The sequence below is a fragment of the Ranitomeya imitator genome, chromosome 6, assembly GCF_032444005.1.
Source record: "Ranitomeya imitator isolate aRanImi1 chromosome 6, aRanImi1.pri, whole genome shotgun sequence".
Taxonomy (NCBI): Eukaryota; Metazoa; Chordata; class Amphibia; order Anura; family Dendrobatidae; genus Ranitomeya; species Ranitomeya imitator.
Genome location: NC_091287.1, coordinates 446,558,086 through 446,669,822, shown reverse-complemented (window position 1 = coordinate 446,669,822; position 111,737 = coordinate 446,558,086). Strand labels below are relative to the sequence as shown.

At 43.7% G+C, this 111,737-nt stretch overlaps 1 protein-coding gene across 1 annotated transcript; it reads right to left on the bottom strand.

Moving 5' to 3' along the window:
- Nucleotides 1-32,838: 32,838 nt before the first annotated feature.
- MTFR1 (mitochondrial fission regulator 1) lies at nt 32,839-97,219 on the bottom strand. Its single transcript, XM_069731416.1, has 9 exons — nt 97,101-97,219; nt 56,565-56,627; nt 51,265-51,410; nt 47,717-47,815; nt 43,789-43,901; nt 42,310-42,551; nt 40,982-41,240; nt 36,048-36,216; nt 32,839-34,641 (listed from the first exon to the last, which is right to left on the bottom strand). The coding sequence occupies exons 3-9, from the start codon at nt 51,328-51,330 to the stop codon at nt 34,576-34,578; spliced, it is 1,014 nt and encodes a 337-aa protein (XP_069587517.1). The 5' UTR covers nt 51,331-51,410; nt 56,565-56,627; nt 97,101-97,219; the 3' UTR covers nt 32,839-34,575.
- Between the last annotated feature and the right edge of the window lie 14,518 nt (nt 97,220-111,737).

Below are 111,737 nucleotides of genomic sequence, written 5' to 3'. Positions count from 1 at the left end.
TTTGGTATCGCCGCGCTCAGAATCGCCCGATCTATCAATTAAAAAAAAGTATTAACCTGATCGCTAACCAGCGTAGCGGGAAAAAAATTCGAAACGCCAGAATTACGTTTTTTTGGTCGCCGCGACATTGCATTAAAATGCAATAACGGGCGATCAAAAGAACGTATCTGCACCGAAATGCTATCATTAAAAACGTCATCTCGGCACGCAAAAAATAAGCCCTCAACCGACCCCAGATGATGAAAAATGGAGACGCTACGAGTATCGGAAAATGGCGCAATTTTTTTTTTTTTTTTAGCAAAGTTTGGAATTTTTTTTCACCACTTAGATAAAAAATAACCTAGTCATGTTTGGTGTCTATGAACTCGTAATGACCTGGAGAATCATAATGGCAGGTCATTTTTAGCATTTAGTGAACCTAGCAAAAAAGCCAAACAAAAAACCAATGTGGGATTGCACTTTTTTTGCAATTTCACAGCACTTGGAATTTTGTTCCCGTTTTCTAGTACACGAAATGCTAAAACCAATGATGTCGTTCAAAAGTACAACTCGTCCCGCAAAAAATAAGCCCTCACATGGCCAAATTGACGGAAAAATAAAAAAGTTATGGCTCTGGGAAGGAGGGAAGCGAAAAACGAACACGGAAAAACGAAAAATCCCCCGGTCATGAAGGGGTTAAGGTCTGGGCCTTGACTATGCCTCTCCAAAACACTTTCACGTTTCCCCTTAAACCATGTGAGTGTTACTTTAGCAGTATGCTTTGGGTCATTGGGCTAAAGGTTTATCTTCTAACAAAAATCCGTCTTGGATCGCTGATAAGTTGAAACAGGTTTTGCTCAAGAATACCTGTGTTTCGCACCATTCACCTTCCCCATTTTTCCTGTCACTGCTGCCGAAAAACATTCCCACAGTATGATGCTGCCACCACCACGTTTCACTGTGGGGATGGTGTTCTTGGGGTGATGACATTTGTTGGTTTGTGCCAGACAGGGTTTACCTTGGTGACCAAAAAGTTCAATTTTGGCATAATCTGACCACAACCTTCCTCTATACATTTGGAGAGTCTCCCACATGTCTTTTGGCAACTTAAAGCAAGCTTTACACCAAATTTTTAAGTTTAAGGGAACCTGTCACCCCTTCCTTGCGTTTTTAACTAAAAGAGCCATCTTCTGCAGCACTAATGCTGCATTCTGTGAAGGACGCTCTTTTTGTTGGCGTCCCTTCCAACGCTGCAATATCAATTTTTATAATTTGCCCGCCATACCTTTGTGTCAGGGGGGCATGTCTTTCCTCCCCCCCCCCCCCCCCCAGGACACAAGCGCCTCCCAGTCATCACTCAGCCCCTCCGTGCGCCAGGCGCCACCTCCTCTGCCTTCATTAACGTCCCGCTGTAAGTTCCCATCATGTGATGTGAGTCAAAGGGCAGCGCAAACTGTGCATGCCCGAAAAGGGAACTTACAGAGCAGGCGACGGGGACGTTAATGAAGGCAGAAGACGCGTTGCACGGAGGGGCTGAGTGATGGCTGGGAGACTAAAGGTAGGGCGGGCAAATTATAAAAACTAATATTGCAGCGTTTGAAGGTGGCTTTTTTTTCGGGGGGGGGGGGGGGGGGGGGACAGGTTCCCTTAAGGATTTTTTTTTTCTGCCCACTCTTCCATAAAGGCCACCTCTATGAAGTGTACAGCTTACTGTGGTCATATGGACAAATACTCCAGTCTCTGCTTGGGAACTATGCAGCTCCTTCAGGGCTACCTCTGGTCTCTCTTACTGCCTATTTGATTAATGCCCGGGCTGAGCGGTTTTTTGAGGACTGCCCTCTCTTGGCAGGTTTGTTGTGGTACCATGTTCTTTCCATTTGATAGTGCTCCGGGGATCATCACAGATTGGGATATTTGTTTTATAGCCCAACCCTGAGCTGGACTTCCCAACAACTTTATCTCTGACTTGTTTGGAGATCTCCGTGGCCTTCATGGTGTTTGGTTAGTGGCATCTCTTGCTTAATGGTATTGCAGCCTGAGAAAAGGTGTGTGTGTGTGTATATACTGACAGACCATGTGACACTTAGCTTGCACACAGGAGGACTTCTTTTCACCAAGCATGTGAATTATGAAGGTAATTGACACAAAAAATGTTTAGGGGCTTCATTGCAAAAGTGGTGAATACATATATAAAAGCTGGCTGAAATTGGGTTGATTACAGCTGTGAATTGTCAATAATCAGATCTGGCATCAAGTCCTGTGGTTAGTAATGGAGAGGTATCTATCAGTCGCACCCATTACTAACCCACTAAAAAAATACAGAAAAATGTATTGTATTTGAAAAAAAACACTCACCACTTTTCCTGGTTCACCAATTTTATGTTTTAATGGAAAAAAGAACCCTATGAAAGTCCGCCGTAGTCCACAAATGGAAACCTGAAAAACATAGAAATAAAGACAAGACACTGTCCATTGTTCTGCAATTTATTAGAAAACATAAAGTTTCCATACAGGTCCAAGATTGTCCAAGCGGTTCCCACGATGATCCCCGAATCCGACGTCCAAAGGCTTTAGAGCTTAGTTCGGAGAATGACGCACCATAAGCTGTAGCAGCAGCCACTCCAGGTCCCGCTGCGCTCCACGACACCCAGCGGCTGTGATGAGCGGTGACATTGGTAACTATAAGGGTATGTGCACACGTTGCGGAAACTGCTGCAGATCCGCAGCTGCGGGCCCGCAGCAGTTTCCCATGAGTTTACAGTACAATGTAACCCGATGGGAAACAGAAAATGCAGTGCCCATGCTGCGGAAAAAAACGCGTGGAAACGCAGCGGTTTACATTCCGAAGCATGTCAATTCTTTGTGCGGAATCCGCAGCGGTTGTACACCTGCTCCATAATAGAAAACTGCAGGTGTAAAACCGCAGTGGAATCCGCACAAAAACCGTGGTAAATCTGCAGGAAAAACGCAGTGTTTTTGCCCTGTGGATTTATCAAATCGCTGCGGAAAAATCCGTAGAGGACCATTCTACATGTGCACATAGCCTTACGCTCATCAGAGTTGCCGAGCCCTCTGTATAATGGCCCCATATACTCCAGCACACTGTAATGTGCCCCACATTATAACGTCCTTTGTTGTCTCTTTCCTGACCAGGACAAATTTTACAATTTTGACCAGTGCAACTGTGGTAATAATTCTGGAACTCTTCAAAGTGTACCTTAATTCTGAGATTGTTTTTTTTTTTTTGGGGGGGGGGGAGAGGGGAGCAGCCCCGTCATGTGTTGCGGCTGTCTAAAATATCCAAGCATGTCCAAGACACTCTGATAACGTGTTGTTCGAGAATGCTTGGGTGTTATCAGAGCACGTTCGCTCATCACTAGTATTTCACTAATAAAATTGTCCACAAAGGTGACCAACCTCTTTAAAGAAGCAGTCCTGTAATTTTTTCCCTGCTCTGATATGGTTGTCTATAACACTCTGTTATCTCTGTGCTCTGTTATCAATTACATGATGTATCAGCAGTATAATCTGAGTAGCGGGAGCTTGCAGTATTGACCTTCTGTGGGGACGGCATTATAATTCATTCTATGCTTTCCAACATCAGTTAAGAGAGTTAGCAGTTTACAGTCGTTGCAATTACATCATAACTGCGGTTTTATGAAATTCCCTTAAAAAAACAAAACGTATCTCTTATTCTTCATGGGGGTGGGGGGAGGAGAATGGAGGAGGGGGGGCAGAGGGGCCATAGGTTATATGCTGACACTAAGGCTGCCGTCACACTAGCATTATTTGGTCGGTATATTACATCAGTATTTGTAGCCAAAACCAGGAGTGGAACAATGGGAGGAAAAGTATAATAGAAACATATGCACCACTTCTGGATTTATCATCCACTCTTGGTTTTGGCTTCCAAATACTGATGTAAAATACTGACCAAATACTGCTATTCACCCCCTACATCCGATCACTGGCTCGCTCTTCTTACCTGCATCTCAAAAACATTTCTAGAATTCGCCCTTTTCTTACTTTCGACTCTGCAAAAACTCTGACTGTTTCACTTATTCATTCTCGTCTGGACTATTGTAACTCTCTACTAATCGGCCTCCCTCTTGCAAAACTCTCCCCGCTCCAATCTGTCCTGAATGCTGCAGCCAGGATCATATTCCTCACCAACCGTTACACCGATGCCTCTACCCTGTGCCAGTCATTACACTGGCTACCCATCCACTCCAGAATCCAGTACAAAACTACTACCCTCATCCACAAAGCACTCCATGGCTCAGCACCACCCTACATCTCCTCTCTGGTATCAGTCTACCACCCTACCCGTGCCCTCCGCTCCGCTAATGACCTCAGGTTAGCATCCTCAATAATCAGAACCTCCCACTCCCGTCTCCAAGACTTTACCCGTGCTGCGCCGATTCTTTGGAATGCACTACCTAGATTAATACGATTAATCCCCAATCCCCACAGTTTTAAGCGTGCCCTAAAAACTCATTTGTTCAGACTGGCCTACCGCCTCAATGCATTAACCTAACAATCCCTGTGTGGCCTATTTATAATAAAAAAAAAAAAAAAAAGGTTCCTCGCATCATGTTCTCATACACTTTATGCAGTATTAGCCCTCTGTGTCTGTACTGCTACATACTTAGGCAGTTAACTGGTTCATGCAGCTTTACATGAACACCTGAGCCTTACACTATAGCTGGTCCGAATAACTAAAGCAATTGTTACCATCCACCTCTCGTGTCTCCCCTTTTCCCCATAGTTTGTAAGCTTGCGAGCAGGGCCCTCACTCCTCCTGGTATCTGTTTTGAACTGTATTTCTGTTATGCTGTAATGTCTATTGTCTGTACAAGTCCCCTCTATAATTTGTAAAGCGCTGCGGAATATGTTGGCGCTATATAAATAAAAATTATTATTATATATTATTATAGTGTGACGGCAGCCTAAGAATATTTTTGAAAAAAAAAAAACCTGACTCCTCCCCAATAGCCTACTCATAGCCAGTGTCTTAGTGTCATGTTAGAGGCAAACACAATTCTCCGTTTCAGACTGGTGTTTGCCTGAATTTGTTGACCTTTATTTTTTTCCCCTCTAGACAGGTGACAGAGCAGAATTATGCCACTGTTTCTCACCACTGAGCTATGGAGAGTACAACCTGTACTGATCAGCCTGTGTCTTCTTTCATCGGGATGGTAGGACCTTGTACCACGATGCAGCCGGCGATTAGGTACCTTGGGCAGGGTAACACAGCGTTATCGGAGCTTCCTGCTACTGGGACTCCTAATTAAGTCCTTGGCTTTCCTGCAACACAGCCAGCTAGTGGCAAGCCACACTCTTCCACCAGCCAATTAGTTTAGCTAATGATATACTGCCCACTCACCAATCATTGGTCGATAAGCTCCTGGCCATAGGCCAGTGAGCGAGGCCATTACGCTTCTACCCAACGGAGGATGGGTCCCTTCCAGTGAACTGGGCGGCACCATTTTCCCAGTGGCTGTTCTGGACACTGCCACAGTCTCTTTGGCTCTGCAATTAGACTGTCAGCAGTAGTACTATGTAATTAGTGCCACACTATCACGGACGGACACCTGCAGTCTTTCAGGTGCACCTAGCCTTCGGTGTCAACACAGGCACCATCTGGCCTTGTAAGGCTGACATCCTTCCTCGCTAAGCAGACAGCTGCATGATGCAAGCTTGCTGCCTCACTTCAGGCCTCCCACAGCTATGCAAAGTTACTCTGAAGGGCCAGGAATGCTGTTAGTCGAGCAGGCGACCGACACTAGTTGTGCCCCAGCAGTTTCTATCAGGTTCAAACCAACTAAAGATATTGTTTCTACCATTTTATTTAGAAAAGTCTTCACTTATGGAAAAGAGCCTATTGGCAGCACTTCGTTGACATTTTTAATTTTTGCAGGCCTGTCATGAGGCAGGGTTGACTACTAAGGGCCACGTTCTTGGCTTGGCTATCCTTGTACAGCAGAACCTGATTTGTAGGCTGTAAGAACAGTCCACCTGGGCAGGGCAAACATGGGGCCACTGTATTAGACCTCCCCCTGGATCCTGGGGACCTCAATCTGGTCTTGGATACCCTTCAGATATTTATCTCCATTTCGTCAAGGTGACTTATTTTTCATTAGCGATCTCTTCCTTGAGCTGAGACTTCGAATAGAATGGTGGCTCTCACCTGTCTCCTTCTTCGGGACAAAGTGGTCTTGCGTTTTGTACTCTCCCTTCTCTCTAGTGGACAATCTGGCTATGCTAGGGCACAGAATACTTCCCCCACGTGGTAGAAGAACAGATGCCTGGAGGTATATGACCCAGGAGACTTCTATTACATAGTCTACAGTCATGGACAAAAATTTTGAGAATGAGACAAATATTAATTTTTCCAAAGTCTACTGCTTCATTTTTTTAATGGCAATTTGCATATACTCCTGAATGTCAGAGTGATCAGCTTAACAGCAATTACTGTACTTGCAAAGTCAATATTTGCCCAGAAAATGAACTTTAACCCCCAAAACACATTTCAACATCATTGCAGTCCTGCCTTAAAAGGAGCAGCTAACATCGTTTTAGTGATTGATCCATTAACACAGGTGTGGGTGTTGATGAGGACAGGGCTGGCGATCAATCAGTCATGATTAAGTAAGAATGACATCACTGGACACTTTAAAAGGAGGCTGGTGCTTGGTATCATTGTTTCTATTCAGTTAACCATGGTTATCTCTAAAGAAACACGTGCAGCCATCATTGCACTGCACAAAAATGGCCTAACAGGGAAGAGTATCGCAGCTACAAAGATTGGACCTCAGTCAACAATCTATCGCATCATCAAGAACTTCAAGGAGAGAGCTTCCATTGTTGTCAAAAAGGCTCCAGGGCGCCCAAGAAAGACCAGCAAGCGCCAGGACCGTATCTTAAAACTGTTTCAGCTGCGGGATCGGACTACCAGCAGTGCCGAGCTTGCTCAGGAATGGCAGGAGACTGGTGTGAGTGCTTCTGCACGCACTGTGAGGTGGAAACTCTTTGAGCAAGGCCTGGTTTCAAGGAGGGCAGTAAGGAAGCCACTTCTCTCCAGAAAAAACATCAGGGACCGACTGATATTCTGCAAAAGGTACAGGGAGTGGACTGTTGAGAACTGGGGCAAAGTCATTTTCTCTGATGAATCCCCTTTTCGATTGTTTGGGACATCTGGAAAACAGCTTATTCGGAGAAGAAGAGGTGAGCGATACCACCAGTCTTGTCTCATGCCAACTGTAAAGCATCCTGAAAGCATTCATGTGTGGGGTTGCTTCTCAGCCAAGGGAATCGGCTCACTCACAGTCTTGCCTAAAAACATAGCCATGAATAAAGAATGGTACCAGAATGTCCTCCAAGAGCAACTTCTCCCAACCGTCCAAGAGCAGTTTGGCGCCCAACAATGCCTTTTCCAGCATGATGGAGCACCTTGCCATAAAGCAAAGGTGATAACTAAATGGCTCATGGAACAAAACATAGAGATTTTGGGTCCATGGCCTGGAAACTCCCCAGATCTTAATCCCATTGAGAACTTGTCAATCATCAAGAGACGGGTGGACAAACAAAAACCAACAAATTCTGGCAAAATGCAAGCATTGATTATGCAAGAATGGACTGCTATCAGTCAGGATTTGGTCCAGAAGTTGATTGAGAGCATGCCAGGGAGAATTGCAGAGGTCTTGAAGAAGGGTCAACACTGCAAATATTGACTTGCTGCATTAACCTATTCTAACTGTCAATATAACCTATTGGTACTCATAATATGATTGCAATTATATTTCTGTATGTGATATAAACATCAGACAAACACTAATAAAAACCAGAGGGCAGCAGATCATGTGAAAATATAATTTTGGTGTCATTCTCAAAACTTTTGGCCATGACTGTACATCTTTGAGGAGCTGTTATCTTTGCATCTATGGATGCAAGTATTAGCAAATGGGTATTTACAAGCAGCAGTTGCTCGGGTAGTAACCTGAGAGATTACTATGCTTCATTGTGCAGTACTGGCATTAGATTTCCCATCCCAGGGATTGCTTTAATACCATAAAATCTTTCTCAAAAAAGCGCTTGTGTCAGTAAGCCCTTTTCCTCCTTTGACCGGGTTGCGATAGTCTTGGATGCTTCGGTGAACAAGGACAGCTTTAAGTAGATGATGTGGAAATCAGTGACAGTTGGCGGTGAATTAATATCACAATAAAGGGTATGCTGTAGTCCTTAACTGTATTTTACACTTAAGTTTTCCGTGACAAAAATAGAATTAGACTTACTGGTAATTTGGTTTCTATGACCCTCCATGACAGCACCACATGAGGTTGTCTCCCCATCCTACTTGGAATAGGAAGCACAAAGAATTAAATAGCCCCTACCCACCCTCTGTGTTTTTTTTTTTTTAATGGACCACGCAGATATGAATGCTTCAAATATTTAACACCAAGTAATAACTATATAGAAAGTAGGGTGGGAAAATACCCTTGCTTTTGTGGAGAGTATTAGAAGCCAAATTACTGGTAAGTCTAATTCTATTTTCTCTAATCATTTCCATGACGGCACCACAGGAGGAATACCAATAAATAATGCTAGGGAGGGACAAGTGCCTTGAGAACTTTCCTTCCAAAGGTCAAATCTTTATTTTACATCAAATATAATCTATAGTGCTTTGGGAAGGTATGGTAAGGACCAGTTGGCAGCTCTGTAGATCTACTCAATGAAGGCACTAGCCCTTTCAGCCTAGGAGACAGGCATGACTCTTGTGGAATGAGCTTTCAGCTATTTTGGAGGAGATAAATTCTGGCTCTTCTACAATTCACAAATTGCTTTATTAATCCAGTTCGCTAACTTACTTTTTGAAATATTCTCTTTTATTAGGTCCACAGTATTGAATAAAGAGATTTTGATCGTTTCTCCATGACTGTCTGTTGTAGATAGTAAAGGATAGCTCTCCGGATGTCCAAAGAATAGAATTCTTTGATTTTGACAAAAGGAAGGGAGGACTATTTTCTGAGACATATTGAACTCTGTTGTCACCTTGGGCAGGAATGATGGGTTTAAGTGGAGCACCACTCTATCTTCTATAATCTTTAGATAGGGTTTCCTAATAGAGAGGGAGCTCACTTTAGTCTTCTAGCTATTGTTATGGCTACAAGCAACACTGCTTCCCAAGATGGTTCACCTATATGTACCAGGGACATTGGTTTGAAAGGAAGCATAGTTAGATAGACCCTTGAGTACAATATTCAGATTCCAAGATGGGATTGCATTGGATCTTCTTGGGTGCATCTGAAAGACTGCCAGCATGTAGAATGTCATGGGTCGTAAGGAAGTACCAGTGGATCCTCCAACTTCAAGCTGTTTAAGGTCCCACACCATCCCCTTTTTGGCCCCAGAGGTACCATAAGGATAGTCTTGACTTTCTCTGTTCTGATTTTTTTTTTTTATAGCCTCCTTGGTAGTAAAGGAATCTGAGGAAATGTGTAGGCTAGTTTGAACTCCCAAGGATGGGTGAAAACATCTACAATTGCTGGAGCGTTGTTTGGATCCAGAGAAAAGTATAGTTTTACTTTTGCGCTCTGATAATTTTAAAATAGGTCTATTTCTGGATAACCCCATCTGCTGTAATGTGAACATATATACCCTCTAAAAACAATATACTTTAATATGTGGTATGGAAATTGAAGATTACCCAATGATGACCACCATACAAAAACAAGCAAAATTTATATACCAACTATAAACTATATTAGATTAAAAAACAATAGGGTGTTTCCAGTACTTCCATCCAGTTTGGATAAGTTTTCTTTATTGGAACAGTTAAAAAATTTAAAAAGTAGGAGACTCTCAACCTATGTTCATTTATATGTGAAAAATATCTATGTATTAGGATAGGCTATCACTCATTTTTTGTCTATAGCTCACTATACCAGGGCATACAAGGGAGAGTGAGGGAAAGCCGCCGAGGAGCGGGGGCCCCAATCTGTTTGCACTAGGGTGCCAATCTCCGCATTAGGCAGTATCCGCTCAAGCAAAGAGTAGCCACTAATATGTTTCTAGTTGGTATTATCAGAATTAAATTTTAAATATTTGTTTCATACAGTGGTCCTCATTCAATGGTTTTCTATTTCCGCACCACATAGGATATGGTGTTTTTTAATCAAGCTTATTAAAGTACTAGCTGAAGAGCCCGGCGTTGCCTGGGCATAGTAAATATCTGTGGTTAGTTAGAGCACCTCAATTCTCTTATTTTCCCATCACGCCTCTCATTTTCCCAATCACATCTTTCATTTTCCCCCTCACATCTCTCATTTTCTCCCTCACACCTCTCATTTTCTCCCTCACACCTCTCATTTTCTCCCTCACTCCTCTCATTCCCGCCTAACACTTATCATTTCGACCTCACATCTGTCATTTTCCGATCACTACACTATTTTCCCTCACTCCTCTCATTTTGCACTCACACCTTTTCATTTTCACCTCACACCTCTCATTTTCACCTCAGTATATACATGTTTGTCATCTCCCTTATATATAGTATACACCTGTATGTCATCTCCTGTATATAGTATATACCTATATGTCATCTCCCCTGTATATAGTATATACCTGCTGTGTGTCATTTCCCCTGTATATAGTATATACCTGTATGTCATCTCCTCCTATATATAGTATATACCTGTATGTCATCTCCTCCTATATATAGTATATACCTGTATGTCATCTCCTCCTATATATAGTATATACCTGTATGTCATCTCCTCCTGTATATAGTATATACCTGTGTGTCATCTCCCCTGTATATAGTATATATCTGTGTGTCATCTCCTCCTGTATATAGTATATACCTGTAGGTAATCTGCTCCTGTATATAGTATATACCTGTGTGTCATCTCCTCCTGTATATAGTATATACAGTTAGGGCCAGAAATATTTGGACAGTGACACAAGTTTTGTTATTTTAGCTGTTTACAAAAACATGTTCAGAAATACAATTATATATATAATATGGACTGAAAGTGCACACTCCCAGCTGCAATATGATAGTTTCCACATCCAAATCGGAGAAAGGGTTTAGGAATCATAGCTCTGTAATGCATAGCATCCTCTTTTTCAAGGGACCAAAAGTAATTGGACAATGGACTCTAAGGGCTGCAATTAACTCTGAAGGCGTCTCCCTCGTTAACCTGTAATCAATGAAGTAGTTAAAAGGTCAGGGGTGGATTCCAGGTGTGTGGTTTTGCATTTGGAAGCTGTTGCTGTGAGCAGACAACATGCAGTCAAAGGAACTCTCAATTGAGGTGAAGCAGAACATCCTGAGGCTGAAAAAAAAGAAAAAATCCATCAGAGAGATAGCAGACATGCTTGGAGTAGCAAAATCAACAGTTGGGTACATTCTGAGAAAAAAGGAATTGACTGGTGAGCTTGGGAACTCAAAAAGGCCTGGGCGTCCGCGGATGACAACAGTGGTGGATGATCGCCGCATACTTAATTTGGTGAAGAAGAACCCGTTCACAACATCAACTGAAGTCCAGAACAGTCTCAGTGAAGTAGGTGTATCTGTCTCTAAGTCAACAGTAAAGAGAAGACTCCATGACAGTAAATACAAAGGGTTCACATCTAGATGCAAACCATTCATCAATACCAAAAATAGACAGGCCAGAGTTAAATTTGCAGAAAAACACCTCAAGAAGCCAGCTCAGTTCTGGAAAAGTATTCTATGGACAGATGAGACAAAGATCAACCTGTACCAGAATGATGGGAAGAAAAAAGTTTGGAGAAGAAAGGGAACGGCACATGATCCAAGGCACACCACATCCTCTGTAAAACATGGTGGAGGCAACGTGATGGCATGGGCATGCATGGCTTTCAATGGCACTGGGTCACTTGTGTTTATTGATGACATAAGAGCAGACAAGAGTAGCCGGATGAATTCTGAAGTGTACCGGGATATACTTTCAGCCCAGATTCAGCCAAATGCTGCAAAGTTGATTGGACGGCGCTTCATAGTACAGATGGACAATGACCCCAAGCATACAGCCAAAGCTACCCAGGAGTTCATGAGTGCCAAAAAGTGGAACATTCTGCAATGGCCAAGTCAATCTCCAGATCTAAACCCAATTGAGCATGCATTTCACTTGCTCAAATCCAGACTTAAGATGGAAAGACCCACAAACAAGCAAGACCTGAAGGCTGCGGCTGTAAAGGCCTGGCAAAGCATTAAGAAGGAGGAAACCCAGCGTTTGGTGATGTCCATGGGTTCCAGACTTAAGGCAGTGATTGCCTCCAAAGGATTTGCAACAAAATATTGAAAATAAAAATATTTTGTTTGGGTTATGTTTATTTGTCCAATTACTTTTGAACTCCTAAAATGTGGAGTGTTTGTAAAGAAATGTGTACAATTCCTACATTTTCTATCAGATATTTTTGTTCAACCCTTCAAATTAAACGTTACAATCTGCACTTGAATTCTGTTGTAGAGGTTTCATTTCAAATCCAATGTGGTGGCATGCAGAGCCCAACTCGCGAAAATTGTGTCACTGTCCAAATATTTCTGGCCCTAACTGTACCTGTATGTCATCTCCTCCTGTATATAGTATGTACCTGTATGTCATCTCCTCCTCTATATAGTATATACCTGTGTGTCATCTCCCCTGTATATAGTATATACCTGTGTGATCTCCTGTATTAGACCTCGTTCACACGTTATTTGCTCAGTATTTTTACCTCAGTATTTGTAAGATAAATTGGCAGCCTGATAAATCCCCAGCCAACAGGAAGCCCTCCCCCTGGCAGTATATATTAGCTCCCACATACACATAATAGACAGGTCATGTGACTGACAGCTGCTGTATTTCCTATATGGTACATTTGTTGCTCTTGTAGTTTGCTTATTAATCAGATTTTTATTTTTGAAGGCGAATACCAGACTTGTGTGTGTTTTAGGGCGAGTTTCGTTTGTCAAGTTGTGTGTGTTGAGTTGTGTGTGGCGACATGCATGTAGCCACTTTTGTGAGATGAGTTTTGTGTGGCAACATGCGTGTAGCAACTTTTTGTGTGTTGAGTTGCATGTGACAGGTTAGTGTAGCAAGTTGTGTGCAGCAAGTTTTGCGCGTGGTGAGTTTTATGTCTGGTGCCTTTTAAGTATGTGCAAGTTTTGTGTGAGGCAACTTTTGCATGTGTTGCAAATTTTGTGCATGTGGCAATTTTTCCGCGTGTGCAAGTTTTGCGTGTGGCGAGTTTTCCATGAGGTGAGTTTTGCACTTGTGGCGAGTTTTGCGTGAGCCTAGTTTTTGCATTTGGCGAGTTTTGCGCGTGGTGAGTTTTGAGCGGCGACTTTTGTTTCGACTTTTATGTGGCGAGGTTGGTGTATGTGTGGTGAAATGTGTGCTGAGGGTAATATGTGTTCAAGCACGTGGTAGTGTGTGGCGCATTTTATGTGTGTTCATATCCCCATGTGTGGTGAGTATCTCATGTCGGGGCCCCACCTTAGCAACTGATCGGTATATACTCTTTGGCGCCATCGCTCTCATTCTTTAAGTCCCCCTTGTTCACATCTGGCAGCTGTCAATTTGCCTCCAACACTTTTCCTTTCACTTTTCCCCATTATGTAGATAGGGGCAAAATTGTTTGGTGAATTGGAAAGCACGGAGTTAAAATTTCACCTCACAACATAGCCTATGACGCTCTCAGGGTCCAGACGTGTGACTGTGCAAAATTTTGTTTCTGTAGCCGCGTCGCCTCCAACACTTTTCCTTTCACTTTTTTCCCCATTATGTAGATAGGGGCAAAATTGTTTGGTGAATTGGAAAGCACGGGGTTAAAATTTCACCTCACAATATAGCCTATGACGCTCTCAGGGTCCAGACGTGTGACTGTGCAAAATTTTGTGGCTGTAGCTGCGACGGTGCAGATGCCAATCCCGGACATACACACACACACACACACATTCAGCTTTATATAGTAGATATTTTAAAGGGTATATGATCACTCTTTGGTTTCTTTACAATTTGGATAGTTCTTTCTTAACCCCATTTGCTAGTTATCATCTGAAAGATATCAGTATTCAGACTCCAGCTGCTGGCATGCATTTCTGTTCTGCTTAGGACATCTGCTTGAACGTTGTTAAAGCCTCTTATGTGGTCATGTTGGAATAAACTCTGACGTGGGTCCCATGAAGAGGTTGCTGTCTTAACCCCTTCATGACCCAGCCTATTTTGACCTTAAAGACCTTGCCGTTTTTTGCAATTCTGACCAGTGTCCCTTCATGAGGTAATAACTCAGGAACGCTTCAATGGATCCTAGCGGTTCTGAGATTGTTTTTTCGTGACATATTGGGCTTCATGTTAGTGGTAAATTTAGGTCAATAAATTCTGTGTTTATTTGTGATAAAAACGGAAATTTGGCGAAAATTTTGAAAATTTCGCAATTTTCACATTTTGAATTTTTATTCTGTTAAACCAGAGAGTTATGTGACACAAAATAGTTAATAAATAACATTTCCCACACGTCTACTTTACATCAGCACAATTTTGGAAACAAAATTTTTTTTTGCTAGGAAGTTATAAGGGTTAAAATTTGACCAGCGATTTCTCATTTTTACAACGAAATTTACAAAACCATTTTTTTTAGGGACCACCTCACATTTGAAGTCAGTTTGAGGGGTCTATATGGCTGAAAATACCCAAAAGTGACACCATTCTAAAAACTGCACCCCTCAAGGTGCACAAAACCACATTCAAGAAGTTTATTAACCCTTCAGGTGCTTCACAGCAGCAGAAGCAACATGGAAGGAAAAAATTAACATTTAACTTTTTAGTCACAAAAATGATTTTTCAGCAACAATTTTTTTATTTTCCCACTGGTAAAAGGAGAAACTGAACCACGTAAGTTGTTGTCCAATTTGTCCTGAGTACGCTGATACCTCATATGTGGGGGTAAACCACTGTTTGGGCGCACGGCAGGGCTTGGAAGGGAAGGAGCGCCATTTGACTTTTTGAATGAAAAATTGGCTGCACTCTTTAGCGGACACCATGTCACATTTGGAGAGCCCCCGTGTGCCTAAAAATTGGAGCTCCCCCACAAGTGACCCCATTTTGGAAACTAGACGCCCCAAGGAACTTATCTAGATGCATAGTGAGCCCTTTAAACCCCCAGGTGCTTCACAAATTGATCCGTAAAAATGAAAAAGTACTTTTTTTCACAAAAAAATTCTTTTAGCCTCAATTTTTTCATTTTCACATGGACAACAGGATAAAATGGATCCTAAAATTTGTTTGGCAATTTCTCCTGAGTACACCGATACTTCACATGTGGGGGTAAACCACTGTTTGGGCACATGGTAAGGCTCGGAAGGGAAGGAGCGCCATTTGACTTTTTGAATGAAAAATTATCTCCATCGTTAGCGGACACCATGTCGCGTTTGGAGAGACCCTGTGTGCTTAAACATTGGAGCTCCCCCACAAGTGACCCCATTTTGGAAACTGGACCCCCCAAGGAACTTATCTAGATGCCTAGTGAGCACTTTAAACCCTCAGGTGCTTCACAAATTGATCCGTAAAAATGAAAAAGTACTTTTTTTTCACAAAAAATTTATTTTCGCCTCAATTTTTTCATTTTCACATGGGCAATAGGATAAAATGGATCCTAAAATTTGTTGAGCAATTTCTCCCGAGTACGCCGATACCTCATATGTGGGGGTAAACCACTGTTTGGGCGCACGGCAGGGCTCAGAAGGGAAGGCACGCCATTTGGCTTTTTAAATGGAAAATTATCTCCAATCATTAGCGGACACCATGTCGCGTTTGGAGAGCCCCTGTGTGCCTAAACATTGGAGATCCCCCACAAATTACCCCATTTTGGAAACTAGACCCCCAAAGGAACTAATCTAGATGTGTAGTGAGCACTTTGAACCCTCAAGTGCTTCACAGAAGTTTATAACGCAGAGCCATGAAAATAAAAAAAAAAATTATTTTCTCAAAAATGAATTTTAGCCCGCAATTTTTTATTTTCCCAAGGGTAACAGGAGAAATTTGACCCCAAAAGTTGTTGTCCAGTTTCTCCTGAGTACGCTGATACCCCATATGTGGGGGTAAACCACTGTTTAGGCACATGCTGGGGCTCGGAAGTGAAGTAGTGACGTTTTGAAATGCAGACTTTGATGGAATGCTCTGTGGGCGTCACGTTGCGTTTGCAGAGCCCCTGATGTGGCTAAACAGTAGAAACCCCCCACAAGTGACCCCATTTTGGAAACTAGACCCCGAAAGGAACTTATCTAGATGTGAGGTGAGCACTTTGAACCCCCAAGTGCTTCACAGAAGTTCATAACACAGAGCAGTGAAAATAATAAATACGTTTTCTTTCCTCAAAAATAATTTTTTAGCCCAGAATTTTTTATTTTCCCAAGGGTTACAGGAGAAATTGGACCACAAAAGTTGTTGTCCAGTTTCTCCTGAGTACGCTGATACCCCATGTGTGGGGGTAAACCACTGTTTGGGCACACGTGGGGGCTCAGAAGGGAAGTAGTGACTTTTGAAATGCAGACTTTGATGGAATGGTCTGCGGGCGTCACATTGCGTTTGCAGAGCCCCTGGTGTGCCTAAACAGTAGAAACCCCCCACAAGTGACCCCATTTTGGAAACTAGACCCCCAAAGGAACTTATCTAGATGTGTGGTGAGCACTTTCAACCCCCAAGTGCTTTACAGAAGTTTATAACGCAGAGCCGTGAAAATAATAAATACATTTTCTTTCCTCAAAAATAATTTTTTAGCCCAGAATTTTTTATTTTCCCAAGGGTTACAGGAGAAATTGGACCACAAAAGTTGTTGTCCAGTTTCTCCTGAGTACGCTGATGCCCCATATGTAGGGGTAAACCACTGTTTGGGCACACGTGGGGGCTCAGAAGGGAAGTAGTGACTTTTGAAATGCAGACTTTGATGGAATGGTCTGCGGGCGTCACGTTGCGTTTGCAGAGCCCCTGGTGTGCCTAAACAGTAGAAACCCCCCACAAGTGACCCCATTTTGGAAACTAGACCCCCCAAGGAACTTATCTAGATATGTGGTGAGCACTTTGAACCCCCAAGTGCTTCACAGACGTTTACAACGCAGAGCCGTGAAAATAAAAAATCATTTTTCTTTCCTCAAAAATGATGTTTTAGCAAGCAATTTTTTATTTTCTCAAGGGTAACAGGAGAAATTGGACCCCAGTAATTGTTGCGCAGTTTGTCCTGAGTATGCTGGTACCCCATATGTGGGGGTAAACCACTGTTTGGGCACACGTCGGGGTTCGGAAGTGAGGGAGCACCATTTGAATTTTTGAATACAAGATTGGCTGGAATCAATGGTGGCGCCATGTTGCGTTTGGAGACCCCCTGAAGTGCCTAAACAGTGGAAACCCCTCAATTCTACCTCCAACACACCCCTAACCCTTATCCCAACTGTAGCCGTAACCCTAATCACAACCCTAACCCCAACACACCCCTAACCACAACCCTAACCCCAACACACCCCTAACCCTAACCACAACCCTAATTCCAACCCAACTCTAAGGCTATGTGCCAACGTTGCGGATTCGTATGAGATTTTTCAGCATCATTTTTTAAAAATCCGCGGGTAAAAGGCACTGCGTTTTACCTGTGGATTTACCGTGGATTTCCAGTGTTTTTTGTGCGGATTTCACCTGTGGATTCCTATTGAGGAACAGGTGTAAAACGCTGCGGAATCCGCACAAAGAATTGGCATGCTGCGGAAAATACAACGCAGCGTTCCCGCGCGGGATTTTCTGCACCATGGGCACAGCGGATTTGGTTTTCCATATGTTTACATAGTACTGTAAACCTGATGGAACACTGCTGCGGATCCGCAGCGGCCAATCTGCACCATGTGCACATAGCCTAATTCTAAAGGTATGTGCACATGCTGCGGAAAACGCTGCGGATCCGCAGCAGTTTCCCATGAGTTTACAGTTCAATGTGAACCTATGGGAACCAAAAATCGCTGTACACATGCTGCGGAAAAACTGCACGGAAACGCAGCGGTTTACATTCCGCAGCATGTCACTTCTTTCTGCGGATTCCGCAGCGGTTTTACAACTGCTCCAATAGAAAATCGCAGTTGTAAAACCGCAGTGAAATGCGCAGAAAAACCGCGGTAAATCCACGATAAATCGGCAGCGGTTTAGCACTGTGGATTTTTCAAATCCGCTGCGGAAAAATCCGCATAGGACCAGAATACGTGTGCACATACCGAAACCCTAACCCTACCCCTAACCCTAGCCCTACCCCTAACCCTACCCCTAACCCTAGTTCTTACCCCAACCTTAGTGAAAAAAAAAAAATTATTTTTTTTATTGTCCCTATCTATGGGGGTGACAAAGGGGGGGGGTCATTTACTATTTTTTTTATTTTGATCACTGAGATAGGTTATATCTCAGTGATCAAAATTCACTCTGGAACGAATCTGCCGGCGCCCAGGAAGATGGCGGCGCCCAGGAAAGAAGACGGACGGACCTCGGGCGGCCAGGTAAGTATAAGGGGGGGGAGATCAGGGCACGGGGGGGGGGCGTCGGAGCACGGGGGGTGGATCGGAGCATGGGGGGGGGTGGATCGGAACACGGGAGGGAGGATTGGAGCACGGGGAAGGATTGGAGCACGGGGTGAGGGATCGCTGTGCGGGGGGGGTGGATCGGAGCACGGGGGGGTCGCTGTGTGCGGGGGGGGGATCGGAGTGCGGGGGGGTTTGATTGGAGCGCGGGGAAGCGGACAGGAGGACGGGGGAGCGCAGCACAGGACGGAGGGGAGGGGAGCGGACCACAGATCGGGGGGCTGGGGGGGCGATCGGAGGGGTGGGGTGGGTGCACATAAGTGTTTCCAGCCATGGCCGATGATATTGCAGCATCGGCCATGGCTGGATTGTAATATTTCACCAGTGTTTTAGGTGAAATATTACAAATCGCTCTGATTGGCAGTTTCACTTTCAACAGCCAATCAGAGCGATCGTAGCCACGAGGGGGTGAAGCCACCCCCCCTGGGCTAAACTACCACTCCCCCTGTCCCTGCAGATCAGGTGAAATGGGAGTTAACCCTTTCACCCGGCCTGCAGGGACGCAATCTTTCCATGACGCATATGCTGCGTCATGGGTCGGAATGGCACCGACTTTCATGACGCAGCGTATGCGTCAAAGGTCGGGAAGGGGTTAAGGGCTTCCTCTACTGATTTAACTCTCTGAAGTTTGAGGATTGACTGGCAATCTTTTGCGGCCAGATTCCCTGAAAGGTGACCTGGGAAACTAACAGATCCCAAATCTCTTTTGCTGGCATCAGTCAATGCCAATGTTAGGGGATGCTGAATCTGAGATGTTCCTTTTGCCATATTTCCCACAGAGAGCCTCCAGTTTAGGGACACTTACCTGGTAGACCAGGTGGATTCTTCTGTTGAGGAAATCCGGAGATCTGTGCCAGCATGAAAGAATGAAATTTTGATGAATCCGTTTATGGGCCTGAGGCTAAGATAATGCTTGGATACAAGAGGTCGTGGACCCTAAGATTGACATTGAGGAACCAGAGGATGGTATCTCTGAAATTTTCAAAATATAGATTCCGGATCTTATCTATACCTGCTTGTTTTTTGGTAAGAAAGAGATCTGTTCTTGGGAGTAAGAATTCCCAGGAAGACCTTTACGGTGGAAGGATTGAATTCTGATTTCTGCACATTCTCTAGCCAAGCTAGAAATGCCAGTACTTGGGAGTTGTCTGTAGATGTTATTTGAGTCATGAAACACAGCCATAATTTAAAAAATTGTCTAAATAGGGAATTATACACATGTCCTGCTTTCTTATGAATGCTAACATCTCCGCCTGAATATTCTGGGAGCTGAAGAAATCTCAAAACAAAGGACAATGAATTGGGAGTGAAGAACTTTCTGTGCTTGAGTGACCACAAATTTCATATGCAAATTGCCTCTTCTGAGAAAAAGAGGATGTAAACTCTATAGCGCCACCTGTTGGAAGTAGCGATCCTACAAGTCACAATCAACCCTTTAAACGAGTCGTGCAATATGACTTAGGATAAAAGCCAAATCAATATCTCAATTTGCAGACACGGTGTTTCGGGCTGTTGGCCCTCGTCAGTGCGAAGCATGAGAACTAATTTGGCTAGGTGAGAATTTCATGAATTTCTAATAAGCTGGAAGTATGGGAACATGGCAATACGTGTCCTATGGATCGACGGTCGCCATGACAGTCTTTTCCTATTATTGGGACCTTAGATCTTGTATTCCATTTTGAACTTTCTGTAAGTAATATGGTGATCCAGTCATTTAAAATTAATGATAATTCTGTAGGCCCCGCTTGTTTTTTTTAAAATCGGGAACAAATGAGATTAGTGGCCCTGGCCCGTTCCATCTTCTAGAACTGAAGAGATCATTCCTGACTCTTAAGTCCTGGAGCCCCGATTTCAGGATTTCTTGTAATCTTGTGGATGACAGATTTTATTTATAGCCTCAGCGGGGAATAGTGCGAGAACTCAATGTTTATCCCCCACTCTGACGGAATCATTGGATCTGAAGAGATTTTTTTTGCCACTGTGAGAGAAAACAAGAAATTTTGCCTCTCGTCTGGGGTCATTGCCTTTCTTGCTGCTGGTTCTGAAAAACATTTCTTTCTCAATTAGGATAAACTCCAGCTTCCCGATTTCCCATTCCCTCTGTACTGCAGGGTTTGGGCTTGTGAAGGATGAAAGGATCTTAAGATTGTTGACTCGGGTAGTGATTTTTTTCCTATCAGATGCCTTTTCTAGATCATCCAGAGCCAGACCAAATGCATATTCTCCTCTAAAAAGAATAGAACAAAGTTTGGATTCGGATACAATATTAGAGATGGGCGAACCCGAACAGTAAAGTTTGACGTCCATATCGAACATCGACTGTTCTGGCACAGACACCAAGCACGGACTTCACCAGGAAGTCTGTGTTACTGTTCGGGTTCGGCTGCCCGAACACTGGGTGTTTGTCGTGCTGTCATGTGCATGACAGCGCAGCAAACACCGCTTCTGATCGACAGTGAAATCATCCCCGCCGGTCAGAGAGCCACGGTTCCCACGCTGTCAAAAGATAGTGAGCGCTCAGCTGTGATCAGAGGTATAAAGTTTATCTCCAGTAGCTGGTGTCAGCTGATGGGACTACTGCTCCCATCATCCGACACTTGCTGCTGCTAATAACAGCAAGAGCACGAGTGGCGGATGGAAGTATTCATCAGCCGCTGCTGCGCTGTAAATGAACAAATAAAAAAAAACACAACCCAGAATGGGTTTCCCTGTATTTTTGTTAACCAGCCAGGTGAAACTCACAGCTGGGGGCTGAAACCCTCAGCTGTCAGCTTCAGCAAGGCTAGTTATCAAGAATAGAGGGGACCCCATGCCGTATTTTTTAATTTAAATAGTTTAACAAAACGGCATGGGGATCCCCCTCATTTTTGTCAACCAGCTTTGCTATGACAGCTGGGGGCTGGTATTCTCAGACTGGTAAGGGGCCATGGATATTGCCCCCCCCCAGCCTGAAAAATAGCCCGCAGCTGCCCAGAAAAGGTACATTTATTAGATGCGCCAATTCTGGTGATTTGCCCGGCTCTTCCCACTTGCCCTGTAGCAGTGGCAAGTGGGGTGATAGCCGATGTCACCTTTGTATGGTTCAGTCACATCAAGCCCCAAGGTTAGTAATGGAGAGGCATCAATAAGATGCCCCATTACAAACCCCATAGACACACTGTATGAAAACACAGACACCAAGAATAAAGTCCTTTATTTGAAGAAACGACACAGACTCCTTTAATAATCTCAATTAAACCATACTTATGACCACGCCTAAATCTTCCGAAGCCCTCATTGTCCTGTAATAAACCAAAAATAAACAACAGTATCCCTCACCTGTCAGTCGTTCTGTCCCACGCCGTAATCCATGTCTGGGGGAAAAACAATTTTCAACCTGGATGGTGCCAAAATGCGACCGTCCAGGCTGAGAACCACTGGTGAATGAACTGCTGCGAGCGCAGCCTCAGTGTCTGGAAGTGACCTCATCGACGTTACCTACGGTCACTGAGGCTCTGTTCCCGGTCGGGCTGAACTGCCGTGACCTTGGTGACATCCCCGCTAGCACCGTGAGAGTTCTTCGGCTGGTAAGGGGGCCATAGATATTGACCCCCCCACAGCCTAAAAATAGCAGCCCGCAGCCTTCCAGAAAAGACACATCTATTAAATGCGCCAATTCTGGCGCTTTGCCCGGCACTTCCCACTTTCCCTATAGCAGTGGCAAGTGGGGTGATAGTTGGAGGAGGTTGATGTCACCTTTGTATTGTCCGGTGACATCAACCCCCCCCCAACTGGGCATCTGCGGGCTAGTTGTCAAAAATGGGGGACCCCTCTATTCTGGATAACTAGCCTTGCTGAATCTGACAGCTGAGGGATGCAGCCCCCAGCTGTGAGTTTTGCCTGGGTGGTTAACAAAAATACAGGGGAACCCACGTCACTTCTTTATTTATTTACAGCGCGGTAGCGGCTAATGAATACTTCCATCCGCCACTCTCGCTGACCCCTCAACCAACATTAGTGACCAGAGGTAAACTTTATACCTCCAATCACAGCTGAGCACTCCCGCAATCTTTTGGACAGCGTGGGAACCGTGGCTCTCTGACCGGCGCTGATAGTTTCACCGCCGATCAGAATCGATGTTTGGATGTTTGGGCCCCCCATTCAAGTGAATGAGGTTCAGGTCCAGATACTCCTCTGGTACCCAAACCAGAACTTTTTGTAACTGTTCGGCCAAACCCATCAGACCTGAACATCCAGGTGTCCGCCCATCTCTACAATATCTCTGTACCACATTTTCAACCTGAGTGCTTTCCTTAAGGTGTTTGATAAAACTGAAGATCTTGCTGCTAACCTAACCAATTTTGCTGTAGCATCCGCTAGGAAACCCATAACTTTCTGTAGTAGAGGTCAGCAAGTCTTCTCTAAGAGTACCACCAATGAGATGATCTTCAAGCTGATGTAACCAACAAAACATGGATCTCGCTACACAGGTGTAAACAAGATTAGCCTTTAATGAAGTTGACAAAGTCTCCCAAGACATCAATAATCTATCCATTTTTTTAGTTCATTGGGTCTTTTAGCTGAGTGGTCTTCAAACTATAAGGTTGCTTTCCTCACCACTTTAGCTACTTGAATATCAACTTTAGGAATTTCAGACCAACATTTGGTTATGTCCTACTCTAGAGAAAATCTATCCTTCAGCTCTCCCGGAATGCTTAGCCACTTCTTTGCGAAGTCCCATTCGTCCAGAATTAAACTTTGTGTGTTATCATAGGTTGTCTTTTTTTTCCTTCTTCCACTTCCATAGTATTCCTTACAGATACCAAAACCTCCTCTGTATTATCTCCGTAATATTTTTTATCTCCCCAGTTCGAAATTGCAACTCGGGATTAACTCTCCTCCATCCGACCATTCGTCAGACGGATATGTCCACGGCAAAAAAGAAAAATATATATGCGGCACTCACCCAGTAGAAGCTGTATAAACGTGATCTTTATTGGAAAAGAAATGTGCATACATCCATTAGGACATCAGGTGTACAGGAGGGTGCGGTGATGGAGTCTGGACGACAGCCGTTTCGCACTGAATGTGCTTCAACGGGTCCACATACTTGATTACCATACGTCATATCCTTTTAAAGGTTTTTTGACATGCGTATTATCACACTACTACCGTGCAAATATAAAAAATAAAACTGAAAACATAACTATAACAGTGCATGTGCTAAACAATAGTAACCAATTTACAGACTGTAACAGTATATTATTATGAACCATTAAAATAGCACTAATATTCACTATAGGAACACCGACATGTCAAGCTTGTCATTTAAGCCAATCGGTCCCTGTGCGTTAGTATTTAAGATCCATCTGGCTTCTTTTTGTAACAGTAATCTATTCTGATCGCCTCCTAACGTTGGATATTTAACAATTTCTAAGCCAGCGAAATTTAATAAATTTGGATTTGCGTTATGAACCTCTCTCATGTGAATTAGCCTCAGGCAGCCTTTGCCCGTTGAAATTGAATTATAATGTTCTTTAAACCTTACTATTAGCGGTCTTATCGTCTTTCTAATATAAAAATATTGGCACGGGCAGAAAAGGACATACACGACAAATTTACTTTTACAGAAAATAAAATCTTTGATTTTATGAGTAATTGAACCTATTTGAATAGGGTTATGGATGATATGAAGGTGGCAAAAACGGCAATTACCGCATCTGTGATTCCCTATAGGTGCGTTATTAGTTAACCAAGAACTACTTGGTGCTAAAACTCTATTGTGAACTAACACATCTGACAAATTATGAGCGCGCCTGTAAGCACACACATGCCAATTTTTACGAATGGAAGTGTGTATAATATTATCCATGTTACTGTGTTTAAAACAAAAACTGAATCTGTCTATACATTTTTTTGGCTGGCAGTTCTTTAATCTGTCTATTTCTTCTCAAGAAGTCATTTTGTTAGCATTTATTAATGCGATTTTGGGCTTCTCTTAGAATATTTTGCAGATAGCCTCTTTTTATAAAGCGTGTCTTCAATTCGCTAATATAATAATCTTTATTTTTATATAGCGCTAACATATTCCGCAGCGCTTTACAGTTTTGCACACATTATCATCACTGTCCCCGATGGGGCTCACAATCTAGAATCCCTATCGGTATGTCTTTGGAATGTGGGAGGAAACCGGAGTGCCCGGAGGAAACCCACGCAAATACGGAGAGAACATACAAACTCTTTGCAGATGTTGTCCTGGGTGGGATTAGAACCCAGGACCCCAGTGCTGCAAGGCTGGAGTGCTAACCACTGCGCTGCCCATCTGCTAATCTGTTCATTAAATATTATATTATTATTATTTATCTTTCGTAGTCTGACCATTTGGCTAAAAGGTAACCCTCTTTTTGTATGATTCGGATGATTACTACCAAAATGTAGCAAATTATTAGTAGCTGTTTCTTTTCTAAAAACCTTAGTTATTATTTCACCTTCAACAATTTCAATTTTTACATCCAAATATTCAAGATTATTAACTCCAAAGCAGGATGTGAACATCATATTCTCTGTGTTTGACACATTCAGATATTCTACAAAGGCATTAAATTCATCTTCATTACCATCCCAAATCATCATAATATCATCCACGAATCTCGTGAAAAAAACGAATATGCTTCAAAAAAGGGTTATCAATGTTATTAATATCTGTATCTTCAAAGACTGCCAAAAACAGATTTGCATAAGTGCAAGAAGTGGGCGTACCCATGGCAGTTCCAATTAATTGATTATACCACTTGTCCATAAATTTAAAGGAATTATGAGAAAGAATAAAGTCCAGGCTTTCAATGATGAAGGAAATTATATCAGCATCCAAATCTCTTAGAATTTTTTTGATTGCTTGTATGCCTTTTTCTTTTGGGATTCGGGTATATAGGTTTACTACATCAATCGATGTTAAAGAAAATGTGGGTTGCCAATCTACCTCCTTAAGAGCTAGTATTAAATCTCCTGAGTCCTTAATATATGAAGGAATAGAAAATAATAAAGGTTTTAGTAATCAGTCAATATACTGGGATAGTGGTTCTCTAACTGAATTTATACTGGAGATTATAGGTCGTCCCGGAGGTTCCTTCATACATTTATGGACCTTAGGTATACTGTACCAACATGGGAACTGCAGATATTCTGGAAACAAACTTTCAGCACGTCTTTTTGGTAACACCCCTTTCTCAACATATTGTCTAAGCAATGTTCTCAATTTTGTCTTATAATTTTGGGTAGGGTTATTAGATAACTGACAGTATGTGGTTTTGTCATTTAATTGAGTAAGAGCCTTTTTTACATAAGTCACGATCTAATATCACAATATTGCCACCTTTGTCCGCTCTCCTGATAACGATGTCGTCCCATTCTGTAAATCCCTCAATGCAAGGGATTCATTGTTATTTAAATTTTTATCAGGAGTTTGGTATATGATAGCCTCTACATCCTTTATTACCAAATCTTGGAAGAGATCGACGTTACCAGGAGAAACGGGGGGCATAAAACGTGAGTGAATACCGCCTTTAAAAGGTTTTATCTGAGAACTAGGTGTCTTATCTGTACTAGACAGATGTACAATAGAAGGATCATTTAGACTTAATAACAATATCGATTGTTCTGTATCATCGCTGTCTTGAACTAACTGTGTCATAAACCCCAAAGGACCTATTTTAGTATGTGACATAGGTTACTATTGTTTAGCACATGCACTGTTATAGTTATGTTTTCAGTTTTATTTTTTATATTTGCACGGTAGTAGTGTGATAATACGCATGTCAAAAAACCTTTAAAAGGATATGACGTATGGTAATCAAGTATGTGGACCCGTTGAAGCACATTCAGTGCGAAATGGCCGTCGTCCAGACTCCATCACCGCACCCTCCTGTACACCTGATGTCCTAATGGATGTATGCACATTTCTTTTCCAATAAAGAGCACGTTTATACAGCTTCTACTGGGTGAGTGCCGCATATATATTTTTCTTTTTTGCCGTGGACTATTGAGCTTTTTGCTTATTATGCAGAGCACCATATACCCTAAGCTTACGTGACACCTAGTTGCCATATGTTGCTAAGTCCAAGATCTGTGTAAAACCACACACTCTAGTGCCATCCACTGCCTGTCTTTTTATTTGTGAGACGGATATGTCCACCTCAGAGTCTCAACTATCCCTCTGGGTTGTACTTCCTCTTTTTTGCTTTCGACGGTGCCAGAGAGATTCCATGAGAGAAGGTTGCTTTTATAATCTTCTCTTTACACCCCTGGCATAATGGCTTTTTTTTTTTGCAGATGGAAGCTTTTCACTACAGGTGGTGCATTTGCGATATGTAGTTTTCTCCCTCGGTTTTGGCACAGGATCCTTGTCCCCCTAAAACAAAAGAGGGGAGATGCCCCAAGTTGGGATCCAGATTGCAAAAGAGTTGAAATGTACTCATACCAGTAATACTCACTCTGCTTGGTTTCTTACTGGGCTCTGCAGATGTTAGGGAAACCACACCCTCCATTGAAGTGTTTCCAGTCCTACCTTAGGCTGGTTTCGCACATCAGTGGCTCTGGTACGTGAGGTGACAATTTCCTCACGTACCAGAGACACTGACTTACGTAGACACATTGAAATCAATGTGTCTCTGCACATGTCAGCGTGTTTTCACGGACCGTGTGTCCGTGTGCAAAACACGGAGACATGTCAGTGTTCGTGGGAGCGCACGGATTACACGGACCCATTAAAATCAATGGGTCCGTGTAAAACACGTACCGCACACTGACGTTGTCCGTGTGCAGTCCGTGTGCCGTGCAGGAGACCGCGCTACAGTAAGCACTGTCCCCCCCACATGGTGCTGAAGCCGCGATTCATATCTTCTCTGCAGCAGCGTTTGCTGTAGAGAAGATATGAAAAATCCTTTTTTTTTTGTTTCTCGTGTTTAAAATAAAGATCCCAAACGCTGCTGCAGAGAAGATATGAATCGCGGCTTCAGCACCAGATGCAGGGGACAGCGCTTATCTCTAGCGCTGTCTCCTGCACGGTGCGTGTGGTACCCAGTCGGTACACGTGTGCCACACTGATGGGCCACAGAAACGCACACGGATAATTCCGGTACTGATTTTTCCGGTACCGGAATTATCTGGACGTGTGGGTGTCTTCCATCAGGTCTTCATATAATGCAGTGACCGTGACCAAGTGTGACATCATCCAATGGGGTGAGACTCCTCCTGTTTCCAGGAATCCCCAGTGTAAGGGACCTGGCATAGATTATGCAGCTCCAGCGCTCCGATTTCGAATCTCCCACTCTGACACGCCATGCGTTCCACACTGGAAGACAACTGGAAGTGACGTCACGCCCTTAGGACCCAGGCAGCTTCCGACACTTTCTGCATGTGCTTCACAAGCTGACATGGAGGGAAAGAGGAGGATCAAGGCTGGGGAGCTTTAGGAGGACCCCAGCCTACCACCAATGAGCAGTGCCCAGGAGCGCAGGAGAATGGTGCGATCCTGCTCCAGAGGGTTGCTGGCGGAGCATGAGGAGAAAAATGGAGCAATCGACCTCTGCAGCCCGGCTTACTAAAGGTAAAGAAACTGAGTAACTGCTTGCAGGCCATAGCACCTAACAAGAAGCCTCTTCATGACCCTAGTAACAGGAAAAGTACTGAGGCTAGAGCAGGGGTGTCAAACTGCATTCCTCGAGGGCTGCAAACAGGTCGTGTTTTCATGATTTTCTTGTACTGCACAGGTGATAATTTAATCACCTACACATAATGATTGCAGCACCTTGTGCAATGCTAAGGAAATCTTGAACACACGCATGGTTTGCAGCCCTTGAGGAATGCAGTTTGACACCCCTGGGCTAGAGGGTGGTGAGGTGTTATCCTCTGTTTCCTGTCCCTATTAGGATGGTGAGGCAACTTCCTGTGGTACTGTCTTGAAGGGGATTAGAGAATAACCTGTTACATTTCATGCTGCATTCATACATTGCATTCTTTGTGCAGAGTCTGCACTACCATTCACAACAAATATTCTTTTACACATTTAAAAATGAATAATCTTTATTTTATCTTTATTTTTATATAGCGCTAACATATTCCGCAGCGCTTTACAGTTTGCACACATTATCATTGCTGTCCCTGTTGGGGCTCACAATCTAAATTCTATATCTGTATGGCTTTGGAATGTGGGAGGAAACCGGAGAACCCGGAGGAAACGCACGCAACCACGGAGAGAACATACAAACTCTTGGCAGATGTTGTCCTTAGGCTACGTTCACATTAGCGTTATGCATGTTTGCGTCGGGTGACGCAGCGGCGACGCATGCGTCATGCGCCCCTATATTTAACATGGGGGACGCATGCGTCTTTTTGTGCTGCGTTGTGCGACGCATGCGTTTTTTTTTGCCGCAAGCGTCGGGCCAAGAAAACGCAACAAGTTGCATTTTTCTTGTGTCCAAATTTCGGCAAAAAACGACGCATGTGTCGCAAAACGCAGCGTTTTTGCGTGCGTTTTGTTGCGTTTTTGTTTGCGTTGTGCGTTGCGTCGCCGATGCAGCGGCGCACAACGCAAATGTGGACGTAGCCTTAGTGGGGTTTGAACCCAGGACTCCAGCGCTGCAAGGCTGCTGTGCTAACTACTGCGCCACCGTGCTGCCCACTGTGAAAAATATTCAACCAGCAGTGACTTCCTAAATGGATAACACAGTAATATTTATTTATGCAATGAATAAAACCTGCATTGCCTAAATATAACTGGCTGATCTGGATGGGTGAGTAGGCATATTGCAGCAGTAAGTCTACTGGGGAAAATAGGGGGGGGGGGAGGAGGGGACTAAGCGTCTCCGCTACAGAAATTCACATGCTGCGGCTCGGAAACCCACATCTAGGTGAGTTTACGCAGCGTTACAAAAAAGCACAGTGGGCACGGGATTTCTATAAATCCCATCCACTGTGCTTGTAATATACAACGCAGCATTTTGTAAGCAGCGAAAATACGCTGCGTCCAAAATGCTATTTCTGATCGTGGGCATGCAGCCGAACAGTTCCTTTACAGATCTAACCCCAAATCCCATGCAACTGTAGAAAAGCTGTAATTTACTATTAAATGACAGAATATTTTAGAATATTCTCATATATAAGACTTATGTGAAATAAACCGAGAGAATAGGTAGACGAGACATCATTTTATTGTATTGGCATACATAGTTGACCGGCACATGCAATGAATGCGTGAACACGTCTTTAGTGTTATTATCAATATTTCAGTTCAAATGATAAAATCAATACAAAACACAAAGTACAATAAAATATTTAACAGCTCATCCCTTAAAATATACATGAGGGTTTCCAGTTATATTTTGCTCTAATGGTAAAATCAGTCCCACTATTCTAGTTTTAAGCATTTAAAACTGTAAGAACTACGAAAGGAAATGATAGATTGTAAGTGCTTCAAGGCATAAAGTTGAGTAATGTGATATGACGCAGAAACTAACCCTTTTTATCAGCTTAGAAAAAAAAAAAAAGCAGAGATCATGGGGCAATTATTTTTTATTTCCCAAACAGAAAAATTATAATCCGTTGCTCCCCGGTCTGTGAAATAATGGAGCGCATGGATGGATTGAACTGAACATTGAGGTACCATTATGTGGGTTGTCCAGTTCCCGTAGTTGTAAATAAAGTCAATTAAAAGAAAAAACGCACCATAGCATCATACATTACTGCATTTGTGCCTTATTCATCTATTTCTGTCTTTCTGGAGGTCTAATTTATTCATTTATATTGCTTTGTCTGGCTTTTTTTTTCATGTACGTCATTTGGAGCAAAAAAGGTTAAAAGACAAAAGACCATTTTTTACTTTGGGCAAAACTCAAAACACATGAGCCATTTTGCAGAATTTGAAACATCAACAAATACTACAAGCCAAAAAAAAAGAAAGCAACTTAAAAAACATCCTCAAACGATGACTAAGACGGACCCATTGTGCTTGGGCTTTCTTTTCTATTCTTTGCATTACTCCAGATCAGAGCTCAGGGACTGTAGCATCAAGCACAGCACTGTTACATACAATAAATCTATGATCTGGGCTTTGATCGAAAGCCAATGATGTCACAGATCAGTCTTGGGAAATAACCTCTTAGGCTGCCGTCACACTAGCAGTATTTGGTCAGTATTTTCCATCAGTATTTGTAAGCCAAAACCAGGAGTGGAGCAAATAGAGGAGAAGTATAATAGAAATACGTCACCACTTCTGTATTTATCACCCACTCCTGGTTTTGGCTTACAAATACTGATGTAAAAGACTGACCAAATACTGCTAGTGTGACGGCAGCCTCATATTGCCATGTATGGCTCTTCATTCACGCAACCCATTGTCATCAAAAGACGCACTATACGGCCTCAATCTATAGCGACACATTCAGAAGTCCTTCATTGTAACAAACACTTCCATGAACAATCCTTCAAGCCTTTATACCCTGTGGTTTACTATCATTTTATATGTAGTATTAGCATTTACAGCACTATATCTTTATATATACACACAAACACTAAGAGCGTTGTTGGAAATTACATAGACGAGTCGTCCCCCTCACATTGTTTTTCCAACAAGCCATACCTTTAAGGGTCTTATGACTTATTTTGTAACATTTAAAACATGAGACCTATGAAGAAGTCTAGGCAGACGTAGAACATGCTGCATTTTGAACAAAAGCTGGAAATAAAAAACTGTAATTGTAGACTTTAAAAGTAACATCTTACTGATAAAATGCTGTGTGTGAATCCACCAGAAACCCCGCCAAAGTACAAGTGTCAGCGAAGACATCCTACAGAAAACATTGTGCCACGTAGCAAGACGGTAAGAGAAAGGCACAGCCATAGGTTCGCTCTGTGGAATCTTCCAACAAGCACCAGGCACCATATACAACATTACAATGGTTCTGCCCGGCCGGACTATAAAATTAATCTTTAAAACATAGAACTGATCAAATCCTCACTCGCATCTCTGTTAGGATGCATTTAGTTGTCCGTGCAAATTGGTCCAAGACCGGAGAGCGATGCACGGAGTGGCCGCGGCCCTCCAGACCCGAGCGGTACCACTTCATGGAGATACGATCATGCCGCCATCCTCGAGTTGTGAGCGCCACAGCCAGTCCGTGCATTGCGGTCCGATCTCAGACCGATATCAAGAGATGTTTGATAAAAGCAGAGTGTGAAATCTGCTACCAGTACCGTTACGGAAGACGATTATTGTGAACGGTTCTGGTTCTCACAGATGTAAAAGGGAATTATGGTTCATGTAACAACTACCCCAGATATATTTATTTTTTTCTACACAAGCATGTCTAACCTCTAGAGACATCCACAACATGCCGGCCGCTGCTTCTTCCTTACCTGGGGTAAGAAGCAAGGACTGCTTGCGATTTGCTTGTGTAGATGAACTATAAGTCCATGTTCTCTAGATGAGAATTAGGAGTATTTTGTGCGTTTCTGATGCTACAGTTTTTTGGCTTTTTATAGCCTTTTTTTTTTCCGCTGCAGTTCTTGCCTTCTTTTCTAGTATGTTATGTTTTCAATAAGCCCTGCTTGTTTTGGAATATTCATGTTACTTAGCTTTGCTAAATCTTTACTGACAAAGTCATGTGGGGACTACAATAAAAAAAATATTTTATCATCTTATTCAAGTCTATTGGAAGAATCTACAATTAAAAAAATCATATTTACTGCAGGAGAGATTCACATGCTGCAGACTGGAATAACGTAGGTAAGGTCAGTTTCCACAGTGTAAATAGAAAAAGCACATTGGGCAGGAGATTTCTTCAAATCCCATCTACTTTGCTGGAATTGTAATACACTGCAGCTTGTGTGCATAAAGATCTGCACTAGTGATGAGCGAGTGTACTCGTTGCTCGGGTTTTCACCAGCACATTCAGGTGACCTCTGAGTATTTTTTAGTGCTCAGAGATTTAGTTTTCATCGCGACAGCTGAGCGATTTACAACTACTAGCCAGGCTGAGTACATGTGGGGGTTGCCTGGTTGCTAGGGAACCCCCACATGTACTCAGCCTGGCTAGTAGCTGTAAATCACTCAGCTGCCACGATGAAAACTAAATCTCTGAGCAGTCAAATACTCGGAGATCACCCGAGCGTGCTGGTGAAAACCCGAGCAACGAGTATACTCGCTCATCACTAATCTGCACCACATACTCAGCCATACTGGGTATGTGTGCAGTTTTTTTTTTTTTTTTAAGGGGAAAAAAAAAGATGTTTTCTAGTGGAGAGCACTTCAGGAACAGCTCCCTTCTTGAGGAGTTTTTTAGTTTCCCCGATATGTCTTTTTCATGATAAAACTGCTGCCTTTATAACACAACTTTGGGAAATCATGTAAAAAAAAAAAAAAAAAAAAAGTGAACACATCTCGTGAACCTTAAAGGCCTGTAGAATAATACTGTGGTCTAGCATAGAACATGTAACATACAGATCATACTCCTGAAACACCGCATTTAATCCGGGTGCAGGCACTGTGTGTGTTACCACTCTAGGCAGCATGGAAAATGGGGCACAAGGTCGGTGTTTGGGCATTTCAGACACTTTCTGTTTATCGGTACATACTATACTTCAAAAACCTAAAGAGGAGAAAGTTACATCCATAATCTCCTGAGGATGTGGATAATCAGATTGTTCCCAAGTCCAGTGTTTCTGTACCAACCCGGAGGGGAAAACCTAAATAAAAAGCAGGCTGGCGAGATATATGAAAATGACACCTCACATGTCGCATGTTTTCTATGTCTTATCTGAAGTCGCCATGAATTTCCAAAATGAAAGCAGGGTACAGAACACTTAGGCGGTGTGCACACGTAGCAGATTTTTCACGTTTTTTTCGCTATAAAACCGCTAAAATAACGCTCACATTAAGCATCCTATTTAATAGAATGCAATCCGCATTTTTTGTGCACATGCTGCGTTGTTGTCCTGAGCGGAATCACATTCCAGAAAAAAACGCAGCATGTTCATTAAATTTGCGGAATCGCAGGGATTCCGCACACATAGAAATGCATTGATCTGATTACTTCCCGCATGGTGGGCATAGCCCCATGTGGGAAGTAAGCGGATCATGTGCGGTTGGTACCCAGGGTGGAGGAGAGGAGACTCTCCTCCACGGACTGGGCACCATATAGTTGTTAAAAAATTTTTTTTAAAAATCGTGATATACTCACCTTTTGATGGCCCCCGGAGTCTTCCCGCCTCTCAGCAATGCACGCGGCCGCTTCCGTTCCCATGGATGCATTGTGTGAAGGACCTGCAATGACGTCGCGGTGGCAGCATCAATAGTAAAAAGTTGGTCACACTTGTCAAACACTATGTTTGGCAAGTGTGACCAACCTGTCAATCAGTTTTCCAAGCAATGCTACAGATCGCTTGGAAAATACTAGCATTCTGCAAGCTAATTACGCTTGCAAAACACTCGTTTTTAGCAGGAATGTGCATGCCAATTCTGAATGTGATATACCCGCGGCAGGAGTTGCAGAATTGCCGCGAAAGGGGAAAGAAGGCTCTATGCTGTGTCAAAGGGGAAGATGTCCTCTAAAGAGCCTTACAGTTCAGAACTTTCCATTGTGTCCTATGATGGATCACAAGGGCAGATCCCTCCATTATCAAACATAAAGTGCTTTTAGTAAATGCATGAGACGTCTGTCTATGCAGCAGTCCACACAGCCCATAATGCCTGCAGCAGTGTACAGTATAACGTCACAAACTATAGTACCAAAAACTTTATAAATATATATCACTAGCATTTATCATCATTATCATTACTTAATCACTATGTTCTACAATTATGTAAGGCAAGACTTAGTGTAACACCAGATCGGCAGCAGGTCACAGGTTTCCTCGCGGGAATGACACGGGGCAGGTCCATTGTAAATACTGACAGCCCTGGTTACAAGCAGCCATTTGTAGAGCAGAAGAGCCGCCAAGCTGCTTTGTCACGAGGTTGAAGATTCGACAAGGCTCTTCATTTTCCCTGTTGATTTGAGCATGTGAGGTCCAAACTAAAGAGCAGGAAAAAAAATAAGATAAATGGCAAGAAATCCAAACATTTGCGGACAATGATAATTGTGGTGCAGTTGTCACAAAACGGTGTGTATGCACCAAACTGATCATGTGTTAACGCTTTCTTTTCCGACAATGCAAAATGCCTTCACCACAGAGGGGTGTGACTTAATGAAAGTGGGGCATGGCATAACATGCAACACTAAAGGTACCTTCACACATAACGATATTGTTAACGATATCGTTGCTATTTGTGACGTAGCAACGATATCGTTAATGAAATCGTTATGTGTGACAGCGACCAACGATCAGGCCCCTGCTGGGAGATCGTTGGTCGCTGAATAAAGTCCAGAACTTTATTTCGTCGCTGGACTCCCTGGAGACATCGCTGGATCGGCGTGTGTGACACCGATCCAGCGATGTCTTCACTGGTAACCAGGGTAAACATCGGGTAACTAAGCGCAGGGCCGCGCTTAGTAACCCGATGTTTACCCTGGTTACCATGCTAAAAGTAAAAAAAAAACAAACAGTACATACTTACCTACAGCTGTCTGTCCCCGGCGCTGTGCTCTGCACTCCTCCTGTACTGGCTGTGAGCCGGAAAGCAGAGCGGTGACGTCACCGCTCTGCTTTCCGGCTCCCAGACAGTACAGGAGGAGAGCAGAGAAGCAGAGCGCAGCGCTGGAGGACAGACGGCTGTAGGTAAGTATGTACTGTTTGTTTTTTTTTACTTTTAGCATGGTAACCAGGGTAAACATCGGGTTTCTAAGCGCGGCCCTGCGCTTAGTTACCCGATGTTTACCCTGGTTACCGGCATCGTTGGTCGCTGGAGAGCGGTCTGTGTGACAGCTCTCCAGCGACCAAACGGCGACGCTGCAGCGATCCGGATCGTTGTCGGTATCGCTGCAGCGTCGCTAAATGTGAAGGGGCCTTTAGCCGAAAACACAACAAGATTATGGCGCATAGTTCTGGCATGAAGTAAGCCAACAGTGTAAACGTAGACTAGACAGTCTAAAAATGCACCAGATTTATCAAACTGCAGGAACCATTGTGGTTTTCTGGTGCATTGTAAGACACTCTAGTTTATCTGTGCACAGTCTAAAAATCAAAATGTTTCTAACCTGTGCAGCCATTAGTGGTGAGTAGGCCTGACTGGCCAAACTGAAGGCTGCAGCCGATCAGCAGCTGCTGATTGTAACGGGCGTCACGTGACTGCCCAGCCAGAGGCTGATGGAGTAGCGAGTGTAGTAGCGGTGTCAGTCTGGTAGGAGAGTATAGGATGTTTTTTTACTTGTTACCCCACCCTGGGCCCATTGATGACAACTTACACATTAGGGGAATTCCTTTAGCATAAAGCACATTAATGATCAAACATGAAGCTGATGGTTATATGCTCCTCACATACCAGTGGTGTTTCGGTAACTTTAACCTTTTTGTGTTCCACTTCAGGCAAACTTTTCTTGTCTGATTCTCCATGACTGTCACTTCTGTATCTGTAAGCAAACTTCTTTTTTAAAGCTTCAGCAATTAGAGTGGCAGGATCAGTCAGGTCACTGGGTTTTGGATCTTCACTCCTGTAAGAAAATAAAATGCTTTAGATTTCTAGTGGAGGCTACGAACGTGGCTGTTAGAAAGTAAAAGCAATCAAACAAAGCTACAATCATAAATGGATGTCAGCCTCACTCCTACCATGGCAAGTTCAGCTAGTAATGAGGGGAAAAGGTCAACAGTTCGGGATCCTCTTTATTAGGCAAAGCTGCTTGTAGATCGAATCCGAAGATCAAATGCAACCATTGAAAATAAATCCCTATAATACAGCGACTAAAGGGCTTTATTGCCATAGGATGAATATAGGTAAAGATAATACAATCAGGCTTACACAGCCTCTGTTTCTCCACTACTGCCTCTTTTTCTGTTGTTGACCATCTACAGTGGTGACTTCATGCCTACTGTGCATGTGACCGCTGCAGCCAAGCACTGGGCTCAGTGGTCTTGTGCCGACTACAACGATGTAACCGCTGAGCCCAGTGATGGACTGCAGCATTCACATGTGCTGTAGTTTGTGATGTCATTGCTGCCTCTCACCAAAGATCAGGAGCAGTGACAGAGAGGAATCACTGGAGCAGTGGTGGGTTACAGATTTTATTTTTACCTTGATATCAAATTATCCCTTCCGAGAGGAAGAGGACATCAATTCTATCGCCACCTATTAGAAGCAGCTATCCTAAAAGTCAATATCGACCCTTCTACAAGCCCTGCAATGCTTTCAATAGATGACGCTAGAGTCATCTATTGATGTCCTCTTCCTCTCTGAAGAGACAATTTGCATATTTACTCTCCCAGAGGAAGATGCATGGCTTTTAAGTCTCCTCGCTCTGTCATGACAGGCATCTCACTCTCCACAAGGAGAAACGTTACCCCATTTTTACCTAAAGAAAGCCTATGGGGTTTTAAAAAAAAAACAGAATATCATTGTGCCAAACCCTTTTGACCTGAAAGGGAGACAAAACAATTAGTTTAGTATGTAAGGTGGCCATAAACCTTAGGTAGCCATTGGCAGCACGCTCCTTTGGCCAACAGCTATTCCACCCAGTTCTGCTAGTTTCTTTATTATCCACTTAATAAAAACAATAAATTATTAATGAAAGGGGGGTGGGATGGGGTACAGAGCAGAGTAAAGCCAGGCCAACACAGTCACAATAAGTACATGGTGTAAAATACCCCAAGAAGAAGAGACTGCAAAACGTGCGTCGGGGCTCCTCGCCTGAGCTCACAGAGTCCCATACAGGAATTTCATATGTTCATATTTTCAGCACTAATGTCATAGCTACCTATGCAACCATTCTATGGATGAGATTGCTATCTCTCCCTGTTGCACTTTGTTTTTCATGCACATTCATTGCTGCTTTAAGTCTCCTACCTCATTTACTCATGCCTTTTTGCTAGCTGTGAGCGCCTTTATCATGTACTTTAATCATTGAGAATCACTGGATATTCTATGAACTCTGTTATTCTCCTATGCACTAGATCTTTGCACTTTAGCTTTCTTTGACATCATGTGCTGCTAGTAAACTCTACTATATGTTTTATGATTATTTTTGGGTAGGATTTATTTTCTCTCCATTTGCATTGTACATGTAGGTCACCGCCTGGTTGCTAAAACTAAATTAGTCTTATTGCACATGCACTTTACTGCATAAATAGAGCCTTCCACCGTATAACGCTTTAATTTATTTATTCGCCCACTAGATGGCCTTATTGCATTATGGTGACCTTGTTCTGTGATTTCTTGCTATTATTCAGATTTTCCTGTATTTTACACCATGTACTTATTGTGGCTGATGATCTGGTTTTACTCTGCTCTGTATTTCTCGCCCTTCATTAAGATGTTATTGTTTTTATTAAGTGGAGAATAAAGATTTATATATTTTATCATTTGGGTATATGTCCTTTAGGAAGTATTGAATTTTATTATTGGTCGTATAGAGGTATTGACGATAACAGTGATCGTCTATGCGCACAGAACCATCTAATACTGTTCGTTATGGAGGAAATGCGGTTGGCCCGACTGAACAAGTTATTTAAAGACCGCCAATCGTAAAACTAGCAGCTGATCACTGGTGCTGTAAACTCGGCCTTAGGTTGATGGAACATAGAATATATTTATATTATTTACATTTCAAAACATTTTCTAATTTTCTAGAAAATAAAGTTAATAAATTGATTCTACAAAATCAGCAACAGGTAACGATCTTCAGAGTCGTGCGAGGATGACAAGACTAGAGTTTTAGGATTAGCCTACAATAAAGGTCTGACATATGGCCGCTGAACGCGCTGTTCTCAATTAGCAGACAGATCTTGGACATCCATGTTAGGGCTACGCGCACATGTCCAGTGACATCAGTCAGAACGGATCTTGCAGCAATCAGTTAACAAAAAAGTTTTGCAGACAACTTTTTTGTCTTGCTGAAAAAAAAAATGGATTTATTTTTTCAACATTGAAGTCTATGGAAAACTGATGAGCTAATCAGCCATCCGTGTCTCTTTCATTTGAAAAGGATCCGGTTTTTGCTTACTGGATCAGTTACAAATGGATCAAAACGGATGGATATCTATCGGATCTGTTGTCAAGAGATTTCAATGATAAAAGAAAAACAGATCCAGCTAAAATGTTTGTTTTTTTTTGGACATTTGTTAGCAGCTTGCTGCTGAATCTGTTTTATCTGATGATTACTGGACATGTGAACACAGCCTAAAGAAACTCATGGCGAGAACACAGCACAGCAACACTCCACACCTTGTGTAGACACCGAGTAACAATCTCCATACACCCAGATGAATCATATCATTGTGCCAGGGTCTCGCCTTCCCACATGTATTATGGCAGGTCCTACTGCCATGTATGAACGTCAGAACAGGAATGGCTACAAAGTCAAAGTGTGTGATAAGCCGGACGAGTCCTCAGTGGCAGTGGACATAGTGGCCACTTGTCCCACGGATTACGCAGCACATCGGTTTTGTTGGCTTTTTTCCTTCCCGCTGCTCCTCAGAGTATTCGGTTTCTTTCTGAATCTACAATACAGACCCAGAGATATGGGTCTTTTTATTAGTATTAATCATTTTTTACAAGGGGGTGCTGCATAGAGCAGAGCAGCTTAATGATACCCCCTAGAGAATCCTCTGAGCAATGCCCCCTTGGAAAAGACCGTACAATGTAGCATGAAATACAAAAGTGCATCTATCTCTAAAATCATATGGTGGATTTAAAAACAAAAAACAACAAAAACATACATATGGTTCAGGGGACTAGCACTAGTAAAATGAGAGGAAAAATGGTCACTGGTGAAAGTCCTCAATAAGGAAGAGTACTCAACTCAATGTAAACATCGAGCAGTAAAAAAGACAAAAAGAAGCCAAAATATAAACCTTCTCAAATAAATTATTTATGTGTGTGTACACACACACACATATATATATATATATATCACTCGATGAGTCCGCTCCATAGACCCGCTACCTAATTGTGTTGTACATGTACGGCGGATGTTGGTAAGGGGTTAAACATCAAAAGAAACATCTTTTTTTTTATTAAGCTGGACAGCCCTCTTAAAGGGAAGGTACCGCGTTTGTAGGTCATTAATAAATCACTGTAATGTAGCATAACATGCTGCTATAAGCAAGTTTGAAATGCATGTGAAACAGATTTCATGTGTTATATGAGTAGAAAGAATGCACTGGGGGCTGACATCTTGGTTTTGCAGCAGTAGCAGGGCACTATCAGTGTCAGATTACGGCACCCCATGGACATAGGAGATAATAGACCGGCTCGGACCCTATCTGTAACATTGCAGCAGCATTAGCAGTGAGCTGGGCACGCCTCTGTGGGCTGCACAACTCACTGCTGTAGGTGTGACTAGCTGCCATTTTATTATAGCCCTGTGCTCTCTATCACAGGACAGAAGAAGCCCTCACTGCTCCTCTGTACTCCAAGCAGGCACGTCCTCTGCTCCTCACAAGCTGCCCTGTGTGTTTCTCCTGCCATGTCTCCCCCTCCCCCTCACACACAGTCCCTGTGATCTCCAGTAAGCTGCACTCACAGCCTGCAGAGAGGGAGGTGACACCTGGAGAGAGAGAGCAGGGCAGCTGACAGGACAGGGATTAAGGTGGGGGAAGGGGGATGGCAAGAATGTTATTCACAAAAAATGCTGCTGAGCCCACTGTGTTCTGCTCCTCTGTAAACAAGCTGTGCCTCTGATGCAGTAACTGCTGGTGATAGCTGATCACAGGGCAGTCACACACAAAATGGCGCTGCCCTGTGATGCTGCTCTTCATTCTGCCTCAGGGATATTAGACCACCCAAAAGGGGAGGGAAATGGTGATGTCAGCAGTTACTGCCCCAATTTTGTTGCTAACAGTAAAGCTGCTAAATCTTACTATAGCTGCTTGAGGTCTAAAACGGAAAATGCTCCCCCTAGTGGTAAATATGTATATTTGTAGAAAAATATATAATATTTTTCATATAGAAATGTTTGCAAACAGTGCAAACATTGCATTAATACATTTTAATTACTATTTTAAGCTTAATTTCACAAAAAAACAAAATGCAAGAAAACTGGTGGCACCTTCCCTTTAAAAGGATTGTCCGGTCTAAATTACTGTGTGACTGAAGACTTATCAAACCCCCACTGTCAGCTGCGAGGATTACCGGTTTCTGTTTAGATCGAACAACCCCTTTAAGACTATTGCTTACAATAGGACATAGGCTCATCAGGTGTTCTTATATTTCTATTAACTGGAGAGACACATAAGAGATACAAATATGGACTGAACAAGACTTACCTTTTAACGGAGCGCAACTTTACTCTATTCATGTCTTTAAGGACATCCAACATGTTTGGCATTTCTGGCTTCTTTGGTGCATTCTCAATCATTGTCAGTTCTGAGATGCTTTTCTTTCCTTTTCTCTCCTTAATGAGGTCAATAGCAGAGACACTACGGTGAAACCCAGGTGGAGGTGGTGGTGGTGGAGGCGGCGGGGGTGGTGGTGGTGAACACACAGGAGAGGCTCCAGGAATAAAGGCAGTCGTAGGACTAGACACTAAAAAATTCAAAAATGTTTTTTTCATTTCTAAGGATCAGCTATGTAAGAACAAAATGCATTAGTGAAAATATCGGCATGTTTCTATTCAGTTGCATTGTCATTTTAGCAAAAGTGATTACATGTAGTGAAGATATACTGATGGTCACGTTTGATCAGGTGGGTGTGTAGCAGAAATGTAACTTAAAGGGACACTGTCACCTGGATTTGGAGGGAACAATCTTCAGCCATGGAGGCGGGGTTTTTGATTCACCCTTTCCTTACCCGCTGGCTGCAATATTTGATTGAAGTTCATTCTCTGTCCTCCATAGTACACGCCTGCGCAAGGCAAGATTGCCTTGTGCAGGCATGTACTACGGAGGACAGAGAATGAACTTCAATCCAATATTGTAGCCAGCATGCAGCCAGCGGGTAAGGAAAGGGTGAATCAAACACCCAAAAACCCCGCCTCCATGGCTGAAGATTGTTCCCTCCAAATTCAGGTGACAGTGTCCCTTTGAACACCACTCCCATTGTGGTACGGTATGATGGGGGTCGCTCTTCTTGGTCTGGCGCCTCCCTTCTTGCGATGCCGCCCTCCTGCTTGCTTCGTGTGGATGTCGCGTCTCATCGGCACCGCGCTCCTGTGCAGACGTACTTCTTTGTCCTGTTGAGGGCAGAGCAACGTACTGCAGTGCGCAGGTGCCCGGAAAAGTCAAAGAGCCCGGCGCATGCGCACTGCAGTACTTTGCCCTTGACAGGGTAGAAGTACGCCTGCACAGGAGCGCTGTGCCATGGAGACTGTGTGGATGACGAAGGGACGCGACATCCACACAAAGCAAGCAGGAGGGCGGCGATCATAAGAAGGGAGGCGCCGGACCAAGAAGAGCCTGGGACCAAGAAGAGCCTCGGACCAAGAAGAGCCTGGGACCGGACCGCCCCTTAGTTGAGAATAAGTGATTTTTCTTCTCGTACAGGTCTGTTTGGGGGCAGATATACAGCATTATAGAATGTGGAATATCGGTCCTGAATGGTGATGGCGATGTCTTATATCGGCCAAACCAGGTGACCGGTTCACTTTAACTTTTACCTGCAGCCACATTCTGCTGCTCCTGGATAGTAACAATCTTGGCTATCTGGGCTCTCAAGTTGGCAAGTTCACTTTCCAGTGCACTGATCTTCTGCAGAGCTTCTTCATTGGCCGCTGGCTGAGGTTTCACCTCTGGTTCTTCTTTCAACAGAACAGGCAAGGATACTGGTCTCCGTAATGGTCTGTCAAAGTGAGCGGTGTCATCCTCTTGGGAGAGGTGTTGGTGCAAATGATTCTGTGTCCTGCAAGACAGTTCACGTAGAATTAGAGGAAACATTGACTTATTAGTGCATTGCTCATTATACTTCTTCACCCAAAGCAGTAGACATGGTCCTCCCAGGACACCAAGCAGGAGGCTACAGATTCACCCCACATTACACCTCACAGATGAGACACCGCACTCCATGAGAACATCCAGCAGATCCAGTCAGGAAGGACTTTTTGTGCAAAAAAAAGGCTTTAAAGGGAATCTGTCAACAGTTTAGTCACAAAACAACTAAAACTATCACCTTATTCAGCGCCTGCGCTACATTCCATGAATTCATTGCTTATACAACAGCCTGACTCCCCCTGAATACCCCACAAAAACCTTTTGATGTTTGCCAGTGCATGCACACTTATGTTTTTGGCTCTGCCCACAGTAGGGTAGAGCATAGTATATGAGAAAAACACCAGCTCACCCATGTCCTAGGTTGTTGGAGGTGCGAGATCCATGGGACAAGATGCAATCACATGTAGACAAAAAAGAAAGGTTGAGCATAGTACGTAGGTGTGAGCAGCGACTTCACCCGGCAATTTGGATGATGCAGGAGGTGTCATCCACATCAATCGGAGTAGAAGGATGGCAAGCAGCAGCCAAATGGAGAGACCAGAAGCCATGCCCATCGGAACGGACCGAGAGGATTACCATACAGCGCAGCAGAACTTCAAAAGGTTTTTGGAGGAGACAGGGGGTTATTTAAGCATTTATGGAATGCAACAGCGGGGCTGAATAAAGTGATCATTTCAGTTGATATATGACAAAACTGGTGACAGGTTCCCTTTAAGCATCACGAGTTTGATAAATCTTGTGATAAATCAGAGCTGGACAGAACGCTGTGACGCAAGAGTCCTGAGGAAAGACCCCTGACCATCCCTGAAGGGATCAGCAGGGTACTGTGCCCCCTCACCTGTGCTCAGCACTCCATGGAGATGTTAGCGGAGTAGTGTTTTGGTTTCTTTTATACTGATCATGTTTTAAACGTTTCCCATTCTGGGGTCTCTCTCCCCCAGATCAGCAAGTCCCCAGATATCAGCTAGTCGGATCCGGCAAAAAAACGGATCCGTTGCATCAGTTTTTCACAATTTGCGATGGATCCGTTTTTTTTCCAAAATTCGCCAGATTGAGCCTGACTGCAAAAAACTGATGTGTGAAAGTAGCCTTAGAAGGTTGTACACAAAATAAAGGGAGTTTAGCATTTGTCAGAATTCACCACTCACCTGAGTCTTGCAAATGCTTCTCCCTCTTCGTCGGCAATCCATCCGACATCAGCAAATGTGGCTATGGCTCCGCTTGGATTGCTGCCATTTAGTGCTACGGGATATGGTATAAGCTGCAATAAAAGGAGAGCTCTGTGATGAGGATAACTATGAGGATACATTACTCCAGCATCACCCGTGTTCATGCAGATGCAATGATCAATGATTATCAGGACACAAGGAGCTACTGTAAGTGCTGAAGTCTCAGATATACCGAGTACGGCATGCAATGGATGAATATTAGCACTTGTAAACCTCTGGTGCTCGTCTCTGATTAGTGTAAGATCTCAATGCAAGAAAATATAAAGAAGGCGTGGAAATTCTCAGCATAACACAGGTTATTAAAAGGCCAATAAAATAAGTGGTGACTAATTTGCTCACATCACCATCACAATAAACAGATACAACACTGGAGGATATTGGCTTGTGCATCCAGAGAGGCGCCAAACCTTCCAAAATTTGATATAACCAAGCACAGAAGCCCAAATGATGAGGTCTATGTTGTATGAAACAAGCCATGTGAAGGATTAGGTAAAACAATACACAATATCCACGGCACACCTGCCTGCAGGCACATACACGCACACACGGCCACATGCAGCTGTCGGAGCACTGACCTACGGTGGCTCCGCGGTCGCTCCTTCACAGAATAGAGGACGCAGTTGTAGAGAGAGACATAGGAGTTGTACAGGGTTTAGTGCCATATATACGGTATCTATACAGTCATTTCATTCAACATTACACAACACATTTTTTGTTTCCCTGCTCCCTAATTTTAAGGACCACAAACACATGATCTATATACGGTGCTGAAATTTCAGCATAGAGCCTAAAGGTACTGACTGTTTCCAAGGACGTTTCTACTCCTTGCACCATATCACAGCAAGACAGACTTTGTTGCACAATTGAAAATCTTAAAGCGAACCCCCAAATATATAAACAATAAGGAAAGGGTCAGACAGCCATATAGCAAACAGGGATCGCATCGCAATGCTTGGACTGGCCGGCGGCTCTTCTGATCAGAGCGTGACGGCTTCATGTTTGCAGCGGTCAAGATTGGGTCGGGAGTCTGAGCATGGCGTTGCAATCCCCGTCTGAGTTATATGGCCGTGTGACTTCTCTAATAGTGCAGGACTGTGCTCAATTGTTTTTCTAAATTAATTCCATAGTGGATTGTGTCTAGAAAACAGATAGGCCCGACTGTGGTCTACACTGCACGCTGCTCACATCCTGGCGCCAGAGATCCCATATCCAGCACTGGAGCGCCACATTACACCCTCCTGGATATGGGAAGGAATCGGGGCAGGAAGCTGCATCTCCAAGTGCATAGATGTGAGCAGTCCAAGGCAAAACTGCGGCCGGACCATGCTACCATTTAGAGGAATAATTGTTAGTATACTCATATTAACCCCACCACTCCATGTTGGTAATGATGATCTCTTGTGCTAATTGCACCTTGTCATAAGTTTTTCTCAGTTATGTACTAAACTTTCTAACATTAAAAAAGAGCAGGAGACAATTATATGTGTCTATTGTCACGGGTTAATAATGAGGAGCCTTTACACAAATTGAGACTTTTTACAAATTGAGCCAATCCCCCTTCCCCCTATCCACTTTCGCTCATGGATCATCAGAGATTGGGATATTTTGTTTTTTCAATAACCCAACCCTGACTTGTTTAGAGATCTCCGTGGTCTTCATGGTGTTTGGTCAGTGGTGCCTCTTGGTTAATGGTGTTGCAGCCTCTGTGGCCTTTCAGAGGAGGTAAAGTGTATATACTGACAGAGGAGGTAAAGTGTATATACTGACAGAGGAGGTAAAGTGTATATACTGACAGAGGAGGTAAAGTGTATATACTGACAGAGGAGGTAAAGTGTATATACTGACAGAGGAGGTAAAGTGTATATACTGACAGAGGAGGTAAAGTGTATATACTGACAGAGGAGGTAAAGTGTATATACTGACAGAGGAGGTAAAGTGTATATACTGACAGAGGAGGTAAAGTGTATATACTGACAGAGGAGGTAAAGTGTATATACTGACAGAGGAGGTAAAGTGTATATACTGACAGAGGAGGTAAAGTGTATATACTGACAGAGGAGGTAAAGTGTATATACTGACAGAGGAGGTAAAGTGTATATACTGACAGAGGAGGTAAAGTGTATATACTGACAGAGGAGGTAAAGTGTATATACTGACAGAGGAGGTAAAGTGTATATACTGACAGAGGAGGTAAAGTGTATATACTGACAGAGGAGGTAAAGTGTATATACTGACAGAGGAGGTAAAGTGTATATACTGACAGAGGAGGTAAAGTGTATATACTGACAGAGGAGGTAAAGTGTATATACTGACAGAGGAGGTAAAGTGTATATACTGACAGAGGAGGTAAAGTGTATATACTGACAGAGGAGGTAAAGTGTATATACTGACAGAGGAGGTAAAGTGTATATACTGACAGACCGTGTGACACTGATTGCACACAGGGGGACTTCCTGCCACTACGCAGGTGACTTATGAAGGGAATTGCTTGCACCTGAAATTTTTAGGGGCTTCATAGCAAAAGGGGTAAATACATATGCACATGGCAATTTTTACTTATTTGATCCTATAAATTTATTTTTCTCACTTCACTAACTTATATTTAGTGCTGATGCATCACACACAATTCGGATTACAACAATATTTAAACACAGGTTGTAATGTAACAAAATAGGTAAAAAGTCAAGGGGGTGAATACTTTCGCAAGCCATTGTAAATACTCCCCCTGTGGCATATAACCGCCAACAGGAACTGGGCACCTCTTCTGCAGGTTTATGCTGTATACACTTTGTACTTTTCAGTACATACAATGGACTCCCTGTCTTGAAATTAACACTTCGGTTGTGAGCAGAACAAAGCTGTAATTGTCTGACTCCAGGGCCCCAGTGTTTACAGCGTGCTCCCACGTTCCCTCTACAGTGTCCTAAATAAGGAGACCGAGGGGCTGACATTCTTCTGTCACCTACACACGTATAGCTACAACATGAAGCATTATTCCGGACTCCTTGTGTGTGTATTATAGGGGGCACTTCATGTGCAGTATTATATTCCTACAGCTGCTCACGGTGCAGATCTGGTGATGTTGGGTCAATAGCATCAGGAATGATCACACTTTAGGCCTTACAGGTACGTCCATTATTTACCAGGCACAGCTCTGCACCTTTTGGAGTTGAGGTGCCTGGTAATCTAGCACACTCAGATACCAGGTAAAGCCCGTCCATCAGCTGATCCACAATGGTGGCAGACCCCCCACCAGTCTGCAACTCATCATCTATCTTAAGGACAGGACATCAATATCAAAGCCTAGGAAAGTCACTTTAATTCAGTGATTGTTCTGCACCATGTACCTGCTGGTCCGACATGGCCTATTGAATCTGACTTCCACCTCTCTCGTTTAGAAGCGCTCATCATGCCCCACATTATGTCCCACACCGTCTATGTCACTGTCTATTTATCAAAAGTACTGGAAGGAAAAATGAAGGCGCTTATAGAATCACTGCGAGCAGAGGGCTTGAGAAGTGTATGAAAATTATATAGGAAATATATTGTAATACAGGCTTGTTAGTTACACAGTAATTAGACTTTGTGCAGCCTGATACAACCCTTTAATGCTTTAGCCGTGCATTACGTATTTACAACCAGTCTATTTAGCGGATCAATCCAGCCATGATTGTGTGCCGTTATTACAGGGAACGGAAACTAAGAGAAATCACTGACATCATCATACACCTGCATTATAAAGACTACAGACAACCATCAGCATTTACTGGGCGCCTGGTGACCTGGTCGCTCCAGAGACCAAAGGTTTACGGACTACACATCTACTCAGTACATAAAGGCCTCATACCTGGAAATGAACTCTCGGGGACTGGATGATGGGAAGGTTGGAGCCAATCTTTCGGACTATACTTCGAGATGAACCATAAGATTTGCCTGACCAAAGTGCCTGAAATAAAAAACAACTACTTGAAAAACACATGAAAAATTGACTGCTGCATCAGAGTCAGAGACAACAGCATTTAATTATTCATAAAGGAATAGCACACCAGGAATAGACACAAAACAGAATGGGGAATATGTCAGCAGGTTTTTGCTCATTAATCTGAAGACAGCATGCTGTAGGGGTTAGAACACAGATTTCAGTGATGCCTCTCTTACCAAGCTCTGTGGTTTTGTTAGCTTGCAATGATTGTTTTAGCACCAGGAGCTTACCATTACTGGAGACAGCAGCTCTGACACGCCCCCTCCTGTGATAGGCTCCTCACTGTCTATGGACATTGTTCATACAGAGCCTGGTGTGGGCGGGGTCAGCTTCCTCAGCTCTGCTTCATGCTAATTCTAAAAACACCCAGTAATCTACGCGATACATTGTTGGATTCATGCTCTCTTTGCCTACATTAAGCTGCTCTGAGATTAGGTAGCAAAAACCTGCAGTTCGATTCCCCTTAATTTTCTACCCTCTTATCCAAAAAAAGTTATTTCACTGCAAAGCATTGCAACATTTCAGGTGATGTACCCTTCGTCAGGCTATGAATAGGATATGTGTATGATGTCTTTCTTGGATGAAAAAAATGCAGAATGCAGTGTGATTCCTCTATATCCACAACATGATGTACCACTGGGTCCCGTCTCCTATGGGAAATAGACATTTCCACTCTCTGGATCCGTAGACAGCCAAGTGATTTCATCATATACTGGTACAAGCGGACATTTTGCATTTTTTTCATCCAAGGCATTCCACATATATATTATTCTCAGCCTGAAGAAGGGCACATCACCCAAAAAGTTGAGATACTTCACTTTTCAGTGTAATCACTTTTTGGATATGAGGGTAGAAAACTAAAAGCACTCAAAAACACTCAGTTTTGTACCTATTCTTGATGTGTAATTCCCTTACTGACGAAGTAAGGAGTAATGTGGCCTGTTTCATTAGAAAAAACGCCCATTTTTTTTGTTGAAACATAATTTGGAGGTCAGTCAACCCACATTTTGTCAATAGTATTTGATGGTCATGTTTTAAGGCTTGTTCACAATACCACTTCCATTGCTTTGGTTCATAAAATTTATAAAACAGATAAAAATAAAAACTAAGGAAAAAAATTGAGCACATAGGTCAATAATATACACCAGGATATGATACATAATGCAGCTCATGACTCCCATCAAGGAGGCGCCTCATGCGAGACCACCCGGCTTCTGAAAGTGGGTACAGTCGTCAGCCAGGCATCATAGTGTGACATGGCGGCCAATTAGATGGATGGCCGAACATGTAATCTAGGGCAGCTCCAGACACCAAAAAAGGATGTGATGTGTATGGGTTTTCTTCTATAAAATAATACAAGCATCAGATAAAAACTGAGGCATGCAGGTTGATTAAAAAAATCATAATTAAACCAGGTATGTCACGTATCATCCAGCCATCAATATAATAAATAGAGTATTCACATAACACTGCATGATCCGGCCCCCAGACAGGATCTGTTGAAGTACACATTCAAAGTGCTATTGAGTGCATGCAGGGTGTGGAAACATATGACGGAAGGGACCAGATTATGGGGCAAATTTAGGGAATAGATAGCTCCATTAGTGAGATGATAGGTTAGTCTGAAGAAATGTTCTGCTAGGATATGCTTGAAACTGAGTACTGGGAATTATCTGGATTGTCGAGAGGAGTTCATTACAGAAACTGGTGCAGCATGAGCGAAGTCGTGGAGGTTCAGATTCTAGGGGATGTTCATTTTAAGTCAGTGGGATGGAGAACATGTCTACGGTGGTACACACCAATGATGAAGGAGAAGTCAGGCCGTGCAGAACGGTCGAGAGCTTGGTGTACAGCTGTGAATAGTAAGAGTGACTCCTGACACCAGGGTAGGGTATGGAGAACAGAATGAGGCCTTCCAACGAATAAAAAATAAAGGTCAACAAAATGTCTCTACAAGTAAAATGTAGACATAGGTGTCTGGAGGTTCCTGAGACAGAGAATTAAGGTAATGTTCCATGTGGACAATATGCAGTGGATTTTCCATGCCAATTAGGGTGGGTTCATAAGTTGCGTCCATGGTGTATATTTTTGCTTTTTTTTTGTCAAAATAATTAAAAAAAAACTCCACCAAAGCAGCAGCATGTGAGCCCATCCTTAGAGTAGCAGCACTGTGAATGATATTTCATGGAACTTCATTCAGAAAAACATCTGCAGCGTCACCTGAGCGCTTATGCAGCACGTCAATTTATTTAGTCAATGTCACCACAAATTGGTAGTGGATTATGCCACTGAGGAAACCCTGCAGCAGATACGACCTGGGGAAACAGACCCTAAATCTTTCTCATTAGAGCAGTGTTCCTGAACTCTAGGACCCACCAACAGGTCAAGTTTTCAGGATAGCCTTAGTATTGCAGAGGTGATGGAATCATTGTCTATAGTTTGTAAGCTTGCGAGCAGGGCCCTCACTCCTCCTGGTATCTGTTTTGAACTGTATTTCTGTTATGCTGTAATGTCTATTGTCTGTACAAGTCCCCTCTATAATTTGTAAAGCGCTGCGGAATATGTTGGCGCTATATAAATAAAAATTATTATTATTATTATGTAAAATACTGACCAAATACTGATAGTGTGACGGCAGCCTTAGAGTAATAGCCTGCGAGTGGGGAGACTTGGTAAATCTTATGTTACAACTTTTACATGGCCGGACACTGGAGACATAAAACTGATCATCTACCTGGCTCAGCAGAGAAGCTCCGGCCATAAAGAAAAAAAATGCTGAAAATATAAATAAATGTCGTCACCTGTATATTATTAGAGATGACATGAATGACTAGGTCCAGTAGAGAGGGAATGCGCATGTTAGGCGAGCCTGGAAATCCTCAAAGCCAAGTTATGTCTTCTGATACTGTCACATTTATCCAACCACATACAGTGCAGCAGTAACCAACCATAAGCATCACACCACGAAATATACAAATGAGGGGGGTAATCTTTACAGGTGACAGATCAATATTTACAAATGTTAATCAATATGTTCTACTGTGCATTATTGGTCAGTTACGATGGGCACTTCATGTTCAATAGCACATAGTCACGCTGGACGTAACAGTAATTGCTATCTTTTCGACACGATAATTGGCTCTTTAATTCTTTATTGCAATACTCACTGGATTTCCCGTAAAGTATTATGGCCTTGTAAATCAGCTGTCACATATGATGTAGCTCATCTATATGACACAGGTGTCTTTGTGTGGAAACTTCCTGAAGAAGAAGCCTTTGAGCTTCGAAACGCGTTGAATAAACCACCCGAACACCCTAACAGTATATCTGGATCTATTATTTGTCGCAGCAGCGCGGATGTAATCCACATTTCATTTATTATAACAGGTGTGTGATGTGATGGCAGAACTTACCGCTTCCATGTTGTGGGTTACTTGCTGAAGAACCATCCTAACCAGACGTAAAAGCCAGTGCAGCATCGGACAGCAATAAATCTTTCCCCAAAGAGCCCGGTGTACACAGACGGGGTGTGCTGGGAAGCTGCTGGTCCATAGTAACGCTGGAAAGAGAAATGTAAACTGTAAATCTGCCGGCCCTATAAGGAGAGCGAGCAGTGCTGCTTATAACACCCAGAAGAAACACCACGGGAGATCACACTAACAACTCTTGTTAGGATTAGTTCATAAAGGTGCACGCTGTTAGGGTATGTTTCCATGTTCAGGAAACGCTGCGTTTTTGAAACTGTGTTGAGCTGCAGCGTCAAAAACGCAGCATCCAGCTCGAGCTAGGATGAGTAGTTATGGGAAATGGGAGGATGAGGGCCTCTGAAAGGAAGAGAGTGCTAAAGGAACAAGCGGACATAAGTGAGTCAAATGGCTCAAAGAACCATCAATACTGGTAACAAAAGTATAAATGGGTATGAGCTGTCAGGGGAGGGGGAGGTTCGGGTTTTGTTGGGATTGTTGGGGATTTGGAAAATGTAAAAATTTTGTAAAATAATGGAAAAATGCATAAATTGTATTGTTCATATTCGACTTTAATAAAAACCTATTAAATAAAAAAAAACAAAAACGCAGCATCCAGATGTTACAGCATAGTGGAGGGGATTTCATGAAATCCTGTCTCCACTATGCATTAAAAGACGCATGCAGCAGACCCGCGGAAACGGACATGCGGCGCGTCTTAAGAACGCAGCATGTCCTTACATTGCAGAAAAACGCAAGGACAACGCAGGTGACCTGCCAGTGACCTCAGGTGCAGATTTGGTCAGGATTTTACCTGCATAAAATCCTGACCAAATCCTGATGCAATCCTGAACGTGGACACATACCCTAAAATGGCGTTTTCTATCTCATTGCTGGAGAAGCTAAGGTCATGTTTATCCAGGTCTATGCTGGAAATGAATAATGGACTAAGATTTACTGGGAAACATGCATGTTTGATGCCATGAATGATCACCTTTTCTATTTGACTATATATACCTCCAATACTGACATGAGGTCTTGATTTTTACAGTATGTATTGCAATTCTGAATGCTCCAGTTTATTATAACATGTAGTGTTCTGAGGAACAGGGTAAAGGTGAAAGAACTGCAATTCAGCCATTGCTTTTTGTTACAGTGTTACAACATGATTCTTCAAGTCAGTATGATTACAGCAATACCAAATGTATAAAACGTGTTTTACATATAAATGCTACTGCCGAAGTGGTAAGATAGCAGAGATGTGAGCTAGCTGTGATCACTGCTGGCATATATACACATTCACTAACATCTCCCATACATGTACGGCAGACGTTAGGAAGAGGCAAAGCAAAAAATGTGACGGTATTTTGTGATTAATGCCTTGTCGGGAGGGGTATTTCAATTGTGGAGCTTAGGCTTTAAAGGGATCCTGTCAGCAGGATTGTGCACAGTAAGCTACACACAGCGTCAGGTCGGCGCTGTTATACTGATTCCTGGTGATTAAATCCATCTTGTGGTTGTTGTTTAATCTTTATTTGCAGTTTTTAGTTAATGATATGCTCGTGGTCCGGGGCGGCCTGTGGGGGTCTTCATGTGGTACTCTGATTAGGTATTCATAATGCAAACTGCTGATAGGTCACTGATCCCTCACTGACCTGCCCCCTAGTTTACATAATGAATATTATATGCACCTACTGAAAAAAAAACCTTCTGCAGCAGGCACCAGCCGTGGAACTGGCACTGCAGCATAATCGCATGTGTACTGTGTTTATAATTAATGTGCTTGAGGTAACATAGTAACATAGTAAGGCCGAAAAAAGCCATTTGTCCATCCAGTTCAGCCTATATTCCATCATAATAAATCCCCAGATCTACGTCCTTCTACAGAACCTAATTGTATGATACAATATTGTTCTGCTCCAGGAAGACATCCAGGCCTCTCTTGAACCCCTCGACTGAGTTCGCCATCACCACCTCCTCAGGCAAGCAATTCCAGATTCTCACTGCCCTAACAGTAAAGAATCCTCTTCTATGTTGGTAGAAAAACCTTCTCTTCTCCAGACGCAAAGAATGCCCCCTTGTGCCCGCCACCTTCCTTGGTATAAACAGATCCTCAGCGAGATATTTGTATTGTCCCCTTATATACTTATACATGGTTATTAGATCGCCCCTCAGTCGTCTTTTTTCTAGACTAAATAATCCTAATTTCGCTAATCTATCTGGGTAGTGTAGTTCCCCCATCTCCTTTATTAATTTTGTTGCCCTCCTTTGTACTCTCTCTAGTTCCATTATATCCTTCCTGAGCACCGGTGCCCAAAACTGGACACAGTACTCCATGTGCGGTCTAACTAGGGATTTGTACAGAGGCAGTATAATGCTCTCATCATGTGTATCCAGACCTCTCTTAATGCACCCCATGATCCTGTTTGCCTTGGCAGCTGCTGCCTGTCACTGGCTGCTCCAGGTAAGTTTATCATTAACTAGGATCCCCAAGTCCTTCTCCCTGTCAGATTTACCCAGTGGTTTCCCGTTCAGTGTGTAATGGTGATATTGATTTCTTCTTCCCATGTGTATAACCTTACATTTATCATTGTTAAACCTCATCTGCCACCTTTCAGCCCAAGTTTCCAACTTATCCAGATCCATCTGTAGCAGAATACTATCTTCTCTTGTATTAACTGCTTTACATAGTTTTGTATCATCTGCAAATATCGATATTTTACTGTGCAAACCTTCTACCAGATCATTAATGAATATGTTGAAGAGAACAGGTCCCAATACCGACCCCTGCGGTACCCCACTGGTCACAGCGACCCAGTTAGAGACTATACCATTTATAACCACCCTCTGCTTTCTATCACTAAGCCAGTTACTAACCCATTTACACACATTTTCCCCCAGACCAAGCATTCTCATTTTGTGTACCAACCTCTTGTGCGGCACGGTATCAAACCCTTTGGAAAAATCGAGATATACCACGTCCAATGACTCACCGTGGTCCAGCCTATAGCTTACCTCTTCATAAAAACTGATTAGATTGGTTTGACAGGAGCGATTTCTCATAAACCCATGCTGATATGGAGTTAAACAGTTATTCTCATTGAGATAATCCAGAATAACATCCCTCAGAAACCCTTCAAATATTTTACCAACAATAGAGGTTAGACTTACTGGCCTATAATTTCCAGGTTCACTTTTAGAGCCCTTTTTGAATATTGGCACCACATTTGCTATGCGCCAGTCCTGCGGAACAGACCCCGTCGCTATAGAGTCCCTAAAAATAAGAAATAATGGTTTAGCAATTACATTACTTAGTTCTCTTAGTACTCGTGGGTGTATGCCATCCGGACCCGGAGATTTATCTATTTTAATCTTATTTAGCCGGTTTCGCACCTCTTCTTGGGTTAGATTGGTGACCCTTAATATAGGGTTTTCATGGTTTCTTGGGATTTCACCTAGCATTTCATTTTCCACCGTGAATACCGTGGAGAAGAAGGTGTTTAATATGTTAGCTTTTTCCTCGTCATCTACAACCATTCTTTCCTCTCTATTTTTTAAGGGGCCTACATTTTCAGTTTTTATTCTTTTACTATTGATATAGTTATCAGGTTATCCTGATATTAAAAAAAATAATAAATCCATTTGAAAATGGTGCCCGCCGTGCCTACGTAGTAGCAGCTATCGGTGTATATGGAGGCGATTCGATAGCTGCTATTGCAAAGGCATCGCCATCTTGATAGAGAAAAAAAATTCCCTCCTACAAAGATGGTGACACCGGCATCTGCACAGTAGCAGCTATTGGATCACCTCTATGTACACAACTGCTACTGCGCAGGCACCATTTTCAAATGGATTTATTTTTTTAATATCAGGATAACACCAAGCACATCTATCTATATAATCGTCTAAGGGTCACTTCCGTCTGTTTGTCTGTCAAGGAAATCCCGCGTCACTGATTGGTCGTGGCCGGCCGCGACCAATCAGCGAGGGGCACAGTCCGGCAGCGAATTTGCCCTTCCCTACTCACCTCCAGTCAGTGCCCCCGTAGCGGTTTAGCAGTCCGTTAAACTGACTGCGTTACACCGCGGCATAACACAGTCCGTTAACGCTGCTAATAACCCTGTGTGAGCAACTTTTTACTATTGATGCTGCCTACGCGATTATGCTGCAGTGCCGGTTCCATGACTAGCGCCTGCTGCAGAAGGTTTTTTTTCAGTAGGTGCATATAATATGTAAATGTAAACTAGGGGGCAGGTCAGTGAGGGATCACTAACCTGTCAGCAGTTTGCATTATGAATACCTAATCAGAGCACCACATGAAGACCCCCGCAGGCCGCCCTGGAGCACGAACATATCATAGTAAAAAGATCTAATGTTAAAAATAATAAAAAATTATTATATTCTCACCTTTCCAGCTCCTCGCAACGCTCCGGTCCCAAAAATGCATTGCGGCAAAGACCGGACATGATGTAGCGGTCTCGCGAGACCGCTACATCATCGTGGGTTATTGCCGCAAGGCTTTACTGGGACCGGAGCATCACTAAAGGCCTGGGCTGGATCCGGGGGCTGCCGGAAGGTGAGTATATAACTATTTTTTGTTTTAATTATTTTTTTTTAACAGGGATATGGTGCCCACATTGCTATATACTGCGTGGGCTGTCTTACATACTGCGTGGGCTGTCTTACATACTGCGAGGGCTGGGCTATATATTGCGTGGGCTGTGCTATATACTGCGCGGGCGGTGCTGTATACTGCGTGGGCTGTGTTATATACTACGTGGGCTGTGCTATAAAGTACTATACATATTCTAGAATACCCGATGCGTTAGAATCGGGACACTATCTAGTTAATTATAAACACAGTACCCATGCGATTATGCTGCAGGGCAGGTGCCACAGCTGGCGCCTGCCTACAGAAGGGCTTGTTCCAGTAGGTACATATAATATTCATTAAGTAAACTAGGGGACAGGTCAGTAAGGGATCAGTGACCTGTCAGAAGCCATCAGTATGAATAGCTAACCAGAGCACCACGTGAAGACCCCCACACAGGCCGCCCGGAGCACGAGCATATCACTAACACAAAACTGAAAATACAGATTACACAACAACCACAAGACGGATTTCATCACCAGGTATCATTGTAATCAGTATAACGGCACCAACCTGACACTTTGTGTAGCTTACTGAGCACACTCCTGCTGACAGGTTCAAATTAACAGGATACTCTCTCAGTAAATAAGAACCGTACCTTAACCAGATTCTGTGCACTCTGGGCACACATTCAGCAACGCATTCTCTGTTATCACAATCCCTAAAAAAGAAAATAAATGCATCAACCACCATGTGAAATATAAATAATTTAGCTATAATGTACATTGTGTTGAGACAGGTTAAACTTGATGAACCTGTGTCACTTTTCAACCCATGTAACTAGATTAAAAGTAATTGTATACGATAGACATATTGATGTACAATTGTGCAAGAAAACAAATGTTTTTTAAAAATGGAAAAGTTTAAAACAGGACAAAAATACCCTTCATCTGTAGGAAGTAAAGCTTGGACGAATAATGAAGTATTAGATGATTACATTACCAAACATGTACATTTAATTTCCATTATTTATAGCATGTCATTTATATAATCAGGAGTAGCAACAAGGGTACAGTGATAATAAAATATAACTTTTAATCTAGTTGTTAAAAAACACATAAAAAATGGACAACAAGTTATACATGAAACACATATACATGGAGTAGTGGCACGATATCTCACAAATTGCTTAATTAAATACATAGTTAGTGCACCGTTAACCACAATGAGGCAGGTAGAGGGCTGGGCCTAGTGTACGTTATGATAAGGCGCTTGTCGGTAAAGTAACTGCCTCAAAAAAAAAAAAGAAAATAAATTTGTAAAAATGAACACGAAGAATGAAGGTGGAGCAACTCAAATAGTCATGAAGAGGGTACTGGAGACCTTTCTTCTTTTAAGTAGAAGAGTTTCTATGTATTAGACCCATGATGTTTCAAAGATTTAAAGGGGTTGTATTACTGCAACAGTAATTCTCATAAAGGTGAGGTCGCACGACAAACATCTGCTGTCACAGGACTATTTCAGAGCTCTGATTTTGCTGTACATAAAAGTCACGTTGACGTCTATGACAAGCGACTAGCGTGCAACTTACAACAGAAACTTCAACATATTCGGGAATATTTGCGTCTGACGCAGGATGCTGCAGGTCGCAAGGCGACACCACAGAAAGTCATTACATCCATTGTTGCTATTGCCGGCCAATGCTACTTGCACCATATGGTTTCAGTGTCGCACAACACATTTATCCTTATAGCTCTGACATGTTTTCAGGAGCGCAGCACTTCCATGCCTCCTAGATTCATGCTCGCCAGGAGAATGGTGTGCTGCTGATTAACTGATCATTCAGGCAGAAACATGGTTGCACCACTGGCCCATACACTGTGCTTTCTGGTGCTGCTAACAGATGCACGTTGGCACAGGAGGGTGGCAGATGACCAACGCTGGACAGAGCAGTGATCTTATAAGCGCTGCACTCCTTGCCTAGTAGACCGGCCACCACTGAAACTGCAGTGACTACAACCTGGGTAACAAGCACTACACAATAAATTGAAAATTCCCTCCATTCTTAACCGGTCCGGATGCATACACCCACGAGTACCAAGAGAACTAACCCCTTAGTGACGGAGCCAAATTTTTGAAATCTGACCAGTGTCACTTTATGTGGTAATAACTCTGCAACGCTTCAACAAATCCCAGTGATTTTGAGACTGTTTTTTTGTGACACATTATACTTTATGATAATGGTAAATTTTGTTCAACATTTTTTGTGTTTATTTATAAAAAATATCAAAAATTTTAGAAAAATGTTAAAAAATTAGCAATTTTCTAAATTTGAATGATTATCCCTTTATTCCAGATAGTCATACAACAGCAAACCATTAATAAATAACATTTCCCACATGTCGGCTTTACATCAGCACCATTTGTAAAATGTTATTTTATTTTGTTAGCATTTTAGGAGGTTTAAAAATGTAGCAACAATTATTCATTTTTTCAAAGAAATTTACAAAATTTATTTTTTTAGGGACTTATCCATGTTTGAAGTCACTTTAGGGGTCCCATATATTGGGAAATCCACAAACGTGATACCATTTTAAAAACAGCACCCCTAAACATATTGAAAACAGCTGTCAGGTAGTTTATTAACCCTTCAGGTGCTTTACAGGAATTAATGCAAAGTGGTATGACAGAAATGAAAATGTGTATTTTTACCACCTAAATGCCTCTAACTTCTGAACAGATTACTATAGCCGTCAGACTCTAAGGCCGCTATTTGGTCATGAATTGCCATGGCAAACATCAGGACAACAAAATCATGATCTGAGGGCACCAATTGTGACAAAGAAGAAGCCCCCACACACTGTTAACCATTTATAATGATGTAGTCACTATTGACAGCAGCATCTAAGGGGTTAAACAGATTTAGATGGTGCAAATACTGATCGTGGCTGATGCAGCAAGTTGTCAGCTATAGTGTACAGCCGACAGATGCTGGATTATCATCTGTATGGGGAGGCTATTCTCTTATATCTCAGGTCAGTTAAAAGACGTATTGGCGGTCATTAAGGGGCTAAGTAATGTAATACACAAATTACTTATATAGGGACTTTATAGCGACGGGGTCTGTTCCGCAGGACTGGCGCATAACAAATGTGGTACCAATATTCAAAAAGGGCTCTAAAAGTGAACCTGGAAATTATAGGCCAGTAAGTCTAACCTCTATTGTTGGTAAAATATTTGAAGGGTTTCGGAGGGATGTTATTCTGGATTATCTCAATGAGAATAACTGTTTAACTCCATATCAGCATGGGTTTATGAGAAATCGCTCCTGTCAAACCAATCTAATCAGTTTTTATGAAGAGGTAAGCTATAGGCTGGACCACGGTGAGTCATTGGACGTGGTATATCTCGATTTTTCCAAAGCGTTTGATACCGTGCCGCACAAGAGGTTGGTACACAAAATGAGAATGCTTGGTCTGAGGGAAAATGTGTGTAAATGGGTTAGTAACTGGCTTAGTGATAGAAAGCAGAGGGTGGTTATAAATGGTATAGTCTCTAACTGGGTCGCTGTGACCAGTGGGGTACCGCAGGGGTCAGTATTGGGACCTGTTCTCTTCAACATATTCATTAATGATCTGGTAGAAGGTTTACACAGTAAAATACCAATATTTGCAGATGATACAAAACTATGTAAAGCAGTCAATACAAGATAAGATAGTATTCTGCTACAGATGGATCTGGATAAGTTGGAAACTTGGGCTGAAAGGTGGCAGATGAGGTTTAACAATGATAAATGTAAGGTTCTACACATGGGAAGAAGGAATCAATATCACCATTATACACTGAACGGGAAACCACTGGGTAAATCTGACAGGGAGAAGGACTTGGGGATCCTAGTTAATGATAAACTTACCTGGAGCAGCCAGTGCCAGGCAGCGGCTGCCAAGGCAAACAGGATCATGGGGTGCATTAAAAGAGGTTTGGATACACATGATGAGAGCATTATACTGCCTCTGTACAAATCCCTAGTTAGACCGCACATGGAGTACTGTGTCCAGTTTTGGGCACTGGTGCTCAGGAAGGATATAATGGAACTAGAGAGAGTACAAAGGAGGGCAACAAAATTAATAAAGGAGATGGGGGAACTACAATACCCAGTGAGATTAGCAAAATTAAGATTACTTAGTCTAGAAAAAAGACGACTGAGGGGCGATCTAATAACCATGTATAAGTATATAAAGGGAAAATAAAAAACATCTCTCCAAGGATCTATTTATAACAAGGAAGGTAACAATCACAAGGGGGCATTCTCTGCGTCTGGAGGAGAGAAGGTTTTTCCACCAAAATAGAAGAGGATTCTTTACTGTTAGGGCAGTGAGAATCTGGAATTGCTTGCCTGAGGAGGTGGTGATGGCGAACTCAGTCGAGGGGTTCAAGAGAGGCCTGGATGTCTACCTGGAGCAGAACAATATTACAGTTATTAGGTTCTTTAGACGGACATAGTTCTGGGGATTTATTCTGATGGAATACAGGCTGAACTGGGTGGACAAATATCTTTTTTCGGCCTTGCTAACTATGTTACTATGTTAACCATAGGGAGGATTTTTAAACAGTAAATTGAAAAGTTCCTTGTTTACAAGCACTTTGAAGATTAAAAAATAAAAGTTCTGCCACCACACAGACATTGTCCTCCACACATTAGGGGAGCCAGTGATCTTTTGATTGCACATCTACAATTTTTATTTAGTTCCCGACAGAACAAATATCTCAGTGTCATTCTTCAACCACAGCGATCACTGGGTATGATATATGCAGTTTTGGTTAGGTCAATTATTAACTGAAAATATGTAAGAAATGTTAAGGGCCATATGAGGAAATACAATGCACAGACTGATGCTAAACACAAGATTCTTCACAACATACATGAAAACGAACTTAAAGAGTTTTTCCCAAAGTAGCAAGTTACACTTATCCATAAGATAGGGGATAATCAGATGACTGAAGGTTGGGACCCCCAGGTGTCCTGATAATGGGGCTCTGAGGAGCCCTGTCTTGAATGGAGCAGAGGTGCCACATGCTCAAAAAAACGTTCAGATGCAAAGGACTCTAAACAGTTAAACTCCTACGGTGTAACACACTAATTGAGAACCAGGAGGGCTGATTGCCATTATTGCTTAATTGGGATTTATGCCCAGATACAAGATGCATATAAGATTTTAACTGCAGGCAATTAATGAAGAAGTTTTACCTGTGAAGTAAAGGTACCGTCACACTCAGCGACGCTGCAGCGATACCGACAACGAGCCGATCCCTGGAGCGTCGCTGTTTAGGTCGCTGTAGAGACGTCAAACACAGCAGCTCCAGAGCGATGCAGGAGCGATCCAGTGACGTCACGGCGACTCACTTCTCGTTCTCGCTGGTTGTTAGCTCCATGTAAAACGTTGCTGGCATCGTTGCTTTTGATGTCAAACATGACGATACACGCCGACCTGACGACCAAATAAAGTTCTGGACTTCTAGCTCCGACCAGCGATGGCACAGCGGGATCCAGATCGCTGCTGCGTGTCAAACACAACGAGATCGCTATCCAGGACGCTGCAACGTCACGGATCACTGTCGTTCTCGTTGCAAAGATGCTGAGTGTGACGGTACCTTAAGTCGCTATAGTTGAGAATATGACGATTGCAACCTTCTCTCCCATAGAGACTTGCTTCACAGGTAAAACTTTTTCATTAATTGCCAGCACTATTTTAAAAATTACAAAAAGGAAAATGGGTCGATGCAAAAGTTTGGGCACCCTTGGAGATTTGTGTGCTCAGATAATTTGACCAAGGATTCATACCTTAATTAGCCTGTTAGGGTTACGGCTTGTTCAATATCATCGTTAGGAAAGGCCAGATGAGGCAAATTTCACAGTTTATAAAAACCCACCTCCTCTAACCTTGTGCCTAAAACAGCAGTTAGCTCTCTAAAAATGAAAACTGTGGAGGGCCACAAAGCAGGAGGCTATAAGATCGCAAAATATTTTCAAATTTCCCTTTCCTGGGAGTTCAAAATGTAAGAAATGGTAATTAAAGGGAACCTGTCACCCCCAAAATCGAAGGGGAGCTAAGCCCACCGGCATCAGGGGATTATCTACAGCACACTGGAATGCTGTAGATAAGCCCCCAATGTATCCTGAAAGATGAGAAAAGAGGTTAGATTATACTCACCTGGGCGGGCAGTCCGATTCAATGGGCGTCGCGGTCCGGTCCAGCGCCTCCTATCTTCATAGTATGACGTCCTCTTTCTGTCTTCACACCGCAGCTCCGGCGCAGGCGTACTTTGCCTTGTTGAGGGCAGAGCAAAGTACTGCAGTGCACACGTGCTGGGCCTCTCTGACCTTTCCCGGCACATGCGCATTGCAGTACTTTGCTCTGCCCTCAACAGGGCAGACAAAGTACGCCTGCGCCGGAACCGCAGCATGAAGACAAGAAGAGGACGTCATCGTAAGAAGTTGGGAGGCCCCGGACCGTGACGCCCATCGGACCGGACCGCCCCTGGGTGAGTATAATCTAACCTATTTTTCTCATCCTTCAGGATACATCGGGGGCTTATCTACAGAATTACAGAATTGGAGGTGACAGGTTCCCTATAATAGGAACAGTGAAGATAAAGATAAGGTTTGGAAGACCAAGCAAAATTTCAGTGAGCGCTACTTGTATGATTGCTTAAGGGACAATGTTGATTGTATGTATTCCCTCAATCCATTGGGTAAGGGACATTACAGTGACTACCTGTATAGAGAAGAGTATAAGTTGAGGCTATGTTGAACATAATTACGCCAGATTTTACATACATTAGTAACAAGTACAAAATGGTTGTATATGAATCAAAGAGAGGGCAGACATGCACCTTAGTGGCTCTGCATCTTTTCATATTTATAATATTGTTGCAATAGACAGACAGCCACTAAATCCTCAACTCTATGCACTACGGGTGTATCTACTGTGTATAATAAACACCCAAAAAGGAAAATCATATAATAAAACATATATACATATATATATATATATATATATATATATATATATATATATATATATATATATATATATATATATACACACACACACACATATATATATATATACATATATACACATATACACACATATACACAGTCATGGCCAAAAGTATTGACACCCTTGCAATTCTGTCAGATAATACTCATTTTCTTCCTGAAAATGATTGCAAACACAAATTATTTGGTATTATTATCTTCATTTAATTTGTCTTAAATGAAAAAAAACACAAAAAGAATTGTCCTAACGCCAAATTGGGTATAATTTCACACCAAACATAAAAAAGGGGGTGGAAAAAGTATTGGCACTGTTCGAAAAATCATGTGATGCTTCTCTAATTTGTGTAATTAGCAGCACCTGTAACTTACCTGTGGCACCTAACAGGTGTTGGCAATAACTAAATCACACTTGCAGCCAGTTGACATGGATTAAAGTTGACTCAACCTCTGTCCTGTGTCCTTGTGTGTACCACATTGGTCTTCTTTCTTTTCTTCATGCTCAAAGAACTGTCTGAGGACTTGAGAAACCAAATTGTGAGGAAGCATGAGCAATCTCAAGGCTACAAGTCCATCTCCAAACACCTGAATGTTCTTGTGTCTACCGTGCACAGTGTCATCAAGAAGCTTACAGCCCGTGGCACTGTGGCTAACCTCCCTTGATGTGGATGGAAAAGAAAAATTGACAAGAGATTTCAACGCAAGATTGTGGGGATGTTGGATAAAGAACCTCGACTAACATCCAAACAAGTTCAAGCTGCCCTGCAGTCCGAGGGTACAACAGTGTCAACCCGTACTATCCGTCGGCGTCTGAATGAAAAGGGACTGTATGGTAGGAGACCCAGTAAGACCCCACTTTTTACCCCGAGACATAAAAAAGCCAGGCTGGAGTTTGCCAAAACTTACCTGAAAAAGTCTAAAACATTTTGGAAGAATGTTCTCTGGTCAGATGAGACAAAAGTAGAGCTTTTTGGGCAAAGGCATCAACATAGAGTTTACAGGAGAAAAAAAGAGGCATTCAAAAAAAAGAACACGGTCCCTACAGTCAAACATGGCGGAGGTTCCCTGATGTTTTGGGGTTGTTTTGCTGCCCCTGGCACTGGACTGCTTGACCGTGTGCATGGCATTATGGAGTCTGAAGACTACCAACAAATTTGGCAGCATAACGTAGGGCCCAGTGTGAGAAAGCTGGGTCTCCCTCAGAGGTCACGAGTCTTCCAGCAGGACAATGACCCAAAACACACTTCAAAAAGCACTAGAAAATGGTTTGAGAGAAAGCATTGGAGACTTCTAAGGTGGCCAGCAATGAGTCCAGACCTGAATCCCATAGAACACCTGTGGAGAGATCTAAAAATGGCAGTTTGGAGAGGGCACCCTTCAAATATCAGGGACCTGGAGCAGTTTGCCAAAGAAGAATGGTCTAAAATTCCAGCAGAGCATTGTAAGAAACTCATTGATGGTTACCGGAAGCGGTTGGTCGCAGTTATTTTGGCTAAAGGTTGTGCAACCAAGTATTAGGCTGAGGGTGCCAATACTTTTGTCTGGCCCATTTTTGGAGTTTTGTGTGAAATGATCAATGTTTTGCTTTTTGCTTCATTCTCTTTTGTGTTTTTTCATTTAAGACAAATTAAATGAAGATAATAATACCAAAGAATTTGTGTTTGCAATCATTTTCAGGAGGAAAATTAGTATTATCTGATAGAATTGCAGGGGTGTCAATACTTTTGACCATTTCAAAAACCTGACCTGCACATCCAAACATAGACACAGTGTGAACAGGTGCTGAACCTAGAGTCGCCAACTCGCATATAGTTAAGTAAATAAGGCAGCACACTGCAGCACTAAAACATGCAAACTTGAAAACACGAAATTTGAACTGCATTACTGCACTAGAAATATGAAAAATGAGAGCTTTTAGCGCATAAAAATGGCCAATTTTATGTGTACCTGGTAGCCTCTTTACGGCATCTCTCTTATACCAGGTCCTACGCTTGCCTTACCTCGCTGAGAATAAACGTCTCCATCTGAATGGGTGCATGTGAAACCTCTTCTTAGACTAAAATTCTCTCTCTCTGTGGAGGGGTACTGGACCTGCTGTAATTAACCCCTTCATGACCCAGCCTATTTTGACCTTAAAGACCTTGCCGTTTTTTGCTATTCTGACCAGTGTCCCTTTATGAGGTAATAACTCAGGAACGCTTCAATGGATCCTAGCGGTTCTGAGATTGTTTTTTCGTGACATATTGGGCTTCGTGTTAGTGGTAAATTTAGGTCAATAAATTCTGTGTTTATTTGTGATAAAAACGGAAATTTGGCGAAAATTTTGAAAATTTCGCAATTTTCACATTTTGAATTTTTATTCTGTTAAACCAGAGCGTTTTGTGACACAAAATAGTTAATAAATAACATTTCCCACATGTATACTTTACATCAGCACAATTTTGGAAACAAAATTTTTTTTTGCTAGGAAGTTATAAGGGTTAAAATTTGACCAGTGATTTCTCATTTTTACAACGAAATTTACAAAACCATTTTTTGAGGGACCACCTCACATTTGAAGTCAGTTTGAGGGGTCTATATGGCTGAAAATACCCAAAAGTGACACCATTCTAAAAACTGCACCCCTCAAGGTGCACAAAACCACATTCAAGAAGTTTATTAACCCTTCAGGTGCTTCACAGCAGCAGAAGCAACATGGAAGGAAAAAATGAACATTTAACTTTTTAGTCACAAAAATGATCTTTCAGCAACAATTTTTTTTATTTTCCCAATGGTAAAAGGAGAAACTGAACAATGAAAGTTGTTGTCCAATTTGTCCTGAGTACGCTGATACCTCATATGTGGGGGTAAACCACTGTTTGGACGCACGGCAGGGCTTGGAAGGGAAGGAGCGCCATTTGACTTTTTGAATGAAAAATTGGCTGCACTCTTTAGCGGACACCATGTCACGTTTGGAGAGACCCTGTGTGCCTAAACATTGGAGCTCCCCCACAAGTGACCCCATTTTGGAAACTAGACGCCCCAAGGTACTTATCTAGATGCATAGTGAGCCCTTTAAACCCCCAGGTGCTTCACAAATTGATCCGTAAAAATGAAAAAGTACTTTTTTTTTTTCACAAAAAAAATATTTTAGCCTCAATTTTTTCATTTTCACATGGACAACAGGATAAAATGGATCCTAAAAATTGTTGGGCAATTTCTCCTGAGTACACCGATACCTCACATGTGGGGGTAAACCACTGTTTGGGCACATGGTAAGGCTCGGAAGGGAAGGAGCGCCATTTGACTTTTTGAATGAAAAATTATCTCCATCGTTAGCGGACACCATGTCGCGTTTGGAGAGACCCTGTGTGCCTAAACATTGGAGCTCCCCCACAATTGACCCCATTTTGGAAACTGGACCCCCAAGGAACTTATCTAGATGCCTAGTGAGCCCTTTAAACCCCCAGGTGCTTCACAAATTGATCCGTAAAAATGAAAAAGTACTTTTTTTTCACAAAAAAATTCTTTTCGCCTCAATTTTTTCATTTTCACATGGGCAATAGAATAAAATGGATCCTAAAATTTGTTGAGCAATTTCTCCCGAGTACGCCGATACCTCATATGTGGGGGTAAACCACTGTTTGGGCACACGGCAGGGCTCGGAAGGGAAGGCGCGCCTTTTGACTTTTTGAATGGAAAATTAGCTCCAATTGTTAGCGGACACCATGTCGCGTTTGGAGAGCCCCTGTGTGCCTAAACACTGGAGATCCCCCACAAATGACCCCATTTTGGAAACTAGACCCCCAAAGGAACTAATCTAGATGTGTGGTGAGCACTTTGAACCCTCAAGTGCTTCACAGAAGTTTATAACGCAGAGCCATGAAAAAAAAAAAAAATTCTTTTCTCAAAAATGATTTTTTAGCCCGCAATTTTTTATTTTCCCAAGGGTAACAGGACAAATTTGACCCCAAAAGTTGTTGTCCAGTTTCTCCTGAGTACGCTGATACCCCATGTGTGGGGGTAAACCACTGTTTGGGCACACGTCGGGGCTCAGAAGGGAAGTAGTGACTTTTGAAATGCAGACTTTGATGGAATGGTCTGCGGGCGTCACGTTGCGTTTGCAGAGCCCCTGGTGTGCCTAAACAGTAGAAACCCCCCACAAGTGACCCCATTTTGGAAACTAGACCCCCAAAGGAACTTATCTAGATATGTGGTGAGCACTTTCAACCCCCAAGTGCTTTACAGAAGTTTATAACGCAGAGCCGTGAAAATAATAAATACGTTTTCTTTCATCAAAAATTATTTTTTAGCCCAGAATTTTTTATTTTCCCAAGGGCTACAGGAGAAATTGGACCCCAAAAGTTGTTGTCCAGTTTCTCCTGAGTACGCTGATACCCCATGTGTGGGGGTAAACCACTGTTTGGGCACACGTCGGGGCTCAGAAAGGAAGTAGTGACTTTTGAAATGCAGACATTGATGGAATGGTCTGCGGACGTCTTGTTGCGTTTGCAGAGCTCCTGGTGTGCCTAAACAGTAGAAAGCCCCCACAAGTGACCCCATTTTGGAAACTAGACCCCCCAAGGAACTTATCTAGATATGTGGTGAGCACTTTGAACCCCCAAGTGCTTCACAGACGTTTACAACGCAAAGCCGTGAAAATAAAAAATCATTTTTCTTTCCTCAAAAATGATGTTTTAGCAAGCAATTTTTTATTTTCTCAAGGGTAACAGGAGAAATTGGACCCCAATAATTGTTGCGCAGTTTGTCCTGAGTATGCTGGTACCCCATATGTGGGGGTAAACCACTGTTTGGGCGCACGTCGGGGCTCGGAAGTGAGGGAGCACCATTTGACCTTTTGAATACAAGATTGGCTGGAATCAATGGTGGCGCCATGTTGCATTTGGAGACCCCCTGAAGTGCCTAAACAGTGGAAACCCCTCAATTCTAACTCCAACACACCCCTAACCCTTATCCCAACTGTAGCCGTAACCCTAATCACAACCCTAACCCCAACACACCCCTAACCCTAACCACAACCCTAATTCCAACCCTAACCCTAAGGCTATGTGCCAACGTTGCGGATTCGTATGAGATTTTTCAGCACCATTTTTGAAAAATCCGCGGGTAAAAGGCACTGCGTTTTACCTGCGGATTTCCAGTGTTTTTTGTGCAGATTTCACCTGCGGATTCCTATTGAGGAACAGGTGTAAAACGCTGCGGAATCCGCACAAAGAATTGACATGCTGCGGAAAATACAACGCAGCGTTTCCGCGCGGTATTTTCCGCACCATGGGCACAGCGGATTTGGTTTCCATATGTTTACATGGTACTGTAAACCTGATGGAACACTGCTGCGGATCCGCAGCCAAATCCGCACCGTGTGCACATAGCCTAATTCTAAAGGTATGTGCACACGCTGCGGAAAACGCTGCGGATCCGCAGCAGTTTCCCATGAGTTTACAGTTCAATGTAAACCTATGGGAAACAAAAATCGCTGTACACATGCTGCAGAAAAACTGCACGGAAACGCAGCGGTTTACATTCCGCAGCATGCCACATCTTTCTGCGGATTCCGCAGCGGTTTTACAACTGCTCCAATAGAAAATTGCAGTTGTAAAACCGCAGTGAAATGCGCAGAAAAACCGCGGTAAATCTGCGATAAATCCACAGCAGTTTAGCACTGCGGATTTATCAAATCCTCTGCAGAAAAATCCGCAGAGGACCAGAATACGTGTGCACATTCCTAACCCTAACCCTACCCCTACCCCCAGTTCTTACCCCAATATTAGTGGAACAAAAAAAAAAAAAAAAATTCTTTATTTTTTTTTTATTGTGCCTACCTATGGGGGTGACAAAGGGGGGGGGGGGTCATTTACTATTTTTTTTATTTTGATCACTGAGATATAACCTCAGTGATCAAAACTCACTTTGGAACGAATCTGCCGGCAGATTCGGCGGGCGCACTGCACATGCGCCCGTCATTTTGGAAGATGGCGGCGCCCGCCAAAGAAGACGGACGGACCCCGGGAGGCTAGGTAAGTATAAGGGGGGGAGATCAGGGCACAGGGGGGGGGGGGGGTCGGAGCACGGGGGGGTGGATCGGAACACGGGGGGGGGGTGGATTGGAGCACGGGGGGGTGGATCGGAACACGGGGTGGGGGATTGGAGCACGGGGTGGGGGATCGCTGTGTGTGATATTGCAGCATCGGCCATGGCTGGATTGTAATATTTCACCAGTTTTTTAGGTGAAATATTACAAATCGCTCTGATTGGCAGTTTTACTTTCAACAGCCAATCAGAGCGATCGTAGCCACGGGGGGGTGAAGCCACCCCCCCTGGGCTAAACTACCACTCCCCCTGTCCCTGCAGGCCGGGTGAAATGGGAGTTAACCCTTTCACCCGATCTGCAGGGACGCGATCTTTCTGTGACACAGCATATGCGTCACAGGTCGGATTGGCACCGACTTTCATGACGCATATGCTGTGTCACAGGTCGGGAAGGGGTTAAAACACCTGAAGCTAGTGGGCGGAGTGCACGATCAGAAGGCTAGAGAATACATTTCAAAAACCTGACCTGCACATCCAAACATAGACACAGTGTGAACAGGTGCTGAACCTAGAGTCGCCAACTCGTATATAGTTAAGTAAATAAGGCAGCACACTGCAGCGCTAGAACATGCAAACTTGAAAACACGAAATTTGAACTGCATTACTGCACTAGAAATATGAAAAATTAGAGCTTTTAGCGCATAAAAATGGCCAATTTTATGTGTACCTGGTAGCCTCTTTACGGCATCTCTCTTATACCAGGTCCTACGCTTGCCTTCCTCGCTGAGAATAAACGTCAACATCTGAATGGGTACATGTGAAACCTCTTCTTAGACTAAAATTCTCTCTCTCTGTGGAGGGGTACTGGACCTGCTGTAATTAAAACACCTGATGCTAGGGGGCGGAGTGCACGATCAGAAGGCTAGAGAATACATTTCAAAAACCTGACCTGCACATCCAAACATAGACTGAGTGTGAACAGGTGCTGAACCCAGAGTCGCCAACTCGCATATAGTTAAGTAAATAGGGCAGCACACTGCAGCGCTAAAACATGCAAACTTGAAAACACGAAATTTGAACTGCATTACTGCACTAGAAATATGAAAAATGAGAGCTTTTAGCGCATGCACCCATTCAGATGGAGACGTTTATTCTCAGCGAGGAAGGCAAGCGTAGGACCTGGTATAAGAGAGATTCCGTAAAGGGGCTACCAGGTACACATAAAATTGGCCATTATTATGCGCTAAAAGCTCTCATTTTTCATATTTCTAGTGCAGTAATGCAGTTCAAATTTCGTGTTTTCAAGTTTGCATGTTTTAGCGCTGCAGTGTGCTGCCTTATTTACTTAACAATGCTTTTGACCATGACTGACTGTATATGTATATATATATATATATATATATATATATATATATATATATATATATATACATATACATATATACACACACACGAAATGATTTATGCTTCTTATAAAAAGCAAAATACGGTAGATTTTTAAAAAATGTATTAACCTAAGGATTAACGGTGACTTCCACATTAGGAGGTAGGGTACATACTACTGGCTAAGTAGGTTGACTCTTTTTGAATGTATTAAAGTGCTTGCGTGCATATGGCCTACCATAATGAGAATATTTGGTTGTCAAGAAAACTAAATGTATATCAAATTTAAAACCATATGATCTAAAAAACGTATTTATCTGCTGGAGACTAAAAAAATAAAAATACATGCGCATCTGCTACCTCTAGCTCTATTTCGTGGTTTAGGCCTTTAGGAACTAAACTGTCCAGTGTAAAAATCCATCTCGATTCATTCCTGGACATTTGTTTTAGAAAATCTCTCCCCCTTGGACTTTGACGGACAAAAATGGGCCCCTGGGCAGGACAGATTGTATTTATCCATAAAGTGGCTTGATAGGGGGTGCCCAGTAAAACCTTTACTAATGCTATCCAAATGTTCCTTAATGTTAGCCGTCTTTTAGTTCGGCCTATATATATTTTGTCACAAGGGCACATTATCATACAGATGTCCCCTGTAGAAAAACATGAGATGGCACCTTTAAAGATAAACTCCTTTGTCTTATTAGAATCAGTAAGGGTATGTTCACACGTTCCTGATTTCCATCCTTTTTTTTTCAGAACTGAAACCGCAGCTCTTGGCAGAAAACGCAGGTCCTTTTTTTGGTCCTTTTTTTGTGCTTTTTTGGTGCGTTTTTTGATCCTTTTTTTATGCAGTTTTCTATGCAGAGTCTGTGTGTTTTCTAGGAAGTTTTTTAGGGTTAAAATGGCTGAAAATACCCTAACCCTACCCCTAACCCTACCCTTATTCTAACCTTAGTGGAAAAAAAAAAATTCTTAATTTTTTTATTGTCCCTACCTATGGGGGTGACAAAGGGGGCGGGTGTCATTTACTATTTTTTTATTTTGATCACTGAGATAGGTAATATCTCAGTGATCAAAATGCACTTTGGAACGAATCTGCCGGCCAGCAGATTCGGCGGGCGCACTGCGCATGCGCCCGCCATTTTGCAAGATGGCGGCGCCCAGGGAGAAGACGGCCGGACGGACACCGGGAGGCCGGGTAAGTATAAGGGGGGGGGGGGGAAGGGAGATTAGGGCACGGGGGGGGGGGGGAGATTAGGGCACGGGGGGTGGGATCGGGGCAGCCACACTCCGCCCACGCACTTCCGCCCGCTTCCCCGCACTTCCTGCTGCAGCGGTTCGGCACCACAAACCGCAATAAAACCCGCAGATATATTTTTGATCTGCGGGTTTTACTGCGGGTTTGACCTCACAATGGAGGTCTATGGGTGCAGAACAGCTGCGGCTCCGAAAAAAGAAGTGACATGCTCCTTCTTTTTTCCTGCAGCTATTCAGCGCAGCTTTTTTTTTGAAATTCAGGATCATGTGCACAGTGGTTCCTGTTTTCCATAGGGTACATTGTACTGTACCCTGCATGGAAAACAGCTGCGGAACCGCAGCGGCAAAAACGCTGCGGTTCTGCAGTAAAAAACGCACTGTGTGAACATGGCCTAACGGTTGTTTGGAGCACTTTTTTGGATGATGGGCATATACAGCAGCAAGAAGACCTACCACATGGTGTAAAGCCCAATTTGGACGATGGAAACGGTTTTAAAGGTTGTATTGTTTTGGAGGTAACTGGTTTGGTTGTGGGAGCTATAAGGTTGCCTATAGTTTGGGCTTTTCTATAAACAAACCTAGGGTGAACTGGTAGTAATTACCCTATATTTTTATCTCTCTGGAGAATAGGCCAGTGTTTACGAGTAACATTAGTGAACCTCCTATGACCAGAATAGTATTGTGTGGTAAGTAATGGGTAGTTCATATATTTGTTCTTGGAGGCTCGGGGGGATCAGACCTATTGTTTGTCTTATGCACAAGCTGCTTCTAGGGATGGCTCTCGCATCCTGCCTTGCTTTTTCCAGTGAAAGCATCTGGTAGCCTTTTTCCAGGAATTGTTGTGCAAGGTAATCAGTCTCTGTGCTGTAGTCCTCCACCTCAGTGGAGTTCCATCGGATTAATGTATATTGGCCCCTAGGGATATTAGTAAGCCATATTGGTAAATGACAACTATTCACATGGATAAATATGTTGGAATCTACATCTTTGCGGTAACATTTGGTTATTAAATGTTTTTTTCCACTCAAAACGTTGAGATCTAGAAAGTTCACGCTCGTGTTGCTGATAATTGGTGTGAAATCCAGGCCACGGTCATTGTTGTTATGGCCCAAAATGAATGAGTCCAAATCCGATTGTGGGCCCTCCCAAATGAATAGAATGTCGTCTATGAAACAACACCATATAACCTGACCCTTGTGTAAATGGCCAGCCGTGAAAATGAGTTTCCTCCAACTTTACTACATACAGGTTTGCGCAGCTCTGCACAAAACGTGTCCCCATTGCAGTACCCCATGTTTGGAGATCGTACTGATGTTCATATATGACATAAATTATGCTTCAAGATGAATTGGACGCTTTCCACTACAAATTGAATATGATTCTCATTGTAAATCCCCAGGGTGAGGAGAAAATACTCCGCTTTTTGGCACCTTTTTGTTGGTCAATGTCCGTGTATAGAAATTTAATATAACTGAAATTATGTCTTATATTCTAGGTTCTTCAAAGTAGCCACCTTTTGCTTTGATGACTGCATTGCACACGCTTGGCATTCTCTTGATGAGCTTCAAGGGGTAGTCCCCGGGAATGGTTTTCACTTCACAGGTGAGCCATTTCAGGTTTAATAAGTGGGATTTCTTGCCTTATAAATGGGGTTGGGACCATCAGTTGTGTTGTGGCAAAAACCATCAAGCGCTACAAAGAAACTGGCTCACATGAAGACCGCCCCAGGAAAGGAAGACCAAGAGTCACCTCTGCTTCTGAGGATAAGCTTATCCGAGTCACCAGCCTCAAAAATCGCAGGTTAACAGCAGCTCAGATTAGAGACCAGGTCAATGCCACACAGAGTTCTAGCAGCAGACCCATCTCTACAACAACTGTTAAGAGGAGACTTTGTGCAGCAGGCCTTCATGGTATAATAGCTGCTAGGAAACCATTGCTAAGGACAGGCAACAAGCAGAAGAGACTTGTTTGGGCTAAAGAACACAAGGAATGGACATTAGACCAGTGGAAATCTGTGCTTTGGTCTGATGAGTCCAAATTTGAGATCTTTGGTTCCAACCACCGTGTCTCTGTGCGACGCAGAAAAGGTGAACGGATGGACTCTACATGCCTGGTTCCCACCGTGAAGCATGGAGGAGGAGGAGGTGTGATGGTGTGGGGGTGCTTTGCTGGTGACACTGTTGGGGATTTATTAAAAATTGAAGGCATACTGAACCAGCATGGCTACCACCGCATCTTGCAGCCGCATGCTATTCCATCCGGTTTGCATTTAGTTGGAGCATCATTTATTTTTCAACAGGACAATGACCCCAAACACACCTCCAGGCTGTGTAAGGGCTATTTGACCAAGAAGGAGAGTGATCGGGTGCTACGCCAGATGACCTGGCCTCCACAGTCACCAGACCTGAGCCCAATCGAGATGGTTTGGGGTGAGCTGGACCGCAGAGTGAAGGCAAAAGGGCCAACAAGTGCTAAGCATCTCTGGGAACTCCTTCAAGATTGTTGGAAGACCATATATAAGTTTCTGACAAAGCCAGCTTACCGCTTTGAAGAAACAGGAATACATCCAACCTGTGGTTACGTTACAGTTCGCACGGAAAACGGATTGGAACAAATCCACACATGTAAAGAGAAAACTTTGTTTCTCCAGCGATCAGTCCAATGTAAAGTAAAATATACCTTTTATTTATCCATTAAAAAGTTCCAGATTTCTTCAGTTACAATATTGCATACATTCAATCCCTTATGGACGACATGTTTCGACACCACATGTGTCTTCCTCCAGGGACCTGGACAGTTGCTTAGTACTGGTGATGTCACCCTAACATCGCCACTGCTACGGTGGCGCTTCAGGCCGGAGCTCACCGCCAGTCCACATCTCTGAGTACACGAGGGGAACCACTGCAACGGTAGGACGCTGCCAAAGCTCTCTACTCACTGCACAGAGTCTGTCCCGGCACCGGACCATCGGGTTGTGCACCATGCTCACAGGCTACTGAGTACTGAGTAAGTTATACCATTTCACACACACTTTAACAGTAACCGGCTTGCCATCTCTGCACACCGCTTGTCCAACTTTTCACGTCTGTAGTGTGATTGCAAAAGACCTTATGGAGTTGAGATACATTGTTCTACTGTTCAGAGACACCTGCACAAATATGGCCTTCATGGAAGAGTCATCAGAAGAAAACCTCTCCAGCGTCAGAACTATGAAAAAGAACATCTGAACAAGCCTGATGCATTTTGGAAATAAATCCTGTAGACCACTGAGGTTAAAATACAACTTTTTGGCCACAATGATCAAAGGTATATGTGGAAAAAAGGGAACAGAATTTCAGGAAAAGAACTTGCCAACCATTAAGCATGGAAGTGGATTAATCATGCTCAGGGGTTGTGATACAGCCAACAGCCAAAGGCACAGGGAACATTTCATAGGCAAAGGGAGGAATAGATTCAATGAAACATCAACAAATTCTTGATGCAAACATAACACCATCTATAAAAAAGCTGAGGTAGAAAAGAGGATGGCTTCTTCAAATGGATAATGATTCTAAGATCACGTCAAAATCCACAACAGACTACCTCAAAAGGCGCAAGCTGAAGGTTTTACAATGGCCCTCACAGTCCCCTGGTCTGATCATCATTGAAAGTCTGTGGCTAGAACTCACAGAACTGGAAGAATTTTCCAAGGAAGAATGGGTGAAAATACAGTACCTCAAACAAGAATTGGCAAGGTACTAAACTTTTTGGGGTGCCCAAACTTTTGTATCAGACTATTCTCATTTTCGCAGTATTTAAAATATAAAAGATTAATTTTTTTCCCTAAAATACAAAAGGAAATGTCTAATAGTAACATATCATACATAGTAACATAGTAACATAGTTAGTAAGGCCGAAAAAAGACATTTGTCCATCCAGTTCAGCCTATATTCCATCATAATAAATCCCCAGATCTACGTCCTTCTACAGAACCTAATAATTGTATGATACAATATTGTTCTGCTCCAGGAAGACATCCAGGCCTCTCTTGAACCCCTCGACTGAGTTCGCCATAACTTGAGCCCGTTTAGAAATCATTTCATCTTCAACTTGCTTAACTGTTCACAATAACAGTAATTTTGCACAATCTTGTACATGCCACTGTGTGACATATCTATGAATCATGATTGTAAAAAACTGCACTGAAAACACAGCAGAGACTGGGGCTCTGTATATGATGATGGCCATGAATCTGGCAGGGCGTATGAGGAAACGATTATGAGTCACAGGGGTGTAGATTCTTTCTCAAATAACTAGTTTAGAAAGAGACCGCTCATCTTCTGCCGCGCTCAGCCTGACAGTGGCAGCTAAGTGCGTTTACATTTAATGACTTTGCAGCATTAACCCCTTAACGACCGCCAATACGCCTTTTAACGGCGTCCGTTAAGGGTACTTAAACCACAGCGCCGTTAATTAACGGCGCTGTGGAAAAAGTGAATAGCGCCCCCCGAGTCGGATTTTCTCTGGGGTCTCGGTTGTCGGGGGTAGCCGAGACCCCAGAGAACATGATTCGGGGTTTTTTTACCGACCCCAGGGTTACGATCAACAGTAATTAAACGTTTACCGGTGATCGCAAAAAAACCCCCAAAAACGCGATTTCCCATTTAATTTCTCTGTCCCCCGATGTGATCGCACATCAGAGGACAGAGAAATGGGGTTCCTGATACTCATCTGTCTCCCCCAGTGCTCCTCGTGGCTCCCGATGGGTGCCGCCATCTTGTTCCGGCCAAAAAATGGCTGGCGCATGCGCAGTGCGCCCGCCGGCCGGCACCCGGAAGATCTTTGGGGTCTCGGCTGCCAGGGGTAGCCGAGACCCCAAAGAACATGATCGGGGTCGGTTTTTACCGACCCCTGTTTTGCGATCGCCGGAAATTAACTCTTTACCGGCGGCCGCAAAAAAAAAGCGATCTGTCATTCTCTGTCCTCTGATCTGACTGCACATCAGAGGACAGAGAAATACGGGGATTCGGGGACCCTGTTATACTTACCGGGGTACCTGGGTCCTCCTGTGTCCCCTCCTGCCCGCCGGCTTCTTCATCCAGTAAGAAAATGGCGGGCGTATGCGCAGTGCACCCGCCATGATCTGCCAGCCGGCAGCTAGAGGAGTTCGGGCTAAATTTAGTGTTAAATTTAGGGTTAGGATTGGGGCTAAATTTAGGGTTAGGGTTAGGCTTCTTTCACACTTGCGTTGGTACGGGGCCGTTGCAATGTGTCGGCCCAACGCACATTGCTAAAATTGTGCACAATGTGGGCAGCGGATGCAGTTTTTCAACGCATCCGCTGCCCAGTCTATGTCCTGGGGAGGAGGGGGCGGAGTTACGGCCACGCATGCGAGGTCGGAAATGGCGGATGCGACGTACAAAAAAGTTACATTGAACTTTTTTTTGTGACGACGGTCCGCCAAAACTCAACGGATCCAGTGCACGACGGACGCGACGTGTGGCCATCCGTCGCGATCCGTCGGCAATACAAGTCTATGGGCAAAAAACGCATCCTGCGGGCACATTTGCAGGATCTGTTTTTTGTCCAAAACGACGGATTGCGACAGATGCCACACAACGCAAGTGTGAAAGTAGCCTTAGGGCTAGGGTTGGGGCTAAAGTTAGGGTTAGGGCTAGGGATGGGGCTAAATTTAGGGCTAGGGATGGGGCTAAAGTTAGGGCTAGGATTGCGGCTAAAGTTAGGGTTAGAGTTGGGATTAGGGGTGTATTGGGATTAGGGTTAGGTTTGAGATTAGGATTAGAGGTGTGTTGGATTTAGGGTTTTGATTAGGGTTATGGTTAGGGTTGAGATTAGGGTTGTTTTGGGGTTAGGGTTGTGATTATCGTTAGCGTTGTGATTAGGATTATGGATCGGGTTGGGATTAGGGGTGTGTTGGGGTTAGGGTTGGAGTTAGAATTGGGCGGTTTCCACTGTTTAGGTACATCAGGGGGTCTCCAAACACGACAGCCAATTTTGCGCTCAAAAAGTAAAATGGTGCTCCTTCCCTTCTGAGCTCTGCCGTGCGCCCAAACAGTGGTTTACCCCCACATATGGGGCATCAGGGTACTCGGGATAAATTGGACAACAACGTTTGGGGTCCAATTTATCCTGTTACCCTTGTGAAAATAAAAACTTGGGGGCTAAAAAATCTTTTTTGTGGAAAAAAAATATTTTTTATTTTCACGACTCTGCATTATAAACTTCTGTGAAGCACTTGGGCATTCAAAGTTCTCACCACACATCTAGATAAGTTCCTTGGGGGGTCTAGTTTCCAAAATGGGGTCACTTGTGGGGGGTTTCTACTGTTTAGGTACATCAGGAGCTCTGCAAATGCAACATGACGCCCGCAGACCATCCCATCAAAGTCTGCATTCCAAGCGGCACTCCTTCCCTTCCGAGCCCCGATGGGTGCCCAAACAGTGCTCCCCCCACATATGGCGTATCAGCATACTCAGGACAAACTGGTCAACAGATTTTGGGGTCCAATGTCTCCTGTTACCCTTGAGAAAATAAAAAATTGCAGGCTAAAAAAATTCATTTTTGAGGAAAAAAAAAGTATTTTTTATTTTCACGGCTCTACTTTATAAATTTCTGTGAAGCACTTGGGAGTTTAAAGTGCTCACCACACATCTAGATGAGTTCCTTAAGGGGTCTAGTTTCCAAAATGGGGTCACTTGTGGGGGGTTTCTACTGTTTAGGCACATCAGGGGCTCTCCAAACGCGACATGGCGTCTGATCTCAATTCCAGCCAATTCTACATTGAAAAAGTAAAACGGCGCTCCTTCTCTTCCAAGCTCTGCGGTGCGCCCTAACAGTGGTTTACCCCCCACATACTCAGGAGAAATTGAACAACAAAATTTATGGTTAAATTTCTGTTTTTACACTAAAATATAACAAAAAAAAGGTTCTGAAGTAAAATGTTTGCAAAAAAAAAATTAAATGTTCATTTTTTCCTTCCACATTGTTTCCGTTCCTGTGAAGCACGTAAAGGGTTAATAAACTTCTTGAATGTGGTTTTGAGCACCTTGAGGGGTGCAGTTTTTAGAATGGTGTCACACTTGGTTATTTTCTATCATATAGACCAGACCTGGGCAAGATGCGGCCCGCATCCGGCCCGCCTGATGATTTTAAGCGGCCCGCCAGTTAGCTGTCACTAATGACAGCCGCCCCCAGCTCCGCTCGGCCAGCCGCCTCTGAGAAGGACCGCTGGCGGCTGGAGTGAAGGCCAGGTCGATTACCTGTTTATCGGTGGCGGCGGCCATCTTCCCGAAGCCGCGCGAGCGCAGATGGAGTGCTCTGCTTCACGGCGCTTCAGGAAAATGGCCGCGGGAGGCCGCACGTGAGCAGATGGAGATCGCGGCGGCCATTTTCCTGAAGCCGAGTTTGCAGATTTAGATCTTGGCTAAAGGAAAATAGCCGCTGCGATCTCCATCGCACGCGCAGCCTCCCGCGGCCATTTTCCTGAAGCCCCGTGAAGCAGAAAACTCCATCTGCGCACGCGCGGCCTCGGGAAGATGGCCGTCGCCACCGATATTCAACCCGGCTCTGCTGCTCACATTGCATTCCGGGCGGCTGCGTCACCTCACCGGTGGAAGGGACCCTGCTCACGCCATACCGCACCTCTGCCGCCGCACCACCACTGCTGCAATCCCCCCATGGACACCAGGCCGTGGCGTCGCCCGCCTAAGCAGGAAGGGACCCTGCTCAGGTGCACGCCACACCGCAACACCCCACCTCTGCCGACACCATGCCTCCTGTGACCCTGCTCTGCCACCGCCAGCCCTCAGGTAAGAATCTTACCGTAAGATACTGTAAATTCGGACAATAAGACGGACCCCCATCTTATAAAAAATCTTTTTTTCTGCAATTTTCACTCCAAATTTGGGGTGCGCCTTATGGTCCGGTGAGTCTTATAGTCCGAAAAATACGGTAATTATATTAGTTCTGCCCTCTAAAACTATCCCACTTTCTCATGCGGCACCATGGCAAAATTAATTGCCCACCCCTGATATAGACCCCTCAAAATTACTTCAAATGTGATGTGGTCCCTAAAAAAAATGGTGTTGTAAAAATGAGAAATTGCTGGTCAACTTTTAACCTTTATAACTCCCTAACCCAAAAAATTTTTGGTTCCAAAATTGTGCTGATGTAAAGTAGACATGTGGGAAATGTTACTTATTAATTATTTTACGTGACATATCTGTGATTTACAAGTGACTAGCACACTCCAAGAAATTGTGATGCAAATAAAGTGGGGTTTATTACATACAAAGATCACAAACGTTTCGGTCTATTCTTTGACCTTCATCAGTGTGCTAAGTACACTTGTATGCCTGTATGGGCCCCAATAATGGATAGTATATTATTGCATCAGTATAATACATGTATAATACATCTGGTGGACTTGAACCAGATAGGATTTACAGGAGGCTGTCCAAAACAGAGGTAAAGCCAAAACGAAACTACGGCTGTACAATACAAACAGCCAATCAGTGCCAAGAAGAGGATTAGATCTCCGCGGTATCTAATGTGGATACCGGGGAGATCTAATCCTCTTCTTGGCACTGATTGGCTGTTTGTATTGTACAGCCGTAGTTTCGTTTTGGCTTTACCTCTGTTTTGGACAACCTCCTGTAAATCCTATCTGGTTCAAGTCCACCAGATGTATTATACATGTATTATACTGATGCAATAATATACTATCCATTATTGGGGCCCATACAGGCATACAAGTGTACTTAGCACACTGATGAAGGTCAAAGAATAGACCGAAACGTTTGTGATCTTTGTATGTAATAAACCCCACTTTATTTGCATCACAATTTCTTGGAGTGTGCTAGTCACTTGTATACTATATATCAAGGTTTGGGCACCTATAGACTGTGCACCTCCCCTTTAGGCTGTGCTTTACATTTTCTATACCACTATATCTGTGATTTAAGGGCATAAAAATTCAAAGTTGGAAAATTGCAAAATTGTCTAAATTTTTGCCAAATTTCCATTTTTTTCACAAATAAACGCAAGTTATATTGAAGAAATTTTACCAATACCATGAAGTACCATATGTCACGAGAAAGCAATGTCAGAATCGCCAAGATCCGTTGAAGCTTTCCCGAGTTATAATAAAGGGACAGTGTTCAGAATTGTAAAAATTGGCCCGGTCATTAACGTGTTAATGGTGTTGTAAAAATGAGAAATTGATGGTCAACTTTTAACCCTTATAACTCCCTAACAAAAAAAAAAAAGTGTTTCCAAAATTGTGCTGATGTAAAGTAGACATGTGGGAAATGTTATTTAGTAACTATTTTGCGTGACATATCTCTCTGATTTAAGGGCATAAAAATACAAAGTTTGAAAATTGCAAAATGTTAAAAATTTTCGCCATATTTCCGTTTTTTTCATAAATAATCACAAGTAATATCGAAGAAATGTTACCACTAACATGAAGCACAATATGTCACGAAAAAACAATCTCAGAATCACTGGGATCCGTTGAAGCGTTCCAGAGTTATAACCTCATAAAGTGACAGTGGTCAGAATTGCAAAAATTGGCCCAAATTGGCTGTCACTAAGGCCATGTTCACACGTTCCCGATTTCCCTGCTGTTTTTTCTGCACTAAAAACCGCAGCTCTTGGCAGAAAACGCAGGTGCGTTTTTTGGTGCTTTTTGGTGCGTTTTTTTATGCGTTTTTTGATGCGTTTTTTAGTGCAGTTTCTGTGTGTTTTCTAGGAAGTTTTTTTAGGGTTAAAATGGCTGAAAATACCCTAACCCTACCCCTACCCCTACTTCTAACTGTAGTGGGGAAAAAAAAAAAAATTATTTTATTATTGTTACTACCTATGGGGGTGATAAAGGGGGGGGGGGGGGGGGCATTTACCTTTTTTTTATTTTGATCACTGTGAGGTTATCACAGTGATCAAAATGTGCCTGGAACGAATCTGCCGGCCGGCAGATTCGGCGGGCGCACTGCGCATGCGCCCGCCATTTTGGAAGATGGCGGCGCCCAGGGAGAAGACGGCCGGACGGACACCGGGAGGCCCGGTAAGTATAAGGGGGGGAGATTAGGGCACGGGGGGGCATCGGAGCACGGGGGGTGGCATCGGAGCACGGGGGGGTGGCATCGGAGCATGGGGGGGGTGGCATCGGAGCACGGGGGGGCAGCCACACTGCAGCGGTTCTGCACCACAAACCGCAGAAAACCCGTAGATATTTTTTTCATCTGCGGGTTTTACTGCTGGTTTGACCTCACAATGGAGGTCAATGGGTACAGAACCGCTGCAGTTCCGCAAAAAGAAGTGACATGGTACTTCTTTTTTACCGCAGCTATTCAGCGCGGCTTTTTTTGGGATTTTCCGCAATGTGGGCACAGCAGTTCCTGTTTTCCATAGGGTACATTGTAATGTACCCTGCATGGAAAACAGCTGCGGACCCGCAGCGGGAAAATCGCGGCGGTTCCGCATTAAAAAAAGGATGGTGTGAACATGGCCTAAGGGGTTAAGTAACCTCAAATCAGTAAATATTTACATATTGGCAATCATTTAGTAGCTGTTGTTCACAAAAGCAGATCACGATTCAGAGGTGCACTGAACAATCTGCAGTGGATAGGCTGCCATTGTTCTCAGCGGCGCGTGTCTGGTTTAACCCCTTAATCGAATATGACGTACTATCCCGTCAAGGTGACCTGGGACTTATTTCCCAGTGACGGGATAGTACGTCATATGCGATCGGCCGCGCTCACGGGGGGAGCGCGGCTGATCGCGGCCGGGTGTCAGCTGACTATCGCAGCTGACATCCGGCACTATGTGGCAGGAGCGGTCACGGACCGCTCCCGGCACATTAACCTCCGGCACACCACGATCAAACATGATCGCAATGTCGCAATGTTCCGTGGGCACAGGGAAGCATTGCAAAGGGAGGGGGCTCCCTGCGCGCTTCCCTGAGACGATCGGTACAAGGCGATGTACTCACCTTGTACCGAGCGTCTCCTCCCTGCAGGCTCCAGATCCAAAATGGCCGCGGGGCTACTTCCGGGTCCTGGGCAGGCGCTGGTTAGGAGGGCACGCCAGATCGCTGATCTGACACAGTGCTCTGCAAAGTGTCAGATCAGCGATCTGTCACTATATAGTGATGTCCCCCCTGGGACAAAGTAAAAAAAAAAAAAAAAAATGTAGATGTGTAAAAAAAAAAAAAAAAAAAAAAAAAAAATTCCTAAATAAACAGAAATATATACATGTGTATATATATATATATATATATATATATATATATATATATATATATATATATATATATATATATATATATATATATATATATATATATATGTGTGTATATAGATAGATAAATATATATATATATTTTTTTTTTTTTTTTGTTCCCATAAATACATTTATCTAAATAAAAAAAACAATAAAAGTATACATATTTAGTATCGCCGCGTCCGTAACGACCCGACCTATAAAACTGTCCCACTAGTTAACCCCTTTAGTGAACACAGTGAAAAAAAAAAAAACGAGGCAAAAACAACGATTTATTATCGTACCGCCGAACAAAAAGTGGAATAACACGCGATCAAAAAGACGGATATAAATAACCATGGTACCGCTGAAAACGTCATCTTGTCCTGCAAAAAACGAGCCGCCATACAGCATCATCAGCGAAAAAATTAAGTTACAGTCCTCAGAATAAAGCAATGCAAAAATAATTATTTTTCCTCTAAAATAGTTTTTATCGTATATAAGCGCCAAAACATAAAAAAAATGATGTAAATGAGGTATCACTGTAATCGTACTGACCCGAAGAATAAAACTTCTTTATCCATTTTACCAAACGCGTAACGCTATAAACTCCCTAACAAAAAAAAATGTTGGTTCCAAAATTGTGCTGATGTAAAGTAGACATGTGGGAAATGTTACTTATTAATTATTTTACATGACATATCTCTGTGATTTAAGGGCATAAAAATTCAAAGTTGGAAAATTGCAAAATTTCCGTTTTTTTCACAAATAAACGCAAGTTATATCGAAGAAATTTTACCAATACCATTACCATATGTCACGAGAAAACAGTGTCAGAATCGCCAAAATCCGTTGAAGCGTTCCCGAGTTATAATAAAGGGACAGTGGTCAGAATTGTAAAAATTGGCCTGGTCATTAACGTGCAAACCACCCTTGGGGCTTAAGGGGTTAACCAGGAGGATGTGCAGACAAGAATGATGATCTGTTGGCAACACAGTGCGCAGGCGCCGAGCCTCTGACCTTTCCGGCGCCTGCGCACTGCAGTACTTTGTCTGCCCTCAACAGGGCCTGACAGCCTGCCCTCAAAGTACGCCTGCGCCGGAGCTGAAGATCAGAAGAGGACGTCATGGAAAGAAGATAGGAGGCGCCGCAGCGGACCAGAGACGCCCATCTGACCTGACCAGCAGCGGGACCGCCCCTGGGTAAGTATAATCTAACGTCTTTTTCTCCTTTTTCAGTTAACATCGGGGGCTTATCTACAGCATTACAGAATGCTGTAGATAAGCCCCTGATGCCGGTGGGCTTACCTCACCCGCAAATTTCGGGGTGACAGGTTCCCTTTAATTAAATCGACGTATCTTTCAACTACCATGTAACAACGCTAGAAAGCTAACGAGTCAGTGACTGGAGTACATTTCTGGTGTAAATTATGATGAAATTCTTAAGTGCGCTGGGCTAAGTCCTGTCCGGCCTGAGGTCCATTCACTTTTCTAAAAGCTGGCGTAGATTGCCAGAACTGGCATAAAACATTGCATTAAGGCTGGTTTCACACTTGCGTTTTAAAACGCAGCGTTTTTAACGCAAACGCATTTGATGCAAAAACGCGTTTAAACGCGTTTAAACGCATGCGGTTTTTGCGTTTAAACGCGTCTTTCCTTGCGTTTGCGTTTTTGAAACGCATAATGAGAAGTGTGTGACAGCTGCCAATCATCAAAATCAACTTGAAAACCCACTATAAACATAAATACTTAGGGTTAGGATCCCTAGTAACCCTAGGGATACTAACCCTAACCCTAACACAAACACAAACCCTAGGGATCCAAACCCTAACCCAAACCCTAACACAAACCCTAGGGATCCAAACCCTAACCCAAACCCTAACACAAACCCTAGGGATCCAAACCCTAACCCAAACCCTAACACAAACCCTAGGGATCCAAACCCTAACCCAAACCCTAACACAAACCCTAGGGATCCAAACCCTAACCCAAACCCTAACACAAACCCTAGGGATCCAAACCCTAACCCAAACCCTAACACAAACCCTAGGGATCCAAACCCTAACCCAAACCCTAACACAAACCCTAGGGATCCAAACCCTAACCCAAACCCTAACACAAACCCTAGGGATCCAAACCCTAACCCAAACCCTAACACAAACCCTAGGGATCCAAACCCTAACCCAAACCCTAACACAAACCCTAGGGATCCAAACCCTAACCCAAACCCTAACACAAACCCTAGGGATCCAAACCCTAACCCAAACCCTAACACAAACCCTAGGGATCCAAACCCTAACCCAAACCCTAACACAAACCCTAGGGATCCAAACCCTAACCCAAACCCTAACACAAACCCTAGGGATCCAAACCCTAACCCAAACCCTAACACAAACCCTAGGGATCCAAACCCTAACCCAAACCCTAACACAAACCCTAGGGATCCAAACCCTAACCCTAACACAAACCCTAGGGATCCAAACCCTAACCCAAACCCTAACACAAACCCTAGGGATCCAAACCCTAACCCAAACCCTAACACAAACCCTAGGGATCCAAACCCTAACCCAAACCCTAACACAAACCCTAGGGATCCAAACCCTAACCCAAACCCTAACACAAACCCTAGGGATCCAAACCCTAGGGATCCAAACCCTAACACAAACCCTAGGGATCCAAACCCTAGGGATCCAAACCCTAACACAAACCCTAGGGATCCAAACCCTAACCCAAACCCTAACACAAACCCTAGGGATCCAAACCCTAACCCAAACCCTAACACAAACCCTAGGGATCCAAACCCTAACCCAAACCCTAACACAAACCCTAGGGATCCAAACCCTAACACAAACCCTAGGGATCCAAACCCTAACCCAAACCCTAACACAAACCCTAGGGATCCAAACCCTAACCCAAACCCTAACACAAACCCTAGGGATCCAAACCCTAACCCTAAGGGTTAGAGTCTGTGCTACAGCCTGTGCTACAGCCTGTGCTACAGCCTGTGCTACAGCCTGTGCTACAGCCTGTGCTACAGCCTGTGCTACAGCCTGTGCTACAGCCTGTGCTACAGCCTGTGCTACAGCCTGTGCTACAGCCTGTGCTACAGCCTGTGCTACAGCCTGTGCTACAGCCTGTGCTACAGCCTGTGCTACAGCCTGTGCTACAGCCTGTGCTACAGTCTGTGCTACAGTCTGTGCTACAGTCTGTGCTACAGTCTGTGCTATAGTCTGTGCTACAGTCTGTGCTACAGTCTGTGCTACAGTCTGTGCTTTAGGGTTAGGGTTTGGGTTTGTGTTAGGGTTAGGGCCAGGGTGGATTTGATTTAAATCTAACTGATTTAAATCACTAGTCAGTAAGGCTTGATTTAAATCAGTGATTTAAATCAAAGTTTCTACCTAACTGAATTTGACTCCGCAGAGGTCCCAGCCTCTTCTTCACGGCAAAAATGTTACAACATGAACAGAGTTGAGAAAAAGACCTTAATCCTATTGTTCTACAAACCTATGAATACAGAATCAACCCCTTCAGTGCCAAGTCCAAGAAGTTAGACAATATGTTTCTGATTGTTTGGAGTGGAATAGATCTGCACAACACAAGAAGAATGTGAATCTAAGTGTGAGGAGGAGGAAGGGCAAGCAGACAAGAAAATGAAACACCGGATTACGTACCGGTAATGCTCTTTTATAGAGCCACGACAGCACCCACTTGAGAGAGGGGATCCGCCCCTAGGAACAGGAAACCCTATGGAGAGAATAAAAGGGGCGGTCCCCCTCGCTCCCACAGTTGGGTTTACAGAGATTGCGAGGAACCGCCCACCAGACTTTAGTAGGTCATTCAATATCATCGTTTATAACTAGTTAACTTAAGTATGGCTAACTACAAGAACCAAACACCCTTAACCGTGCTTCTAAATAAAAAACCTATAAGGGTGGGAAGTGAAGGGGTGCTGTCGTGGCTCTATAAAAGAGCATTACCGGTACGTAATCCGGTGTTTTCTCTTCGCCACGACAGCACCCACTTGAGAGACTTTCAGAGATAGTCATTTGGGAGGGATCACCGTGTTAAGGACTGATCTACCGAAGGACAAGTCAGATGAAGAAGATAAGTCCAATCTATAGTGATTATAGAAGGTAGTAGGAGAAGACCAGGTTGCGGCCTTACATATCTGTTCTAATGGAACCTCCGCTCGTTCAGCCCAGGATGATGCAATCGCCCGGGTGGAATGTGCTCTTACAGTCTCAGGCGGATTCTCCCCTTTGGATGAATAGGCCAGACATATCGCATCTCGAATCCACCGAGATAAAGTACCCTTCGTGATTCCAGCTCCTTTTCTATGACCCTGGAACGAAACAAAGAGAGCCCTGCTCTTCCTCCAGGCGCTAGTCCTATCTAAATAGGCTAATATGGCTCTCCTCACATCTAATGTGTGGTATCTTTGTTCTTCCTGACTTGTAGGGTTATCATAGAAGGAGGGAAGGTAAATTTCTTGTGTTCTATGAAATTTGGTGCATACTTTGGGTAAGTATGAAGGGTCTGTTTTAAGGACAACTCTGTCTGGAAAAACTGACATAAAGGGAGGATCTATCGATAGTGCCTGTATGTCACTTACTCTTCTTGCTGACACTAAGGCGACAAGAAGAGCTGTCTTGAGGGAGACATGTTTTATGTGAGCTGAATGTAGTGGCTCAAAGGGATGGTCTGTAAGAGCTTCCAGAACTAAATTAACATCCCAAGGTGGTACGTGGGGAATTCGAACTGTCTCTGACCTCTGGCATGCTGCAACAAACCTGGCTACCCACTTATTACCTGCGATATCGTGACCATATAAAGCTGCTAGCGCAGAAATGTGTACTTTTAAAGGTACTGACCGCCAGACCTAGATCGCGCCCTTTTTGTAGAAATTCTAGAATCTTAGGAATATGAATTTCATTTGATAGGGCCGTTGGGTAGAGGTTTAAATATTTTTTCCACACTCTTGCATAGATGGAGGTAGTGGATCTTTTTCTACTTAGCAGTAGAGTGTCAATCACTTTATTTGAGAAACCTCTCATCTTTAGCAGCTGCCTCTCAAGTTCCAGGCTGTCAACCGTAGACCTTTCACCTGAGGATGGTTGAAGGGGCCCTGGGAGAGAAGATCTTGATCCTCTGGAAGGATCCATGGGTCTGAGATTGACATGGCTCTCAGCCAGGAAAACCATGGCCTCTTGGGCCAGAATGGAGCAATTAGGACCACGTTTGCTCTGTCCTCCCTTATCTTCCTGATCACCGTCGGAAGTAATATCAGCGGGGGAAAGGCATATGCCTTCTTGAATACCCATGGTACCTGTAGGGCGTCGAAGATATCTGGATTATCAGATCGGAACAATGATGCGAATTTTTTGACTTGCCTGTTTTGTCTTGTTGCAAAGAGATCTATTTCGGGGGTGCCCCACTTTTTTATTATCATACAAAAGATACGGCGATTTAGAACCCATTCTCCTTGATGGAGAGTGTGGCGACTGAGGAAATCTGCTCTCGAATTGTCGATTCCTCTCACATGTAGCGCTGAAATGGACAGAAGGTATTCCTCTGCCATGGCTAGAATATCGTTGGCTATAGACATGAGTCCTTCCGATCTTGTTCCTCCTTGATGGTTTATATAGGCTACTGCTGTCATGTTGTCTGAGAAGACTCTTGTATGTGTTCCGTGTAGCTGCGGAAGAAATTTAGATAAGGCATGATAAACAGCCTTCAGCTCTTTTTTATTAGAAGAATCATCTGATTCTGTAGGAGACCACAGACCTTGCACTATTTGATCTTCTAAATATGCTCCCCACCCACTAGGACTGGCGTCAGTGAAAATAGTTTTTGATGGTTTTACCACCCAGGGGACCTCACTGGAAAGATGATTCGGATTTAACCACCAAGTGAGAGATTGTATCACGTCTGTCGTTAAGGAAATACGAGCATCTAATCGGCCAAGTAATCTTTCTTCCTCCCGAAGTATTGTATACTGTAATTTCCTGCTATGGAATTGGGCCCATGGAACAGCCGAAATACAAGAGGTGAAGGAACCAAGAAGGGACATACCTTCTCTTAGGGAAATTAGAGGGTGGATAATCACTGATTGTACTTTGTTTATGATTGATATCTGTTTTGACTCGGGAAGAAAGCACATTTGATTTGTAGAGTCTAGAATAATTCCTAAAAATTTTTGCTCAGTTGTGGGGGATAATCTAGATTTTTCCCAATTCACCAACCACCCTAACCCCTGCAAGGATGAAATTGAATCAGACATGCGTTGATGACATTGAGAAAGAGAGTTCCCGACTATCAATAAGTCATCCAAATAAGGTATTATGAGGGTGTCTTTTAGCCTCAAATACGACATTACTTCTGACATTAGTTTTGTGAAAACTCTAGGGGCTATTGATAGTCCAAAGGGCATTGATGTGTATTGATAATGCCGTATCTGACCTTTGACCATAACTGCCACCCGTAGATATTGTTGATGCTCTCTGAAGATTGGCAGATGATAGTATGCATCTTTTAGGTCAAGGACTGCCATGAAGCAATGGGGAAACAGAAGCTTGACAGCTGACCGAATGGATTCCATTTTAAACGTTTGGTTCTCTAAGAAGACGTTTAGTCTCTTGAGGTTAATTATTGTTCTATATGATCCGTCAGGTTTTGAAATCAAAAATAAAGGGGAATAAAATCCCCTCCCTTTTTGATGAAAAGGGACTTCCACTAATACTCCTTTGGACAGGAGAGTTATTATTTCCTGTTCCAAGGCCTCTTGTTGTGAAGGTGAACCTAAGGAGGTCAAACAAAACGAGTCCGGCGGAACTTGAGAAAATCTTAGTTTTAAGCCTGTAGTTATAAGGCTAGTTGCCCATGAATTAGATGTTATTGCCAGCCGTTGTGCGGAGAAGAAGGACAACCTACCACCAACGGGTAGATCTGTCCTAGCGGGGTTTATCTTCAGGTTTGAAGGGGCGTTTTCCGAAGAAGGCTCCCTTCTGCTTAAAGTCCTTATTAGCCCAACGGTCCTGGTTTTTATAGTCCCGTCTCCTGTTGAACATGGGCTTTCGGAACGCTCGCCTATAAGATGGAAGATAAGCGTTATTAGGGAACCCTTTCTTCCTCTCACCCGCTTTGGTAAGAATTTCATCCAATTGAGCACCAAACAGGTACTCACCCTGGCAGGGCAGACCACATAACTTGGACTTTGTTTGTGGATCGCCTTTCCACCCTTTTAGCCACAAGGCGCGGCGAGCCGCGTTAGTTAGTCCTGCTGATTTGGCTGCTAGACGGATGGAATCAGCCGAAGAATCTGCCAAAAAGGCAGTAGCTCCTCTAATTAATGGAATGGATGACATGAGTTTATTACGGGAAAGGCCACCTTTTAAGCCTTCTTCCAGATCATTCAACCAAACCATCATGGATCTGGCAGTACATGTGGCAGAGATAGCTGGTCTAAAGGCTCCTGTACAGGATTCCCAAGCTCTTTTTAAAAGGGAGTCTGCTTTTCGATCGAGCGGGTCTTGCAGGGATCCTGAATCTTCAACAGGTAATAAAGATTTTTTAGAAGTGGATGCCACTGCCGCATCAACTTTTGGGGCCTTTATCCATTTGGTGAAATCATCATCATTAAAGGGATAGCGACGTTTTGAGGAAGACGGCAACCCTCTTTGCCCCTGGCTTTCCCACTCTTTTTTAACTAATTCCTTTATTGCAGGAATAACCGGAAAGGAAGGTTTCTTTCTCTCGGACAGGCCAGCAAACATCACGTCCTGTGGTGTTTTAAGGGTCTTAGTATCTTCCATACCCATGGTGTTACGTACTGATCTGACTAAATTGTCAATGCTTTCTGTAGGGAAACATGTATCCTGTTCACCTTCCGAGGATATAACCTCTTGGGAACTGTCCGACTCCTTATCCTCAACCTCAGATGACTGTTCAGATATAGGCGAGCTGTGTTTCTTCCTACTTCCCGGAATTTTATCCGAGTCTCGAAAGGCTCGCAACTCCTCCCTTATCATACTACGTATATCATCCGACCTTACTGAAGACTCCTCTCGTAAGGTGGATTCGATGCAAGAGTGGCATAACTTTTTTAGGTAGGTATCGGGAGCGGCTGAGAGCATAAGGCACATTGCTTATGTTTTGATTTCCCTGTTCTTTTAACCTAGGGAATTAGATGAGAGAGGGAGTATAATCAGCTTAAAATAGGGCAGACATACACTCACCCCTGAAGCTGTCATAATACCGGCTGGAGAGGAGGAGACGGAGGCACAGATGGAGGAACCGACCGGTCCGATCTCTTTTCCCTGGCGCTCTTGGAGGATGATCTGCGGCTGCTAGTCCGGCTTCCTGGTGTGACAGCGTTAACCTCAGACGAAGGCAACGTTGTCTCTTGAGGAGATGCCATAGTGGACGCCGGGAATCAGCGCCGGCGTCCTTTTGTTATGGGGGCCGCCATCTTCTTCCTGTCGCACCCGGAAGTCCGGGTTGCGACTCTGCTGTGCGCGCCTCTGCTGTGCGCGCCTCTGCTGTGCGCGCCTCTGCTGTGCGCGTCCCTGCTGTGCGCGCCCGCGCTCCCACCAGCAATTGCGCAGGCGCCGTCCTCCTCCTCCTTCACCCCGGAAGTTGTAGTAATACTTCCGGGGGAGAATTTACTGGGCCCCACGCCGCCTGTGCGCCACCCGAGGCTGGCGTCACAGGATCTTACCGCAGCGGTCCGGCCCGCAGGTCTCGCTGGATGCCTCTCCGTGAGCCAGGCGACTCCCCGATCCTGGCCTCACGGTACCTGCCAGCAGAGGGGGGAAGCTGCCACAGGACCCCCGACGCTGCTTCCAGCTCTGGAGCCCTTGCCGTCCCTGTTAAGGTAAACCGCGCAAGCGGCATCCAGGCTGGGGATCCTCTCCTCTCCAGGTCTCCCGTAGGAACAGGAAACCAACTGTGGGAGCGAGGGGGACCGCCCCTTTTATTCTCTCCATAGGGTTTCCTGTTCCTAGGGGCGGATCCCCTCTCTCAAGTGGGTGCTGTCGTGGCGAAGAGAAAAGTGAAACTTTGAGCACAATACTGCAGCATAGCCACAGACAGACAAGTCTGGATCTGTTTGTGTGTACGATCTGAGGTTTATTACATTCTTTCCTTATAATGGCAGCAGGCCGTAAAAGAGACCAGTTTGGGAATATTTTAATGAAGCTCCTTCGCCTATCGGTAAGGCAGGCATGCGTGCAAAATGCAAACGATGCAACAAAGAGATGCAAGGCCTGGTGGCGCGAATGAGGCAACATCATGAGAAGATGAGTGATCTTCATCACCGCACTTCTCATGATGTTGCCTCATTCGCGCCACCAGGCCTTGCATCTCTTTGTTGCATCGTTTGCATTTTGCACGCATGCCTGCCTTACCGATAGGCGAATGAGCTTCATTAAAATATTCCCAAACTGGGTCTCTTTTACGGCCTGCTGCCATTATAAGGAAAGAATGTAATAAACCTCAGATCGTACACACAAACAGATCCAGACTTGTCTGTCTGTGGCTATGCTGCAGTATTGTGCTCAAAGTTTCACTTTCATTTTCTTGTCAGCTTGCCCTTCCTCCTCCTCACACTTAGATTCACATTCTTCTTGTGTTGTGCAGATCTATTCCACTCCAAACAATCAGAAACATATTGTCTAACTTCTTGGACTTGGCACTGAAGGGGTTGATTCTGTATTCATAGGTTTGTAGAACAATAGGATTAAGGTCTTTTTCTCAACTCTGTTCATGTTGTAACATTTTTGCCGTGAAGAAGAGGCTGGGACCTCTGCGGAGTCAAATTCAGTTTTGAGAACTGTGTAAGTAAAGCGAGCGTCTGTGATAATATAGGAGAGAAACTGCCCACTAATCCTACAGAAACCTCTGGAAGAGCATGGCATTGTGAATGTTACACATATACAGCCTTTATTCTACTGAGTTAAACAACTCAGCTTTATCTCATGATGGAAGAACCTTTGGATGGTAAAATATTTTCCTCAAAAAGCAGTTTATTGAAAAAAAATCCGATTTAAATAAAAAAAATCTGATTTAAATCAAAAAAATCCGATTTTTTTGATTTTTTTTAAAAAAAAAACATTGATTTTTATCCACCCTGGTTAGGGCTAGGGTTAGGATCCCTAGGGTTAGGGTTAGAGTTTGTGTCACAGTTTGTGTTTTAGGGTTAGGGTTTGTGTTAGGATCCCTAGGGTTAGGGTTAGAGTTTGTGTTACAGTTTGTGTTACAGTTTGTGTTACAGTTTGTGTTACAGTTTGTGTTACAGTTTGTGTTACAGTTTGTGTTACAGTTTGTGTTACAGTTTGTGTTACAGTTTGTGTTACAGTTTGTGTTACAGTTTGTGTTACAGTTTGTGTTACAGTTTGTGTTACAGTTTGTGTTACAGTTTGTGTTACAGTTTGTGTTACAGTTTGTGTTACAGTTTGTGTTACAGTTTGTGTTACAGTTTGTGTTTTAGGGTTAGGGTTGGGGGATGGCTTATAAGTGTGTATTCTTGTTTTTTTCTATAAAAACGCATGCGTTTAAAAACGCATGTGCTTAAAAACGCATGCGTTTACATAGACATCAATAGGTTTTTTTACCGCAAAAAAACGCATGCGTTTTTTTCGCGGCAAAAAAAACGCCGCTAAAATTACTACATGTTGCATTTCTGCAACAAAAACGCATGCAGTGAAAAAACGCATGCGTTGCAAAAAACGCATCAAAACGCATGCAAAAAAAGGCATGCGTTTTTAATGTTAAGTATAGGAAAAAAACGCATGCGGTTTTTTGCGTTTTTTACCGCAGAAACGCAAAAAAAAAACGCAAATGTGAAACCACCCTAAGCCAGAATATGACTGATGAATTGGGGCCATTGTATGATATCCATGACAGACAGGAATAGCAGGAAGCCCAGCAAGAACAACTTCCATAAGACCAGTGAGCAGCGATGGGCTAGGCTAGCATCACACACATCCAGTGCTCTCCATGAGGCCGATGGAGTTACCTTGGACACGTCTGAAAAAGACGAATACTGCCGGGATGAAGCCAGCCAGTATCCAGAGGGGGTCTGTGTCCGATAATAGTGAATGGCGCTGTTGGAATCCTGTTTTCCAGGAACTATGACAGAAGACCGGACTCAGTGCTCAGCATGTGTGAACTTCGCCTTACCAAAAAATGACCCTCGTCACTGGCTGTAGATTGCCACACGTTATGTGTACATCCTGACGGCTCTGGTCACTGTTAGGGCTCGTGCACATGGACGTATTTTTGGCCCCAGTGCGATCCAATAAAACATCGGATCGCATTCAGACCCATGTTATTTTATGGGGCCATGCACATGTCATTTTTTTCGTCAGACAGCGCGGAATCAGATATTCGGTAATGCATGTCAATGAGTCTATGGAAACCATCAGACTGCACTCAGATGACATTTGAGTGCAATCCAACTTCCATGAACTGACAGAAGGGAGCAGATGGAGAAATGGTTTTTTTCCCCATCTTCTCATCCGAGAGAATCAGATCACACTCTGATCAAAGTGTGATTTGCATAATTGATCCAACTCTCGGATGTGAGAATACAGCGTTGCCTGCACCAAGCCTAAGGTGGCGTCATCTATTAAGTTTTGTGATATCAATGTTAAAAATCAATGCTTCTAGAAAAACTTGATCTATCCTACGAGGGGAAGACAGATGGAATTCCAGGCATGTCGTACATACAACTCACAAAGCAAGAACATACCTGACCAGACAGACATTATAATGCTACATGACATAGTGACAGTCCGAACCAGGACTATGGATATCCTGCTAAAAGTGGAAACTAATCGCATCAGAAGAAGAGATGTTTTAAGAATATGTTCCTGCTTTTACCTGATGAGTTCCTGCTTCTATGTTGTTAATACTGGTGCGTGACAACAGCCAAAGTGTGTACGGTGGGGCAATAATGGGAGAGGATAAATTCACATTCACCCCCTGCTGGGCATTGCCATATATAGGACAGTTTATCTGCTCTCTATAAAACCATTCACAGTGGATGAGTGTCAGCCAAATTCAGAGTTTTCGGCAGAACCGTCCACCCATCCAGCAGCGGTAACGTAGCCCTCCCAAAGGCAGATGTGAGAAAGAAGGGTTAGACACACCGGATGGAAATAAGCCACGGGTATCTCCCACTATCGACAGCACATGTATGAATGTGTAGGTGGGCATCTACATTATATGGCGGCTTTCGGTTTACATCTTTGCTGCAAAATTCATTATACCCAACAGGAAAAATGGACCTATAGTATATGTTTTGGTTAAAATGAAAGATAGTTTGGCAAAACCCATTAGACTGAACTATAAGTGACTGGGGTGAATGGGCTCTGGTACTATCCGCTGTGTTACAGACCCATTTCTGTGACGTGACAACTAATATAAAGACATTATTACAAATGACAATGTCGTCCATGCTGAACCTTTCTGGTTAGGAGTCCCTGGGCAATAAGCTGCTCATTGGATGTCCCCATCAAGCTGTATACCCTTGTAATGTCATCAAAGGCAAAACATTGGCCAATTCTGTGCATGTCACCCACTGATATGCCAGGGAAACCATAGTCTTTGGGCCCTGGCATACACATTAATCTTAGGTCCTCATGGACCCCCAAACCGATGAGTTTTCAGGAGTCCCCCAGCATTGCACGGAGGAGCTGCGGTCTCCCATTTCTCTTCTGTCATCAGAATCTATCACTTTCAGTTCCCAAATAATTGTAAATGTGCCTCAGCCCCAGCAAGGTGGTACTGCCAGGCGACTGCTCGCTCTCTTGGGAGTTTTTCTCGAATATTACTGCAAACCTAAACAAGAGAGAGCGCAAGCGTACAAAGGAGAGAAAAAAGAGCTAATAAAACGCCCGTCACAGGAGGGTTATTACACCCTGGTTTCACAATACCAGACAGGGAGGGACAGACTAGGGATGAACACTGCCATGGCTACAATGAAGAACAAGTAGAATATCTGCAACTGGAAAAAAACAAGAAAGACTGAACAATTCATAGATCAGAATAATAGCCAGAGAATATAATAAATGTGGCAGTGTCTGACTAAGGCTACTTTCACACTAGCGTCGGAATCTCCCCGTCGCAATGCGTCGGGCAGAGATTGCGAGGCTAGCGTTTAACGCACTGCACAACGGAGGCAGCGGATGCATTTCTCCGGCGCATCCGCTGCCCCATTGTGAGGTGCGTGGAGGCGGAGTTCTGGCCGCGCATGCGCGGTCGGAAAAAGCGGTCCGTCAGGAGCAAAAAACGTTACATGTAGCGTTTTTTGCTCCTGACGGTCCGCCAAAGCACGACGCATCCGTCACAAGACGGATGCGACGTGTGGCAAACCGTCGCAATGCGTCGTCAATACAAGTCTATGGGGAAAAAACGCATCCTGCAAGCACTTTTGCAGGATGCGTTTTTTTCTGCAAAACGACGCATTGTGACGGATTGCAGTTAACGCTAGTGTGAAAGTAGCCTAAGAGCTCACGCAGAAGTCCAAGGCTCTCGGCCTGGGTCCATTCTGTCGGTGCTCCGGTTTTGGACAATAAAACGTAGTCTGAAAAAAAAATGTTATTTTAATATATATATATACAAATAAATACTGATACGGAACCGGTCTAAAATAGGAGAACTTTCATTTCTATTCTGTATCCGATTGTGTTTGTTTTCACCTGGATCCTTTACAAGTAGATCCCGCACGGACATGTGGGCAGGGATGAACGATGGGAGCGGTATTAAAGTAAAAAAAAATGGTAAACCGATCTATGGGACAGATGGAAAGTACAGACAGGAGGCTACAGACAGGTAAAAGAGAGACCGTCCACAGGGACAAGATCTCCCACAGAAAACAACAACCACTGACACATATTGGTTACAGTCCGGCAGCATCTACTGATACATACAGTAAAAGGGGTCTAGTAGAGCACATCTGTAGAACTACAAGTGCCATCATGTCAACTCCTGCTCCACAGCTGCACTTAGTCATGCGCAGTACGCGTGCAGTCCTGGAGGGGGCGCCCTGTCTATGCCCCCTGCATGCAGTGTGCAGTCCTGCAGCTACAGGCGGTGGGGGCCCCTCTGTACAGCCGCCAGGCTCTCTGACCTTGACTCCAGCTGTGACGGAGTTGGCGCCATTCACAGTGCGGTAACACCGGCCATGAGCCGCACTCACACGTACCTGCCGCCGGGTCAGTCTCTCACATACGGTCTGCCTCTGCCCGGTGACAGCGCGGACCCCAGACTCAGCTTCAGCGGCGGCAACTTCTCCCTCCGTCACCGACGTAACGCCACACTGCTGCCGGCACAGAGTGGGCGGAGCCATGAAGACACGTTACGCACGTGCTGCACGCGGCGGCCATCTTGAGTCCTGGCAGCCTTGCCCATAATACCGTACAGATCTGACAGGATGGTTTTGTGATTCCTAATTATACTTTATTTTATCTAATTGGTTTTTACAGATTTTTATTTATTAAAAAAGTATTTTAGTCAGAGATTTATTTTTGTATTATTTGGGGTGTAAACAAAATAAAATAAAAAAAAACTTAAAATTCTTCATGTTTGTTACATCTTTTTTGTTCGTCCCTTCATTGCTGTGTTTAGTGAAAGTATTTTTTGGTTCGCGGCCATTAATCGGGGGAGGCACGGAGGGGGATGTTGTGCCATCATGTCAGGTTTCATGCTCAGCAAATGTTACCTATGGGCACGGCCTAAATAATCAGTGCGGCTACACGAGTGGTAGGGACGGTAATGAGGGCAGGACACAAAAGATATAGTCCACCACAGAAAATTGCATCAAAATCACAGAAAACATTAAATCCACATACAGCTAAACGCAAAACCACACAGAGCGTCACCTAAGCACTCGCATATGAGGAGGGTGGGCACGTGGAGACCCCCACTATACACCAGAGCCTCAGACATTATAGTATACTCGATTCTTAGGATTAAGGAGACTGAAGCACATGAAAAGCCGTGAAAAGTGACCGCTGCGGGGGGAAAAGTGCAGAAGAAATAACGTGATATTTAATATGGGGGTCACCTAATGCCAAAGTAGAGAGGAACTAGTAGTGGGGTCAGGCGAGCACCATGGACGTAGCGGGTAACTTACTGATCAGTGGGTCCAACCGCTGGGGACTGATCAGATCGGGGATCTTTTATCCCCAACAGGAATCATTAATCCCTATTGCAAGATGGCACAGCAGGCCAGACACCGAAATACGTTCCTCAGCCCCACAGGGAGTGGATAGAGCAACGGTCCCGCATGCACACTACTGCTCCATTCTGAGGGGGAAATGTGTCTGTCCTGCAGATCGGTGCAGGTCCCAGCGCTCAGACCCCAGAGATCAATAAGCTATCACTTATCCCATGGACATTATCTGTAATGCTACACAGTGGAGCTATTAGCAGTGCACAGCACAATATGGCTTCCCAGAAAATCCATTTTAGGCCCAAGTGAACGTTACGTTCCGTGTTTCTGCATATTCTTCTGTCTTAGGTCCACTTGTCACAGCCATTCTGTCATAAGCTGCAGCTCAGCGCTATGCCGGATTGGTGGTCTGGCAGTTTCCTGTAAATGGAAGATGGTCTGGTCCGGACCGTCCGGGAGTGGGCCGCATTGGTTTTCAAAACTTGTAAAAATATACCCAACCTCAAGGCAAGGGTACTATTAAGGATGGAAGTTAATATAAGGAGGCACAAAGAGGGCAGTGTAATAAGGAGGTAGAATTGGGGAATTTTGTTAAAATGCACAAAGGGGGATTATTACAATAAAGAGGCACAGAGGGACATTATTACAAAAAGACATAATGAGGAGCGTTATTATTATGAAGCACAGGGGGTTATTGTTATAAGGCAGTGTGGGGGGGGCTTTAGATTCTAAAGAACACATGGGTCTCTATATTATAAAGAGGATCCGGTACTCCAATATCAATATATCAATATTGGAGTGCCGGATTGTTTTCTACATGTTCTAGGGGGTTAACCTTATCCAAGCACCTTCCAGACTTTAGAGTGCCTTACTTACCTATCATATGTTATAAAGAGGTACAAGGTCATCATTATAAGGAGGCACGGGGGGGGGGGAGGGGGGCATTTTGCATAATTAGTTATATTATAAATTGGCACAAGGGAGTAATAATTATTGTGGGTCTGGGTAACTATAAGGAGGCATAGAGGGGGCACTATTACAATGTGTTGGCACAACGGGCGCATTATAGCTGTGTAGGGGCAGAGTACTATTACTATACTGGTCACAAAGTGGCATTATTATTGCCAAGGGCACTGGTTTGTGTAGAGGTGGGGGAGTGTGAGGAAGCTGCTGGAAAAGCAGTAAGCCAAACAAGTCTCTGTGCTACATTTTGCAGAGACGAGTCATGGATGGAAGAAGTGGTCATAATGGTCAGGGCTGACTGGAAAAGAAAAGGGAAAGTGAATGACTAGGATCAGTGAGTACGTCCTCGGTGAGCCACTGGATTTATCTGTACTGTATAAACATATACTGCTTCCACTGTTTTTATTGAAAATGGATAAAGGAATGTTTTTAAGCAGATTAGTGCACTCTTTTTTCTTGCTATAGTATAAAGATATATGCCGCCTTGACGTTAGCTTTTGGTCAGTTCGCATAGATTGGCTAATATATGTGAACTGACCAAAAGCTAACGTCAAGGCGGCTCTTCCTTTTTAATGTACGGTAATTTTTCTTAGCAATACTGCAGTTTCATTTTTCCAATATTCCAAATGTGCATAATGTGGAGATTTCCTATTTTCTATTGCAGTAAGGCTACGTTCACATTTGCGTTGTGTGCCGCTGCGTCGGCGACGCAACGCACAGCGCAAATAAAAACGCACCAAAACGCATGCAAAAACGCTGCGTTTTGCGACGCATGCGTCGCTTTTTGCCGAAATTTGGACGCAAGAAAAATGCAACTTGTTGTCTGCGTATGTCATTTCCCTCTCCTCTCACAGTCAATATTTGTGGGGGGCTGTCTATCCTTTGGGGATTTTCTCTGAGGCAAGATAGTTTTCCTGTTTCTATCTTTAGGGGAAGTTAGTCCTTAGGCTGTGCCGAGGTGTTTAGGGAGTGTTAGGTACATCCCACGGCTACTTCTAGTTGCGGTGCTAAGTTCAGGGTCTGCGGTCAGTACAGGTACCACCTTCTCCAGAGTACGTCTCATGCTGCTCCTAGGCCACCAGATCATAACAGTGGCCCTCGAGGAATGCAGTTTGACACCCCTGGTTTATTGGATAGTATAGAACCGTAGTGCAGCTAGAATAGAGAAGGGCACATTAGTGCTAGATAATAGCATAGGATAGTGTAAGGAGATAGGCAGCACAGGGGTTAACTAAAGGGGAGGTACAACACAGAGCAGGGAAGTATAATCAGGATACTTCCTGATTAGGGACAGATGCCTGGGCAGCCTTGCCAAGGGCAGGGTGCATGCAGTGTATGAGACAGCTACAGGCCATGGGGATAAAGGTGCAGATGGCAGTAAGGGGCCCCAGGCTAGAAAATAGTACAGTCGGACACCAGTTCAAATTTGCCAGACGTTGTGGTTTCCCCTTGCAGCCTTTGCAGAACCCTATTCCTTTAAGGGGCATTGATGCTACACCGTTGGCTACAAATAAACCTCAGTTTTGGACACAGCTGACCATGTGCATGGCGCCAGCCCATCAGGAAGATTGTCGTTTTCTGGTGTTGTATAAATTGCATGATGATATTGTGCTGGGTTTTCCATGGTTACAGCTACATAATCCGGTGTTAGATTGGAAATCTATGTCTGTGACTAGTTGGGGTTGTCAGGGGGTTCATGGTCACGTTCCTTTGATGTCAATTTCCTCTTCTCCCTCTTCTGAAATTCCTGAGTTTTTGTCAGATTTCCAGGATGTATTCGATGAGCCCAAATCCAGTTCCCTTCCACCGCATAGGGACTGTGATTGTGCTATTGACTTGATTCCAGGTTGTAAGTTCCCTAAGGGACGACTTTTCAACCTGTCTGTGCCAGAACATGCCGCCATGCGGAGCTATATTAAGGAGTCTTTGGAGAAGGGGCATATTCGGCCATCTTCTTCACCATTGGGAGCAGGGTTTTTTTTTGTTGCCAAGAAGGATGGCTCCTTGAGACCCTGTATTGATTATCGCCTCTTGAATAAGATCACGGTCAAATTTTAATACCCTTTGCCTACTGATTTGTTTGCTAGGATTAAGGGGGCTAGTTGGTTTACTAGGATTGACCTTCGAGGGGCATATAATCTTGTTCGTATTAAGCAGGGTGACGAATGGAAAACTGCATTTAATACGCCCGAAGGCCATTTTGAATACCTTGTGATGCCATTCGGACTCTCTAATGCCCCATCTGTGTTCCAGTCCTTCATGCATGATATCTTTCGGAGTTATCTTGATAAATTCATGATTGTATATTTGGATGATATTTTGATTTTTTCCGATGGTTGGGAGTCTCATGTGAAACAGGTCAGGATGGTATTTCAGATCGGAGCAAAAAAGGGGAGCCTGGTTATGTGCGCCATTCTTTCTGTATCTCAGTGATTGATAGGCTGCTGTACACACACAGCAGCCCTGCCCTGCCTCAGGCTTTGTTTAATTATGCACCTGTGCCTCAGCCTGTTTCACTCTTCATCTGTGGCTCTGGATGGGCAGTGTGAAGGTTGGATCCAAAATGTCTGTCTGGACCTGGTCAACCTTTATCCTCGCTTGCCTACTCTGGCGCCATGAGGGTGACTCAGTATATGCTCCAGGTACAGCATGTTTTTAATGTGGTCTTGCTTTTAGTTCATTTAGGAGGCCTTTATGGCACAGCGAATATAAAAAACGTAGTGTAGGACTGCCCCAATATGAGATTGCCGTGAAGAGGCGGGGTGGCTCAAAGAATTGATCAATTGTTTGCTAAATGTCTCATTTTGAAAATACAGTTAGAAATTAATATGTGCATTTGCACTTTATGTATTGCGTCTTAACCTTAGGCTGCGCTGGCTTCTCCCCTTATTTGCTCTGGTATTTCAGATCCTCCGTGATAATGCTTTATTTGTGAAGGGGTCTAAGTGCCTCTTTGGAGTGCAGAAGGTTTCTTTTTTGGGCTTCATTTTTTCTCCCTCATCTATAGAAATGGATCCGGTTAAGGTTCAGGCCATTAATGATTGGATTCAGCCCACATCTGTGAAGAGCCTTCAGAAATTCTTGGGATTTGCTAATTTTTATCGTCGTTTCATTGCCAACTTCTCCAGTGTGGTTAAACCCCTGACCGATTTGACGAAGAAAGGCGCTGATGTGACGAATTGGTCCTCCGCGGCTGTTTCGGCCTTTCAGGAGCTTAACCCCTTTCTGCCATTGGACGTAATATTCCGTCCATGTGGGGTGGGCCTTAATTCCCAAGGACGGAATATTACGTCCAGCGCGATCGGCCGCGCTCACGGGGAGAGCGCGGCCGATCGCGGCCGGGTGTCAGCTGCTTATCGCAGCTGACATCCGGCACTATGTGCCAGGAGCGGTCACGGACCGCCCCCGGCACATTAACCCCCGGCACACCGCGATCAAAGATGATCGCGATGTGCCGGCGGTGCAGGGAAGCATCGCGCAGGGAGGGGGCTCCCTGCGGGCTTCCCTGAGACCCCCGCAGCAACGCGATGTGATCGCGTTGCTCCGGGGGTCTCCTACCTCCCTCCCTGCAGTAAGTCCCGGATCCAAAATGGCCGCGGATCCGGGTCCTGCAGGGAGGGAGGTGGCTTACCAAGTGCCTGCTCAGAGCAGGCACTTGGTAACGCTGCACTGCTCTCAGACAGATCGGTGATCTGTCAGAGTGCTGTGCAAACTGGCAGATCACCGATCTGTATTGTCCCCCCCTGGGGCAAAGTAAAAAAGTAAAAAAAAAAATTTCCAAGTGTGTAAAAAAAAAAAAAAAAAAAATCCTAAATAATGAAAAAAATATATATATATTATTCCCATAAATACATTTCTTTATCTAAATAAAAAAAACAAAACAATAAAAGTACACATATTTAGTATCTCCGCGTCCGTAACGACCCGACCTATAAAACTGGCCCACTAGTTAACCCCTTCAGTAAACACCGTAAGAAAAAAAAAAAAAAAACGAGGCAAAAAACAACGCTTTATTATCATACCGCCAAACATAAAGTGGAATAACACGCGATCAAAAAGACGGATATAAATAACCATGGTACCGCTGAAAGCGTCATCTTGTCCCGCAAAAAACGAGCCACCATACAGCGACAACAGCAAAAAAATAAAAAAGTTATAGTCCTCAGAATAAAGCGATGCAAAAATAATTATTTTTTTCTATAAAATAGTTTTTATCGTATAAAAGCGCCAAACCATAAAAAAATGATATAAATGAGGTATCGCTGTAATCGTACTGACCCGAAGAATAAAACTGCTTTATCAATTTTACCAAACGCGGAACGGTATAAACGCCTCCCCCAAAAGAAATTCATGAATAGCTGGTTTTTGGTCATTCTGCCTCACAAAAATCGGAATAAAAAGCGATCAAAAAATGTCACGTGCCCGAAAATGTTACCAATAAAAACGTCAACTCGTCCCGTAAAAAACAAGACCTCACATGACTCTGTGGACTCAAATATGGAAAAATTATAGCTCTCAAAATGTGGTAACGCAAAAAATATTTTTTGCAATAAAAAGCGTCTTTCAGTGTGTGACGGCTGCCAATCATAAAAATCCGCTAAAAACCCGCTATAAAAGTAAATGAAAAAAATGTATTTATTTCCATTTTCCCATTAGAGCTAGGGCTAGGGTTAGGGTTAGGGCTAGGGCTAGGGTTAGGGTTAGGGCTAGGGCTAGGGTTAGGGCTAGGGTTAGGGCTAGGGCTAGGGTTAGGGCTAGGGCTAGGGTTAGGGCTAGGATTAGGGCTAGGGTTAGGGCTAGGGTTAGGGCTAGGGTTAGGGCTAGGGTTAGGGCTAGGGTTAGGGTTGGGATTAGGGTTAGGGTTAGGGCTAGGGCTAGGGTTAGGGTTGGGGCTAGGGTTAGGGCTAGGGTAAGGGCTAGGGTTAGGGTTAAGGCTACAGTTAGGGTTGGGGCTAAAGTTAGGGTTAGGGTTTGGATTACATTTGCGATTGGGATTAGGATTAGGGGTGTGTCTGGGTTAGAGGTGTGGTTAGGGTTACCGTTGGGATTAGGGTTAGGGGTGTGTTTGGATTAGGGTTTCAGTTATAATTGGGGGGTTTCCACTATTTAGGCACATCAGGGGGATCTCCAAACGCGACATGGCGACCGATCTCAATTCCATCCAATTCTGCATTGAAAAAGTAAAACAGTGCTCCTTCCCTTCCGAGCTCTCCCGTGTGCCCAAACAGGAGTTTACCCCAACATATGGGGTATCAGCGTACTCAGGACAAATTGGACAACAACTTTTGGGGTCCAATTTCTCCTGTTACCCTTGGGAAAATACAAAACTGGGGGCTAAAAAATAATTTTTGTGGGAAAAAAAGAGATTTTTTATTTTCACGGCTCTGCGTTATAAACTGTAGTGAAACACTTGGGGGCTCAAAGTTCTCACAACACATCTAGATAAGTTCGTGGGGGGGTCTAGTTTCCAACATGGGGTCACTTGTGGGGGTTTCTACTGTTTAGGTATATTAGGGGCTCTGCAAACGCAATGTGACGCCTGCAGACCATTCCATTTAAGTCTGCATTCCAAATGGCGCTCCTTCCCTTCCGAGCCCTCCCATGCGCCCAAACGCTGGTTCACCCCACATATGGGGTATCAACGCACTCAGGACAAATTGGACAACAACTTTTGGGGTCCAATTTCTCCTTTTACCCTCGAGAAAATACAAAACTGGGGGCTAAAAAATAATTTTGAGGGGAAATTTTTTATTTTATTTTCACGGCTCTGCGTTATAAACTGTAGTGAAATACTTGGGGACTCAAAGTTCTCACAACACATCTAAATAAGTTCCTTGGGGGGTCTAGTTTCCAATATGGGGTCACTTGTGGGGGGTTTCTACTGTTTAGGTACATTAGGGGCTCTGCAAACACAATGTGACGCCTGCAGACCATTCCATCTAAGTCTGTATTCCAAATGGCTCTCCTTCCCTTCCGAGCCCTCCCATGCGCCCAAACGCTGGTTCTCCCCCACATATAGGGTATCAGCGCACTCAGGACAAATTGCACAACAACTTTTGGGGTCCAATTTCTCCTGTTACCCTCAGGAAAATACAAAACTGGGGGCTAAAAAATTATTTTTGTGGGAAAAAAATTTTGTTTTATTTTTACGGCTCTGCATTATAAACTTCTGTGAAGCTCTTATTGGGTCAAAGTGCTCACCACACCTCTAGATAAGTTCCTTAGGGGGTCTACTTTTCAAAATGGTGTCACTTGTGGGGGGTTTCAATGTTTAGGTACATCAGTGGCTCTCCAAACGCAACATGGCGTCCAATCTCAATTCCTGTCAATTTTGCATTGAAAGGTCAAACGGCGCTCCTTCCCTTCCGAGCTCTCCCATGCGCCCAAACAATGGTTTACCCCCACATATGGGGTATCAGAGTACTCAGGACAAATTGTGCCACAACTTTTGTGGTCCAATTTCTTCTCTTACCATTGGGAAAATAAAAAATTGGGGGCGAAAAGATAATTTTTGTGAAAAAAAAATGATTTTTTATTTTTACGGTTCTGCATTATAAACTTCTGTGAAGCACTTGGTGGGTCAAAGTGCTCACCACACCTCTAGATAAGTTCCTTAGGGGGTCTACTTTCCAAAATGGTGTCACTTGTGGGGGGTTTCAATGTTTAGGCACATCAGTGGCTCTCCAAACGCAACATGGCGTCTCATCTCAATTCCTGTCAATTTTGCATTGAAAGGTCAAACGGCGCTCCTTCCCTTCCGAGCTCTCCCATGCGCCCAAACAATGGTTTACCCCCACATATGGGGTATCAGAGTACTCAGGACAAATTGTGCCACAACTTTTGTGGTCCAATTTCTTCTCTTACCATTGGGAAAATAAAAAATTTGGGGCGAAAAGATAATGTTTGTGAAAAAAAATGATTTTTTATTTTTACGGTTCTGCATTATTAACTTCTGTGAAGCACTTGGTGGGTCAAAGTGCTCACCACACCTCTAGATAAGTTCCTTAGGGGGTCTACTTTCCAAAATGGTGTCACTTGTGGGGGGTTTCAATGTTTAGGCACATCAGTGGCTCTCCAAACGCAACATGGCGTCCCATCTCAATTCCAGTCAACTTTGCATTGAAAAGTCAAATGGCGCTCCTTCCCTTCCGAGCTCTGCCATGCGCACAAACTGTGGTTAACCCCCACATATGGGGTATCAGCGTACTCAGGACAAATTGTACAACAACTTTTGGGGTCCATTTTCTCCTGTTACCCTTGGCAAAATAAAACAAATTGGAGCTGAAGTAAATTTTTTGTGAAAAAAAGTTAAATGTTAATTTTTATTTAAACATTCCAAAAATTCCTGTGAAGCACCTGAAGGGTTAATAAACTTCTTGAATGTGGTTTTGAGAACCTTGAGGGGTGCAGTTTTTAGAATGGTGTCACACTTGGGTATTTTCTATCATATAGACCCCTCAAAATGACTTCAAATGAGATGTGGTCCCTAAAATAAAATGGTGTTGTAAAAATGAGAAATTGCTGGTCAACTTTTAACCCTTATAACTCCCTAACAAAAAAAAATTTTTGGTTCCAAAATTGTGCTGATGTAAAGTAGACATGTGGGAAATGTTACTTATTAAGTATTTTGTGTGACATATCTCTGTGATTTAATTGCATAAAAATTCAAAGTTGGAAAATTGCGAAATTTTCAAAATTTTCGCCAAATTTCCGTTTTTTTCACAAATAAACGCAGGTAATATCAAAGAAATTTTACCACTATCATGAAGTACAATATGTCACGAGAAAACAATGTCAGAATCACCGGGATCCGTTGAAGCGTTCCAGAGTTATAACCTCATAAAGGGACAGTGGTCAGAATTGTAAAAATTGACCCGGTCCATAACGTGCAAACCACCCTTGGGGGTAAAGGGGTTAAACGCCGATTTACTTCTGCCCCTGTGTTGCGTCAGCCGGATGTTTCTCTTCCATTTCAGGTTGAGGTTGACACGTCTGAGATTGAGGCAGGGGCCGTTTTGTCTCAGAGGAATTCTGATGGTTCCTTGATGAAACCGTGTGCCTTCTTTTCTCGGAAGTTTTCGCCTGCGGAACACAATTATGATGTCGGCAATCGGGAGTTGTTGGCTATGAAGTGGGCATTTGAGGAGTGGCGACATTGGCTTGAGGGGGCCAAGCACCGTATTGTGGTCCTGACCGATCATAAGAATCTGATTTACCTCGAGTCTGACAAACGGCTGAATCCTAGACAGGCTCGATGGTCCCTGTTTTTCTCCCGTTTTGATTTTGTGGTCTCGTATCTTCCGGGTTCTAAGAATGTTAAGGCTGATGCCCTCTCTAGGAGTTTTTTGCCTGATTCTCCTGGGGTCCTTGAGCCGGTCGGCATTCTGAAGGAAGGGGTGATTCTTTCTGCCATCTCCCCTGATTTACGACGGGTTCATCAGGAATTTCAGGCTAATAAACCTGACCGCTGTCCAGTGGGGAAATTGTTTGTTCCTGATAGATGGACTAGTAAAGTGATTTCTGAGGTTCATTGTTCTGTGTTGGCTGGCCATCCTGGGATTTTTGGTACCAGAGATTTGGTTGGTAGGTCCTTTTGGTGGCCTTCTTTGTTGCGGGATGTGCGTTCTTTTGTGCAGTCCTGTGGGACTTGTGCGCGGGCCAAGCCTTGCTGTTCCCGCGCTAGTGGGTTGCTTCTGCCTTTGCCGGTCCCTTAGAGACCTTGGACACATATTTCTATGGATTTTATTTCAGATCTTCCGGTTTCCCAGAGGATGTCTGTTATCTGGGTGGTTTGTGACCGGTTTTCTAAGATGGTTCATTTGGTACCTTTGCCTAAATTGCCTTCCTCTTCTGATTTGGTTCCGTTGTTTTTTCAGCATGTGGTTCGTTTGCATGGTATTCCGGAGAATATTGTGTCCGATAGAGGTTCCCAGTTTGTTTCTAGCTTTTGGCGGGCTTTTTGCGCTAGGCAGCGCATTGATTTGTCTTTTTCTTCCGCATTTCATCCTCAGACAAATGGCCAAACCGAGCGAACTAATCAGACCTTGGAAACTTATTTGAGATGCTTTGTGTCTGCTGATCAGGATGATTGGGTAGCTTTCTTGCCATTGGCCGAGTTTGCCCTTAATAATCGGGCTAGTTCTGCTACCTTGGTTTCGCCTTTTTTTTGTAATTTTGGTTTTCATCCTCGTTTTTCTTCAGGGCAGGTTGAGCCTTCTGATTGTCCTGGTGTGGATTCTGTGGTTGACAGGCTGCAGCAAATTTGGGCTCATGTGGTAGACAATTTGGTGCTGTCTCAGGAGGAGGCTCAGCGTTTTGCTAACCGTCGTCGGTGTGTTGGTTCCCGGCTTCGGGTTGGGGATTTGGTCTGGTTGTCTTCCCGTCATTTTCTTATGAAGGTTTCTTCCCCTAAGTTCAAGCCTCGATTTATTGGTCCTTATAGGATTTCTGAGATTATAAATCCTGTGTCTTTTCGTTTGGCCTTCCAGCCTCTCTTTCCATCCTTAATGTTTTTCATAGATCTTGGTTGCGGAAGTATGTGGTGCCTGTTGTTCCCTCTGTTGATCCTCCGGCTCCGGTGTTGATTGATGGGGAGTTGGAGTATGTGGTTGAGAAGATTTTGGATTCTCTTTTTTCGAGGCGGAAGCTTCAGTATCTTGTCAAATGGAAGGGTTATGGCCAGGAGGATAATTCTTGGGTTGTTGCCTCCGATGTTCATGCTGACGATTTGGTTCGTGCCTTTCATTTGGCTCGTCCTGGGGGCTCTGGTAAGGGTTCGGTGACCCCTCCTCAAAGGGGGGGGGTACTGTTGTGAATTCTGCTCTTGGGCTCCCTCCGGTGGTTATGAGTGGTAGTGCTGCTGTCTTTGGATCGCAGCATTTATCAGGTGTGTCCATTTATTGAAATTTGGACTGGGCTATATATAGTCTTGCTTGATCCTTTAGTCAGTGCCAGTTGTCCATTGTTTTTTGGAGGATTCATATCCCTACCTGGTCTCTCCTGTTTTGCTGTTCATTTCAACAAAGATAAGTTCTGGCTTTGTTTTTGCAGTCCACATGCTGTGGGCCTTATGGTTCAGTGTATTTTCATGTTTTGTCTTTTCCAGCTTTGTCTGTGTAAGGATTTTTTCAGCCAAGCAGGATTTCTGGAGATGCAGATATACCCTCCATGTCTTTAGTCAGATGTGGAGATTTTGTATTTTCTGTGGTGGATATTTTCTAGTGTTTTAATACTGACCGCATAGTACTCTGTCCTATTCTTTCTTTTTAGCTAGAATGGCCTCCTTTGCTAAATCCTGATTTCAGTCTGCGTATGTCATTTCCCTCTCCTCTCACAGTCAATATTTGTGGGGGGCTGTCTATCCTTTGGGGATTTTCTCTGAGGCAAGATAGTTTTCCCGTTTCTATCTTTAGGGGAAGTTAGTCCTTAGGCTGTGCCGAGGTGTCTAGGGAGTGTTAGGTACATCCCACGGCTACTTCTAGTTGCGGTACTAAGTTCAGGGTCTGCGGTCAGTACAGGTACCACCTTCTCCAGAGTACGTCTCATGCTGCTCCTAGGCCACCAGATCATAACAGTGGCCCTCGAGGAATGCAGTTTGACACCCCTGGTTTATTGGATAGTATAGAACCGTAGTGCAGCTAGAATAGAGAAGGGCACATTAGTGCTAGATAATAGCATAAGATAGTGTAAGGAGATAGGCAGCACAGGGGTTAACTAAAGGGGAGGTACAACACAGAGCAGGGAAGTATAATCAGGATACTTCCTGATTAGGGACAGATGCCTGGGCAGCCTTGCCAAGGGCAGGGTGCATGCAGTGTATGAGACAGCTACAGGCCATGGGGATAAAGTTGCAGATGGCAGTAAGGGGCCCCAGGCTAGAAAATAGTACAGTCGGACACCAGTTGAACAGGATCATCCTCAGGACGGATCTGGGGTCTACGACTGGGGCAGGAGTCGTAAAGATGGAACTACCGGCACCTTTCCCAGATGGAACCGGACGAGGGGCTGACAGGGAGCTGGTGACACAGGAAGTGCGGATGGGACACGGATTGTCCACAGAGATGGCAGGGATTGCCGGGAGAGAAGGAGAGGTTACAGAGGAAATGGAATCTGCCCGGAAGGTAGGGAAAGTGCAGGATATGAGGCTCTGTGTGAAATGTGCTGCCAGAGTGATGAGTGCCCATGTTATCAGTTGAACTGTTTGAAAAGGACTGTGGCTCTGCAGTGTTTTCTGGAACCTGGAATCCTGAAGCTGGAGTGACAGAGACCGAGGGGACTCCAGTAACTGAAGTGAGTACTCTGCTGAACACATCACACACACAAAAGAAAGGACTTTGTATTTCATGTGTGGGGCGCCAGGGTGTGGAAACACTGCAGCTCGTTTCCACGACTTCTACCCTGGTCGCCTTACAGCTGAACAACTACCTCTAATGTCTCAGCATATCATTTGGAGCAGTATAAGGTGTCAGAGGGATCTGCCATGCCACTCTGCTCAGGCTCCTACATCAGCATTGCTATTCCGCCTCTGTTAATTCCAAGGTCACTTGTGTGTCTATAAGCTTTATATAGACATGGTCATGGTGTTCATCTTGGCAAGAGTAAAATATTATTAGCATCTAAAACATTTCACTTTGAGCCCAGTGATCTTTTCGTGTATTGATTAGTCCATGCAGTTTGAATGCTGAGTAGAAAGTCTAGAGCTGAGGTTTAAATCCTCAACTGGATCTTTGTTTTTGCTGTACACAATTTACGTATGTATTTCATAGATTGAATACATGCCCATTATAGTCTATAAACATGTTGACAATTGGTAAAAAAAATCAAACATTTCCATTCATTGGATCCATATAAAAATGGATAACACTCAGATGTATCAGTGAGATCTGTATCATCCAGGTGGTGTCTGTTTATTACTAACTAGTGGGTAAGAGAAGACTGGAATTTATTTTTTTGAGCATATTATCAAAATAGGCGTATGGTCTAAAAACAGATGAAAATTAAATCCTCCCCACTGATGAAAATTGGTCTGATTTTTGGGGTATGGAAAAAATTGGACACTAGAATGAGTCCTAAGAAGGGTAAATTGTGTCCTCCATTTATTTGCACCCTTTGGACTGTCTATGCATCATTTATTGCTGTCTGATCCTTCAAGGACTCAAGTTTACTTTAAGGCTACTTTCACACTTCCGTCTTTATAAAGACGTTGCAATGCGTCGTTCTGTGCAAAAAACGCATCCTGCAAAGTTGCCCGCAGGATGCGTTTTTAGCACTTAGACTTGTATTACCGACGCACCGCGACGTATGGACACATGTTCCATACGTCGTGCACTGGATGCGTCTGTAATTGGCAGACCGTCGTCATAGAAAAATGTTCAATGTAACGTTTTTTGTGCGACGCGTCCGCCATTTTCGACCGCGCATGCGCGGCCGAAACTCCTCCCCGAAACTCATAATGGGCAGCGGATGCGTCTGAAAACTGCATCCGCCCCACGTTGTGCACTATTTTGCACAACATCCGTCGAGCCGACGGTTTGCGACGGCTCCATACCAACAGAAATGTGAAAGTAGCCTAAGAAACGACTCAGATGTTACTAATTTTGCCTTGTACATCTCTTACATGGCACTGTATATAGATTTCCTTTAGTAGCCTCGCAGGAGGATAGGCCACATATCACATGTGAACTTTACAGAAGGAACAGACAATCT

Bases quoted from the DNA above. Each gene is read 5' to 3' on its own strand.
- MTFR1 (XM_069731416.1), bottom strand. From the start codon at position 51,330: ATGCTGCACTGGCTTTTACGTCTGGTTAGGATGGTTCTTCAGCAAGTA. The intron at 36,217-40,981 runs GTAAGTCTTGTT...ATTTTCTTACAG, and splicing joins AAGTTGCGCTCCGTTAAAAG to GAGTGAAGATCCAAAACCCA. The intron at 34,642-36,047 runs GTATGTGAGGAG...CCTGCTCTTTAG, and splicing joins AAGTTACCGAAACACCACTG to TTTGGACCTCACATGCTCAA.